The 121896-nt window shown below is 44.8% G+C and overlaps 1 protein-coding gene across 5 annotated transcripts; it reads right to left on the bottom strand.

The window, feature by feature from the left end:
• Positions 1–39367: 39367 nt before the first annotated feature.
• On the bottom strand, positions 39368–121545 carry GATA3 (GATA binding protein 3). 5 transcript variants are annotated; one of them, XM_033959710.1, is made up of 7 exons: positions 121344–121545; positions 114258–114434; positions 104058–104423; positions 101086–101592; positions 95616–95761; positions 80881–81006; positions 39368–39992 (listed from the first exon to the last, which is right to left on the bottom strand). In XM_033959710.1, the coding sequence occupies exons 3-7, from the start codon at positions 104296–104298 to the stop codon at positions 39708–39710; spliced, it is 1305 nt and encodes a 434-aa protein (XP_033815601.1). In that variant the 5' UTR covers positions 104299–104423; positions 114258–114434; positions 121344–121545; the 3' UTR covers positions 39368–39707. The 5 variants fall into 5 exon arrangements, with proteins under 5 accessions (XP_033815601.1, XP_033815602.1, XP_033815599.1 ...); XM_033959711.1 differs by lacking the exons at positions 114258–114434; positions 121344–121545 and adding an exon at positions 104743–104932 and having other exon boundaries at positions 95616–95758; XM_033959708.1 differs by lacking the exons at positions 114258–114434; positions 121344–121545 and adding an exon at positions 104743–104929.
• Positions 121546–121896: the final 351 nt, after the last annotated feature.

Raw genomic sequence — 121896 nt, forward strand, 5'->3', positions numbered from 1 at the left:
GACGGGCATCTCTCCCAGGAACGCAAATAGGCCTGAATCTATAAAGTCCACCTAAAGTTAGGTACTGAAAGCATCGCCTAACTTAATCGATATTAATTGGTGCTCATATTGGCAATTGGCTTTAATTGGTGTTAATTGAATTCTCTAAAAAGTAGGCACCTAGACCAAAGCGTCTACACTATAAGTAGGCGTGGTTAGGAGCGGATCACGAGCGAGTTTTCAAATTAGGCTCCTCTTTGTGAATTAAGTAACAGGCTCTGATATTTACATCTAACTTTAGGCGAAGCCTAAATGTTAGGATTACCAAAGCACGCTTAGACAACACTAAGCATGATTCTATAATTCCAATCCAATCCAATCCTTAGTTTTATATACCGGGTCTTTCCCCAAAGGGGACTCGATCCGGTTCACAAAATTAGCCCAAAAGGGTAGGAGAAAATAATGATTACACAGAAGTACAAACTGTTACAATCCAAATATTCATCGGTTAAGAGTTTCTTAAACAAAAGCGTCTTTAAAGATTTTCTGAACCAAGTCAAAGAGGAAAGGGATCTAATTTCTGGAGGAAGTTCATTCCAGATTTTTACCAAAGAAAATGCCAAAGAGTGGGAGAGCCTGCCTAAAATTCGAATACCTCTAATAGACGGGAATACTAATTTAAATTTAAGTATTCCTCTAGTAGAGAAGAGGTGTTGCGAATTGAAGTAATGGGGAGAAAATCCCATATAAACTTTTAAATACCACACTAGCACACTTGAACTGTTTCTTTACATATCTATACATTAGATCTGTTCAAAACGTTCCAGGACAGTTTGAATTTTCCACCAACGGAAAGTTCTTTTGAGACTCGCTAGGCGTTGAGTTGCTTGAAACCTCACGAGTGATCTCCTTTTTTCCCCCATTTGTTGACATCTGTCTCCGTCTCCGAGCTGCAGCAGTTTTTTTGTGAACGTGTGTTTTTCGCGATCGGCTAGTTTTCATCATGTGCGACCTCGATGAGCAGCTCTACGGCGTGAATTCCTCTTTTAAATTGGGTAACACCGCTACAGAAACTTATTCTACTCAACGCCGCCTAGCGCCTCTCGAAAGAGCTTCCCGTCAGCACCCACTTCAAACTGCCCTGGGACTTTTTGAGCAGACCTCGTATGTAAGTACCTTATGGCGGCAACCTGTTCAAAACAACAAAATCCAAATAGCACCAAAAAGGTTCCACAAAAGAAATGAAGCAGCAAAACAATAAAAAGATTGTGGAACAGAAGACCGGATGTACCAGTTTGTAGTTTAATAAGCGTCCAAATAACTTAAAAACAATCCACAAAAGATGCATATACAGTACTCCCCCGATATTCACAGGGGTTCCATTCCAGGAACCCCCACGAATCTCGAGAAACCGCGAATACAGTTTTTCATGGGGGAGCCTGAAGAGGGCAGCAGGAGAGCAGCCGGAGCGCCGTGAGTGCAGGAAATCACTCGCGGTACGCTCCAACCGCATCTTCCAGCACAAAGTCGGGCCTTATCCAATCAGGAGCTGCATGTCAAAGCAGCTCCTGATTGGATAAGGCCCGACTTAGTGCAGGAAGAGGTGGACGGAGCATACCGCGAGTGATTTCCTGCACTTGTGGCGCTCCGGCTGCTCTCTCCGGCCTCTCCCGCTGCCCTCTCCTTGTTGGTGGTTCACGGTCGGAAAATACCGCGAATGACCGGGACCGTGAACCGCCGACCACAGGGGAACACTGTAATCATAAGCATCCCACAGGATAGAGAACAAATGATGTATAATATACAAATCACCCAACACGGGCCGTGTTTCGGCAAAATAAAAACGCCTTCCTCAGGGGTTTTATGGGATCCTTGGCTTTCTTAAATATAAAAAAACCCATATAAGTCACAAAAAAATTCCAACAAACAGCACACAAGCCTCCAATGTAAGCTGGTATACATCCATTTATTTGGGGCAAAAGACTCCACTTTTGTAACAGTTCCAAATCGCTTTTTTTGATCTGAATTTTCAGTCCTCATGAAAAAAAATTGGTCTCACTTCTTGAAACGGCTTCAACAATATAAAGTGTTCTAGATAGAGGGACTCTAGTAGTGTCTTCCCCCCCCCCCCCTCCTTTTGATCTGCCTGAGTAGCCCCAGGAAACGAGTTGAACAAGTTTGCCTCTCAGGTCATCAGTCCCCCGACCTAAGGGGCACTGATCCAGTTGTGTAAAACCAGACCAACGGACGGACGAAGCAAGGAGGGAAACACACTCTGCAAAACACGTCAAGATGAAGGATAAACTAGACCTGTGGGAGTGTTACTTTTGTGCAAAGGCGCAAGCATGCTATATGCGACCTAGTGAACTGGCAACCAGTAATTACCAGCTAGCCAAGTCAGTTATTGACAATAAGCCGTTGGCTCTGGTGCTAAGCAGCGAAGTCCTGCGTGTCCCATCAGGTTACACAGGTTTTACAATCAACTTCCTGTTCCCTCTCCCTCCCCTTCTCTCCTCAGTTTTACCTCATCAAAAAGTTGTACAAAATCCAATATCTCGATATTCAAAGGCACTTATTCAGCAGTTGAAACCATCAGCTTAGTGGGGGGCGGGAGGGCTAAGAAAACAAATGCAGTGTTAGGAATTATCAGGAAATGAATGGAAAGCAACGATGAAAATGTTATAATGCTCTTGTATCGTTCTATGGTTCGGCCGCACCTCGAATACTGTGTGGCCGTATCTCAAAAAAGACATAGCCGAATTCGAAAAGGTACAGAGAAGTGCAACAAAAATGATACCAGGGATGGGAAAAATCATTAAGTAAATTTAAAGGATTGTTGAAATGCTGGTTGTTCAAGGACGCCTTTGAGACCTAATCGTCGGATTCTCTTTTCACCCCGTTCACCGCAGAAACTCATGTTTCCTCTGTCTTAGGTCACGAGAAATTTTTTTTTTTTTTTTTTAAACCTTTTAATTTTCCTTTTTATTCTTGACTAGCTGATGCCCCGGCGTTGCACGGGTATTTAATTATAGCAATAACACTGTAAATGGATTCAAATAAAGATACTTTATAGTGGTTAATGAAATTATTTTTTTACAGCTTTATAAAAAGTACAATATTCAAATTATTATGTGAAATATTTGACAAAATGAAGACAATACAACTAACACAAAACTTGATTATAAACAACATTTTTAGTTTCACCTCCAGGAGCAAGAACATATACATTCTTGGGTGAACCCACCCTTCCCACGTGTGTAGGTGGGCCGCAAGACCCCCAGAACATATCACCCCAGGTAGTGAGGGATCTGCATACCAAGTTTCGTTCAAATCGGTCCCACAGCTTCTTACATTTTTTCCATTGACTTGAATGGGTGAAATCTGATTTTCTGTTTGTAGCTCCACCCAGGTGTGCAAGTTGGCCGCGATACCCCCAGAACATATCACCCCAGGTAGTGAGGGATCTGCATACCAAGTTTCGTTCAAATCGGTCAAGCCGTTTTTGCGTGATCGCGGCACATACACACATACATACACACATACCTCCAATTTTATATATATAGATTATACTTTAAAAATTTTTTCCCTCCTTTTGTACTTACCTTTCATTTTTTCTTTACTAGGCCTATTGTAGTTCTCCACCACTTCCCTTATGTATCGGTCTGCAATGTTCGTGTGTCTATTGTAGTTAATAACTAAGACCCTGTTTTTAATTGTAAATCGCTTTGTATTTACGATATTGCGATACATCAAAATTTTTATTTTTTTTTTTCCAGTCCAAGAAAATTTTATTGGTTTTAGAAAGCATAACAAAACAATATACAAAAAGAAGAGCTTCCAGGAAGCACAGGTTATAAACCGGGTGAAGGCACCCATCAAGTATATCTAATTGCATAAAGAAAGGTGGTTGTAGCAGAGAATGCTCATATATTCTCCGATACATCAAAATTTTAATAAAACTTGAAAGGCTAAAGCAGCTTGGAGAAGAGATGGCTTGGGGTGATATGATAGAGGTCTAAAAAAATACTGAGTGGAGTGAAAAGGGTAGACACGAATCCCTTATTTACACTTTCCAAAAATACTAGGACTAGGGGGTATAAGATGAAGCTACTAAGTAGCAGATTTAAAATAAACCGGAGAAAATATTTCTTTACTCAACGTGTAAATAAACTCTGGAATTTGTTGCCAGAGAATGTGGTGAAATCAATTAGTATAGCAGGATTTTAAAAAGATTTGGATAATTTCCTAAAAGAGAAGTCCATAGGCCATTATTGAGATGGTTTGGGGAGATCCACTGCTTGATGGACCTTCGGTCTGACCCGGTACAGCAATTCTTATGTGAGCCAAGTAAAGGACAGTCAATCCATTGTGACATCACTGCTGAGGTTGGCTCTTAGGCATTGGTGGAATGAGGGATTATGACATCACAATCTCAGCTCTGGAATGTTGCTACTCTTTGGGTTTCTGCCAGGTACTTGGGACCTGGGTTGGCCACTGTTGGAAACAGGATACTGGCCTTGATGGACCTTTGGTCTATCCCAGTAAGGCAAATCTTATGTTCTTATACAGATACAGGTCCTCGCCATGAATTTTCAGCAGCACTGCATGGAAAGTGCAACTGAAAATTCTTACTAGCCACCCCAGTGCTATCCACAAAGTACTGTGCACAAGGGTCTCTTTCTTTACTTATGGACAGTAATTTAAAAAAAAAAAACATTTTAAGTTACGACCCTAATGTGCACCATTCTGCCCTGTCGATAGAAGGGAATATCACTGCTATTTTTTTCAGCACTGGTGCTTTCTGCTCTGTACGTATATTCAAAAGTTCCACTGCTCCTGTGAGCAAAGTCATCCAGCAGTGGTCGGACTATCTTCAAATGCTGGCAGTCATCTGCTGAATTAGACACAGATATTCTAGAAACATGGAGACATGACAGCAGAAAAAAGACAAAAAAGTCCGTCCAGTCTGCCTGTCCCCTGCGTCATTACCACCTCCTCCCCCTAAGAGATCCCATGTGCCTGTCCCACACTTCTTTGAATTCCGATACCGTCTTTGTCTCCATCACCTCCACGTGGAGGCCGTTCTGTGTATCCACCACCCTTTCCCTAAAAAGTATTTCCTTAAAAGTCTATAACCTAAGGACCTGATGCTCGAAACGTGTGTGCCAATTGCTGGCAGGCGTCCTACTGTCATACGGCAGCCAATCAGGACCCACGTTTAAAAATAAAAAAAATTGGGTGAAGAAGGATGCCTAGATTGAAGGAGATACATAAGGATGCTTAAACACACCCAAGGTGGGACATGGGCGTGGTTTCATCTGAAAGTGGCCTTGGGCATTCTTAAGCGTCCCTATGCGTCTTCATAGGCATGAGACAGACGCCTTAAATGTCGGTCTACAAAATACAATTCTCTTTAGGATACGTGATTGACCCAGGATCAGCAGCCACCCCTTAGGTTTTTGCCGAGATCAGCGTCCTATAGAGAATTAGGCCCTATAAACGGTGTCCCAATTGTAGGTGGCGGTGGGCGTCCTAAAGCTGTCTAACCAGCCAATCGGGATGCACTTTATAAAAAAAAAAACCAAAAACCCCACCCCGAGGCAGGCTGCCTACATTGTAGATATTTTCGCAAGCCTAAGGAGATGACTAAGGCTGCTTAATGCTGGTCAACATTTCAAATAGACGCTGATCTCGGCAAGAAAATCTCCCTGCCTCATTCAGTTTTGTGGCTGCAGCAGGGACCCCCATCCCCCCACAAAATCAATCTGCAGGAGGGATACCCACTCCCTTCTGCCGCTGGCCCCATTATCCCATGAAGCCCCCCCAAACACTCACCCACTCCATCGCACACTCCCCAACACCAACTTGACACTCCCTGACACCCCCAAGATCCCCCTGACACTCCCTGAATGCCCCCAACACCCCAAGATCCCCCCTGACACCCCTTTGCCACCCCCAAATGCCCCCATACCTTAATCTGATGGGCAACACAAGGGATGCCCACTCCCTGCTGCTGGCAGACCCGCCACTTCCAAGTGGTGGGCCTACCCCTTCCCGGTGCATTCTGGGATGTACCAGGAAGGGGCCTAAGGCCCTGATTGGCTCAGATGCCTAAGGTCCCTCCCATAGGCACCTGGGCCAACCAGAGTCCTAGGCCTCCTTCCCAGTGCATCCTCTTTTTTTACTACTACAAATATGGTAACCCTAGGTGAGAGGTGAAGAGGGACTGAATTAGGGAGCAGAGGAATTGTTCTCTACTTCTGTGCTTCCAGCTTTCACCTCCCTCCCCTCCTCTTCCCTGCAGGCTGCCTAGAGCTGAAAAAGAAGTGAAGGAACTAAGTTCTAGGCCAGGGGTGTCCAATGTCGGTCCTCGAGGGCCGCAATCCAGTCGGGTTTTCAGGATTTCCCCAATGAATATGCATTGAAAGCAGTGCATGCAAATAGATCTCATGCATATTCATTGGGGAAATCCTGAAAACCCGACTGGATTCCAGCTCTTGAGGACCGGAGTTGCCTACCCTTGTGCTAGACCAGGGATCTCAAAGTCCCTCCTTGAGGGCCGCAATCCAGTCGGGTTTTCAGGATTTCCCCATTGTATATGCATTGAAAGCAGTGCATGCACATAGATCTCATGCATATTCATTGGGGAAATCCTGAAAACCCGACTGGATTGTGGCCCTCGAGGACCGACATTGGACACCCCTGTTCTAGGCTATTCCCCCAGAAATTAAGCCCTGAACGTAACTACTAAACGTTCAATGAACACTGTAGTATCTTAGGGTCCATACTCAAACTGGTTTAACTAGGCAGAAGAGGATTCTGTCAGGTTAAACTGCCAACACAACAGGTACCAAGATTACACAAGCGATGCCCTGTGTGACACCCCCCTCATTTTCTGGAAATACCTTTTCATTAAAAAGGGCAGCTCCCACTGTGTGCACTGCGAAAATACATGCATTTGTACTGTGGTCTTATTTGCATTTGCAAAAGGCTCCTCATTCAGTGAGCCTTCTGTAAAAATAGCTGCAAACACTGGACGTCCTTTATCTGGCTTAGACCTACCCACTATTGGGCTTCACGTAATCTTAATGACGCAAGGGTACCTATAATGAAACATTCTAACATCCCACATGCATCATTAGAGCAGGACAACTGTAGAGAAAGAATTGAGAATTAGCAGGAACAATGGAATTCACTTTCCAGATGTTTTCTGAACTGTGAATTTTATACCAGGCTTTTCTCTTGTGCCTCTCTCTCTATTTTCCCTTTCTGCCTCTTCCCTTATGTCAGCTTCCTTTATGCCTACAATAGAGTACAGTTGCTATGTTAGTCTATTTAATAGACCTTTTTTTATAGATTTTCCTGTTTTCATATGTGTTTTTGGTCCACTGCTTTCTGCATGCTTAGCTCAAGGAAAAGGTCAGATTGCACAAACTACAGGGGTTTGTAAAAGCTTTGCCCTTCCTTCCTCTCCTTGAGGGAGGGGCGAGACTTTCATTATTCAGGGGAGCTGGAATAAACTAGGACATGAATGCATGCGATGCATTTGCAGACCAAAGGGGGGGGGGGGGCAGCGCATGCGACGACCATCTCATGCACATGCACCATGGATACCCTGAAATCATTGTGTGATATCCCATGAGGTCCCTAGGACAGGTTTGGAAAGCCATGCATAGAGGGTTGTCACCTGACTCCTTGTCATCTATGTCACAGAGGTGTCCAACCTTTTGGCTTCCCTGGGCCACATTGGCTGAAAAAAATGTTTATGGGGCCGCGCAAACGCTGCAGCAAGACAGAGGAAGGAGCCGGCAAGACAGTAAACACCCGGGGGCAGCAGACGAAAACTCTGCATCGCCCTCAACCGGGGCCGCACAAAATACTTCACGGGGCCGCAGGTTGGACACCCCTGATTTATGAGGAGTAGAATTATTCTCCCTTTTTGGGTCAAGTGCCCCTGAGTTTGCCCCTGACGAAGAACGCGAAACGGGGCTCTGAAGGGCAATCGGTGCAGGCATTCCCTTTCAATGGACTTATACAACAGATGTAATTTGCAGGCTTCATCAAGATAAGTTCCCTTTTTGATTTTTATCTGAGCTTGATAGATGGTTGAACAAGGCTCAGCTCTTTAGATATGGGAACTTTTTGAGGTGATTTACGCTGTGAGATTGGAGAAACTGGGTCTCTTTTCCCTGGAGAAGAGGAGACTTAGAGGGGATATGATAGAGTCTTACAAGATCATGAAGGGCATAGAGAGAGTGGAGAGGGACAGAGAGAGAGAGATAGAAAGACAGAGAGAGAGAGAGCTAGAAAGAAAGAGAGAGAGAAAGGGAGAGAGACAGAAATAGACAGAGAGAGAAAGAGAGAGAGAGAGATATAAAGAGAGAGAGAGAGAGAGAGAAAGATTGGAGAAACTGGGTCTCTTTTCCCTGGAGAAGAGGAGACTTAGAGGGGATATGATAGACTTACAAGATCATGAAGGGCATAGAGAGAGTGGAGAGGGACAGAGAGAGAGAGAGAGATAGAAAGACAGAGAGAGAGAGAGCTTGAAAGAAAGAGAGAGAATGGGAGAGAGACAAATAGAGAGAGAGAGAAAGAGAGAGAGAGAGAAAGATTGGAGAAACTGGATCTCTTTTCCCTGGAGAAGAGGAGACTTACAGGGGATATGATAGAGACTTACAAGATCATGAAGGGCATAGAGAGAGTGGAGAGGGACAGAGAGAGAAAGATAGAAAGTCAGAGAGAGAAAGCTAGAAAGAAAGAGAGAGAAAGGGAGAGAAACAGAAATAGACAGAGAGAGAGAGAGAGAGAGAGAGAAAGATTGGAGAAACTGGGTCTCTTTTCCCTGGAGAGAGGAGACTTAGAGGGGATATGATAGAGACTTACAAGATCATGAAGGGCATAGAGAGAGTAGAGAGGGACAGATTCTTCAAACGTTCGAAAAATAAAAGAACAAGAGGGCATTCGGAAAAGTTTAAAGGAGACAGATTCAAAACAAATGCCAGGAAGTTCTTCTTTACCCAACGTGTGGTGGACACTTGGAATGTGCTTCCAGAGGGCGATATAGGGCAGGGTACGGTACTGGGTAAAGGATTGGACAATTTCCTGCTGGAAAAGGGGATAGAGGGGTAGAGATAGAGGATTACTGCACAGGTCCTGGACCTGTTGGGCCGCCGCGTGAGCAGACTGCTGGGCACGATGGACCTCGGGTCTGACCCAGCGGAGGCATTGCTTATGTTCTTATGGTTGAACAACAATTAAAAATCTCTTTCCACCAGGTCAGTTCGGGTACTTTCAGGGTTCCCTGGGACTATGATGCAGTGGCGGTGGTGTGGAATCAGGACCTTGCTTCTTCCGAGCAGCTTACTGGTGATGGCTTGCGTATTCTTCTGAAACATCTCCCATGCTTGACTCATTCAGTGGCTCTGCAAGAACAGCATTAGAAATTCCTGTTGCGACTTTACATCTCCCCCTATAGGGGATATGTTGCAGGGTTTGCCTCTCATCTGGGAGACCTATACAGAATCTGGGGGGGGGGGGATTAAAGGCAGTTCTCTAAGACAGTGTTTCTCAACGCGGGCTGCCGCCAGGGATCACTCCCTGCCTCTCGCCGGGAATCCCTGCCCACCCACCCCCGCTGAAGTTGACGCCATCGGGATGCCTTCCTGCCCTTGTCTACACGCTCACTGCACAACCCTCCACCCCCTAAACCGACCCGGAGCTGACGCCAGCAGAAACTCCGTAGCAGGGGCTGGTCATGGTCGCGTACGTCAATTGTGACATCAGAGGGAAAGTCCCAGACTTTTTCTGATTTCAGACTCACACAATCTTTCTTGGGCAGCTAAGGACAACTCTGATAAAGAGATCTAGATTTGGTTCCAACCCGCTGCTTCTTTCCTCTGTTTTCATAAAATGCATTGAGTTAGTCCAAAAAAAAAAAGGTATCACCTCTTGTCCTTTGTTTTTTTTTCTTTATACTGCCTTGGAAGCGGACTAACGCAGCCACCACACCGTTTCACTCGAGAAACTGGAACTGCAAGTCCAGAGATACGACAGAGCAAAACCAGAGCTGGATCAGCCTCTGGGGAGGAAACCCTTCAGACTGCAAATATTTCCTGCTCAGAGGAAGGACAACATCACACCCCTGAATTCAGGCCCAGAGTTCCAGGGGAAGCTGACTAGTTCCCAGTTTTGCCTGACTGTACACAAGCTCATTCCGCATTTCTGATTTTCTAGAGCAAGCTTACAAGTCCGTGCACAGAGCGTGGCAATAGTCCAGGTCTACATCACCTATTGGCAAGCCTACCTGAACTGCCTAATCATATCACTAACGGCGCCTTCTCTGGAAAGTCAGTCCCCTTTTGGTAGAGGTACAAGCCAGGAGAAGGGCTTTGAGTTAAGCCCAGTATTTTTCCTGGCAATCCTTTCATCCCATAGACCTCTGCCCTGAGTTCCCACTTTTCTCCATTTTCACGCTTCTTGGGCTTCAGTTGGCATTCTTTCCTGATTGCTGAGACAGCAGAGTTAAGTCGTTGCCTATTCACTCAGAACTTCATATTCAAAGGATTTATCAGGCTACAGTGCACGGTAAACATGTTTAGTTGTCCCGAAAGTTAGGGGAGCCCTGTACCCTCAAAGGTTGACTGCCATATTGGCAGTATCACTGAAAACAAAAAAAGAATAACCAATAGCAGTTCATTTAGTGAATACTGGGCCTGATAAGTCACCCAGCGGTGGGCAGTGTTTTGACTGCCTCCGGCGGCATCCAACCTAGATGTATTGCCAGCCAACGAAGGGCACCCGTCCAAAATTTCCATGCAGGTTTGCGTGATGATCTCTGATCAATCACAGCCCTTAAGTTTTATCATCAGTACCTTGAAAAGGCTTGATTTTGTAAACAGGACCCCCATGTGAGAAGTCCAAAGCCGTTCTCAAAGCCATTTCCAATAGCACTCAAATACCGATATGCAAATTTACGCCCATTCTGAAGAAGGTCTATATTGGTGCATACAATCCCCCTGCACACTGGACCACCGCCTCCATTCCACCCAAACCCCAATCCCCTGGGAATGCCACTGAGGGAAAACCAATACTTCCTCCTCTGTTTTAGAGGTATTTCCATGTTAACTTCATCGAGTGTCTTTGTCATTTTTGATGGAGTAAAAAATCGATCCACTTGTACCCGTTTTACCCCACTCAGGATTTTGTAGACCTCTATCTTATTCCCCCTCAGTCATCGCCTCTCCAATTATCTTGTTTTTGTGCAGTTATCTTAACCAGTGAAGAGCCTCCCTTTTGGCATTATAAAGCAACTAGTCTTATAGCCCGTTACATTAATGGGTGATAGAATATATGTGTGTGTGTCTTTATTTCTTTCTCTCTCTCTCTCTCCTTAACCGCCAGTCGGGCCCGCGGGAAGGGAAGGAAAGGGGCGGGCGGCAAAGGACTCGGGTCCCGGGCAGCGGAAAGTTGCTGGGCTCCTCGGTGGGGGCGCTGAGCGGCCGCGATGCCTCTCCTCCCAGACACCCCCCACCCCCGCTGGAGGAACGGAGATCGGCGGCTAGCTGCAGTCCCGGCTTGAGGAGGCGATCGGTGGCTGGTGACGTATTAGCGCGCATGCGCACTCCTGCGACCACAGACCTACTGATCTCGGAAGCACGCAAGTAGGAGTGCGCATGCGCGGCTAGCCTTTTATTATATAGGATAGTAATATTTGTATAATTAAAGTTAGGGCGTTTTTTTCATCGACAGCATTTTTCTGTCCTGGTTCAATCGGTTGGATTACTGTAATGCAGTTTACCTGGGATTAACTAAGACCGGCTTTCAACGGACCCAACTGGTACAGAATACATTGTTCAAAAAGTTACACCGGCTTCCTGTCCACCTCGGGATCCATTCCTGGAATGAACATAAGAACATAAGAACATAAGCAATGCCTCCACTGGGTCAGACCCGAGGTCCATCGTGCCCAGCAGTCCGCTCATGCGGCGGCCCAAACAGGTCCAGGACCTGTGCAGTAATCCTCTATCTATACCCCTCTATCCCCTTTTCCAGCAGGAAATTGTCCAATCCTTTCTTGAACCCCAGTACCGTACTCTGCCCTATTACGCCCTCTGGAAGCGCATTGGCTAAGGCTCTTAACATTTGCATCTCCTCTTCCCATTGGCTAAGGTTCTTTGCACCTGCATTGTGATGTCATAGAGCTTTATCGTTATAGAAACCTAGAAACCTGATGGCAGATAAAGGCCAAATGGCCCATCTGCAGCATCCACTATCTCCTCCTCTCCCATAAGAACATAAGCAATGCCTCCACTGGGTCAGACCCGAGGTCCATCATGCCCAGAAGTCCGCTCACGCGGCGGCCCAACAGGTCCAGGACCTGTGCAGTAATCCTCTATCTATACCCCTCTATCCCCTTCTCCAGGAGGAAATTGTCCAATCCTTTCTTGAACCCCAGTACCGTACTCTGTCCTATTACGCTCTCTGGAAACGCATTCCAGGTGTTCACCACACTTTGGGTAAAGAAGAACTTCCTGGCATTTGTTTTGAATCTGTCCCCTTTCAACTTTTCCGAATGCCCTCTTGTTCTCTTATTTTTCGAAAGTTTGAAGAACCTGTCCCTTGCTACTCTTTCTATGTCCTTCATGATCTTGTAGGTCTCTATCATGTCCCCTCTAAGTCTCCTCTTCTCCAGGGAAAAGAGACCCAGTTTCTCCAATCTCTCAGCGTATGAAAGGTTTTCCATCCCTTTTATCAGACGTGTCGCTCTCTTCTGAACCCTCTCGAGTAACGCCATATCCTTCTTAAGGTACGGCGACCAATATTGGACGCAGTACTCCAGGTGCGGACGCACCATCGCCCGATACAACGGCAGGATAACTTCTTTCGTTCTGGTTGTAATACCCTTCTTGATTATACCTAGCATTCTATTCGCTCTCTTAGCGGCCGCTGCGCACTGTGGGAAGTATCAGTACCACCTGAATGAAAGGGCAGGTACACAGTACATCAGTCTGAAGAGTGATTTCCCACAGGGGCAGATTTTGTATCTGTGAAATCCTGTCAGGACTGTCAGACTGTGAGCTCACGAGGGACAGAGAAAGCACCCGCCTATCAGAGAAAGGCAGTAGAGCAAATCCATGACCCTTTCTATGAATCACTAACCCCCTCTCCCTTTTTACAAAGCCAAGCCAGCGGCTGCCACTGCAGTAACTGTCCCAAAGGGTTTCAGGGCTCACAGACCTTATCTCGCGAGAAGCACCCAAAGATTCAAACTCTCCTTTCCCTCATGTAAGGGAATAAAAGCTGTCTAGAAATTTTGCCAAGCTTTTTTTTTTTAAATTAACAGAATTATGGAACGGAACGCCTTTTACTTTAAGGGGTCCAGGCTCCTTCCAATCGTTTCGCAAACTTTTCAAAACAATTCCGCTTGCAAATCATTTTGAAAATCACTCCTATTAATTGTTTTCCTTATGTATTTTTAATTACAGTATAATCTCATTATAACGGACTCGCTTACAACGGAATATCGTGTAGGGCGGACGAGGTCCGCTAGTCCCGGCCGTGCGCCTTTACGAACATGCAGAAAAGCACCGCCTATAACGGAATTTCGTACATAACGGACAACCAATTTGGTCCCCAGAGCCGCTTTTAGCTGTAGTTTTGTTCGGCTATAACGGACACGCAGGCTCCGCCTACAAGGCGCGTGGCGTGCCAGTGATATAGTAACAAAATGCAGCCCAGAAGAAAATGACAGAATATTTTTATTTCCAGTAGAGTAGGACATAATGCTTTTAGGGTTCTAGTTTTACAATCGTTTTGTGCCGTACCAATGTTTTGTTCTTGATGTTGCTCAAAAAGTTTTTAAAAAAATGCAACTCTGGATATAACGGACCGTTTTTCCAGGTCCCTTGAACTCTGTTATAACGCGATTATACTGTATTGTTAACCGAGTCAAGCTCCTTTTTTGGTGATGATCCCGGTCTACAAATACCAGTTCTAGTTTAGCTTTAGTTTAATCATTTTGTGAAAATACAGGCTGCTGTTCAAAAATACGGTTCATAGACAACGGCGCGAAAGACAAAGGCGCACCCAGACAATTGAGCGCAGCGCGGAGGTGCGCGCCGCTCAAAATTACTGTTTTTAGGGGCTCCGACGGGGGGGGGTTGTTGGGGAAACCCCCCCCCCACTTTACTTCATAGACATCGCGCCGGCGTTATGGGGGTTTGTAACCCTCCACATTTTACTGTAAACTTAACTTTTTCCCTAAAAACAGGGAAAAAGTGAAGTTTTCAGTAAAATGTGGGGGGTTACAACCCCCCACAACCCCCCCACAACGCGGCACGATGTCTATTAAGTAAAGTGGGGGGGTTCCCCCCCATGCCCCCCCGTCGGAGCCCAAAAACATTAATTTTGAGCGGCGCGCGCCTCCGCACCGCGCTCAATTGTCTGGGCGCGCCTTTGTCCCGGCGCGCTTTTGACCTAACACCAAAAATACTGCTTACTTGTCTAGAATTTTCACCAATTACACTTAGCCTTATCGAGACTTAGGCCCTCTTTTACAAAGGCGCGCTCTGCTTTTTAGCGTGCACTAAATATTAGTATGCGCTAAACGGTTTATGCGCGCATGTTATCCTATGGACGCATTAGCAGTTAGCACACGCTTTGATTCAGCACAGTAATTCCACACTAAAAAGTATAGCACACCTTTGTAAAAGAGGGGGTTAGTTTGTATTGTTAAATAATATATTAAGTTCATGTTTTCATGGCGGCTGCCGTGTGCACGGAATATTTCTTTCTCTTTCCACCTCCCAAGTTTTCCTACATGCTGAATTTCAAGATATTGCTCTCCAACCAACTGAAAAAGATTTTTTTTTTTTTTTTCCCACAGTTCAGTGTGCAGAAACTGTCAGGCTTTACAGGAGTGAGGCCTGAGCGACTCGGGTTGGAGTAGGGAGTCATGAATCACCCTCTACGCCACGTACCTGAGATTCTCGAATTGTGCCCCAAGGAGGGGAGCAGCTCAGTTGCAACACGATTTATCACCCCTGTCTTTCAGCAACACTTACAAAGTCATCCAAGGACTGCTGCTGCTGCTGCTGCTGACAGGCTGTCCTTCCGTGTTTCAATGGAAGGGTCACGCAGAGGTAACAGGCTCCTCGGCAGACGGAACTTGAGCCGCTCCAGCTTCTGCAATTCGAGGTCCAGCTCCTGCGCCTTGACTTCTGCAATGATGCTGGGTCATTCTCTTGTTTCCTTCTGGTGTTCATGGGGAAGAGTATAACGCTAATTAGGTAACTAACCCCCACCCCCAACCCCTTTACAAAACCACGCTAGTGTTTTCTATCGCTGGTCGCGGCGGTAACAGCTCCGAATTCCTAAGAGCGTTAGCCGGCATTAACAACCGTGCTATGGTTTGTAAACGGAGGGTAAGCCAACTGAAAATATACCTGCATGCGGTGGCATAGTGAGGGGGGCAGGGGGCGCCATCTTGGTGGGGATACCGGCACCCATCCTTCTCTCCGCTGCCCAGCTCCCCTCACTACCATGCACGTGCAACCCTGCCCTCGTACCTCTTTGACGTTCGAGGCGCGAGCAGCAACCGCAACCTGCTGCTCGCGTCAACGTCGGCTCTTCCTCTGATGTCACTTCCCGGACCCGTGCCTAGGAAATGACATCAGAGGAAGAGTCGATGCTACGGGAACATTAAAGAGGTACGGGGGAAGGGCCGCACATACACAGCAGGAGGGGCCTCCCCCTCTCACTGTTCTATCTCTGTGGACAACACTACCTTCGTCCCTGTCTCGTTGGCTCGCAACCTTGGGGCAATCTTTGACTCCTCTCTCTCCTTCTCTGCTCAGATCCAACAGACCGCCAAATCCTTTCGCTTTCTCCTCTATAATATTGCCAAAATCCATCCTCTTCTCTCTGAACACATGACCAAAACTCTTGTCCACCCTCCCGTCACCTTGCGCTTAGACTATTGCAACGTACTTCTCTCGGGCCTCCCGCGTGTCCACCTCTCGCCTCTTCAATCCGTTCAAAATGCTGCTGCGCGACTCATATTCCTTGAGAGCCGCTATTCTCGCATTACCCCTCTCCTCAAGTCACTTCATTGGCTCTCCGTCCTTTTCCGAATACAGTTTAAACTCCTCTTGCGTTCGCTCTGAAGCCCCCCGATATCTCTCCTCGCTCATCTCCCCCTATGCTCCCCCCCCGTGATCTCCACTCATCGGGCAAGCCCCTCTTATCCGTATCCTTCTCTTCCACTGCCACCTCCAGACTCCGTCCCTTCTTTCTTGTGGCGACGTATGCCTGGAACAGGCTGCCTGATTCAATGCGTCGTGCTCCGTCCCTGGCAGTGTTCATATCCAAGCTAAAGGCCCAACTTTTTCAAACTACCTTCTACTCTTAACTCCCCCTCACTGCTGTCAGATACCTAGACCCTGAAATGTCCTGTCGAAATTAGATTGTAAGCTCTTCTGAGCAGGGACTGTCTATTGTAAAGGCTCCTTCGCATTACACTCTATAGTAATTCAACTCTTAACTACACCTCACTGCTGTCAGATTCATTGACTAAAATGGTCCCCTCCCCCTCTAGGACTCCTCTCATGGATGTTCTAAATCTTTCAGACTCTCATTACCCTTAGATCTCCAATTAATATGTAAGTTTCCCATTTAGACTATTGTATTGCATTTAGACTCTTTGTATGGTATTGTATTTAGACTTATTGTATGGTATTGTATTTTAGTCTCACTGTATTGTATTGTATGTGGACTTATTGTATTGTATTGTATTAAGACCTTTGTTATTCGCTGAATGTCCAGCCTTCTTACAATGTAAACCGCCTAGAAGTCGCCTGACTATGGCGGTATAGAAAAATAAAGTTATTATTATTAGATACCTAGACCCACTATAACCTCCCCAACCCTGAAATGTCCTGTCTAAATTAGATTGTAAGCTCTTCTGAGCAGGGACCGTCTATTGTATGTTAAAATGTACAGCGCTGCTTACGCCTTTTCAGCGCTATAGAAATAATAAATAGCAGTAGGGTTGCCAGATTTTCCAATCTTTCTTTACTGATAGCGATGCCACTTTATCACGCTCAGGTTTGTGGCTCACCAGACATAACTTGCACTTAACATAAATAGCGTTATATTTTGAACTTACTAATTCAAAAAATATGACATATAACAGAGTGCTTAAATGTCGAAAATCCAGCTAGCGTTATCAATTCATGCAATTTCACTGAAAAGGAAGTTTACCAGAAACCAGAAGCAGCCCAATAAAGGACCCTAGTGACACAAAAAAATAACAAAATAAATCAGACAGGTGTCACTAAAAAGTAACTACGTATATAAAGTAACTAACTCCTTACGGAAAAAAATGTAATATATTACAGCTACTCATTATTTTTGCATTATTCACTATGATTACTCATTACTTTTAAAAGTTATCTAATATAATAAAAGGCTACTCGTGCATGCGCACTCCCATCTGCGTGCGTCCGTTTTCCGTGAGATGTAGGGCATTGCAGGTAGGAGTGCGCATGCGCGCGAAGCTAGCTCTCTCTCTCTCTCTCCCTCCCACCCCCGAGGCGGATGTTGGCCGCCGCGGCTGCTGGCCGCCCAAAGCTCTCTCTCTCTCCCTGCTCTCCACCTCGCGCAAACCTAAATCCAGGGAAAATGGCACTATCGGTAAAAGTTTATTTTTAAGATTAAAGGTGCTGTGGCGGCTCCTCTCACGAGCCGCACCTGCGTCGGAGAAGGCTTCCGACGCAGGCAGCGATCTTGAGAGGAACCGCGGCGGCAACTTTAAACTTAAAAATAATCTTCTTCCAGTACTGCCATTTTTCCTGCTGTGCCCTCTCAATCTCCTTAACCACAGTGAGTGCGATGGTAGGCCAGACCGTGGGAAGCAAAGGGGGAGGGGGGGTTGGGGGAAATGCTGCTGCACAGGGATCTGTAGGGGAAGGTAAATACCGCTGCTGCTACTGCTCAGAGAAGTGGATGGGGAGGGAAATACTGCTGCTGTTGCTGCACAGGGAAGTGAGGTTGGGGGAGGGAAATGCTGCTGCACAGGGAAATGAACGGGGAGGGAATGTTACATATGGAGCAGGGAGAGAGACAGATAGAAATAAAGACAGACAGACAGCGGGAGGGAGGGAGACAGAAAGAAAGAAAGGAAGAAAGACACAGGGGCAGGAAGAGGGACAGAAAGACAGACAGAGAAAGGGGGTCAGGGAGAGAGAAATACAGCAGGAGGTAGAGAGAGAGAGAAAGAAAGAAAGACAGACAGACATCTATTCTAGCACCCGTTAATGTTAATGGGCTTAAAGACTAGTACAGTATATTACTAGTAATATATTTGACTGGCCAACACTGATTGTGGACCAGCTTGACTGCAGTTGATTGAATTGGAGTCTTTTAAGGGCAGTTAGAGGCAGTCCAATACGGAGTGTGTTATTAAACATTATATTACATTGCATTAGTGATTTGTATTCCGCCTTTACCTTGCGGTTCAAGGCAGATTACATAAGAATTGTTATGATATTAAGAAGTACTTAAGGAATAGTTTCAACATTTTCTAATTTGCTAAGGAGTAATTGGTAATTGCAGGAGGAGTTTGGGACCTGTCTGGTTGTGTTATATTGGTTTTATGTATTTTTTGAAGAGTAGGGTTTTGTTTCTTTTTTGAAGGTTTTGTAGTCTGTGGTTGAAGTCAGCAGATTGGGGAGTTGTCGGTCCAGTTTCGCTGCTCTGGTGGCCAGTAAGTTGTCATACAGTTTTCTTCGTTTGACATTTTTGGTTGGTGGTTGTGTGACTATTGTGTGGGTTCTCCTGTGTCTGGTTGAGGTGGATTGAGTTAGTCGGTTGTTCCAGTAGGTTGGGTTGTCTCCGTTTATAGCTTTAAATAGTAGGCAGTGGAATTTGAAGTGTACTCTGGCTTGTATTGGGAGCCAGTCTGAGTCGTGGTATGCCTCTGAGCTTATATACCGCATCTTCTCCATAAAGATAGAGCTCGGCACGGCTTACAAGAAGTTTAAAGAAAGGAAAATGTAGTAAGAATGAGTGATTATATAGAGAGCGGCGAAATTTACATTTGTGAAAATAGCCACGTTTTCAGATGTTTTCGAAATACTGTAATTGGAAAGAGCCCGTTACGCAGCTGGACAGGAAAGTTGTTCCAAAGCTCAGTAATTTTAAAGTAAAGAGATTTCCCTAATTTTCCAATATAGATAATGCCTTTTAACGAGGTGAAAGATAATTTAAGCTTTTGGATAGATCTGGTAACATCAGGTCTCGCAGAATTCCAAGATAGAGGAATGACAGGAGGAAGAGTGCAGGTTACAATACTGGAGGTCAGGATTTAATTTACCTGTTGCTCTTTGGAAGGCAAATGCTTGCAAGTTAACTGATTTTTAAATCGTCTTTTTATTTGCGCAGAGGAGTAGGTTAATGGTTAGAGCAGCAGGAAAGCCCGATACAAATCCCACTGCTACTTCTTGCAATCTTGGGCAAGTCGCTTAACCTTCCACTGTCTCATTCCCAGAGCTGGAGAAATAACTGCAGTACGCGAGCTCATACTGAGAAAGGCGTGAACAAAATGCAAAATCCTCCCTACTTCTAATTATATAAACAAAGTATGTATTTATTTCTTGTAAATAGTGCCATAACATACACCAGACATCAGTTGATGGAAATGACTCAGCCTCCTCAGCAGACGCCTAAACATGTGGAAAAATCCTCTAATGTGCCGTCCATTTGTCCATCCTGCTGACGTACTAACATCCCATAGAGGAGCCAAAGTGAGCTTACTGGGGGTACTAGGCTTTGTGAGCTCAAAGAAGAAATGCATCAATAGCAGAAAGAGATAACAGCAGAACATGGGTGGAGTTTCGGGTGGGGGGGGGTGGCAAGGGATTGCCTTCCAACAGGGATGACCTATGGGGGATGCCGGACAAAGTGCAGAAACTCAGCCAAGGCCTCACTTGCATAAGTCGGTGGGAGCTGAAAAGTGGGGACAATCATTCGGTCGTAGGGTTGGCCTTGCCTTCAAAATCCTGGGTGTTTCCTGGCTGGCTCCCTGGCTTTCCTCCTCCTCACTTACCGAATTCTTGCTTGCTCTCCCCTCCCCCCCCTTGCCAGTGGTCAAGCTCCACAGGAACTTCCCAGCTTTTAAGTCATCTCCATGAGTCGGACATTCATTCCTTGGCCTTTGGAGCAATATCAGGTGGGCAGGCTGAAATATATTGCTGGTAATTCTAAAAATTGGTGCCAAGATTTGGGCACCCCATTGCCATGCACGTAATGCCAATACTATAACAACTCTTCTTGGAGTTCTTGGAGCCAAGATTCCATTTTAGAATATTTGCGTAAGTCGGCATTAGCGTGTCTAAATGAAGGCGCGAACAGTAATGCCATGTCAATGGCAGTTGAATCTGTCGGAACCTACCATATATACTTGACTATAAACCGAGATTTTGGAGGCCAAAAAAATGGGCCAGAAATGGGAGTCTCAGCTTATATTCGGGTCATCGCCCACTCACCCCCCTCCCAGACCTGTTGCAGGCCTCCACCGGGCCTGTCGTATGGCCTGGTGGGGTTGGCCGAGACAAGAGGGATCCCTCTCGTCTCCTGTCCCAGCTGACTCTGCCAATTTTTTTACCTTCCTCCCGCCTCCCCCCGCATCCCTTTTTGAATCCCTGGTGGTCCAGCGGTGTACCGGGCAGGAGCGAGCTTTCCGCGCTCCTGCCCCGTGCTGAGCCCCTCCCTGAATGGCCGCCTCGAGTTCTCCCGGCCCAGCGGTGTACCGGACATGAGCGAGCTTTTCTCGTTCCCGCTGAATGGCTGCCCCGAGTTCATGAAAACTGGTTATGCTTTTGCTCTCTCACACTTATGTGCAATTGTGAATTAATGGTGCAAATCGCATGCATAAGGGCTATTAATTCTTGAACTTTGGTGCACAATTAGCACCTGTCTTTAAAGTGCATTTTATAGACTTGTCCTATTGTGTTAGTACGAGTGCACACTCTCATGCATGCGGCTGTTGGGTCAAGGTCTGATCTCCTACTCAACATGTGCTCTCTGCGTTTTTAAACTGTGACGCAGGGCTCAGGGCAGGGAAGCAAGAGAGCATCTCTTGTGAACTTTGCACTGCCGTTGGCCTGGAATTGTGAGTCCCCCGTGAATACCGGGTGCTTAGTGAATCAGGCTGAAAGCATCTTTCTACCATGGTATTTTAAAGTGTCCGAATCATCTGTTACCCACACAACATAGGATGTTTTAAATGTGAAATACTTAAAAACAGGATGTAAACCCACATGCAATAAAAGAAAAAGTTCCAACGTAATTCTGTAAAACTGAATTAATAAGTAAAATGACTATTACTGTGCATTGTACAGATAAAAGGTTCTCCAGAGATTGGAGGAAATGATTATGTCAATGCAGTAAGTCAATGAAAGCATAAAATCATTTAATCTAACTAACATTTTGGGGACATTTAAGAGGAAGACGTTATCAAGCTGCCTTAGGACTGTAAGTCACATTATTTAGGGCTTACCACATGTTAGAGGCCACTAACATGATATCAATTACTGTAACACAGTGATAATTGTGTCACCATGGGCTACTTAGTAATGAGATGCAAACCACAATAATGCATGTAAAGCAGTTCATTACTATGTAATTTCTGCAACGCAACTTGCGAGGTCACGTTATAGCTAGAAAAATAACCGAGCTCGGGTTATTTGACCATCCCAGGAGCATAAGGCCTCAACGTATGACGTAATGCTCCTGGGCAGCCCCCCCACCAGCACCTGGACCCCCACTCCAGTCACATCCCCACCCTCCAGATCAGTGGAAACAGGAAAGGAAAAAAGCAAAGACTTGTCTCGAGAAACAGCTAAGCAAACACACAGAGAGACAAGCGAGATGTCTTAATCCAAGCAAATACACTGTATTTATTAGTCCATAAAACAGTCCAAAAAGAGGAGAACTTTCTTCTGTTATATGGTTCCAACTAGGAGCCCAGTTTCAGCAAATGCCTTCCTCAGGGGACTAGCAAGGTGCTGATAAGGCGCAAACGCAGGCAAAAGTAGTCTGCGTCATAAAATACAATGATAAGAATAAAACGGACTGCCCTGAGTAAAACGCCAAAGGACCCCCCCACTCCTGCGGACTTTGTGGTCTGGTGGGTCCCTGGGCATTCTTGTTAAAAAGTGTACACAATGGCCCAAATTCTGGAAAGTGCGCTTTAAGTTAAGCTGCAGGAGGTTCAATTGTTTTAATTGATGTGGTAATTGACCACATTGTTTAAAAAGCAAATAAAAAGTCATTGTGAAAAAGAAAAATGTAGGAGCCCGCCAGCACCTCTAAACACAGAGCTGTGATCGCATCAACAGAGGTGCCTAGGTTGACGTAGGCGTGGTCAGTGGTATAGCCTGTGTCAGCTTCGGAGCTCTCTCTGACATCACGTCCTCCCGGAAGCAAAATCAGTGAAAGCGGCGAAGCCAACGCAAGCGGCAAATTTGACGTTAAAAAGGTATGAGGAAGGGGCGTGGGTGCACATGCGTGGCAGGGGGGAGGAGTGAGAAGAGGGGCAGAGAAAAGGTGCCGGCATGCCGAAGAAGACCACGCCCTGGATAGACGACCCCCGCCCCCCCTCGCGCCACTGGACATGGTTGATGCCAGAAACTACCTTGACACCTCCAAAGACGTGATTCACGTCACACGTAGGCGCCAGAAATGTGGGCCTTCCAAAACCATGGCCTGCAAACGACGCTGTTGCCTGACCGACACCATTTTTGGCGGCGCCTGATGATAGCAGCACTGTTTATAGAATCTGGCCCAATATGCCAAGAGGCTGCACTCGGTTAAAAAAAAAAGGTGCTCTTTCCCTCAAATTCTATAAAATCAAATTTAAACAAAGTAAAAATTGGATGTGCAAATTTGCAAATTCAGTTTATTTGAATAACAATCCAATTAGCACCAGTAAATTATTGGCTCTAATTGGTTTTAATTAAATTTTATGCATGAGTCCAAAACGTTGACGAAGAAATGGGAAGGTCATGGGAGGACTGGGGGGAGGCATTCTTACATCGGTTCCTGGGAAGATGGTTGAAGCACTAATAAAGGATAGCATAGTGCAACACCTGGAAAACCACGACCTGATGAGAGCTAGTCAGCATGGCTTCAGGAAGGGGAAGTCATGTTTGACAAACTTACTTCAATTTTTTGAGGAGGTGAACAAACAAATCGATAACGGTGAACCAGTGGATATAATATACTTGGACTTCCAGAAAGCGTTCGACAAGGTTCCACACGCAAGGCTTCTGAAGAAACTACAAAGCCATGGAATAGAAGGAGATATATTAAGATGGATAGGCAAATGGCTGGAAAACAGATTGCAGAGGGTGGGCATAAATGGGAAGCTCTCGGACTGGGAAAAGGTGATGAGCGGTGTACCCCAGGGTTCAGTCCTTGGGCCCATCTTGTTCAATATCTTCATAAACGACCTGGAAGAAACAACAAGTAATTTAATCAAGTTTGCAGACGACACAAAACTATGTAGGGCAGTTGGGTCACAAAAGGACAGAGAAGAACTCCAGAGAGATTTGAACCAGCTAGAGAAATGGGCAGAAAAATGGCAGATGAAGTTTAACATAGAAAAATGCAAAGTGATGCATCTGGGTAAGAAAAACAAGGAACATGAATATAAAATGTTAGGTGCAACATTGGGCAAGAGCGAACAAGAAAGGGACCTGGGGGTACTGATAGACAGGACCCTGAATCCATCATTACAATGCACAGCGGCAGCAAAGAAAGCAAACAGGATGTTGGGCATGATAAAGAAGGGGATCACGAGTAGATTGGCGGCCGTCATAATGCCGCCTTACAGAGCAATGGTCAGACCACACTTGGAATACTGTGTCCAACACTGGTCTCCCTACCTAAAGAAGGATATAACCCTACTGGAGAGGGTGCAAAGACGAGCCACAAAGCTAGTTACAGGTATCAAGAACTTGAGCTACAAAGAACGCCTCGGAAAACTGGGATTGTTCACTCTCGAGAAGAGAAGACTGCGAGGGGACATGATAGAGACTTTTAAAATACTAAAAGGATTCGACAAAATAGAGCAAGAAACATCGTTATTCACATTGTCCAATGAGACTCGGACAAGAGGTCATGGATTGAAGCTGAGGGGCACCAGACCCAGGACAAATATCAGGAAATTCTGCTTCACACAACGAGTGGTGGACGCTTGGAACGCACTCCCGGAGGAGGTCGTGATGGGAGACCACCATTCCGGGATTCAAGGGCAAGCTGAATGCACACCTTCTCGCTAATCACATTGAGGGATACGAGTAAACAAAGTTTCTCAACAGGGAACACCTGGCTTGGCCTCTGCGAGTGCGGGTCGCCGGACTGGATGGACCTAGGGTCTGATCCGGCAAAGCCATTTCTTATGTTCTTATGTAATTATAGAATAAAGGGGGAGCTGCACTTAATTTAGGGGCGGGAATTTGCACCCCTTTTTTTGTTGGTATAATAAGTGCTATTCTATAAACAGCATGTAACTTTGACCATTGTTTATAGAACAGCGCTCAGCTATCTGTTTTACTAGATGTGTATAAGAATGATTAACAAGATTCAATGAGACTATGGCCTCCTTTTACAAAACTGCAATAGCAGTTTGTAGCATGGGGGGCCGCGCTGAATGGCCCGCGATGCTTCCGACGCTCATTGAGTTCAGCAGTTTCGTAAAAGAGGGAGAATGTTGTCTTTATGTTATGTCAGTATGTATTTGAATATGTGTTTTTTACTGTAATCCACTTAGGTACTAAGCGGAGAAGAAATTTTTAAAATAAATTTAAAAAATTTTTTATTTAAAAATTTTTTTTTCCTCCTACAATCTATGTCAGTGGTAGGCCATTCCGGTCCTCGAGAGCCGGAGCCAGGTCAGGTTTTCAGGATATCCATAATGAATATGTACGAGATGGATTTGCATGCACTGCCTCCTTGAGATGCAAATCTAGCTCATGCCTATTTATTGTGGAGATCCTGAAAACCTGACCTGGCTCCGACTCTCGAGGTCTGGAATTGCTTATCCCTGACCTAGGTGGATCACAATAAAACAAACACAGAATAATTCACTATTTCTGGCATTATATATAGGAGCAACTGGCTGTGAAGAAATACTGCGCAGAATAGCAATCGGTCGCTCTACAATGGAAGCTCTTGATAAGGTATTTAAAGGCAAGGCAATAACAGTTGAAATGAAGATCAGACTGGTCCTTGCACTCGTGTTCTCAGCGGTCAGTTATGGTTGCAAAAGCTGGACATTACAGAATCAAGACAAGGAGGATTGGCTCATTTGAACTCTACTGCTGAAGAAGGGATTCTATGCGTGCCTTGGACCACCAGGAGAACTAGCAAATCGATTTTGGAAGAGATCAGACCGGATATGTCACTCGAAGCCCACATGATGACGTTACGACTATCCTATTTTGGTCACGCTATTAGAAAAGAGAGATCACTGGAGAAGGATATCATGTTTGGGAAGATCGAAGGACCTAGACGAAGAGGGCAACTAGGTGGCTGGTCATGTTGACAGCTACTATGGGGATGACGCTGGAGGACTTCGTCGGACTTGCACTTGACCGACCTCTTTGTGGATCTGTAGCTCACGTCGCTAGGACTCGAACGACTCAAGTCGATGGCACCTAACAGACACACACAGACTTACCATACACCGGCATGCACCCTGCATTCGAGCCTGTTGGAAATACCCTCCTTTATAGACATCCAAGACAAAAGCATTTGGACAAGAAGCTTCTCAATAATGGCTCCAAGGTGATGGAACTCCCTTCTGAAGGAATTAAAACTAGAAAAGGACACTGGAAAGTTCAAGAAAGGGGTAAAGACCATCCCCTTCACAGACTACTTTAACTAATAAATCAAGATAGAGGAGATAGCTGACTAGTTCCCATTAGGAACACAATATAGAACACGATACAGGTATTATGTGTGCAAATAAGTAGGATTTAGTATGAACACAGTACACGATACTAGTATTATATATGTAGGATGATTGACTATGGTATAAATGTGTCTGTATTGGAAACCATCTCATAAAAAGTTAACTCTATATTGTAACACCTTTACAGAAGCTCATGTATTGTAACACCATTACAGAAGCTCAGGTAAACTGCTCTGAATTGACTCCCCCCATCATTAGTAGCGGTACAGAAGCTTTCAATAAACTTAAAATCCAGTCCTATGTGTAAAAATGGCACACTCATTAAAAAGTGCTTACTATCCAAAGCTTCTTGTATCTTTTCTCCAACCCAGCTTTCTTCTGTGGGGGTAGCACCAGGCATGCCTTCATCCTAACCACAACTATCGTGTCTCTTGATGCATCAAACTAATTGACAGCTTTACATTTCTTAAAAGATTAATTATGGATCGTGCTTCTGTTGCCTCGTCTGCATTTAAGTGTTTGCTTAAAATATTTACTAAGCAGAGACATGATTAATTTATGCTTGCACGTGTCATATTTACACACTGAAGCAAGTCATAGCGCATTACAAAACAGACACAATTTGTTTGGACACATCTCATGGGCTTTTCCACGGCACTGCTCCACAGTAAGAGAGACGTTTCGCACTCGGTGCGTCGGGCACCCAGATGACAGGTGTTAGAAGCATTTCGAAGGGTGTCCTGAAAAGGCTCCCACTTAGGCAGAGTTAAAAGTGAAGAAATTGGGACGTCAAACGGGATTTGCCAGCGTTAGTCTGAAGCAGCTGCACAGGAAAGTAAAGATTGCTGAGCAGTTCAAAGAAAACTATGACAACATCAAGCCTTCTGTCGTAATACCTAGCACATTTTTTTCTGCGGGGAGGGCCCCTTCTATATGGCCTTGCCTACCACTGCTAATTAGGAACAACTGATTTAATTGTGATTCCTAATTATGACGGGATGTGGGGGGTTCTTTCTTTTTAAAAAAAAAAAAAAATCCTTATTAATTTTCAAATATTAATAGTGCATTGCAAAATTTTAAACATAAACGAATCAGGAAAAGCACTTTAAATATACAAACATTCTGAAAACATTCATTATCTCCACCCCCCCCCTCCCATTCATCCATAAAAGTTTAACCACATATAGAATTTCAATAAACTAAATACAAGAAATAATGATGCCTTCATAGAAACATAGAACATGACGGCAGAAAAGGGCCACGGCCCATCCAGTCTGCCCACACTAATGGCCCACCCCCTAACTCCCTCCATGAAGAGATCCCACATGCCAATCCCATCTTTTCTTAAAATCTGGCACGCTTCTGGCCTCAATTACCTGTTGTGGAAGATTATTCCAGCGATCAACCACCCTTTTGGTGAAGAAATATTTTCTGGTGTCGCCATGAAATTTCCCACCCCTGATTTTCAACGGATGCCTTCTTGTCGCTGTGGGTCCTTTAAGGAAAAAGAGATCCTCTTCCACCTCTTCCCTCCCACCCTGGATGTGTAAGGAATTAACTAAAAAGAAAAGGTCCATGACAACTAATGTGATTCAACAAATGATGTCAACGGGCTCCACGCCCTTCTAAATGCATTACTAAATCCCAAAAATTCAGCGTTCATTCTTTCACATTTGTAACTGCAACATAGGTTCGCCCACCAAAAAGTATAATCAAGTCTATCTTAACTATCATATGTCAAATAGAAAAAAACGGATTCATCAAATCACACAGTGGCCTGTTTATTAAGCTGTGAGGGGTGTTTAATGCAGCTTTTCACACATGCTCAGAGTCAGCGCAGTGTTATCCATTCATCGCATTGACTGTAAGTGCATACAAGCACCTAGCATGGAAGTTCCTATCCAGGACCGGCTCAGCATTTGCATCGGAGACTCCTCCCCCTCCCCGTAATCTGATATCTCTCCTCTCTTTCAAGTCCCCCTTTCTGCTAGTGATAAGGAGCCCCCAAATCCCAGTCCTACATCTCTCCCTGCGTTCAAGGGGGAGGGAAGAGAGAGGAAGAGATGCTGCTTTTGGGGGTTACCAGATTGCTTCTGAAAAAAAAAAAAGAGAACACTTGTCCCCGCTTCATTCTACCCCAGCCACGCCCCATTCCGGCCCAGCCATAGCCCCGCCCCCACCCAAACCTCATCTCTTCTTCCCCAAGTCTGGGCTGCGCTTGCGTCTGCGCATCCTCGGAAGCCCTCCCTGAGCTCGGGGCCTTCCAAAACCTGGACAAAGTACCGGGTTTTGAAAGTTCGTCCGGGCATCCAGATAGTCCTCTAAAAAGAGGACCTATCCAGGTTTTCATGGACATTTAGTAACATAACATAAAAATATACTTCTATACCACAGAACCATGAAGTTCTATGCAGTTTACAAAAGTAAAAAATTAGAGTTAAGTGAATTATTTTAATTACCTAAATATCTAGTAAACAGATATGGTTTCAACTGTCTCCGGAACAATTGATAGATACTAGAAGTTGCGATTAAAAGATTTAAATCCTTATCCCAAGATGCTGCTTGATAGGACAGAAGGCGATGAGGGTATCTTTTGAATTTACACCCTTTGACAGATGGGAAAGTGAATAATACATGTGAACGTCTAGTGTGTTTAATATTAGCAAATGTGAATAAATCCACAAGATAATTAAGTGTAAAACCGAACAACGCTTTATAACAAATGCAGCCAAACTTGAACAGCACCTGGGCCTCGATCGGCAGCCGATGCAATTCGCAAAAAAAGGGAGTAATATGATCGAGTTTTTTCAAGATGAAGAGAAGTCGAACTGAGGCGTTCTGAATAATGCCTAGTCTATGTAGATTTTTTGTGTGTACCTGCCAAATAAACAATATTACAATAGTCTGACTTAATACCAAAGATTATACCAACAGTCTAAACAATGAAGCATCGAAAAATGCTCTAAGAGTAAGCAGTTTCCATAATGTACGAAAACCTTTCCGCACTAGAGCATCCACTTGGTTCTTCATGGTTAGATTCTGATCCAAAATTACACCTACGATCTTAACGGTCGGACGGATTGGATAAATGTTCGTATTTATGGTCACTCTAGTTCAGGGATCTCAAAGTCCTTCCTTGAGGGCCGCAATCCAGTCGGGTTTTCAGGATTTCCCCAATGAATATGTATTGAAAGCAGTGCATGCACATAGATCTCATGCATATTCATTGGGGAAATCTTGAAAACCCGACTGGATTGCGGCCCTTGAGGAGGGACTTTGAGACCCCTGCTCTAGCTGTTCTGGGATTTTAACGCCCTTTATCGCTGCCGCCCTGAGCCAGTGTCTCACTTGCTCTATGGGTTGAGCCGGCCGTGTTCCTATTAGGGGCATGGCACGCTCAGGGACTGTGCCTTGCAGTTGACGCTGAGATTTTTATGGGAGTCTTTCCCAGAGGCGTAGTGAACTGCACAACTTGTTAACAGCCACGCTGCACATTTCATGGCACAGCCACCATCCCCCAAACTGCTGGGAACATCTAAGAACATAAGAAGTTGCCGCCACTGGGTCAGACCAGAGGTCAATCGCGCTCAGCGGTCCGCTCCCGCGGCGCTGTGAAGTGGTCCCTGACTATTCCTATAACCTACCTCTACTTCTATCTGTACCCCTCAATCCCCTTATCCTTTAGGAACCTATCTAAACCTTCCTTGAACCCCTGTAGCGTGCTCTGGCCTATCACAACCTCCGGAAGCGCGTTCCATGTGTCCACCACCCTCTGGGTAAAAAAGAACTTCCTAGCGTTTGTTCTAAACCTGTCCCCTTTCAATTTCTCCGAGTGCCCCCTTGTACTTGTGGTTCCCCACAGTCTGAAGAATCTGTTAATGCAGAGGTAACATGCATTAGTGCAGCTGAGTGAGCAGACCTCAGAGAAAACATCCCAGACTGCATCTAACAATGATGGGAGGAGTTTTCTATTGCAATCTAAAAATCACAGTTTTATCCCTCATAATGGCACTGCCCTTCATGGATACAGTATGAATAGGGCAGGGGAAAACGAAGGCAATTAAATCAATTAAAACCAGCGCCATTAGGGTGCCTAACGGAACCTAACTAGTGGCTTTGGGTCTAAGTGCTCCCACGTTAACTTTTCCCAGGTAGCGCACAATCTTAAAATGGAAAACTAGAAAAGTCCTTTAAAATTTCCACTTAAATCTGGGCTTAGAGCATGGAAAAATCTCAAGTTAAAACACATTAAACCTCTACAATTTCAAGAAATGAGTAAAAAGCTTTCGCTTCAGGTTAAAACTTTGCAAGGGACCAGTGCCTCAGCTAAAAAGGATGGATTATATATACACAGGCGTTTACAAACTTTTGAAAATCAGCTAAGGGCTAAAAAAACTGAGTTTTTTAAAAATTTTCTTTTTATATAGATATTTGGCTCCAGATATCCTCTTGAAGAAATATTTGAAGGAAGTCGATAACATGAAGGTCTCTAATCGTTACGTACTATGTTTATTTTCAGAGAGATCAGGGTCAGAAGACAAGAGGAATTTGACTCAATAAATTGAACAGAATTTCTTGAAACTTCTCAGGATATCATAGCCTCTGTCCTTGTGACTTTTTCACTCTGATCAGGACAAAACAAGGATATTGAAGTTTTATTTTGCTGAGAAAATGTTGTGGTCATAATATCCTGGTTTTCCCAGAAGTCTCCAGGGCAACTCAGTTAAGACCACTTGCACAAAGCCACTGCATCGAACCCCATAGGAACTGAATGCGCTTCGGTGCATTGGTCACGAGAGAATCACTACCCCAGCTTAGTAAAAGGAGGCCTTAATAAGGAAACAATTTCTTGAATATAAGAATTAGCGCTTAGATCTTGTAAATTTTTTTTTTTCTTCAATTTTCCCCTCTTCTGTCCAAACTTCACTGGCTTCCATAATTTCCAGGGTCCATTTTAAATGCGTCTTCCTAGCTTTTAAGATCTTCCACAGCATCCTCCCTCCCCTACTACCACTCTCTTGGAATTCCTAAAAACTTAAACTATCCTGCCCCTCGCTAAAAGGTATCCTCTATGCGGGAAAATTAGGGAAATCTCTCTTCTTCAGAATCACAGGGCTTTGGAATAACCTTTCTGCCCCACTAAGTAATCTGGGCTCCTCAGCATCTAAAAACTAGGCTATTCACAAAAATGTAAGGCTCTCTTCCCCCCCTATACTCAACCTCCAACCCCTTTATGCTGTTCCTTCCTTATATTAAGCTTTTGTAAACCGTGCCGAGCTCTATAATTATGGAGAGGATGAGGTATATAAACTTAAGCTTTAGTTTAATTTCCTTGTCGGACCGCTGCTGTTCAATGTATTTATAAATGATCTAGAAACAGGGACGAAGTGCGAAGTAATAAATTTGCAGACGACACCAAACTATTTAATGGAGTTGGGACTAAAGAGGACTGTGAAGATTTACAAAGGGACCTGAACAAACTAGGAGAGTGGGCGACGAGATGGCAGATGAAGTTTAATGTAGAGAAATGTAAAGTCTTGCATGTAGGAAACAGAAACTCGATGTACAGCTATACGATGGGAGGGCTGGTAAAGGGTGAAAGTAGCCTAGAAAAGGACTTGGGGGTAATAGTGAAGCCGTCGGCAGCCTCTAAGAAGGCGAATAGAATGCTAGGTATTATTAAGAAAGTTATTACAACCAGAATGAAGGACGTTATCCTGCCATTGTATCGGGCGATGATGTGCCTGCACCTGGACTACTGTGTCCAATATTGGTCGCCGTACCTTAAGAAGGATATGGTGAAGCTACACGATTGATAAAAGATATGAAAAACCTTTCATATGCTGAAAGATTAGAGAAACAGGCTCTTTTCCTTGGAAAAGCGGAGACTTAGAGGGGACATGATAGAGATTTACAAGATCATGAAGGGCATGGAGAAAGTAGAGAGGGAAGATTCTTCAAACGTTCGAGGGCATTCAGAAAAATTAAGAGGGGACAGATTCAGAACCAATGCTAGGAAGTTCTTCTTCACCCAAAGGGTGGTGGACACCTGGAATGTGCTTCCAAAGGTTGTGATAGGACAGAGTACGGTTTGGGTTTCAAGAAGGGATTAGATAATTTCCTAAAGGAAAAGAGGATAGAAGGGGATAGAGGATTATTATACAGGTCCTGGACCTGATGGGCCGCCGCGTGAGCGGACTGCTGGGCATGATGGACCTCTGGTCTGACCCAGCAGAGGCACTGCTTATGTTCTTATGTTTGATTACTTTTGAAGAAAAAAGATATGCGTTTTAAGATCCATCTCAATTAGAAACATTTCTGTTGGATAAAGAAAATGACAAAGGTGGTAATTAGTGCCTGATGAAATTTAGAATTAGCAGTTTGATAATTATTTATGCAATGAAGACTCTATGTTGAGAGCGAGTTGAAATTTGTTAGGTGTTAAAATGTACTTATGGATGTTATTTTTGGAAACTGCTTAGAGTATAGGCGGTATATACATTTTTAAATAAATATTGGATATACTCCTAATTATCCTATTTTTCCTGATCTTTATTTAGCCCCCTCCCCCCCGGTTTAACAAAGCCACGCACAAATGCTCCGACACCCATTCAGTTCCTATGAGCGTCAGAGCATTTACCACACTGGCCCGCCCTGCCGGCTTTAGTAAAAGAGGGGCTTCGTGTTGAAAATGTTCTCTAATCTAATCTAATCTTTGGTTTATATACCGGGTCACCTCCCAGTGGAGCTTGACTCAGTTCACATATAATTGAATATGTATACCCTAGAGGAAAGGAGGGACAGGGGGAGATATGATTCAGACGTTCAAATACTTGAAGGGTATTAACGTAGAACAAAATCTTTTCCAGAGAAAGGAAAATGGTAAAACCAGAGGACATAATTTGAGGTTGAGGGGTGGTAGATTCAAAGGCAATGTTAGGAAATTCTACTTTACGGAGAGGGTGATGGATGCCTGGAATGCGCTCCCGAGAGAGGTGGTGACGGAGTTCAAAGAAGCATGGGATGAACACAGAGGATTTAGAATCAGAAAATAATATTAAATATTGAACTAAGGCCAGTACTGGGCAGACTTGCACGGTCTGTGTCTGTATATGGCCGTTTGGGGGAGGATGGACTGGAGAGGACTTCAATGGCTGGGAGGGTGTAGATGGGCTGGAGTAGGTTTTAATGGAGATTTCGGAAGTAGGAACCCAAGCACAGTCCTGGGTAGAGCTTTGTATTCTTGCCCAGAAATAACTTAGAAGAAAAAAATGTAAAAAATTTAAATTGAATCGGGTTGGGCAGACTGGATGGACCATTCGGGTCTTTTTCTGCTGTCATTTACTATGTTTTTAGAGTACATAGCAGAAAACATAAGAGAAGGAAGAACTAATTAAAAACTAAATTTATTCTTATCTATATATACGATACATTGCAATTAAAAATGAAATTAAATAAAATCAAAAGAATGTATAGTGAACGAAGGTATTTTTGTGAAATAGCCCTTGAGTCTATCACTGAGGAGCGTCCCAAACTGGGAGGTGTCTGGAGAGAGCTGCTTACCTTAGGGTTCAATTGCATGGAAACTTGGCACTTTTTGGAACTCTGTCAGGTGTTTCCAACTTAGACTAGCTACTGTTGGACCCAAGATAATGCGTTAGTCGGGTCCTTGGTCTGTGTCAGTGGGCAACTCTTTGGTTCTTAAGTTCTTACATGAAATACCAAATGAATCAGTAGAGTATTGACGTTACAAGATTCTCTTTCTGGTACAAATTAAAATTCACCTCATTAGGACAGTGACTTTGTTTGATGAACCTTCCCTCCCCCCCTTTTCACAAAAACATAGTGTGATTTTTAGCAGCGGCCTTAGCGGTAACAGCTCCAACGCTCATAGGAATTCTATGAGCATCGGAGCTGTTCGGCGGTGCGCGCTGCGCTCAATTGTCGGCGCGCGCTTTTGTCTTTCGCGCCATTGTCAGGTCTTTCGCGCTGGTGTCAGGTCAAAAGCGCGCCGGGACAAAGGCGTGCGCAGACAATTGAGCGCAGGGCGCGCCACTGCGCCGCTCTAAATTACTGTTTTTAGCGCTCTGACGGGGGGGCGTGGGGGGAACCCCCCCACTTTACTTAATAGATATCGCGCCGCGTTGTGGGGGGTTGTAACCCCCCACATTTTACTGAAAACTTCACTTTTTCCCTGTTTTTAGGGAAAAAGTTCAGTTTACAGTAAAATGTGGAGGGTTACAACTGTTCCCTCTAAGCTGAGCAGGTGTCCTCCAGCTGCATTGCTACCACTAGGGGGTGGAATATTTTCAGTCGCTAAGGACAGGTATGTTCCCTGGAGTCCTGCAGAACTTGCCTGTCCCTCACAATTGAAAAATGTGACAGTGAAACAGCACCCTCTATTGGTGAGACTGTGGGTGGAGGACTCCTGCTCAGCTTAGAGGGAACACAACCCCCCATAACGACGGCGCGATGTCTATTAAGTAAACTGGGTAGGTTCCCCAACAAAACCCCCCCGTCGGAGCCCCTAAAAACTGTAATTTAGAGCAGCGCGGCGGCGCGCACTGCGCTCAATTATCGGCGCGCGCTTTTGTCTTTCGCACCGTTGTCTATGAACCGTTACCGCCGCTAAAAAACACGCTACGGTTTTGTAAAAAGGGGGGGTGGATTAGTTTTAAATGAATAATATAGACATGCGAGTAATTTGAGATCAAACCCAAAATTGGTGAATTTGAGTCTACTTAGAAACATAGAAAAAGACAGCAGAAAAGGGCTATAGCCCACCAAGTCTGCCCATTCCAAATACCCGCCCCCCTGATTTTACTCCCTTAGGGATCCCATGTGAATATTCCATTTTCTCTTAAAATCTGACACGCTGTTGGCCTCAATCACCTGCAGTGGAAGTTTGTTCCAATGATCCACCACTCTTTCAGTGAAGAAGTATTTTCTGGAGTCGCTATGGAACTTCCCTCCCCTGATTTTCAGCGGATGCTCCCTGGTGGTCGAGGGTCCATGAGGTAGAAGATATCTTCTTCCGACTCGATACGGCCCGTGATATACTTAAACGTTTCAATCATGTCTCCCCCTCTCTCTTCGTTCCTCAAGTGAGTATAGCCGTAGTTTATTCAGTCTTTCTTCATACGTGAGACTGAATAAACTACGGCTGTACTCACTTGAGGAACGAAGAGAGAGGGGAGACATGATTGAAACGTTTAAGTATATCACGGGCCGTATCAAGTCGGAAGAAGATATCTTCTACCTCAAGGGACCCTTAGGTTTCATAAATATTTTCTGAGCTTCTCCATATCCACTAGGGAAGACATTGGATGAATATATATATATCCAAAGCAAATCTGCTAATTTGATGAAATTTTGGTTCAACAAATCAACTAGTTCAACAAATTGGTTTTCTAAGCAGCTCAGATACCTCAACCAGTCTCTGTGTACTCCAATATACCCAATAAAGTCGTATGAAGGCTAATGTTTCTCAAGGGAAAGTAAAGTGTAGAATTTTTACTCAAAAACTCTTCCGTTGTAGGACCACTTTTCCAAATTTTCCCTGGCTCAGCAACATTTGGAATGCGCCGACAGCCACCTATGGTCAAAACGATAGCCAAATGCCAGTCATTGTAGGGTGTGGTGGCCCAGGACTTAACTCCATCAGATATTTTGTTAAGGAATAAAGAAAAACAATGTGGAAAAAAAGCTACAGAAATAGAGGCGGTGTTGTACTAAGGTGCGCTAGCCGATTTAATGCAAACTAAAGGGCAAATTCTATAAGAAGCGGCAAAAAGTTATGCGCCGATATAGGCACTGTTCAGTGCGATTCAAGTAAAATTGGGGGCTGTTTAATGTATCACGTTGAGCTGAATCTATTTTGGAGGCGCCCAAGAAATAGGCCAGCTCTAGGCACAGTTAAAAGGTAGGCGCCCATGCGAGCGCTTAAGCGCGCTTAAGAGCGGCGATTCTGTAACAAGGCGCCTAACTCAAAGCCACGCCCACGCCTAACATGCATGGCGCCTATTTTTTTGAAGGCCGTCTAAATTTTTAGAGGCGCCCGGTTATAGAATCGCCCTTTCGTGATAGGCGCCTAGGTTTCAATCGGCGCTGATTAAAAAGCTTAATCGAGCTTGTTATTCAATCTAGATAGGCGCCTATCTGGTTGGGCGCCTCCGAAATAGGTGCTGGCCAGTGTTCCCTCTAAGCGGGCGGGTGTTGTGAGCAAACTTTTTTCACTGTGAGCTAAAAATATCGGGCGCCAGCAAGTTATGAGCCAAATAAATATGTTGCTTTCTACCACAGAACTTCCTTACGTTTGTATGGAATCTATCCCCTTTCAACTTTAGAGAGTGCCCTCTCGTTCTCCCTGCCTTAGCTACTAAGTCTATTCCCTTCAGTACCTTGAATGTTTCTATCATGTCCCCTCTCAATCTCCTCTGCTCAAGGGAGAAGAGGCCCAGTTTCTCTAATCTTTCGCTGTACGGCAACTCCTCCAGCCCCTTAACCATTTTAGTTGCTCTTCTCTGGATCCTTTCGAGTAGTACCGTGTCCTTCTTAAAGTACCAGTGCTGGACGCAGTACTCCAGGTGAGGGCGTACCATGGCCCGGTACAGCAGCATGATAACCTTCTCTGTCTCTTCAGTCCAGCATCTGCCCCTTCCATTCACTGTCTGTCTTTCCCTGCCATCTCTCCTCCTGCCCCCCCCCCACCCCCCAATTTGGTCTAGCATCCATCATCTTCCTTCTGTTCCCCTCATGGTCTGGCATCTCTATCCTTCCCTCCCCCCTGTGGTTTTTAGCATATCTCTCTTCTCATTTCCTCCACTCAGATCTGATCATTCTCTGCTCTCTCTTCCCTTTTCTTCTCTGGTCTTCCTTCTCTATTTTCTGCCTCCATCTAAATTAAATTCTTTCTTACTATTTAGTCCCGTTTCCCTCTTTTCACTGTGTCTACACACAGCTTGTCACCCCTTTCCCTCACCCCTCCATTATCTTACTATTTTCTTCCCCCTTTATTTATCTCCTCCTTCCATCCAGTATGTGTTCTTTCCCCACTTCCATTCAGCATCTGCTCTCCCTTCTCAACTGACATCCATCTGCCTTCTGCTCTCTCTCCCTTCTTCTCACTTCCATCATCTGTCCCCTTCTCTCTCTCTCTCATCTCCTCCATTCCATCATCTGCCCCTTCTCTCTCTCTCTCTCTCTCCCCCCCCCCCAACTTCCATCATCTGCCCCCCTTCCCCTCACCTTTGTGGGTCACTTTCTTTCCCCTGAGGGTGGCTCATGTCACAGGGGAAGCTTTGGCCGAGCAGAACCGCTTGATTGACAGTGGAACTTACTTGATTGATGTCGATGCTGGGGCCCGTTGCCGTTTGAAGGAAAAAAAAAAAGGTGGAAAAAAGGAACCTGTAAAGGCGAGAGGAAGGGAAACCTCCAGGACAGCTGCTTTTTGCCCTCCTTCAGCGGCCCAAGAGTTCAGACCAGCAGCGGCAGCTCTGTATGCTTTTAACTTCGGCACAGAGCTGCCCCTAATCAATAGTTTAGCGCGGTTTCATGAGGCAGCCTCGGGGCCTTTGATAGCCGGCCCGCTTCGATGATGCGATGTGGGCCGGCCTAGCAAAGGCCCCGAGGCTGCCTTATGAAACCGCGCTAAACTATTGATTAGGGGCAGCTCTGTGCCGAAGTTAAAAGCATACACAGCTGCCGCTGCTGGTCTGGAGGTGCGGAGACAAGGCAGGAGGCAAACGCGGTGGAAGGCAGGAGTCCCGGCGAAGGCAGGAGTCCCGGCACAGCGACTGCAACAGGAAGTTGCAAGTCAGCTGACGCCGGCCTTTCGTTGCGGCGGGGACCGAATCCTTCGCGGACCGGCAAGATTTTGTTTGCGGACCGGCGGTTGAAGAACTGTGCTCTACACTGTGTGCGCTGTGACGAGAAACTTGTGCGCTGCGAGGTAATATTTTGTGCGCGTGCGCACGTCAACGCAGCTTAGCGGGAACACTGGTGCTGGCTACAGAATTTGGGCCTAAATGCTAATGCGTCCATAGAATACGCCTTAGTAAAGACCCCCATAAAGCGTTAATAAAAACAAACAAACAAAAATCAGCGCTAGGGTGACGTGATCCGACAGGTTCATAGACAACCCCGCGAAAGACAAAGGAGCGCGCCGACAACTGAGCGCAAGACGGAGGCGCGCGCCGAAGAAAATTACAGTTTTTAGAGGCTCCGACGGGGGTTTTTGTTGGGGAGCCCCCCCAGTTTACTTAATAAGAGATCGCACCGGCGTTGTGGGGGGTTTGGGGGGTTGTAACCCTCCACATTTTACTGTAAACTTAACTTTTTCCCTAAAAACAGGGAAAAAGTGAAGTTTTCAGTAAAATGTGGGGGGTTACACCCCCCCAAACCCCCCACAACGCCCCCACAACGCAGCGCGATCTCTATTAAGTAAAGTGGGGGGGTTCCCCCTCACACCCACCCCGTCGGAGCCCTAAAAACAGTAATTTTCTGCGGCGCGCACCTCCGCACTGCGCTCAATTGTCTGCGCGCGCCTTTGTCCCAGCGCGCTTTTGGCCTGACACCGAACCGACATTTCCCAAAATAAATAAAGAAAAGTTGCACAAATGTGACGCATTCCTAAAACCAAAAAAAAAATAAATTTTTTTAATGTGGTATAAAGATAGCATGATACGACTTTCCCCCCAAATCCTTCTTTTCCATAAAGAAGATTTTATTTTTTTAATTAATGCGTGTTTGAGCTGCCAACAGAATTATCTAAAGAAAAATATACCTAATCTTCCTCCGACCCTGGATTTCTCTCAACAAGGCCCAAACACTTTGCATTTTCTGTCGTCTCAACCCTGGTTTCTGTAGCCGCAGTTACCGGTGCAACTGAAAAGAAACAGGCTAAAACCAAACCTTAGGTCAACAGGATTTAATCTAATTTATTCTCGAAGAAAGGAAAAAAAAAATATGAAACAAAAAGCAGTTCTTTTCACTAGCTGTAAATAAATTTATACAACCATTCAGTCTGTACAATAGGATGGACGGATGACATGACATCTTCTTTATTCTTGGAGGTTTGAATTATACATAGAAACAACAATTACAGGAACTCGTTCACAATGCATTTGGGCCCGGAAAATGGCTATCTGCAAATCCTATTGGCAATATCCATGCGTTAACTCTGATTGCCTGGAACTGACAGGACTTCCCACGCAGAGGCCCTGCAGTCTAGCTGAATGACCCGCCTACAGCTTTCGATGCGTCAAATAACTTCCTCCAGCAAAGGAAAGAGAAGTGGGATTTTGTCCGTTCAGCCACTGGAAGCCCTATGTCTTCCGAGGCTTTGAGTTCGCCCTATGTCCGTTAGATTTCCTTAAAGTTCTTCACGTCCATTTTTTACAAAGCACGGAGGCAATACAGTGTTCTTCAAATGTACAGGATTTCTTACATAATTATATGCAGCGATCAGCTTTTATTTTTTTTTTTTCACAGCACTAGAGACCCCTGTTAAATAGGGAATGAGAGTCTGAATGGCTTTATTCACAAATGGGATCCGGATTCAGTGTCTGAGAATATGTTGATGCCACTGCGAGCTCCTTGGTAAAGTGACAGAAACATCTCTTTGCTTCAAGCCTTTGATGAACATTTCAAATTTTTTTAGACTTTACAATATCGCTCCTGCAAAAATGCAAGTATTAAAAAAAAAAAAAAAAAAAAAATCTCATTTTGAGACCTGCAAAGCATTTGGGGGTGTCTAACCCATAGCAGTGACCATGCTGGATGGATGGTGAGGTCCAAATGAAAGACCGGATGGCGGGTGCATCGGCGTCGGTGTGGTCAGCATGTGGCCAGAGTGGCTGAACGGTGAAAGGTGAGTGAGGGAGGTCATGTGCCTGGAGAGGGCCGCCGGGCTGAAGGAGCTGCTCTTGGGATAGTCTTCCGGGCTCTCGTGCATCCGTTTGCACTTTTTCGATTTGCTAGACATTTTCCGGTTTCTGGTCTGGATGCCTTCTTTCTTCATGGTCAGGGGTCTGTTAATCTAAACAAAAAGCGATTATTTGTGTGTGTTTCTCTATCTGTGCAGCCAAGCCAAGTATTTCAGAACATTTCACAGAGACCTGGGTAGACCAGTGGCGGATCAGCCAGTTGTCAAGCATTGGTTGATCAGGGGAAACTCATAACCGTGAAAGGAATTACATATTTTCCTTAGCCGACTTACTAATACGAATCATGACTATAGTTAGCCCACTTATTTGGGGGGGGGGGTTGAGGAAATCATATTGACAGTGGACGAGGGGGAGACCAATTCAGCACTCGCTCCCACAATATTGGAGGGGGGGTGCCACCCTCTATGCCCTCCCTCAACTGCACCGATGGAAAGTACAGTGGATAGTAAACCCCCGCGAATTCGCAGTTCACGAATCGCAGACTCAAGTCATTCGTGGTATTTTCTGACCGCCTCTTCCGGGAACTAAAGTCAGGTCACACCAATCAGGAGCTGCTCTGACGCGCCTGATAGCGTGTCAAAGCAGCTCCTGATTGGTGTAGCCTGACTTTAGTTCCTGGAAGAGGCGGTCAGAAAATACTAAGAACGATCCCGCAGGACATCAGCCTGTTTTTTCAGCACCCGCCTCCGCCGCCGCCCCTGCAGCCCTCTCCCGCCTCCAATCCGCACTTGCGGTTTTTCAAAATTCACTGGTGCTCCTGGAACGGAACCCCCGCGAATTTCAGGGAAGTAACGTATGGTGCAATAGACATGAGTAAGAACATAAGAACTTCATTCCATTAGCAACCTCCACTGTAGATGATGGTAGACACCGGCTTAGTAGGGGGGGGGATGACAGATTACCCCAGGCGCCATCTTTCTGCCCCCCATGCCACGCTTACGCACTTCCTCCCCTGCCCCCCTTACCTCTTTAAAATCTTCACCAATGCGAGCAACTAGTCTAGTCTGCCTGGCTCCCTCTGAAATCACTTCCAGGTCACGGGGTCAGATTAGAGAAGCTGCTCACGCTGGCAAAGATTTAAAGAGGAATGGAGTGGGAAGGGAGGTATGAATGTGGCATGGGGGTGCGGAAGGAGCGGAGGTCGGGCATAGCGGAGGGTGCCACCGCCCCGGGCGCCTCTCACCCTCGCTATGCCACTGATGGTAGATAAAGCCCAATCGGCTCGGCCAGTCTGCTTAGTTGAAACTTTTCCCCCTCTGGACATATAAATCGCCACACTTAACCCCACTCCAGTTCCCCACCTCCCCCACGGGGTCATTTCCCCTAAGGTCTTTGGCGATCAATTTACCTGAGCATCAGAAGGGAAAAGCATTTCAGTTTGAAATCATATTCAGTTTTCCCTTCCAGTTCTACAAGGACAGTCGCACTGCCCAACTTTCTTTTGGATAAAGCGTTGTGGTTGCCCTTTTGATTCGCATTAAAGGCAGCAAATAAACACAAAGTGATGCCTTTTTTATTGCTCTAACTCAATACGAGGTCCTTTCACTAAGGTGCGCTAACGAATTTACTGCATGGTAAACGCCACACCGCCCGTTCTATATCTGCAGACCGTTTGGCACTTAACGGACGCTAAATCCATCAGCACAACATAGTGAAAGAAAGCCTACATTTTTTGAGAAACATTCAAAGGCAAAACCTTCTTCCTCCGTTGAAGTACGAGCAAAAGATGACAAATAGCGAAAGGCAGAAGGTTCTGCCTTCAAGAACGTATCAAACAATGTATTCAGTTAGTCAAATAAAAAAAAGATATCATCTTATTTTCCCTTCATTACCAATTTCATGTCGGAATCATTCAAGGAATGCCTATAAAGGATGCCCAGGGGGAGCAGCACTGGGATTTGATCTCACAACCTCTGGGTGCAGAGACAGCAGCTCTACCCGTGAGCCACAGCCTTTCCCCAGACACTTCATTCACCCAAGCAACAACTCTTCATTAAAGGGTTACAATGCAACCAATGTTTTATCTTTCATTGGCTTTTTTTTTTTTTTAATAATCTAACTGAGAGAAGCAGGCAGGTTTCTATTAACAGTAATAAGTATTTGTGAAAAAAAACCAGACATGAATTATGAGAATACTCAATCTGTGAGAGATACAGAGCCATATATAGAAACATGATGGCAGTGAAAGGCCAAATGGCCCATCCAGTCTGCCCATCTACAACATCCACTATCTCCTCCTCTCCCTATTGGCTAAGGCTCTTAGCATTTGCATCTCCTCTTCCTATTGGCTAAGGTCTTTACGCCTGCATTGTGAGGTCACAGAACTTTATGATTATAGAAACATAGAAACATGACGGCAGATAAAGGCCAAATGGCCCTTCCAATCTGCCCATCCGCAGTAACCAATCTGCCTATGCCACGCCTTCTTTGATCCAGACACAGTCTCTGTCTCCACCACCTCTTCCGGGAGACTGTTCCACGCAGTTACTCCAGAGCCTCTCACCTCTTAACTTCATCCTATGCCCTCTCATTGCAGAGTTTCCTTTCAAATTAAATAGACTCAACTCATGCACATTTATAATATGTAGGTATTTAAACGACTATCATATCTCCCCTCTCCCACCTTTCCTCCAAAGTATACAGATTGAGATCTTTAAGTCTGTCTCCTTATCACGAAGACTACACACCATTTTAGTAGCCTTCCTCTGGACCGACTCCATTCTTTTTATATCTTTTTGAAGATGCAGCCTCCAGACTGCAAACGAGGTCTCACCAGTCTTAAACAGGGGCATCAATACCTCCTTTTTCCTACTGGCCATACCTCTCCCTATGTAACCTAGCATCCTACTTTTCATGACAAGAAATTTTCTTGAATCTAAGGATCTCCCTTAAGTCACATTCAGGGGAATTCTGTCCAGGTCACCCAATGTTAGGCGCCAGGATGATCTGTGCTATTCTATAAAGTGCATTTCTAAAATGCTAATTCCCTATAGTTCCACACGCGCACTCAGATCATCTTCCCAAAACTTATTAGTTGTTCCATCTTTAAAAATTATAGGCACTCGTAGATTAGATGTTTTCGGTCGTGGGCCCCCAATGGTGGAATTCATTGCTCCAATACATAAAAATTGAAAAAGACATTCCCTCTTTTAAGAAATCTTTGAAAACATTTCTTTTTAAAAAGATTTTTAATACATAAAAATTTTTTTTCTTCTTTTATAAATAAAAATTTTTCGTTTCAAGAATTTTACTACCTCCTTAATGTTTTACCCTTAAATGTTTTTCTTATTATAAGATATGTAACTTTAACCCTCCTTCCCTTCCAATTGTTGTTGGTCTTGTCTATTATCTAGTGTTTATATATTTATTGTATGTTTTTATCTTAACTAATTGTATTTTTATGTACATCGCTTTGTATAAAGATATAGCGATTCATCAAATATTTAATAAACCTTGAAACCTTGAAATGGACTCAGCACGCATTTTGTACCTAACTTTGGTCATGAGCACTTGCGCCTGTCAAAGGCTGCTGTAAATGCTCATAATGGAAGTTAGGAGCACAAATGCGGACATTCTATAATATCACACCTAAATTCTGTGACCTGCTCATGCCCCTCCCCTTTGCTGTTGCCTGCCATGAAAATTAGATATGCTTGTTATCGAATAGGGTATAGGGCACATCCATGCATAGCTCCTAATGACTGCCAATGAAGTGTTTGTCAACGCTAATTATTGATTACTGTCACCAATAAGCTAATTACTTTCTGTGCGGATCCAAAATTGAAGGCCTAACTTTGGGCAATCTGTACAGAATTAAGAACATAAGAATCGCCATACTGGGTCAGACCAATGGTCCATCAAGCCCAGTAGCCCGTTCTCAAGGTGGCCTTCCAGGTCCCTAGTACCTGGCCAAAGCCCAAAAAGTAGCAACATTCCACATAGAATCCAAAAGAACAGCAAGATTCCGGAACCTCAAGGAGTAGCAACATGCCATACCGAATCCCAAAGAATAGCAAGATTCCAGAATCCCAGAGAGTAACAACATTCTAGAATCTCAAAGAGTGGCTACATTCCTTACAGAATCCCAAAGAACAGCAAGATTCCAGAACCCCAAAGAGTAGCAACATGCCATACCGAATCCCAAAGAACAGGAAGATTCCGGAATCTCAGAGAGTAACAAGATTCTAGAATCCCATAGAGTAGCAAGATTCCGGAATCCCCCATAGTAGGAACATTCCATGCTACCGATCCAGGGCAAGCAGTGGCTCCCCCATGTCTTTCTCAATAACAGACTATGGACTTTTCTTCCCATTAGATGCTTGTCTTATTTATTCTGTTCTTAAAAAGAGCTTCCACCATATTGTCTAGCACCAGTACCAGGTCTGTAGTTCCCTGGATCATCCCTGCATCCATTTTTGTGGTAATTGACATTATATGGCTACTCACCAGTTCGGTTCTCTGCTATAGCATAAGACTTTACAGAGAGTGGCGTAGTAAGGGGGGGTGAGGGGGTGGTCCGCCCCGGGCGCCATATTGGTGGGGTACTGGCACCCCTCCTCATCTCCATCCCCGCCTCTTCCCACTCTTCCCCTCGCCACGCGCTCACCCCCCCTTCCCTTCCCCCGTTACCTCTAGTTGTTCACTGCCGCGAGCAACAACTTTAATGTACTCCTCGCGAACGCATCGTCTCTCCCCCTGACATCACTTCTGGGAGACGCGCATAGGAAACGACGTGGCCGCCAGGAGCACGTTGAAGCTCTTGTTGCTTGCAGCGGTGAACAAGTAGAGGTGTGGGGGAAGGGAAGGGAGGGGGGATCAGAGAAGGGAGCAGGGGAGGCGGGGATGAGGGCGGGAGAAGGGCATCCTCCCTGCCCCCCTGCCCCACATGCGCCTTCCCTTCCCCAGTACCTCTTTAACTTTCCCAGAATGAGCAGCATCACCAATTTGCTGCCCTCCCTCTGATGTCACTTCCTAGGCACGGGACCAGGTTTGAGTTGGAGGTACCGAGGGGGGTGAGAGGAGGCTGAAGGCACGCGGCAGGGGGAAGAGTAGGAAGGAGCAGGAGGCAAAGGACAGGTGAGATTGCCCTGCCATCCCTTACTTATGCCACTGGGTCTTGGGCAGGGGTGGGCAAACTTTTTTACTCGTGAGACACAATGGGTTCTTAAATTTGGCAGAGGGGTCGGACCAAGGTCTCTCCCTCCATCCCTCCCATTCCCCTGTGCAGCAGAACCATTGCCCAGTTTCCATCCTTCCCTCCCTCCCTTCCTCCCATCCCTTCAGAAGCAGAACCCTTGAGCACCCGCCTCTGCCGCACAGCCGAACCCCTGCTGACCCTCCATCCTTCCCTCCCATCCAAACCCTGCCGACCACGAGCCCTACATACCTCCCTCCGGAGCAGCGTCGGGCCGGCAGCACTCTAAACAGGCTGCTTCGTGGCCTTCTCTCGTTGAGGCCTTCCGTGTGCCGCGTTACTGATGACATCATCAGTGATGCGGCAGAGGGAATTCCCTGACGAGAGAAGGCCACAAAGCAGCCTGTTTAGAGTGTTGCCGGCCCGACGCTGCTCTGGAGGGAGGTATGTAGAGCTCACGGTCAGCAGGGTTCAGCTAGTCGGCAGGGCGTAGTTTGGTCATGGCTGGTTAAGTGCTACTAAATTTCCCCCTAGTAGCCCTGGGCAAACCATTTAAATGACTAGGAACCCCTCCTGCTGTTTAAATGGCTTTGAATATCAGGCCGTATCCCCAAAATTCTGGATATGGCACCTTATACTGTGCATGCAAATCAGTGCGCACATGTAATTGTTTTACTGATAATTGGCAATCAACACCTCATAAACTGGTTCTAATTGGCACTAATTAAAAGTTACACGCACACCTAGTTCTATCTTATATTTTTACTGTTACTCGCTTAGTATGTAATAAGTGATTTATCAAATTTAAATAAACTTGAAACTTGAAACACCTTGATACGTTCTTTAAAGTGGTGGACGCCAGTTCTAGTGCATGAACTGGGTGCTTGGCCGGGGGGGAACCTGGGCAGATCGTGGGGGTTCCTAAAAGTTCTGCACTTAGTTACAGAATAGGCCCGATGCGCGTACAAGTTAGGCTCGGGGGTTTAGGACTGCTTTTCCTGGCGCTTAACCCCAATTGTGCATACTTTTTATAGAATCACGCTAGGCTCTGTTCTAGGTAGAAGCTTCAGTCCTTAAAGGCCTCGCTTTTCCTACAAGGGATCATAGCAGAAACCGTTCAAATTGTTCAGCCCCCACAGTTACATTTTCATCTCCAAAATGACCGACAATCTCTTCTAACCTAATCTAAAGCTACTTTTCCTTATATTTGATAATGTTGCCAGTTCAGAAACGGAACTCACTTTTTACTGAAAAATACTGGAGGCTCAAACGTCTAGACCAGGGGTGCCCACACTTTTTTGGCTTGCGAGCTACTTTTAAAATGGCCAAGTCAAAATGATCTACCAACAATAAAATTTTTAAAAAACACAAATCGCACTGTACGCAGAGAAAATGTTAATTATCATTTACATTCGGGGGGTTTTTCAAACAGGTCAAGGCAGATGACTTTAAAATATGCAATGTCACCTCAGGAACAACTATACAAAAATAGACAAATAACCCCCCTCCTCTTTTACTAAACCGCTATAGCGATTTTTAGCGCAGGGAGCTGCGCTGAATGCCCCTCGCAGCTCCTGATGCGCATAGGCTTCCTGTGCTAAAAACCACTATCTCGGTTTAGTAAAAGGGAGCCCTAGTGCAAAATATAGACAGAAGATATAAATTCAGACACATTTTGATCACTAAATTGAAAATAAAATCATTTTTCCTACCTTTTTGTCGAGTGATTTCATGAGTCTCTGGCTGCACTTCTTTCTTCTGTAAAACTACTATTTCTTTCTTTCTTTCTGGCCTCCCCCCTCCTTTTCTTTATGTCTTTCTTTCTCTCTCCCTATGCCCCCTCTTTATTTCTGTCTTTCTCTCTCCCCCTGCCCCCCCCCCCAAGCCTTCACGCCGATTTCTCCCTGCCTCCCCGAGCCAGACCTGGCGCGTACAAGCGCCGGACCCACAAGCCTTCACCAGGCAGCAATTGGCTGGCCCAGAACTTCCTCTCCTCTGCGATCGACCATTCGGGCACCCCTGGTCTAGACCCAAGCTTACTGTTTACAGACAGTACTGAAATAGCAACCACAGGAACCAAGTTTCAGAATGACGTAGGTGCTAAACTCAGTATGAATTATCCTTCCCTGAACACCGTGAAAGAATTTGTTCCATATTCAGAGTGCTCCAGCACCCACAGAGCTGGTACCAACGATAGCTTGGTACATGAAGACAGATAAAACGAAACTGGCCCATCTAGTCTGTCCAGGAAACTGTTAACGGTTGTAGCTGCCACTCTTTATGTTAAAAAAAAAAAAGGGATTAAAATAAATAGTAGATGGTTTTCACACAACTCTTTCTGTGAAAAATCTTTCACTCTTCACCAGTATCTCGCAAACTGTCCGGAGCCGCGGGTCGCAGGTGGAGGGAACCAGGAAGTGAGCGGACGTCAACGTGAAGATGTCGCGTGCCATCTTCGAGTTGACTTCTGCGCATGCGCGAAGACCCTGCAGACAGGCTCTGAGCTACCAGTGAAGGGGGGGGGGGGGGTTGCTCAACAGGAGAGGTGCGGAGAGGCTCATTCTGTAGGCGGTCAACTGGGGCCGGCGACTCGTGTGACACCAGCAATCTTGCCATGGCACACTATTAGTTTGCGATTCACTGCCCCAGACAGTCAGGAGTCAGAGCCCAACACGGCACAGAAGTTTTAATAACTGCAACGAGACTGCCGATACAATATGATGTTTGTGAAGATAGGCGCAAACCTCACTCAGGAGGGCAGTTATCAAAGCTGGTTTTAAGAAAGGTGTGGACAAGTTCCTGGAGGGAAAGTCCATAGTTGGTTTTTGAGACAGACATGGGGGAACATTCCATACAGAATCCCGAAGAATAGCAAGATTCCAGAACCCCCAAACAGTAACAAGATTCTAGAACCCCAAAGAGTAACAACATTCCATGCTACCAATCCAAGGCAAGCAGTGGCTTCCCCCATGTCTGTCTCAATAACCGACTATGGACTTTCCCTCCAGGAACTTGTCCACACCTTTCTTAAAAGTTTTGATAACTGCCCTCCTGAGTGAGGTTTACGCCTATCTTCACAAACATCGTATTGTATCAGCAGTCTCGTTAGTTCGAAGTGCTGCCTTCAGTCTCATAAACCATCATCTTCTGCTTCAAAGTTTACAATCACTCGAACTGTCAGGAACAGTGCTAGCCTGGTTTGAATCTTTTCTCACTAACAGGGCCTTCAAAGAGAGCCCCTTCCTCTCTTTCAGTCACCTGACTACCAATTAAGCCAGTGTACCACGGCACGCTGGGAAGGAGGAGTGGCACCAGCACCGACCGATTGCCTCACAGCGAGCGGCACGTCCTGTAGGCAATCGGCGGGCGATAGTGCCTCTCCTTCTCTCCGGCCCTCTTCCCTGCTGGCATCCCCCCCACTGACGTTGACGTGATGACATCACGCATGTGCGTGGCATCATCACGGTGATGTCCACGCGCTTCCGGATCCCTCGAGCCGCGGCCACTACCTTCAGTGTGCCGCAGGTCGAGAAAGTCTGCGGGACACTGAATTAAACTGTGTCGTACCAGAAGGCTCCATTCTCCCAACTCTCCCGTTCAGCCTTTTCTTAAGTCCCTTCGCTTCACTAATCCAAGCGCAAGGAATTTCAGCTCATTTTTATGCAGACGACATGCTCTTCCCAATGAATCCTGAAACCCCATCGATGGCCCCCTTGCAAACCTGTCTAGACTTGGTCACAAAACAGACTTGGACTAAAGCAAAAACAGTCACTTGTTGGCTCACAGGCCCCTCCCCAAACCTCTTGACCCTCTTCCTCTTAGATCAATCCAGCTGACAGTTTCCAATACCTGGGGGTAATCCTGGACTTCTAACTATCCTTTCTTCCCCAAATTTCAGCCCTGACCAAGGTGAGTGTTTTTGTCTTTCATAAGAACATAAGCAATGCCTCCGTTGGGTCAGACCTGAGGTCCATCATGCCCAGCAGTCCGCTCACGTGGCAGCCCAACAGGTCCAGGACCTGTGCAGTAATCCTCTATCTATACCCCTCTATCCCCTTTTCCAGTAGGAAATTGTCCAATCCTTTCTTGAACCCCAGTACCGTACTCTGCCCTATTACGTCCTCTGGAAGCTCATTCCAGGTGTCCACCACTCATTGGGTAAAGAAGAACTTCCTAGCATTCGTTTTGAATCTGTCCCCTTTCAACTTTTCCAAATGCCCTCTTGTTCTTTTATTATTCAAAAGTTTGAAGAATCTGTCCCTCTCTACTCTCTTTATGCCCTTCATGATCTTGTAAGTCTCAATCATATCCCCTCTATGTCTCCTCTTCTCCAGGGAAAAGAGACCTAGTTTCTCCAATCTTTCTCTCTCTCTCCCTTTCTCTCTCTCTCTTTATATCTCTCTCTCTATTTCTGTCTCTCTCCCTTTCTCTCTCTCTTTCTTTCAAGCTCTCTCTCTCTCTGTCTTTCTAACTCTCTCTCTCTGTCCCTCTCCACTCTCTCTATGCCCTTCATGATCTTGTAAGTCTCTATCATATCCCATAGTAACATAGTAGATGACGGCAGATAAAGACCCGAATGGTCCATCCAGTCTGTCCAACCTGATTCAATTTAAATTTTTTTTTTTTTCTTCTTAGCTATTTCTGGGCAAGAATCCAAAGCTTTACCCGGTACTATGCTTGGGTTCCACCTGCCGAAATCTCTGTTAAGACTTACTCCGGCCCATCTACACCCTCCCAGCCATTGAAGCCCTCCCCTGCCCATCCTCTACCAAACGGCCATACACAGACACAGACCGTGCAAGTCTGCCCAGTACTGGCCTTAGTTCAATTTTTAATATTATTTTCTGATTCTAAATCTTCTGTGTTCATCCCATGCTTCTTTGAACTCAGTCACAGTTTTACTCTCCACCACCTCTCTCGGGAGCGCATTCCAGGCATCCACCACCCTCTCCGTAAAGTAGAATTTCCTAACATTGCCCCTGAATCTACCACCCCTCAACCTCAAATTATGTCCTCTGGTTTTACCATTTTCCTTTCTCTGGAAAAGATTTTGTTCTACGTTAATACCCTTTAAGTATTTGAACGTCTGAATCATATCTCCCCTGTCTCTCCTTTCCTCTAGGGTATACATATTCAGGGCTTCCAGTCTCTCCTCATACATCTTCTGGCGCAAGCCTCCTATCATTTTCATCGCCCTCCTCTGGACCGCCTCAAGTCTTCTTACGTCTTTCGCCAGATACGGTCTCCAAAACTGAACACAATACTCCAAGTGGGGCCTCACCAATGACCTGTACAGGGGCATCAACACCTTCTTCCTTCTACTGACTACGCCTCTCTTTATACAGTCCAGAATCCTTCTGGCAGCAGCCACTGCCTTGTCACACTGTTTTTTCGCCTTTAGATCTTCGGACACTATCACCCCAAGGTCCCTCTCCCCGTCCGTGTATATCAGCTTCTCTCCTCCCAGCATATACGGTTCCTTCCTATTATTAATCCCCAAATGCATTACTCTGCATTTCTTTGCATTGAATTTTAGTTGCCAGGCATTAGACCATTCCTCTAACTTTTGCAGATCCTTTTTCATAGTTTCCACTCCCTCTTCGGTGTCTACTCTGTTACAAATCTTGGTATCATCTGCAAAAAGGCACACTTTTCCTTCTAACCCTTCAGCAATGTCACTTACATACATATTGAACAGGATTGGCCCCAGCACCGAACCCTGAGGGACTCCACTAGTCACCTTTCCTTCCTTCGAGCGACTTCCATTAACCACCACCCTCTGGCGTCTGTCCGACAGCCAGTTTCTGACCCAGTTCACCACTTTGGGTCCTAACTTCAGCCCTTCAAGTTTGTTCAAAAGCCTCCTATGAGGAACTGTATCAAAGGCTTTGCTGAAATCCAAGTAAATTACATCTAGCATATGTCCTCGATCCAGCTCTCTGGTTACCCAATCAAAAAATTCAATCAGGTTCGTTTGGCACGATTTACCTTTTCGTCTGGCACGATCCCCTCTATGTCTCCTCTTTTCCAGGGAAAAGAGACCCAGTTTCTCCAATCTTTCTCTCTCTCTCCCTTTCTCTCTCTCTCTTTATCTCTCTCTCTCTTTCTCTCTCTATTTCTGTCTCTCTCCCTTTCTCTCTCTCTCTTTATATATCTCTCTCTTTCTCTCTCTGTCTATTTCTGTCTCTCTCCCTTTCTCTCTCTCTTTCTTTCAAGCTCTCTCTCTCTCTGTCTTTCTATCTCTCTCTCTCTCTCTGTCCCTCTCCACTCTCTCTATGCCCTTCATGATCTTGTAAGTCTCTATCATATCCCCTCTAAGTCTCCTCTTCTCCAGGGAAAAGAGACCCAGTTTCTCCAATCTTTCTCTCTCTCTCTCTCTCCCTTTCTCTCTCTGTCTTTATATCTCTCTCTCTTTCTCTCTCTATTTCTGTCTCTCTCCCTTTCTCTCTCTCTTTCTTTCAAGCTCTCTCTCTCTCTGTCTTTCTAACTCTCTCTCTCTCTGTCCCTCTCCACTCTCTCTATGCCCTTCATGATCTTGTAAGTCTCTATCATATCCCCTCTAAGTCTCCTCTTCTCCAGGGAAAAGAGACCCAGTTTCTCCAATCTCTCCGCGTATGAAAGGTTTTCCATCCCTTTTATCAGACGCGTCGCTCTCCTCTGAACCCTCTCGAGTAACGCCACGAACACTTATCATTCTTTGTTTCAAAACTGGATCACTGTAACATCATTTACATGGATCTCCCAGATCCCACAATAAAAAGATTGCAAACTCTCCCAAATGTGGCCGTTAGACTTCTTTGTAAAGCTGGTAGGTATGACAGTCTTCTAAAACCTCACCATTGGCTTCCAGTTAAACAAAGAATCACTTATAAAACTTTCCTGATGACTTACAAAGCCTATCAATTCACGTCCTCAGACTAGAGAATGACACGGGGGCCGTTTACCGCGGCAAACCGTGGTCACCACAGTAAATCCGCAGTAATGGGGATATTTGCAACTGGTTTACCGCAGGAATGGGGGACAAGACCTTTCACCGCCCCGTGGAAGCGGTGAAAAGTCTTGCTCCTGTGGTAAAAAAAAATTGCGCCCACATCAGACTCGGCATCTCCTCCCCAGCTCCTCTTGCGCCTATTTTACCTTCAGGAGCCAGCCATGCCACGATGAAGACAGAAGGAACCCAAAACCAAAGCCTGAGACCTAACTAGGGTTACCAGACGTCCGAATTGCCCCAGGGGTCCGGACAGCTTTTCAAAAACCCGACACTTTGTCCTGGTTTTGAAAAGCCTCCTCAAAATCGCTCCGGGTAGGGAAGAAGTCCGCGCCTGTGCAGATGCCACGCGTCCATACGCAAGCCACACATGCGCATGATGTCATCGTGTGGCAGCTACACATGCACGGACTTTCTCCCTGTCTGACAAGAGAGGGCAGTGGGGGCGGGGCTAGGGTGTGGGGGCAGGATTAGGGCATTACAGGGCAGGGCTGGGCGGGCCTGGGGGTGGAAAATCTGGCAACCCTATGCCTAATCCTACCTGGACCACGACAAGTACATCTTGAGTCTACTTCTCACAAAGCAGGCCCATCTACTTGGAAAACTTCCCCCTTCTATCTGTAAGATCCCTTCCCCCTTAAGGAATTTAAGTAGCCCTCAAGACACGCCTATTCACGCCAGCCTTCCCACCTGCTTAGTTTCAAGTTTATTCGGATTTTATATACCGCCTATCAAGGTTATCTAAGCGGAAGAGGTAGAAACGTATTTGGACATCGATTAGCCCGCCTACTCCATAGGGCTTTAAACTAGGTAAGTTGGGGGAGGGTACATACTTATATCCCAGAGCAGTAAGGAACCACCCTGAGGAGGCAAGTGGCAATCACACTACAAAGTCTAAGGTAAGTACCAAGGATACCCACAACATTTCAGGGAGAAAGATAACTGATAATTTAGGAGCCACACTAACTCACAAGGGAATCTCTTCACAGATATGGAGGGCTATGTATGTTAATGCACACAGCTTGGGAAATAAAATTTTAGAATTAGAGACTGAGATAACAAATGCCGATCTTGACGTGATAGCAATATCCGAAACCTGGTTCACGGAATCGCATGGGTGGGATATGGTTATACCAGGGTACAACCTACTTCGTTGCGACCGAGTGGGTAAATTGGGAGGAGGAGTAGCGCTATACACTAAGGAAAGCATCAAAACCACCAGAATCACAGATATTAGATACACCGGGGAATCCCTCTGGGTGAACCTGGCCAGAGGGAAAGAAAAATGCCTATACCTTGGTGTGATATATAGACCTCCCAGGCAACAGGAGGACAAAGACATGGAATTAATTGAGGACATAGAGAACATCACGCTGCGCGGGGACTTAGTAATGCTAGGAGACTTCAACATGCCAGATGTAGATTGGAACACACTCTCCGCGACTACGGGTAGCAGCAAAAGAATATTAAACTCCTTAAAGGGGGCACGTCTCAAGCAAATGGTGTTGGAGCCCACCAGGGATCAGGCAATACTAGACCTGGTCCTCACCAACGGAGATAGCGTCACGGAAGTCTCAGTAGGAGACACACTGGCCTCCAGCGACCATAATATGGTATGGCTCAACCTTAAGAAAGGTTTCCCTAAGACAAACACAGCAACAAGGGTTCTCAACTTTAGAGGTACAGACTTCAGCAGCATGGGAGATTTTGTCCATCGGGAGCTATATAAACAAGCAAAATCTGACAATGTGGAGGGTATGTGGTCGTCTCTGAAATCCATACTACACGAAGCAACAGACCGATACATAAAGACAGTAAGTAAACGCAGGAGAAACAAAAAACCCCAATGGTTCAGTAAAGAAATTTCAGACCTAGTTAAACAGAAAAAAGACGCATTTATCACCTACAAACATCTAGGCAGAGAGGGGGCAAAAGAGTACTATCTAGACAGATCTAAAGCTGTCAAAACGGCAGTCAGAGAGTCCAAACTCCAAATGGAGGAAGAGTTAGCACGGAAAATTAAGAAAGGGGATAAATCTTTCTTCAGCTATATTAGTGACAGGAAAAGAAACAAAGATGGGATAGTACGCCTGAAGCAATCGGACGGTAACTTTGCGGAATCAGATTCTGAGAAGGCAGTACTACTAAACCAATACTTCTGTTCAGTATTCACCCGAGAAGCGCCGGGAGTTGGTCCACAGCTGCAGACGGGAGATAACCAGAAAGACCCGTTTCAAGATTTTGAATTTACGCCCAGTAGCGTCTACGACGAACTATCAAGACTCAAAGTAAAAAAAGCCATGGGACCAGATAACCTACATCCCAGAATGCTAAGGGAGTTAAGGGAAGTCCTGGCAGAACCATTATCTGTTCTTTTCAATCTTTCCCTAAGCACAGGAAGGGTCCCCTTGGACTGGAAAACCGCCAACGTAATCCCACTCCACAAAAAGGGCTGCAGGACAGAGACAGCAAACTACAGACCAGTGAGTCTCACGTCTATAGTGTGTAAACTCATGGAAACACTGATCAAGCAGAATATTGACACAATCCTAGACGAAGAAAAACTACGTGATCCACACCAACACGGGTTCACCCGGGGTAGATCCTGCCAATCTAATCTGATTAGCTTTTTTGACTGGGTTACTAGACAACTGGATGCAGGAGAGTCACTGGACGTAGTGTATTTGGACTTCAGTAAAGCATTTGATAGCGTCCCTCATCGAAGATTACTGAACAAGCTAAAATCGATAGGATTAGGAGACACTCTAACTACATGGGTTGGGGATTGGCTGAGCGGCAGACATCAAAGGGTAGTGGTGAACGGTACCCCATCTGAAGCATCGGACGTGATAAGTGGAGTGCCGCAGGGCTCGGTCCTGGGTCCGATTCTATTCAACTTATTCATAAGAGATATGACGCAAGGACTTAGGGGAAAGGTATCGCTGTTCGCAGACGACGCCAAACTTTGCAACATAGTAGGCAGAAGCTTATTACCTGATAATATGACACACGATCTACTGCTGCTGGAACAATGGTCAACTACTTGGCAGCTTGGCTTCAATGCTAAAAAATGCAAGGTAATGCACCTGGGAAAGAGAAACCCGCGTAGAACTTATGTACTAAATGGTGAAACCTTGGTTAGGACCACAGCGGAACGCGATCTAGGAGTGATCATTAGCGAGGACATGAAGGTTGCCAATCAAGTGGAGAAGGCTTCCTCCAGAGCAAGACAAATGATGGGGTGTATCCGCAGAGGTTTCGTCAGCAGGAGACCTGAAGTTATGATGCCGTTGTACAGAGCCATGGTGAGGCCTCACTTGGAGTACTGTGTTCAGTTTTGGAGACCTCACTACCGAAAGGACGTGCTGAGAGTCGAGTCGGTGCAGCGAACAGCCACCAGGATGGTCTTGGGGCTCAAGGATCTCACGTATGAAGAAAGATTAAAAAAATTGCGGCTGTACTCACTTGAGGAAAGAAGAGAACGGGGAGATATGATTGAAACGTATAAGTACATCACGGGGCATATCGAGTCAGAAGATGATATCTTCCGGCTCATGGGACCCTCGACCACCAGAGGGCATCCGCTAAAAATCAAGGGAGGGAAGTTTCATGGCGACTTCAGGAAGTATTTCTTCACCGAGAGAGTTGTGGATCATTGGAACAGACTCCCACTCCAGGTGATAAAAGCCAGCAGCGTGACGGATTTTAAGAGAAAATGGGATACTCACGTGGGATCTTTAAGGGAGTAAACTCAGGGGGGGAGGATACTTGGAATGGGCAGACTTGGTGGGCTATAGCCCTTTTCTGCCGCTTTTTTTCTATGTTTCTATGTTTCTATGTTTTTACAATCAGGTACTCAAGCATTTTCCCTCTCTGTCCCGGTGGGCTCACAATCTATCTAGCGTACCTTAGCATAGGAATAGAGACTTCTGCTGCAACCAGACCATTCAAACAGGATCATTATCCCCAAGCTCCTGTCTTACCTGTCATATTGTTCTTTTCGTAAATTAGTTAAGACCAATTTGTTTAATAAATTTATTACCTGAATTGGGATATTTTATGATTGTAACTATACTTCTCCCTCCATATTCGTTTTGATAGGGGATTAACAGACCCGCGAATACAGGAAAACCGCAAATAACTTTTTCATATGTTATTTGCGGTTTTCTATTAAAAACCATTGTGAATATGGTGAAACCGCGAATAACATGGTGGGAGACCTGGCCTGTTCCTGAAGGAGAGGCAAAACACGGTGAAGAAAGCGCCGGGAATCAGCGATTTTCTCTGCAAATGCTTGGAATCAGCGATTTCTCTATGCAAGCTGATGTCATGGGGGGGGGGAGGAGCCAGCAAGCTAAACACCGTGAATAATTGAAACCGTGATTGCTCAAACCGCAAATACGGAGGGAGAAGTGTAGTGTATCCATTGTCCTACTGTATTTTTCACTGATTGTCCATTTTCTCTTTTATGTAAACCGCCTAGAACTGCTGGTGATGGCGGTATAAAAGAATAAAGTTATTATTATTATTATTACCCACTTTCTATATTGAATGACTGATATCTACTTTCCTATCTACACAATGGCATGCTCTTCTCATTTCTTTCAACTCTTTTTTAGATTATAAACTGTTTAAATCTGCCTACTGTTGTAATTGACGTATAGTAAACGTGAAATATTATTATATTACTAGTCTTTAAGTCCATTACATTAACAGGTGCTAGACTAGATGTGTGTCTCTATCTTTCTTTCTCTCTCTCTCCTTGGCCGCTTTCTGTCTGTCATTCTTTCTGTCTCTCTCTTTCCTCGGCTGTCCACCATCACCCCTTCCCTGCTCCCCCCGTCCAGCAGTAGGCCTTCTCCCTTCCTTTTACCTCCCCCCTGTCCAGCAGCACCTCTTACCTGCTCCCCCTGTCCAGCAGCAGCCCTTCTCCCTTCCTTTTACCTCCCCCTGTCCAGCAGCACTCCTTACCTGCTCCCCTTGTCCAGCAGCAGCCCTTCTCCCTTCCTTTTACCTCCCCCTGTCCAGCAGCACTCCTTACCTGCTCCCCCTGTCCAGCAGCAGCCCTTCTCCCTTCCTTTTACCTCCCCCTGTCCAGCAGCACTCCTTACCTGCTCCCCCTGTCCAGCATGCAGCTCCTCTTCTTTAAAGAAGCCTACTGAGGATTGCGACCGGCTGTAGCAAACCTCACAGGCCGCTCTGCACCTCGGTAGCACGTTCCCTCTGACGCGATACCGAGGTGCAGAGCAGCCTGCGAGGTTCGCTACAGCCGACGATCAGAGGCGGAGCAGCAGCGGTTGGTGAGTGAGGGCGGGAGGGGGGGAGTCATCGGCATGTTCCCTGCTTCCATGCTCTCCCTACCTCCGTGTTCAAAAATCGAATTCGGCACAGAAGCACACCTCACGGACGAAGGAAACACAAAACCCTAAGTGCGCATGTGCGCTCAGGGTTTTATTATAGAGAATTAAATAATGTAGCAATCTTGATACAGTATAATCAAGCTTAAATAACTCTTTTAAAGGGGGAGGACAATCAGCAAACACTATTATTGGGTCATAGGACCTCTTACAGCACAAAGCTATTTCAGGTCCAGACCTCAATACATTTTTCAAATCACTTGTCATTCCTATAAACAACCAAAACTCCCCCTCCCGCCTCTACCTTTTACAAAACTGCAGCACATTTTTCAGCGCCGGCTGCGGTGATAACAGCTGTGATGCTCATAGGAATTCTATGAGTGCCGGAGCTGTTACCGCCACGGCCACCGCTAATACCCGCGCTACAGTTTTTGTAAAAAGAGATGGTTTATGTGAGCTGATGAGAATATTCAAATAAAATCACCAAAAAGATTTTGTTAGAAAGGAAAATATTTCAGTGAGCTACAAAAAATTTTTCATTTTGTTTCATGGTTAAATACGATCCTTTATCTGCACTTGCAGTAATTCAACAGAGGGTCACAATGAGATTCCTGAAGCCAACATGATGAAAAAAGGCTTTGACGTCAACACAATGGAAGAAGGCTTTTCAGCAACGACCCTATATCTGGAGTTATCCAAAAAGGATCACCAAAATGAAGTAAATTCTACATGACTTGACACGGTGCTTTGGTTGACATGGTTCTCCATTTTGGTTGACTGTCTCCATTGCATGCAAATCTATCTTATAAATATTCATCGTAGACTCCCAAGACAGGTTTGGGAACCAATGAAGAAAAAAAATCAGATTTCGTTAACACAATTTTCTTCTTGTAAAAACCACACAGCTAATGCATTCCATGACCAGGATGATCTCGGGGCTCAAGGGTCTCTCGTACGAAGAGAGACTGAACAAATTGCAGCTCTACACTCTCGAGGAACATAGGGAGAGGGGAGACATGATCGAAACATTTAAGTACCTCACGGGACGTGTCGAAGTGGAAGATGATATTTTCTTTCTCAAGGGACCCTCGGCCACAAGAGGGCACCCGCTCAAACTCAGGGGCGGAAAATTTCATGGCGACACCAGAAAGTATTTCTTCACAGAGAGAGTGGTTGATCATTGGAACAAGCTTCCAGTGCAGGTGATCGAGGCAGACAGCGTGCCAGACTTTAAGAATAAATGGGATACCCATGTGGGATCCCTACGAGGGTCAAGATAAGGAAATTGGGTCATTAGGGCTTAGACAGAGGGTGGGTAAGCAGAGTGGGCAGACTTGATGGGCTGTAGCCCTTTTCTGCCGTCATCTTCTATGTTTCTATGACCTACTGTGTGATGTATAATTCATTGCCCTTTCCTTCAGTATAGGCTTAATTCATTTTCCCTCCACTGAGACCTACCTTACTGGCTTGCTACGTTTGCGAAGAGAACCACAACCATCTTCCTCCAATTCTATGAATTCCTCTTGTGTAACAATACAATAAAGCACAAAAAGTTTTCCTAAGCACATAGGGGCTGATTCTAAATACAGCGCCTAAATCGGCCAGTGCATAGAAATCACACTTAGGCGCTGTGTACAGAATCGCAGCTAGCAGCGCCTAAGTCACACTCCACCTACAGAAATGCTCACTTAAGCATTAGCCACCGCTAAACGCCATGCAATAGGCGCCTTTTATAGAATCAGATAGGGGCCTATTTCCCAATTAATTTTTTTTTTTTACCAATTATTAAGGCTATTATGGGTATTTTGCCAATTAAGTTAGGTACCTAACTTTAGATGTCCTTTATAGAATCAGTCCCATATCATACTTATGGTGTCGATAACATAATCTCCAAATTCAGCAAAGCTTGGCACTCAACTTCCCTCTCAGCCTTCCTGAATGCCAAGAACCCTGGGACAGACCAGTGACCATCAAGCCCAGTAGCCTGTTCTCATAGTGGCCAATCCAGGTCACTAGTACCTGGCCAAACCCAAAGAGTAGCAACATTCCATACAGAATCCCAAAGAATAGCAAGATTCCGGAATCCCAGAGAGTAACAAGATTCTGGAACCCCAAAGAGTAGCAACATTCCATGCTACCGATCCAGGGCAAGCAGGTGGCTTCCCCCATGTCTGTCTCAATAACCGACTATGGCCTTTCCCTCCAGGAACTTGTCCACACCTTTCTTAAAACCAGCTACACTATCCGCTCTTACCACATCTTCTGGCAACGTGTTCCAGAGCTTACGTATTCTCTCAGTGAAAAAAAATTTCCTCCTATTGGTTTTAAAAGTATTTCCCTGTGTCCGTTTTATAATTTTACAGCCACATTCAAAGCGGTTCACATACAGGTACTTCAAGCATTTTCCCTGTCTGTCCCAGTGGGCTCACAATCTATCTAATGTATCTGGGCCAGTGGAGGATTAAGTGACTTGCCCAGGGTCACAGGGAGTTTGAACCCACAACCTGAGGGTGCGGAGGCTGTAGCTCTAACCACTTCGCTACACTCTCCTCCACATATATATGTTACACCCACCTATATCAGCTTATGCCAGTATTCATTTAGGGAACCTGGACACCTAGATACCGCTTTAAAATAGCCTCTCACTGCACTGCAACATGGCATTTAAAGGCCGCCCAGTTGTAGAAATACCTCGCATTCATCTATCACACTAGAGCGCCCGTGGATCGATTTACAGACGCACCAGAACAAACTGTGGAACTAAACAGGAAGCACCTGACACAAGGGTAAGTAGCAAAATGTTTTGGGGGGTTTTTCTATTTCACTCATTCTGCAGGAAGACAAGTAGGCGTGCTCGTTCAAGTCATCTGTCCACCTGCTCCTATGATGGACTTCTCTACTCTCACTTCATCTCTCCTGAGCACAAGGCCATCATTCTATAGGTAAGAACAGGAAAAAAATACATTCCAACCCCCCCAAAAAAAAAAAACAAACAAAAAAAAACATTTAATCAGATAGAGGCAGGGCTGGTTCAACCTACAGACCAGGTGAGGCGCTGGCTCAGGGTGCCAAAATCCCAGTCTGGTCTACCTTCATAATTCTAAAGGGCTAGATGCTGGACTTGGATTTTGAAACCCCTTATCGTCTCACCTGGTCCAGAAGAAGGGGGGAGAGGGACTTGAGAGGGAGGTGGAGAGACTGGATCACAGATAGGGAAGGGAGTGTGGGTGGAGGACACCAACTCAAAAGCTGGCTCGGGATGCCACAGATTCCTGAGCCGGCCCTGGATGAGAGCACGGCAAAAGACAGAGAACAGAATGGGAAGGCGCTGTTGACTCTTAACCTTTAGACTTGGTACCTTCAAAGACCAAGCTCCGATGAAAAGGGCAAAAAGAAAGCTACTCTTCAAGAATCGAAGCAAGATGTGAAAAACCGTGATTACAAAACACTCGAGTACAAAACAAGTCTTTGTGACCACAGCACTGATAAACGCAACAAAGGACAATTACACTTCTTGACAGACTGAGAAACCCATCAGATCAACTCATTCCATCACACCCTCATCTCAGGAAGAAAATAAAATCCACGCAAATATACAGCCACGCAGAAAAAAAAACGTAAGACAAGCCCATGCCACATGCAGCTTTCCTGGACCCAGTTCTCCCCTTTCCCAGCAGTCACAAAGGATCTTACTGGTATGTAAGAGAGAGGCGGAGTCCCCTCCAAAGAGCCACACAACGGAGACCTCTCTATCTGTTTGAAAACATATGGAAACATGCAATAAAAAGAAACGTGGTAAGTTACATATAAGTTACACATTCATCAACTCTTTCAAAGCCAGGACAGATCAACCATGCACGAACCGTTACCCTGATATAGGACACAAAATAAGCAAAAGACTTACTAGATGTAGCTAGGAGAAGCCCACAAGGGAATCATCCTGTCTCTTGGGTCTGGATGAGCTGGAGAAAATGCACAAGGGCTTATAGAGCCAACCTAGAATGGCAAGACTATGGGCAAACTCATACAATGGCTTTCCTTCAATCGACAATGGCTTAGAAGAAGGGGTCATCTCAATCACTATTTCCTTGCAAAACACACACTTTCACGCTGGTAATGCATTACATTCAAAGCAGTTTACACATAGGTACCCAATCTGTCTAATGTACTTGGAGCAGTGGGGGATTAAGTGACTTGCCCAGGGTCACAGGGCTTGAACCCACAACCTCAGGGGGCTGAGGCTGTAGCTCTAACCACTGTGCCACACTCTCCTCCAATAGAATATCAGAAGTGAGCCAAGTATAGAACGATGAAGCCATTGTGACATCACCGAGGAGGCTGGCTCTTATTGGTGGAATGAGGCATTATGACATCAGGGAAAGGGATTGGGACTTGGATACAGGTACTTTAAGCATTTTCCCTGTCTGTCCTGGTGGGCTCACAGTCTAAAGAGAGGAAGCGATGTTGTCAAGATAAAACGTACAGTTGTACATTAGTATTTCTGTATTTATTTAATTGGGATTGTCCATCCTTACTGTCCTTTTTAAGGATAACGGGCCTGGTTCTGTACAGTACGACCAAAGTTGCGTGTGCAAATCTGTACGCATTGACGGTGTGCATGCACAACTTAATTGTCCAACAAGCCAATCAGCATCAGTAATTCCCAATTAGCAAGTACTAATTGGCATAATTAGAATTTACCCCCCCCCTAAGTATTCTACAAAGGGGGGGCGTGGCCACAGGAGGAGCATAGATGGGTTGTGGATTTTCCTAAAAGTTAGACGCACTTTAATAGAATGCGCCCGATCTGTGCAAAACTTAGGCACAGGCATTAAGGTCTGTTTCCCATTGGCCTAAATGTTAGCGACCCAAAATGGGAGCTACATATGATCCTACAAATCCTAACTTCAGAGGCGTTTTATAGCGCTAAGCGCTGATCTTTTCAGCGCCAATTTTTATAGGTGTCCTGTACAGAATACGGCCCAATGAGAGTAGCTGGACAACACAGAAGTAACCAATGCCTCTTCTGAGATCCCAGTAAATGCGCAAGATGACACCTGTGTTTACAGGGTCCATGCACAGGCGTTTCCGAATGCGGCTGGGACGCAGTTGCAACACACACACACACACACACACAGAGAACAGGCAGAGAGACATACCTGCCTCGAAGTAGGTGTAACTTGTGTGTGCGAGCACTTGAGCGGTAATGAGGATTCTCCTGGGAGTCTATTTCATAAAAGGCCCAGGCGCACAAAATGCATGCGTTGCACCCAGTTTGGGTATATGCCCACCCAGCAGTACCACACATGCAGTGGCACGGTAAGGGTAGGAGACGCCTAGGGCAGTGGCAACCCCCCCACCCTGCCCCCCTCTCAATGCCTCCCCTCACCCCACTTCAGTCGTGTTCTCCCTTCCCCCTACCCCCGTACCTCTAGACCTTTGCCAGTGCGAGTGACTTTTCTCCAGCATGCTCCTTGCGCCAGCTTTGGATTTCCCTCTGACATCACTTCCTGGCCCAGTGACCCGGAAGTGATTCAGAGGGGAAGCAGGCTGTGGTGAGCAACAGGCAGGAGAAGTTGCTCGAGCCAGTGAAGATCTACAGAGGTACAGGGCGGAGAGGTTCCGGTGTTCCCATCGACACAGCGCCAGAGGCAGTCTGCAACCCTCCCCCCCGCCACACACACACACACTTTACTATGCCACCGCACACATCGTAAATGTAGCTGGTGAGGATCCCAAAGCCCTGCCAGCTGAAGAATCCTCTGCGGAGTCCCTCTCCCCCCCCCCCAGCTGTTTTAAACCTGGGACAGTGGGCAGCGTGCTTCCATCCGTCAACACTGGCAGCCTCATACATGCTCAGTTCGTGATTGAGCTAAGCATGCGTTGTGGGGGTGAGGCTGTTGGCGGCTGGAACCGCCTGCCAGCTACCCCAGGTATGAAATAGTTCAAGGGCAGATGACTCTTGAACTGGCAGAACTTTGAGATCCCCTCTAGCCATAGGTTTGGGGGTTTTTACCACCTCGGGGGGAGGGGGGAGGTCCGTAACTAAAGCGCGCCGGACATTGGCGCACCGACAATTAAGAACATAAGAATTGCCGCTGCTGGGTCAGACCAGTGGTCCATTGTGCCCAGCAGTCCGCTTCCGCAGCGGCCCTTAGGTCAAAGACCAGTGCTCTAAATGAGTCCAGCCTCACCTGCGTACGTTCCAGTTTAGCAGGAACTTGTCTAACTTTGTCTTGAATCCCTGGAGGGTGTTTTCCCCTATAGCAGCCTATAACAGCGAACCGCTAGTCCCGCCACTTTAAAGCCTTAGCATTAGCGCTATGAGGGGGGGTATACATGTAGAAGTCCTTGTGCTCCCGTTGGGGTGGGGGGGAACCCCCCAAGTACACTGAAAACTTCCGTTTTCCGTTCAGTTTTCGATGTTCGGGAGTTCTTCTGTGTGATGGGGGGTTCACCCACACACACAAACCCCAACGGGAGCGTGAGGGGTTCCCCCCCCCACACCCCTCACAGCACTAACACTACAGTTTTATAGCGGCGGGACTGGTGGCATGCACACGTCCTGCGTGCAACTGTCGCGCGCCTTTGTCGGGGCACTTTTGTCCTGCGCGCAATTGACGGGTCACCCAGAGGGGATTATAGCAGGTGGAGAGGAATGCGAGGCCCATCCCCTCCAAGTCTAGCTCCAGACCCGCCCAAAACTGAGCTACACCCCCAAAAAAAATCTGCTTTTAGGCAAATATGGGTAAGCCAAAATCGAAGCCAGGCTCCGCGCGGATAACAAAGGCCCCCTTTTATGAAGCTGCGTTAGGGATTTTTATCGCGCGTCACTACGGTAAAAGCTCCGACACTCAGAGAAATTCTATGAGCATCGGAGCTTTTGCCGCAGAGGCCTGCGATAAAAATCCCTAACGCAGCTTCATAAAAGGGGACCTTTATGTGTGTGTGGAGGTAGGGTGGTCATTTATGAATTACTGAACTGTAAATAAGTGTCTTTTTCCTTCTGTATAAATCTTAAGAGATGGTGGAAAATTGTTTGGAAATGTTATTATTAACATTTTTTACATAGCTGTAGGAAACCTGCACTTTGGCTCTTTCCTCCACTGACCTATGAAGCTTGGCAGGATGAAAGTAAAATTATTTTGGAAGATACGGTGCATGAGAGAGAGATTTGTCTGGAATCACCGGAAAATTTCAAGTTTCACTCCAAAACGTAGCAATGATCCAGGAATTGTTGCAAAGCATAGCTTGAACCCAGCCAAACTGGGTTTTGTAAGTCCGTTGTCAAGTCTGAAATTTCAAGGTTTTGTAGAAATTTGTCCAGCCTCGGTATCACTCAGCCTAAGGCTCCCACACCCAACACGGCTTGGCAACTAAGTTTCAATGCCAAAAAATGCAAGGTCATGCACCTAGGCAGCAAAAATCCATGCAGGACTTACACCCTAAATGGTGAGATCCTAGCAAGGACTGTAGCAGAACGAGACTTGGGAGTGATCATTAGCGAAGACATGAAGACTGCCAATCAAGTGGAGAAAGCTTCATCCAAGGCTAGACAAATCATGGGCTGTATCCGTAGAAGTTTCGTCAGCCGTAAGCCCGAGGTCATAATGCCGTTGTACAGATCCATGGTGAGACCCCATCTGGAATATTGTGTACAATTCTGGAGGCCACATTATCAAAAAGACGTGCTGAGAGTTGAGTCGGTTCAGCGAATGGCCACCAGGATGGTCTCGGGACTCAAGGATCTCCCGTATGAGGAACGGCTGGGTAAGTTGCAGCTATACTCACTCGAGGAACGCAGAGAGAGGGGAGACGTGATCGAGATGTTCAAATATGTCACTGGCCGTATCGAGGTGGAAGAAGATATCTTTTTTCTTAAAGGACCCACGGCAACAAGAGGGCATCCCTTAAAAATCAGGGGAGGGAAATTTCATGGCGACACCAGAAAATATTTCTTCACCGAAAGGATGGTTGATCGCTGGAATAATCTTCCACAACAGGTAACTGAGGCCAGCAGTGTGCCAGATTTTAAGAAAAGATGGGATTGGCATGTGGGATCTCTTCATGGAGGTAGTTAGGGGGTGGGCCATTAGGGTGGGCAGACTGGATGGATCGTGGCCCTTTTCTGCCGTCATGTTCTATGTTTCTATTTGGCATGTGGGATCTCTTCATGGAGGTAGTTAGGGGGTGGGCCATTAGGGTGGGCAGACTGGATGGGCCGTGGCCCTTTTCTGCCGTCATGTTCTATGTTTCTATTTGGCATGTGGGATCTCTTCATGGAGGTAGTTAGGGGGTGGGTCATTAGGGTGGGCAGACTGGATGGGCCGTAGCCCTTTTCTATGTTTCTATGGCTTGTTCCAGAGTCTTGTCATGTCTAATGTAGGATCGTTATACTTTGTTAATCTTTGGCTTTAATTCTTGTGTCTCCTGGTCGGCTCCCTTTTATCAAGCCTCTTTTTTTATTGATGGTCACTGTGGTTAGTGACGTTCGAAGAAATTCTCTGAGCGTCGTAGTTTTTACTGCAGCAGCTGGCAATAAAAAAAAAACCCTAACGCGGCTCGATAAAAGACAGGTTAAAAACGCTGGGGCTGTTCTCTCTGGAGAAGAGGAGACTTAGAGGGGACATGATAGAAACCTTCAAAATCCTAAAGGGCATAGAGAAAGTGAATAAAAACAGATTCTTCAAACTGTGGGGAGCCACAAGCACTAGGGGTCACTCGGAGAAATTGAAAGGGGACAGGTTTAGAACAAATGCTAGGAAGTTCTTTTTTACCCAGAGGGTGGTGGACACATGGAACAAGCTTCCGGAGGAGGTGATAAGCCAGAACTCTATACAGGGTTTCAAGAAGGGTTTGGATAGGTTCCTGGAGGATAAGGGGATAGAGGGGTACAGATAGAACTTGAGGTAGGTTATAGAAATGATCAGTAACCACTTCACAGGTCGCGGACCTGATGGGCCGCCGCAGGAGCGGACCGCTGGGCAGGATGGACCTCTGGTCTGACCCAGTGGAGGCAACTTCTTATGTTCTTATTATTCTTATCCCATCTCCTAATAACCTATCTGTTCAGTTTCCCTTTAAACAGATTCAATATTCTCAGTATAAAGCCCAGTTTTGTATAAGAAAGTGCTCCTCAAACTTTTACCTGTTATGACCCCATTTTAATATTTCAAAATTCATATGGCCTCAGATGATGACAACAAAACAGAAATGCCCATTCCATGCCTCTCTCCAGTTCACTTTCTTTTTCCACCACTTATATCCAAAGTGTGAAGGCTAGAACTGGTAACTAGAGAATGACACGGGGACAAATTTTTCCCCGCGAATTCTTTTCCTGTCCCTGTCCCATTTCTGCAAGCTCCGTCGTCATCTGCACAAGCCTCAAAACACTTTAAAATCACAAGTGTTTGAGGCTTTTGCGGTTAAGGCAGAGCTTGCAGGAATAGGGCAAGGAGAGGGACAACGACAAAACTCGCGGGGACAGGGAAATTGAGTTTCTGCGGGAACGGGAACTAATTTGTCCCCGTGTCATTCTCTACTAGTAACAGTACCAGCAGTTTGTCATTCTCTACACTGCACCACTCTAGAAATCAAAATGTAGTAAAAATGAGCCAAGTATAGGCCAATCAAGCCATTGTGACATCACTGATGAGATTGGCTCTTATTGGTGGACTGAGGCATTATGACATCACAGTATCAGCTCTGGTTACCAGAGACAGAAACGTTTCACACCATTTATTGATTCAATCGTCTATACTGTTCTCCCAAGTAGAGAATGCCAGGGGACAAATTTTTCAACTCATTTTCCCATCCCGTCCCTTCCCCGCAAGTTCTTTTTCTGTCCCTGCCCCATTCCTGCAAGCTTCGTCCTCATCTGCACAAGCCTCAAACACTTTATAATTAGGAGTGTCAGGGGCTTGTGTGGTTAAGGCAGAGCTTATAGGAACTGGGCAGAGACAGAGGCAAAACTCACGAGGACGCGGGACTGGGAAATGGAGTTCCTGCGGGAACGGGAACTAATTTGTCCCCGTGTCATTCTCTACTAGTAACAGTACCAGCAGTTTGCGTGGACCTGGGTATCAGTGTATGCTCACAGACCCCAGTGCTCTGCTTGGGTTTCCAGTCTAACAGGATGTGAATAAGGCAGGAAGTACCTTGTGGAACAAGCACTGACTCACAAGCCACATCCTGACTGCCAACACTGGGCATAGAACAGAAAGAGGGCGAGCTCTGATCTGTCCCGTTTGGTTTTCTGACCCACAGTTTGAGAACCATTGGTAAAAGGCATTTAGGTCTGGATAGGGTTACCAGATGTCCGGGGTCCGGACAGGGAGGAATTCGACGCGAGATTAGGGCGTTACAGGGCAGGGTTTGGGTGGAAGTGGACGGGCCTGGGGGTCCGGAATCTTCTGACTGGAAAATCTGGCAACCCTAGGTCTGGAAGGGTTGTCCAAGGTGGGAGTGGGGCATTTAAAATTTGCCCTGTGTATTACAAATGGTTCACTGAACGCGGAGTCTTTTGGAGATTGTGGATGGGGGCTTGAAGAATGTTGATGTGTTTGGCAGGCGCACACAGCAGGACCAGCCATTTTGGAAAAAGATCTGCTACTCTAGGCTTTGTACACGTGTACAATGGCATTTGTTTGAAATACAGGTGACATTATTTTCTACAGGGGACCAATTAAAGCAGTATGTCGCAAACTTTTTCTACCGTGACACACTAAACTGTGGAACGCCTTCCTACCGACTTCTGCATTGGCTGCCGATGGAGGCACGGGTGAGGTTCAAGTTTGGATGTTTTTGCTTTAAGGTACTATTCGGCTTATCCCCTAAATATATAACTGACCTTTTCTCTTTCTCAACCAAGCTCACACTTGAATTTTGCTTCCCCTCCGGTTAGAGGATGTCAATTTAAAAGACATCATCAACATCTTTTCTCACATCAGGCAGCATTATGGAGTAAAGACCTGGAACAACTGCTTACGCCTACTACTTATGGGGAATTTAGGAAAAACCTAAAAACATATCTGTTCCTGAAGTATTTAGGGAACTGACCTGTACAATCTTAGTCCACAATATCTGATCTCTAGAGCTGTTAATCACTAGCTTTTAACTTTGTTAATTCTACTCAATTTGTAGCATCTTTTAATCATTGTAAACCGCATAGAACTTCCTGGTCCTGCGGTATATAAACCGTTATTATTATTAAACTGGGGGCCACATTTACAGAGGCTCTGAGCATACACGGACATCGCCCGGTGATGTCACACACATGGGCATGGCAACATCACATTAACATCCGTGCATGCTCCGAGGCCCTCCAGACACGGCGTTGAGCTTGGGGCCTTCCAAAACCTGGACAAACTGCCGGGTTTTAGAAATCCCTCTGTTGCCGGGGGGGGGGGGGGGGGGCGGGGGGAATAAGGGGCGAGAGGAGGAGACTGACCAGCACTTGTGCTGCCAGTGACAGGCTCGTATCTTGCTGAGGCACACCTGGAATCTTGCCACATCGCGCACTTTGCGATTCACTGGATTAAGGATTCAAGTTCTGAAACTTAAATTGACACTCTGTCCCCCCACCCCCACCCTACCCCCAAAACACTATCCTCCCAAGCCTCAGAACCAAACGAGAAGTTAGCCACAAGAGGGCATCCGCTCAAACTCAGAGGAGGGAAATTTAGGGGTGACATTAGGAAGTATTTCTTCACGGAAAGAGTGGTGGAGCACTGGAATAAGCTTCCGGAGCAGGTGGCCAAGGCCAACAGCGTGCTTGACTTTAAGAATAAATGGGACATCTACGTGGGATCCCTACAGAGGCCTAATAAGACACCCAGACTTGATAGGGAGGGTCAGTAGAGTGGGCAGACTTGGTGGGCTATAGCCCTTTTCTGCCGTCATCTTTCTATGTTTCTATGTTTAGTTATAGGTGTGGAAATTTTGCAAAATACCAAACTTGGACAAGCTCAAAAAGTCTGCCCAACCCATGGCCAAAACACGTCCCGTTTAGACCTACAAATGCCACAGTATACACATATCAACCTTCTCACATGGAATTACGTGGCACTTCATCACTGGCTGTCCATATACGCTATTTTATCTAATATAATAAAATGGTAGGCCGCGCATGCACACTAAAAAAACGTGTTCCCTGATCCGTCGCGAAAACACAATTGCGCATGCGCGGGTTTTACGTCACCGCTTGCTTGCGGCAGCTTTCAAATAAAAATAAAAAATTACACAGCTGCAGCGGCCTTCCTCACCCCCGCCTCTCACTGTCAATGGTACCGGCTCCTCTCTCGAACTGCACCAGGATCGAGAGAGGAGCTGCAGCGCCGGCTTTCAACTTAAAACAAAAAAAATAAAAAAAACCCAACTGGAGATCGCCGTTCTCACCCGGCTCCCACTGTGCAAACCCCCCCCCCAACTGGAGATCGCCGCTCTCAACCCCCTCCCCCCCAACTGGAGATCGCTGCTCTCAACCCCCTCCCCCCCAACTGGAAATCGCTGCTCTCACCCGCTCCCACTGTGCAAACCCCCCCCCCAACTGGAGATCGCCGCTCTCACCCCCCCTCCCCCCCCCCAACTGGAGATCGCCGCTCACACCCGCTTCCGCTGTTCAAACCCCCCCCCCCCATGGGAGGATGCGCCGCAACAAAGTGCTGCACAGGTACTGGAGGTGGAGAGACATATCGCTTCTGCACCGGTACAAACATCCCTCCAGCGTTGGCACTCGCTGCACGTTAAACAGGCTGCTTCGGCCTTTCTCCTGCAGTTGAGTCCCTTTACCGCGTCACTTATTACGTCATCAATGACGCAACAGAGAGCCTCAACGGCAGAAGAAAGCCGAAGCAGCCTGTTTAAGTGCAGCGAGTGCCAACGCTGGAGGGAGGTTTGATATTAAAGTCTTGCTAGGAGGGTCGCAGAGTCAGCGGGGGTTGGGCTGGGAGGGGAGAGAAGCGTCTGCCTCGGGTGCTTCAGGCAGCAGCAGCGTTTACAATTCGCTGCTGTTGCCGGCTTCAGGCCTTCCTCTCTGGCTGGTCCTGCCTACTTCCTGTTTTCATGAAGACAGGACCGGCCAGAGAGAAAGACCTGAAGCCAGCAACAGCAATGAATTGTGAATGCTGCTGCTGACCAATGAAGTAGTTAAATGAGGAAAGGGAGCAGAGGGGGAGAGAATGGCTTGGAGGGAAGGAGGAAGGTATGCCAGACCAAGGCAAAAGGAAGGAGGAGATGGAGAGAGGCCATATGGGAGAGAAAGAGAGAGATGGGCAGTGAATGGAAGGGGCAACATAGAGGGTGAACAGTATTCTAGCACCCGTTAATGTAACGGGCTTAAAGACTAGTTTCTCAATAAATTGTTAGTCTTATATGAAGGTATGAAGCAACATAGCTGAGGCTTTTTCATAAGAAATAAAATAACAAGATTCTTTAATATCCAGTTCCATGTGAGAAGGTTGATATAGGAATGTTAGGACTGAAAATAGATTGACACTAACACTACTGCCATAGACTTTTTAGGGCTTTCAGTATATACGTAAGCAGCACCTCTTCTAAAATGATTCATTATACATGCAAGCTGATTTACACATATAAAATCCTCCGCAATAACTTCCTTGTTTCCGAGTACGCAACTAACACATTTGGGCAAAAGAGTCTTAAGCTTACCAAGTCAACTTACTGTATGCACTACACAAGGAAATGAAATCTCATCGTTAGAAACCGAAGTAGATTTATGCCGGAAAGGTGACTGCATTAAAATGTAAAAATTATACTCCAGTTCAAAAGAAACGGCAAAGATAACGGCAGACGTCAGGTCCTTTCTTAGCACTGAAACTCAAATGAACAATATCCCCCTAATACCGGGTTTCCTCAAAAATAAGACAGTGTCTTTTATTAATTTTGGGTCCAAAAAAAGGCACTAGGGTTTATTTTCAGGGGATGTCTTTTTTTTTTTTTTTTTTCATGTACAACAATCATCTCTCCCTTCCTCTCCTCCACCCCAATTCTTCCTCTTTCCTTTCTCTCCTCCCTCCCCCCCGTGTGTACCATCTTAACTCCCCTCTCACCCATCCCCTTGTGCAGCAAAACCCCACCGACACTGCCACTGTGAGACTGACATACCTCTGTTCCGAGGCCTCCAAAAACAGCGGGCTGCTTCACGGTCTTCCCCGCTGGAGCCGGGCCTTCCCTCTGTAGCATCTTTCCATCCCTCCCTTCCAGCAGAACCCCACCGACACTGACGGGCTTTGGATTCCTTACGAATCCTCTCGGTCACTGAGATCATCTCAGCAGCATCTGCTGACTACTCCCTCAATCCGACAGCTTTTCTACGACACAACACGCAAAACCATTTACTCGGTAGTCGCGCCAACACTATGGAACGCTCCACCCCTTACCTTAAGGCAGGAAACTTGTTGAAATAATTTTAAAATAAGTCTTAAAACTTTTCTCTTCAAAGACGCTTATGAGATCTACAATTGATAATGGGGGGGGGGGGGGGGGGGGAGGAAAGCAAAGATGCTTGCTCCAGTCAATAATAATAATAATAATAATAACAACTTTATTCTTCTATACCGCCATAGTCAGATGACTTCTAGGCGGTTCACATCGAAGAGGGCTGGACAATCAGCAAATTACAGAATACAAGAGAGCCCTCACTTCTCTCCACTACACAGAAAGTTTAACTAACAATGCAACTGGGAGCCAAATCTTAGTAAACTGTGTATAAACCTACTTAGAAGGATTAGAGATAGGGTTTAATCCAACTCACTACTCAGCAAAAATAACCATTCTGGAAAGATAAGAACATAAGAATTGCCGCTGCTGGGTCCACTCACGCGGCAGCCCTCTGGTCAAAGACCAGCGCCCTAACTGAGACTAGCCCTACCAGCGCACGTCCTGGTTCAGCAGGAACTTGTCCAACTTTGTCTTGAATCCTTGGAGAGTGTTTTCCCCTATAACAGCCTCCGGAAGAACGTTCCAGTTTTCCACCACTCTCTGGGTGAAGAAGAACTTCCTTACGTTTGTACGGAATCGATCCCCTTTCAACTTTAGAGAGTGCCCTCTCGTTCTCCCTACCCTGGAGAGGGTGAACAACCTGTCCTTATGTACTAAGTCTATCCCCTTCAGTACCTTGAATGTTTCGATCATGTCCCCTCTCAATCTAAGGTGCTGGTCCATTTTGTTCTATCACTATCCGTGCTGTTGTATTTATTTTAAACGGGGTTTAATTATTCAGTATGAGTTGCTAAGTACTTTTGCAATCTTACTGAGAGTCATATTTCAGACTTCCTAAGCATACAGCGATTGGGTACGTGGAGGAGGAAGAGGAGGAATTGTTGTCTGAAGCTCATTTTCTAATGAACTCTGATCAATTCTTCGCTTTGCCTTGAGCAGCCACAGCCTCCATGGCCCTTCCCGGATGGTTTTTCCTGTACCTTTCACTTTTATTTTTAATATTGTATCCTCACCCTTTCTCCCTTCATTTCTTTTGTCTTAATAATTACTTTTAGTTTTGTTTGTCTATTCCCCCGATTTTTCATTAATTTTTTTTTAACATATTAAAGACGTAAACCGCTTTGGAATGTAAAAACGATATAGCAAGACATAATAAACTTGAAACTTTCCCATTATGACACAGCAGAGGGAAAAGCCCCGGCGGGGAAGACCACGAAGCAGCCCGTTCGGAGCATTGCTGCCGCTGCTACTTTAAGAGACCTCAGAACGTAGGAGTGGGGGTGGGGTCGCTGAATTGACGAGTCCGATTTTTTCGGTGAGTCAGGCAGCACTAGTGTCAGGGATGGAGTCGGGGAATGTCAAGGACATTTGGGGGAGGGGGGGCTTTAGGGGTCGATCTTAACTAGGGCTTATTTTTGGGATGGCTCTTATTTTTGGAGAAACAGGGTGGCTCTGGAGCCTGAAACGACCTTTCCCTGCTTTTTCTACCTCACTTGGAGCAGACTTCCCGAGTGGCTATGTAACATCCTCTCGTTGGCCTTATTGAAATCTCGTCTAAAACCTGCCTTTCTGAAATTTTATACTACTAAATTTATTTATTTTTTTTTACATAAATGTCCATTATGATTATTAATTTGGATTAAACTCGCGCCTTTTCAGTAGTTCAAGACGAATCACTGGACAAATTTAAGACCAAATTGAAAACGCTCTTATTCAGGGACGCCTTTATAACATGAGAATGGTCGATTCACCCAACCTACTCCCTCCGCACTCAGAAATGAATACCAACCGCTTTTAAGAAGTGTAATCCCTCTCCCCTCCCCCTTTACCACCTTTTTAAAATTTATACTATTGTAAACCGTCTAGATCAGGGGTAGGGAACTCCAGTCCTCAAGAGCCGTATTCCAGTCGGGTTTTCAGGATTTCCTCAATGAATATGCATTGAAAGCAGTGCATGCAAATAGATCTCATGCATATTCATGGGGGAAATCCTGAAAACCCAACTGGAATACGGCTCTCGAGGACCGGAGTTCCCTACCCCTGGTCTAGATATATGTTGATAGACGGTATATCAAATTTGGAATAAACCTGGAAGATGAGTTACATTCAGGTACAGTAAGTATTCTCCTGTCCTGGAGAGCTTACAGTTTAAGGACTAGGGCCTTTTTTTATCAAGACGCGTTAGGGGTTTTTTAAAGTCGCCGGCCGCTGCAGTGAGAGCTTTTACTGCAGCGGCCAGTGATAAAAACCCTAACACGGCTTGATAAAATGGAGCCTAAATTTATTAACATTTATTTACATATTAATGCAATTTAATGCAAATATTTTAGAGCAAGCTCCATTATTATCTGTGATGAGTATTTACTAACGGTTAGTGTAACCGATCTGCCACAAGACTCAAGGGAACAAAATGCACCTTTCAGCCATGTGCTAACTGCTACCTTCAATGTATAACTCACATTACTAAGCCAGTCCTAAGGTTTGCACTCGAAAGGGACTGACTGACGAGTGTCAGTGGAAGAAGCAGAATTTGACCCCCTGTCTTTCCTGGGTCTAAAACCACTACTCTAACCATTAAGATCTCCCTGACTTTGCTTCTCCCACTTCTCTCGTCTTTCTTAATTGTGTGCTATAGAAGTGAAAAGCAGCAGTAATCTGAAATTAATGTTTGCTACAGATTTAACTTCTCGGGTTTTGAGCTGCAATGTAAACGTGAAAAATGAGATTTACGCACTGCTTCCCTGAGACAGAATGAACCTTGTTTTCAAGCCTAAAGCTTTCCGTTTGCATCATGGTTTCGGAAGTCTCATTTCAAACTAAATAAATAAAATACAAGAGTTGTATTTGAAATGATTAATATTTTAATATTTGCATTATGAATTTATTTCATAGTACAGAGATACTATGCTACAAGAGTTTGAGTCAAGCTTTGGAAACAGATTAACTGCGTATGGGTTTTGTTTCAACAATGAATATGTCTTATAAAAATCCAATTGGACATACATAGCAGAATCAGCGTGTATAGCTATAATAAAATACATTTTCCTTTGGTCTGTTGTGTTCAATACCCGTGCATTTCTGGCATCCCCACCCCCCCCCCCCAAATGTGGAACGCGTTACCTTTGTCGCTGCCATCGCAACTGTCCTATGGTAAAGTTTAAAGCTGGTCCTAAAGTCCATTTATTTCAACGTTCGTTATCACTGTGACATGACCTTTACAGAACAGCGCCTAGGGCTGGATTCTGCAAACAGCACCTATATCGGGGGCTGCCTATAAAAACACCGCAGATCATGTGTCAATCATGCTACAGCGCTTTGTTTTAGAATCGCACCTACCATTAAAACATAGGCGCCGGGAATGTTAGGTCAGGGTTTTGAAGGCCTACATTCTCAGGGCCGGTGTTTCATGTGAATTAGAGAATGACACGGTGGCGGTTACCTGCGGCTAGCCGCGTTTAGCCGCGGGCAATCCGCCAAAACGGTGACCCCAAAAAATGGTCACCGCAAGTTCGGGGACAAGGCCATTCACCGCCCCGTGGAGCGGTGAATGGCAGCACGGGGCGGTGAACTATCTTGAACGCGCGGTGACCAAGCGTTCAAACCGGCAGCCCACTCTCTCCCACTGGCCATCCATGTATCTCCCTCCCTCTTTTTCCCTTACCTTTTCTTCTTAAAATGGCGATTTCTATAAGGCTACGAGCTGTATTACAGCCGGAGCCTTGAAGTCGCGTTGCGTTGCCTGCTGGTAAAAGTCTCCTCTGACACAACTTCCTGTTTCCGGTTGCATCGGAGGAGACTTCTAGCAGGCAACCCGACCCGACTTCAAGGCTCCGGCTGTAATACAGCTCGTAGCCTTATAGAAATCGCCATTTTAAGAAGAAAAGGAGGGAAATGCACGGCTGGCCAGTAGGAGGGAGCTGCTGGACCACATGAAGGGTGCTGGGGGTGGGGGGATGGAGAGGAGAAGACGCTGAAGACGGGGCCGGGGCCGGGGTGGTGAAAGAGACAGCGGCGGTTACAGGGCGGTGAAGGGGACGGGGCGGTGCAGAGGATGGTTGTCCAGGGACGGGGAGGTGACGGGGACAGAATTTTTCCCTGTGTCATTTTCTAATGTGAATCGCATATACAGAGCCACCTAGTGGCACCTAATGTCAACTCCAGTCGAAACCACACCTACTTTGACGGTAGGCACCTCTGTAGATGTGATTGCGCACTCTTTTTTTGGATGCACCTCCAGACGCTTACTTTTTAAAAAATTGGTTTCAAATGATGCGGTCAATTACCGCATTAATTAAAGCCAATTAAACCAATTAAGTTAAACGGCAGTAGGGAGCCCACTGTTGCCTAACTCACCACCCCTTTTACTAAACCGCGATAGCGGTTATTAGCGCAGGGAGCAGCGCTGAATGCGCCGCACTGCTCCCGACGCTCAAAGGAACTCTACGAGCGTAGGGAGCAGTGCGGAAAATTCAGCATGGCTCCCTGCGCTAAAAAACGCTATCACACTTTAGTAAAGGGGGGGGCTTACAGCACCGTTTATAGACTATGGCCCATAAGGCCTAGCTTCTCTAAGTGGCAGCGGCCACCTTAAAAGCAGCCACTGATCACGTGTCAATCACATCATTGCGCCAGTTAAGAGAATCACGTCTCCAGCAAACCTAGGCACTGAAAATTTAGGCCAGGCTTTTCCAGGCTTACGTTTCCGGGGCCTACCTTTGACGTGAATTGCACCTCCATAGGCCCTAGACTGCACCTAATGCCTCTTCTGGCGTTATCTGCGTCTACAGTGGCGTTAGGCACTGTTAAGCATCTACAGAGGCACGATTTGGGCGCTGATTTTTATTAAATCAGTAAAAAAATGTCGTTTAAATGGTGTTTTTCACTGAGTTTGAGCGCCGTTTAGAGAATCCATGCCTTAGTGCCAATTCCCTGCTGAAACCTGGTATAAATGCTACGTGCCCCACTTTTCATAATGCGCCTGACACATCCCTCGCCGCGTCCTCTATTGAGCGATGTGCTAACAGAGATATGAGCACAGATTTTAATGAGTGCTAATTAACTTTAATAATTGGCTCTAAGCACCTAATTAATGAGGGGCTTGTCGCTTAATTTGCACACATATCTTGAGTGCCATATATAGAAGAATCTGGGTGTTAACTCACGGTTAACACGAGCGGAACAGTCTATCGCACAGCCGCGTTACAGGGTTTCAGGGATGTTTGCCAGACTTTAAGAATAAATGGGATACCCATGTGGGATCCCTACAAGGGTCAAGATAAGGAAATTGGGTCATTAGGGCATAGACAGGGGGTGGGTAAGCAGAGTGGGCAGACTTGATGGGCTGTAGCCCTTTTCTGCCGTCATCTTCTATGTTTCTATGATGGGTCATTTGGCCTTTATCTGCCATCATGTTTCTATAATCAGAAAGTTCTATGACATCACAATGCAGGTGTAAAGAGCCTTAGCCTATAGGAAGAGGAGATGCAAATGTTAAGAGCCTTAGCCAATAGGGAGAGGAGGAGAGAGTGGCTGCTGCAGACACCAGAAAGTATTTCTTCACAGAGAGAGTGGTTGATCATTGGAACAAGCTTCCAGTGCAGGTGATCGAGGCAGACAGCGTGCCAGACTTTAAGAATAAATGGGATACCCATGTGGGATCCCTACGAGGATCAAGATAAGGGAATTGGGTCATTAGGGCATAGACAGGGGGTGGGTAAGCAGAGTGGGCAGACTTGATGGGCTGAAGCCCTTTTCTGCCGTCATCTTCTATGTTTCTATGATGGGTCATTTGGCCTTTATCTGCCATCATGTTTCTATGTTTCTATAATCAGAAAGTTCTATGACATCACAATGCAGGTGTAAAGAGCCTTAGCCTATAGGAAGAGGAGATGCAAATGTTAAGAGCCTTAGCCAATAGGGAGAGGAGGAGAGAGTGGCTGCTGCAGACACCAGAAAGTATTTCTTCACAGAGAGAGTGGTTGATCATTGGAACAAGCTTCCAGTGCAGGTGATCGAGGCAGACAGCGTGCCAGACTTTAAGAAGAAATGGGATACCCATGTGGGATCCCTACGAGGGTCAAGATAAGGAAATTGGGTCATTAGGGCATAGACAGGGGGTGGGTAAGCAGAGTGGGCAGACTTGATGGGCTGTAGCCCTTTTCTGCCGTCATCTTCTATGTTTCTATGATGGGTCATTTGGCCTTTATCTGCCATCATGTTTCTATGTTTCTATAATCAGAAAGTTCTATGACATCACAATGCAGGTGTAAAGAGCCTTAGCCTATAGGAAGAGGAGATGCAAATGTTAAGAGCCTTAGCCAATAGGGAGAGGAGGAGAGAGTGTTGATCATTGGAACAAGCTTCCAGTGCAGGTGATCGAGGCAGACAGCGTGCCAGACTTTAAGAAGAAATGGGATACCCATGTGGGATCCCTACGAGGGTCAAGATAAGGAAATTGGGTCATTAGGGCATAGACAGGGGGTGAGTAAGCAGAGTGGGCAGACTTGATGGGCTGAAGCCCTTTTCTGCCGTCATCTTCTATGTTTCTATGTTTGCCTGTTTCTGTGCATTAAACCTTGCGTTACTGAATTGGGGGGATTTTTCTGGCAGGCGGCATGAATGGAGAGCAGATCAAGTTTCAAGTTTATTAAAATTTGGATAAAACGCAAATCAAGGTTTTACAATTTGTATTAAAAAGGGGGAGACAGTAAACAAACCAATACCCACTGAACAATACTTGACCAACTACAAATTAAAAGTAAAGAATTTATAAGAGGGAAGCTAGGGAATCAGGATGATTGGACAAGTCTGGCTGCATCCAGATGTGGACGCATTAGCCAGGTGACGTGTTACACTTGCCACACTCAAGAGTTATTGTGGGCCACTTACCAGCTCTTAATAGGAGGCACTAAGGGGCAGATTCTATAAACAGTGCCTAAATCGGCAACCGCCTACACAGCTAAACAGCTGTCAATCTCGCTTAGGCACCGTTTAAATAATTACGGCTAATAACGACTACCAGAAAACTTAGGCAACTGCAATGTAGACCAGAATTTGTCCCCATCCTCACGGAAAATTGCACAAAACCATGCCATGTCATTGTTTGTATTTATCTCAGCTTCAGTCCTTCTACATCAGCATTCTTCAATGCAAGTGGCTGAGCCCATTCATCCTCTGATTCTTATGTGAGCCAAGTATAGGACAATGAAACCATTATCATATCACTGATGAGGTTGGCTCTTAGGCATTGGTGGAATGAGGCTTTATGACATCACAATCTCAGCTCTGGAATGTTGCTACTCTTTGGGTTTCTGTCTGGTACTTGGGTTGGCCACTGTTGGAAACAGGATACTGGGCTTGATAGACCTTCGGTCTCTCCCAGTAGGACAATCGAGCCATTGTGACATCACTGCTGAGGTTGGCTCTTAGGCATTGGTGGAATGAGGCATTATGACATCACAACAGCTGCTATGGATATCAGAGATTGTCATTCTTTAGTGTCTATCTCAACCTCAGTCCTTCTACACCAGCATTCTTCAATGCAAGGCTTGAGGGTCAGTGGCTGGGCCTATTCATACTCCGATTCTTATGTGAGCCAATTATAGGAGAATGAACCCATTGTGACATCACTGATGAGATTGACTCTTACGCATTGGTGGAATGAGGCATTATGACAACACAACAGCTGCTATGGATACCAGAGATTGTCATTCTTTAGTGTCTATCTCAACCTCAGTCCTTCTACACCAGCATTCTTCAATGCAAGGCTTGAGGGTCAGTGGCTGGGCCTATTCATACTCCGATTCTTATGTGAGCCAATTATAGGAGAATGAACCCATTGTGACATCACTGATGAGATTGACTCTTATGCATTGGTGGAATGAGGCATTATGACAACACAACAGCTGCTATGGATACCAGAGATTGTCATTCTTTAGTGTCTATCTCAACCTCAGTCCTTCTACACCAGCATTCTTCAATGCAAGGCTTGAGGGTCAATGGCTGAGCCCATTCACACTCTGTTTCTTATGTGAGCCAAGTATAGGACAATCAAGCCATTGTGACATCACTGATTAGGTTGGCTCTTATTGGTGGAATGAGACATTATGACATCACTCTATCTGCTCTGGATACCAGAGATTGTCATTCTTTAGTGTCGATCTCAACCTCAGCCCTTCTACACCAGCATTCTTCAATGCAAGGCTTGAGGGTCAGTGGCTGGGCCCATTCATGCTCTGATTCTTCCCACTCTCCTTAAAGAATCACATGGGAATGGTTCCCCACAGTTAACCACAGGGACGGAGGACAAATTCTGTCACCTTGTCATTATATAGGATGTCCAACACAGGATATGGATAGCCAAGTTTACACATCAGATGTGGACAGCCATATCTCATTTTTCAGAAAAATAGTTGCCGACTTACAGCCTGTTCTATAATAGGTTCAAGGTTTATTAATATTTGATGAATCGCTGAATACATGACAAATGGAATGCAAGGGCCGACTATGTTCAACTTGAACCTCAGTTTTACAAACTTGAAACGTCCAGATTACGAACAAGGCAAAACAAATGGCACGGACATCTGTGTGGCAGCTTAGGAGCGTCCATATTATTAAAAAAATGGCCGCAGGGATGTCCAGTCGAGCAGCCAAATGAGCTCAGTCGGAACACCTCTCGTGACAAGAGCCAGGTCTAAATTCAGACATCCATCTTTTCAGACACAGACGTTCCTTCCCCTTCTTAAATTGAAAGCAGATATCCATATTTAGGCCCCCACCTAGCCCCACCCAAAACATGCCCAGACCACGCCCCCTTTCCACACGGCTGCACCGTAATTTTAACTGTCCATATCCTGCTTTATTAAAAATTGGAAATGCTGATTTTCAGACGTCCAAAACAGAAATAGAGCTTCTAAAATAACCACCATCGTGCGTTTCTCACAATGTTTCAAGCTGGGTCTGATTACAGCAGACGCACAGAGCGTCCTTCAAACCAGGCGCTCACCACTGCGCTCTGAGCGTTACACAGCCAGGACACTTACATTGTGCAGTTTGTAGTAAAGCCCACATGCGTTGCAAACCGGGTCTCCGTTGGCGTTTCTCCTCCATAGAGTAGTCGTCGTGGTTTGACAGTTGGCACAGGACGTCCCCGCTCTTCGTGCCGCAGACTTAAATAAAAAAGGGAAGGAGAAAAAAAACAAAAACAAGCAAGATGGCTGCATGAAACACTGCCAAAATTGCACATCATTTTAAATAATTACAAAATTGACCCCAGAAAGAGAATTGGTACAGTGGTTGAAGCTAGAGACCCAATTGTAGTTCTCCTGTCCACATCCCACCCTATGACCTTCAGAAGGTCACTTGACCTTCAGCACTGGCCACCACCGAGAAAACGTGAGGTAAAATATTAAGAGAACTGACTGTACCATATAGTAATAATAACAAAAAGGTCTTTTTACTCAGCTACAGCAAAAAGTGACCTTAGCATGTCCTTGCATAGGTTTCTCCTGTGCGCAAAGGCCATTTCTGCCGCAGCTGTAAAACAACCAATATTTTTTTTTTTTTTTTTGCATTACTGGTCATGCGCTAATGTTGCACTAATGCGCTGCTGTTGAAAGAAATGACCACCACCCATTTTCAAGGTGGTAAGGGCTCACGCGGTATTCCTGCACTAACCCGTTAGCGCGCAATCATGTAATTAACTCATCAGAGTGGGAATGCCCCCTCAAAAAAAAAAAAAAATTAGAAAATTTTGATAGCGCATAGATTGGAATGTGCTAAATTGTCGTTTAATGACACAGTGACAAAATTCATCACCGTTCCCGTCCCCACGGACAACCGCGGGAAATCATCCCATGTCATTTTCTAGTGTCTATTTCAACCTCAGTCCTTCTACCCCAGCATTCTTCAAAGCAAAGCTTGCGGGTCAGTGGTTGTGGCCATTCATACTCTGATTCTTATGGGAGCAAGGATAATGAAGCCATTGTGACATCACTGATGAGGTTGGTTCTTAGGCACTGGTGGAATGAGGCATTATGACATCACAATATCTGCTCTGGATACCAGAGACTGTCATTCTGTAGTGTCTGTTTCAACCTCGGTCCTTCTACACCAGCATTCTTCAAAGCAAAGCTTGCGGGTCAGTGGTTGTGGCCATTCATACTCTGATTCTTACGTGAGCCAAGGATAATGAAGCCATTGTGACATCACTGATGTGATTGGCTCTTAGGCACTGGTGGAATGAGGCATTATGACATCACAATATCTGCTCTGGATACCAGAGACTGTCATTCTGTAGTGTCTGTTTCAACCTCAGTCCTTCTACACCAGCATTCTTCAAAGCAAAGCTTGCGGGTCAGTGGTTGTGGCCATTCATACTCTGATTCTTACGTGAGCCAAGGATAATGAAGCCATTGTGACATCACTGATGTGATTGGTTCTTAGGCACTTTTGGAATGAGGCATTATGACATCACAATCTCTGCTCTGGAATGTTGCTGCTCAATCTCAGCATTCTTCAAAGCAAAGCTTGCGGGTCAGTGGTTGTGGCCATTCATACTCTGATTCTTATGGGAGCCAAGGATAATGAAGCCATTGTGACATCACTGATGAGGTTGGTTCTTAGGCACTGGTGGAATGAGGCATTATGACATCACAATATCTGCTCTGGATACCAGAGACTGTCATTCTTCAGTGTCTATTTCAACCTCAGTCCTTCTACACCAGCATTCTTCAAAGCAAAGCTTGTGGGTCAGTGGTTCTGGCCATTCATACTCTGATTCTTCCTTCTCTCCTTAAAGAATGACATGAAGATTGTTTCCCGTGGTTATCCGCGGGGATGGGAACGGTGATGAATTTTGTCACTGTGTCATTCTCACCCGAGTTCATCCTGCACTAGGGCCATTTTAAGCTGCGTTAAGCATGTGTCAGCACCTAATGCAGCTTACTAAAAGAAACGCCATAGTAACCTATTAAATGGCATCAAATAAAAATCTATATGGTCCGTCCAGTCTGCCCGTGAAGTCTTTGACGACTGAACCTGGCATCACAAACACAACTTTTCCGTTGAATCCTAAAATATTATTAGCTAACCCGTCCAGAAGCTACCTAATTATGTTATCATTAATACTCCTTGCTAAAATAATTTTAAAAATATAGATCCCAATATTAATTTCGGGTGGATGGCGGAACAAAGCCAGTGATTGATAGTCAGAGCGCGTGAAACATCTATTTTTATAGAGGCCCTAAGTCTGAGGCAATTTTCCACCTAGTATTTATGATAAGATAATTAGGTAGCTTCTGGGTGGGTTCGCTAATAATATTTTAGGATTCAACGGAAAAGTAGGAATACTTTATAGCAGGGGTGTCCAACCTTTTTGGCTTCCCTGGGCCGCATTGGGCGAAAAAAATGTTTCAGGTTTGGCATGGGAGGAATCCATTCCATCACTTATTTTTATTTGAGAGTTGGGAGGTTCGAGGTTCGCCTAAAAAAAACTCGTCTTTTTATGGACGTTTGGGATCCTTAGATTCAGAATCTTTCACCGAAAATACGAAGTTTGGTTGTCAATGATTTATTATGAAAATTAGGTTTAATAATTACGTTCCAGTTATTTATTTTAATTCTTTATTTTTGTCAACTTTCATCCAGGGTGAGGGATTTCATTTAGGGGAAGATGGTGGGTAGGGGATGGAATTAAGGGGGGTGTAGATAAGATTGAATTAATTCATATGGAAATTAAATTTGAAAGAATGATTTAAATTTGTATGAAATATTATTGTAATTCTTATTGTATTGAATGTATTTTTGCATTATCCTATTGTACTGATTATTGGATTCTTTCAATAAAAATTGTTATACATAAGGTTTAAAAAAAAAAAAAAATGTTTCTGGGGCCGCGCAAACGCTGCAGCATGACAGAGGAGTGAGCTGGCAAGACGGTAAACACTCGGGGGCAGCAGAAAAAAATCACTGCTTTGCCCTCGACCGGGGCCGCACAAAATACTTCACGGGGCCACATGCGGCCCTCGGGGCCACAGGTTGGACACCCCTGCTTTATAGTTTTACAGAGGTTGATCCATTGAGAAATATATAGGCCCTCTTTTACAAAGGCACGCTAAGCGTTTTAGCGTGCACTAAATCAACGCATGCGGTAACCGCCAACGCGTCCATAGGATAACATGCGCGCGTTAGCATTTACCATGTGTTTAACGCGCACTGATATTTAGCGTGTGCCAAAAAGCTTAGCGGAGGGGAGACCGTGTTGTATTTATCACAAACAGAACCACAGAAAGGCATGACGCAATCTTGAAAGAACGGTTTGGGGTTTTTGTGTACACCTATTTGTATTATTCTAAGCCAGGGGTGTCACAGTCCCTCCTGGAGGGCCGCAATCCAGTCGGGTTTTCAGGATTTCCCCAATGAATATGCATGAGATCCATTAGCATACGATGAAAGCAGTGCATGCCAATAGACCTCATGCATATTCACTGGGGAAATCCTGAAAACCCGACTGGATTGTGGCCCTCGCGGAGGGACTTTGACACCCCTGATTTAGGGTGAGAGTAAGGGTGAAGTGAGATCATATCCTCTAAAGCGGGGGTCTTCAAAGTCCCTCCTTGAGGGCCGCGGTCCAGTCGGGTTTTCAGGATTTCCCCAATGAACATGCATTGAAAGCAATGCATGCCCATAGATCTCATGCATATTCATTAGGGAAATCCTGAAAACCCGACTGGATTGAGGCTCTCAAGGAGGTACTTTGACACCCCTGATCTAAGAGAAGAACATTCAGAAATGTGTTACAATGGAACCCCTGCACCATGACTTTCCTGCTTCTCCACAGAACAAGGAGAGTCTAAGAAAAGAATAAAGAATGAAAAATCGTTTAGCCCAGGGATAGGGAACTCCGCTCCTCGAGAGCCGTATTCCAGTCGGGTTTTCAGGATTTCCCCAATGAATATGCATGAGATCTATTTGTATGCACTGCTTTCAATGCTGTTCAGGCAATTAGGCCTGATGGGCCGCCGCGGGAGCGGACCGCTGGCCAGGATGGACCTCTGGTCTGCCTCAGCGGAGGCAACTTCTTATGTTCATATTCATTGGGGAAATCCTGAAAACCCGACTGGAATACGGCTCTCGAGGACCGGAGTTCCCTACCCCTGGTATAGCCTTTTTGGTGTTGGGGGAGGGGGGGAGAGATCTAGGAACCTGGGTTCTGTTTCTTTGTGCTCCCCGAAGCTCACCTTGATCTGCCACCGAAAGAGGCATGAGAGAAATCCAAAATCCCCACTCAATCCCAGAAGTGCCTTAACCCACAAATTGAAGTGCATCAACCCCCCCTCCCCCTTTTACAAAACTATAGCGCGGTTTTTTAGTGCCGACCACAGCGGGAACAGCTCCGACGTTCATAGAATTCTCATGAGCGTCGGAGCGGTTACCACCGCGGCAGGCGCTAACAAAACGTGCTACGGTTTTGAAAAAGAGAGGGGGGTAAGTTAAGGCATGTTAAAAAAAAAAAAAAAAAAAAAAAAAAAAGTTTTCACCCATGTTAAAAAAATTTTTGTTAACACAAATATATCAAATGAGCTGAATAAAAAAAAAAAATTCAAATTCAGGGGGGGAATAAAGGCCAAAATCAAAATATTTGAATTTGGGGGGGGGGGGATTTTTTTGCTGTGTAGACATCCCTAATAAAATGCACCTTTCAGAAACATACCCCCTCTTTTTTAAGGTGCGCTGATTAGCGCGTGCTAATCAAATTAGCGCTAACGTGTCCATAGACTAACATACATGCATTAGCGCGCGCTTAGTCAAAGAAGGCCATGGATTCAGACACTGTCTTAATGTGTTAATTATTTCACATTCCATGGTTTGGTTCAGGGATATAACGGAAAGGGGCATCCAGCCTTCCTCATGTCGTACGTTAACTGCCACTTCCACGTCTCCTCCTCGCTAAGGACGCCGTATGTCTCCTACTGTGCTGAACAGGGTCAGCGCTATATTACGCCATGAGATCTAAGTATAGCAAGCACTTTAATAATAAAGCCAACAGTTCACAACGGTTCTTAAACCTGTCTTGCCAAACATTTTGAAAATGAATTCTTTTGAAATTTTGCTATTATCTTCTATTTATCATTTGTAAATCATTCCCTGTTTATTTAATTGCTGTAAACCAGGGATGTCAAAGTCCCTCCTTGAGGGCCGCAATCCAGTCGGGTTTTCAGGATTTTCCCAATGAATATGCATGAGATCTATTTGCATGCACTGCTTTCATTGTATGCTAATAGATCTCATGCATATTCATTGGGGAAATCCTGAAAACCCGACTGGATTACGACCCTCAAGGACCGGAGTTGCCCACCCCTGGCCTAGATTCACTAAACTCACCGATCTGAATCGTTGTTGGGCAATTCTTGGCCGAGTTTTGCCGAGCGACCGATTCACAACAGATTCTGCATGCAAATGTCCTGATCGGACGCATTAGATATCCCTAATGAATATGCATGAGGCAGATCTGCATGCCTGTCACCTATTATATGCAAATCTGTCTCATGCATATTCATTAGGGATATCTTGACTGGCTGGGGGTCCCCCTGGACAGGTTTAAGAACCAGTGCTTTAAAAAATGTCACAAATTACATGCCACTAAATACAACCCTTTTAAAACTGTACAATTAGGTCACCTTGGTTATGTGGCACGGAAGCAATATTCTTTCAGAGGAGGTCACAGGACATCGATTACAGAGAAACAGTATTTTAAAAATGATTGTGAAATGAACTAAGATCTATGAGCACAACAATCCCCCCCCCCCCAACATACAAAAGCAGAGCCAACAGAAATCCTGAAACATACAGCAGTAAGCATAACACAATAGTGACAATGAAAAGTGAAAAGTATTCTCGTAACAATTTAAACCCCCCCAGGATAGTGGTTTCTAGTGCAGGCCGGGCTGCTGAATGTTCTGTGATGTTCCCGACGCTCATAGGAACTCCGTGAGTTTTGGGAGCAGCGCAGGGCACTCAGCGATCCAGCGTGCGCTAAAATCCGCTATTGCACTTTTGTAAAAGGGGGGGGGGGCGGTTAGTAAAGATATTGCAGCTTTTTAACGCAAATTGTGTTTGAGGTATCGGAGTCTCTTAAACACTGCAAAGAGTCCAGAAAGTCCTTTTTGAAAGAAGTTCGAGTTCATTTCAATGTTTCCATAAATCTTTAAAAACTATATTTGCCAAACATTTTGAAAATGAATTCTTTTGAAATTTTGCTATTATCTTCTATTTATCATTTGTAAATCATTCCCTGTTTATTTAATAGCTGTAAACCAGGGGTGTCAAAGTCCCCCCTCGAGGGCCACAATCCAGTCGGGTTTTCAGGATTTCCCCAATGAATATGCATGAGATCTATTTGCATGCACTGCTTTCATTGTATGCTAATAGATCTCATGCATATTCATTGGGGAAATCCTGAAAACCCGACTGGATTCCGGCCCTCAAGGACCGGAGTTGCCCATCCCTGGCCTAGATTCACTAAACTCACCGATCTGGATCGTTGTTGGGCAATTCTTGGCCGAGTTTTGCTGAGCGACCGATTCACATCAGATTCTGCATGCAAATGATCTGATCGGACGCACGCCCACAGATTGCTGTAGAGCAGGGGTGTCAAAGTCCCCCCTCGAGGGCCACAATCCAGTCGGGTTTTCAGGATTTCCCCATGAATATGCATGAGATCTATTTGCATGCACTGCTTTCATTGCATGCTAATAGATCTCATGCATATTCATTGCGGAAATCCTGAAAACCCGACTGGATTGCAGCCCTCGAGGAGGGACTTTGTCACTCCTGCTGTAAACCGAGTTGAGCTTTCTCAGAATGATGACTCGGTGTACAAAGTTAAGCTTTAGTTTAGTTTAGTCTGTATAGAATGATATCACAGTCACCTTCCCATCCTGTTCTGTACAATTTTTATCATTTCAGCTTGCCCCACATAAGAAAATAAAAGCAGAACTTCTCAAAACCACTGGGTCAGTATTCAACCACCTCGTTCACGTATATTCAAGCTTTGACACTTTTAATAATGCAGCCACTAGTCAGAGAGTCATAGAAATAAAGTTACGACAGGAGGAGACGGAATATCGATGAGAAGAGGAAAGCGAAATGATCACAGGCTGCTCCAGAGCTATCCATGCAGCGCCACGGCAGTCTGTAAAAGTTTTTGCCGCACTATCCATATAGGGCTGGATTCTATCAATAGCACTCAAAATGACACGCCAGGAAAAAAACTTAGCGCTAAGTGCTGTTTTGAAAAGGGCGCGTGCCGTTTATAGAAGAGCAGTTAGGCGCGGACCTCATTTTTGGGTACCGGATTTACACCTGCTGGTGTCCGAGTTAGTTCTGCCTCCCTCAAATTATAGAACTATGCACACAAACTTACAGGACGTCCCTCCCATGCCCGTGCGTGGCCACGCCCCCCCCTCTTGAGAGGTGCGCTATGGGAGTTAAGCGCACTGCCGTATAGAATAGAGCACTGTCAGATGCATGCTCAGATATTAATGGTTGCCGCTTAACATCAATAACTGGCTGCCACCACTCAAATATTCACGTCATTGGGCTTGTTAAGCGGTTGACTTGCGCACACATAAGAACTGCCACCTTCGGATCAGACCTTCGGTCCATCAAGTCCGGTGATCCGCACACGCGGAGGCCCAGCCAGGTGTACACCTGGCGTCATTTTAGTCACCCATATCCCTCTATGCCTCTCGTAAGGAGATGTGCGTCTAGTTTGCTTTTAAATCCTAGAACGGTGGATTCCGCAATAACCTCCTCTGGGAGAGCATTCCAGGTGTCCACCACTCGTTGCGTGAAGCCGAACTTCCTGATATTTGTCCTGGACTTGTCCCCCCCTTAGCTTCGGTCCATGTCCTCTTGTCCATGTCACAGTCTCAGCTCTGGAATGTTGCTACTCTTTGGGGTTCTGGAATCTTTTGTTACTCTTTGGGATTCCGGAATGTTGCTACTCTTTGGGGTTCCGGAATCTTGTTATTCTTGATAATGTTTGGGGGTTCTGGAATCTTTTGTTACTATTTGGGATTCTGGAATGTTGCTACTCCATTGGAACATCACTGATGAGGTTGGCTCTGAGGCACTGTGGAATGAGGCATTATAAGAACATAAGAAGCGCCATCTAAGGATCAGGCCTTCGGTCCATCGAGTCCGGCGATCCGCACACGCGGAGGCCCAGCCAGGTGTACACCTGGCGTCATTTTAGTCACCCATATCCCTCTATGCCTCTCGTAAGGAGATGTGCGTCTAGTTTGCTTTTAAATCCTATGACAGTGGATTCCGCAATAACCTCCTCTGGGAGAGCATTCCAGGTGTCCACCACTCGTTGCGTGAAGCAGAACTTCCTGATATTTGTCCTGGACTTGTCCCCCCTTAGCTTCAGTCCATGTCCTCTTGTTCGTGCATTCCAGGTGTCCACCACTCGTTGCGTGAAGCAGAACTTCCTGATATTTGTCCTGGACTTGTCCCCCCTTAGCTTCAGTCCATGTCCTCTTGTTCGTGCATTCCAGGTGTCCACCACTCGTTGCGTGAAGCAGAACTTCCTGATATTTGTCCTGGACTTGTCCCCCCTTAGCTTCAGTCCATGTCCTCTTGTTCGTGCATTCCAGGTGTCCACCACTCGTTGCGTGAAGCAGAACTTCCTGATATTTGTCCTGGACTTGTCCCCCCTTAGCTTCAGTCCATGTCCTCTTGTTCGTGCATTCCAGGTGTCCACCACTCGTTGCGTGAAGCAGAACTTCCTGATATTTGTCCTGGACTTGTCCCCCCTTAGCTTCAGTCCATGTCCTCTTGTTCGTGCATTCCAGGTGTCCACCACTCGTTGCGTGAAGCAGAACTTCCTGATATTTGTCCTGGACTTGTCCCCCCTTAGCTTCAGTCCATGTCCTCTTGTTCGTGCATTCCAGGTGTCCACCACTCGTTGCGTGAAGCAGAACTTCCTGATATTTGTCCTGGACTTGTCCCCCCTTAGCTTCAGTCCATGTCCTCTTGTTCGTGCATTCCAGGTGTCCACCACTCGTTGCGTGAAGCAGAACTTCCTGATATTTGTCCTGGACTTGTCCCCCCTTAGCTTCAGTCCATGTCCTCTTGTTCGTGCATTCCAGGTGTCCACCACTCGTTGCGTGAAGCAGAACTTCCTGATATTTGTCCTGGACTTGTCCCCCCTTAGCTTCAGTCCATGTCCTCTTGTTCGTGCATTCCAGGTGTCCACCACTCGTTGCGTGAAGCAGAACTTCCTGATATTTGTCCTGGACTTGTCCCCCCTTAGCTTCAGTCCATGTCCTCTTGTTCGTGCATTCCAGGTGTCCACCACTCGTTGCGTGAAGCAGAACTTCCTGATATTTGTCCTGGACTTGTCCCCCCTTAGCTTCAGTCCATGTCCTCTTGTTCGTGCATTCCAGGTGTCCACCACTCGTTGCGTGAAGCAGAACTTCCTGATATTTGTCCTGGACTTGTCCCCCCTTAGCTTCGGTCCATGTTCTCTTGTCCGTGTCACATTGGACATTGTAAATCATTTTTTTTCCTGCTCTATTTTGTCTGGACAACATATATATAATCCAGGGGACAGTGTCACTGGCAGGGGGCACATAGGGGATGCTGCTGAATATCTGGTCAGAGAATGACACATTGACGGGATTTGTCACCATCCCCGTGTCATTCTGTAAGGAGAGAGGGAAGAATCAATGGGCCCAGCCAGTGACGAATGCTGGTGTAGAAGGACTGAGGTTGAGATAGACACTGTGCGCTAAGCTTTCTAGCGGGCGCCAAACACACGCTAAACGCTAATGCGTGCATGCTATTCTATGGATGGGTTAGCAGTTAGCGCATGCGTTGATTTAGCGAGCGCTATAACGCTTAGCGTGCCTTTGCAAAAGAGGGGGGTAAAGGTTGCCAGTCTGGTATCCAGAGCAGATATTGTGATGTCATAATTAGAGAATGATGCAGGGACAAATTTGCCCCCGTCCCCGCAGGAATTCAGTTTCCCTGTCCCCGTCTCCGTGAGTTTTGTCCCTGTCCCTGTCCCATTCCTGTAAGCTCTGCCTTAACCACACAAGCCTCGAACACTTATGATTTTAAAGGGTTTGAGGCTTGTGCAGATGAGGACGGAGCTTAGGCATTGGTGGAATGAGGCATTATGACATCACAATCTGAGCTCTAGAATGTTGCCACTTAGGATTTTAAAGCTTTTGAGGATTGTGCAGGTGAGGACGGAGCTTAGGCATTGGTGGAATGAGGCATTATGACATCACAATCTGAGCTCTAGAATGTTGCTACTTAGGATTTGAAGGCGTTTGAGGCTTGTGCAGATGAGGACGGAGCTTAGGCATTGGTGGAATGAGGCATTATGACATCACAATCTGAGCTCTAGAATGTTGCTACTTAGGATTTGAAGGCGTTTGAGGCTTGTGCAGATGAGGACGGAGCTTAGGCATTGGTGGAATGAGGCATTATGACATCACAATCTGAGCTCTAGAATGTTGCCACTTAGGATTTGAAGGCGTTTGAGGCTTGTGCAGATGAGGACGGAGCTTAGGCATTGGTGGAATGAGGCATTGTGACATCACAATCTGAGCTCTAGAATGTTGCTACTTAGGATTTGAAAGGGTTTGAGGCTTGTGCAGATGAGGACGGAGCTTGTAGCAATGCCGCAGGAAAACAACGCGCAGGGACGGGAAAATGAATTCCCGCGGAGACGGGGAAAAATTTGTCCCCATGTCATTCTCTAGTCCTAATGCCTCATTCCACCAATGCCCAAAAGCCAACCTCATCAGTGGTGTCACAATGGGTTCATTATCCTATACATGGCTCACATAAGAATCAGAGTCTGAATGGGCCCAGCCATTGACCCTCAAGCCTTGCATTGAACAATGCTGGTGTAGAGGGGCTGAGGTTAAGAAAGGCACTAAAGAACGGGCCCTGGGTTCACCACTGTTGGAAACAGGATACTGGGCTCGATGGACCTTCAGTCTGTCCTAGTACAGCAATTCTTATGTGGAGCCAACTATAGGACAATCAAGCCATTGTGACATCACTGATGAGGCTGGCTCTTAGGCATTGGTGGAATGTGGCATTATGACATCACAATCTCAGCTCTGGAATGGTGCTACTCTTTGGGTTTCTGCCAAATTTGTCCCCATTCTCACGGTTAACCACAGGAAACCATTGCCATGTCATTCTTTAAGGAGAGAGGGATGAATCGGAGTATGAACGGGCCCAAACCACTGACCCTCAAGCCTTGCATTGAAGAATGCTGGTGTACAAGGACTGAGGTTGAAATAGGCACTAAAGAATGACATGGGATGGTTTCCTACGGTTATCCTGTCACCGTGTCATTGTCTAGGTGGAAGCAACCCAGGTGTACCTTGGGGAGCATCTGTTGTGTAACAGCATCCGGGGGCCCAGATTCCATTATGGAATCTTAACAGAAACCTGGATCGGCTGCATAATTATAGACAGCAGGTCTATGGGAGACCCACCGATGTCCCATCCATGCGCACACCCTTACAGAACACAGCTTTGCACACGCACGTACGGAAGTGCTACGCATCTTTTGCTAGCAACAGGCTTAGAATTGCCTTTTCAACATTTTCCATGATTTGGAGCTTTCTGAAAGGCATATCTTTCAACACAAAGGGTCAGACGGAACATTCAGGGCTCCTTTTACGAAGGTGCGCTAGCGTTTTTAGCGTGCGCCAGCCGAAAATCTACCGCCTGCTCAAATGTCACGCCTTCGTAAAAGGAGCCCTCAGACAATGACAAAAGGCCAGATGTGAAAGGCAGAGTTTCTGCTGGATAGGTGGGGATTTCTTGCAGCAGGAAAGTCAGTCCGGAGGGGAAAAACCAAAGCCATAAACGGTACTTAAAAAAGCAAATTATATTCACAGCTTTGGGGGGGGGGGGGGAGGATGTAAGAAGTGCAGGATGCGGATGACATAGTTGTTTTTTGCAGCATCAGGTATACATAGAAAAGGGGCTGGCTGAAGAAGAATGCACGTGAACCCCTAAAAGCTATGAAATCAAAATTTCAGGCTGTCATGAAAACATAATTATTCTGCTTCATCCTCTTTAAGTTGAAAAATAAAATGCATTGGATTTTATTATGTATCTAATATAATAAAAGGCTACTCGCGCATGTGCACTCCCATCTGCGTGCGTCCGTTTTCCGTGAGATGTAGGGCATTGCAGGTAGGAGTGCGCATGCGCGCAAAGCTAGCTCTCTCTCTCTCCCTCCCACCCCCGAGGCGGATGTTGGCCGCGGCAGCTGCTGGCCGCCCAAAGCTCTCTCTCTCTCTCCCTGCTCTCCACCTCGCGCAAACCTAAATCCAGGGAAAACGGTAGAAGTTTATTTTTAAGATTAAAGGTGCTGCGGCGGCTCCTCTCACGAGCCGCACCTGCGTCGGAGAAGGCTTCCGACACAGGCAGCGATCTTGAGAGGAACCGCGGCGGCAACTTTAAACTTAAAAATAAACTTCTTCCGGTACTGCCGTTTTTCCTTTTGTGCCCTCTCGATCTCCTTAACCACAGTGAGTGCGATGGTAGGCCAGACTGTGGGAAGCAAAGGGGGGGGGGGGAAATGCTGCTGCACAGGGATCTGTAGGGGAAGGTAAATACCGCTGCTGCTCAGAGAAGTGGATGGAGAGGGAAATACTGCTGCTGTTGCTGCACAGGGAAGTGAGGTTGGGGGAGGGAAATGCTGCTGCACAGGGAAATGAAGGGGGAGGGAATGTTACATATGGAGCAGGGAGAGAGACAAATAGAAATAAAGACAGACAGACAGCGGGAGGGAGGGAGACAGAAAGAAAGAAAGGAAGAAAGACACAGGGGCAGGAAGAGGGACAGAAAGACAGACAGAGAAAGGGGGTCAGGGAGAGAGAAAGAAAGAAAGACAGGCAGACATCTATTCTAGCACCCATTAATGTTAACGGGCTTAAAGACTAGTATATATACTAAAATCCATCCAGGATTAGGTAATGCATTTTGGGGTCCTTTTACTAAGCATCATGCTAGCTGTTTTAGTGCACGCTAAACGCTAACGTGACCTTTATGTTCTAGGGACGGGTTAGCATGCCTTAATAAAATGACCCCTTTATTTATCAACATAAGGGAATGAAACTGAATAATTATTTTTCAATGGCAGGCTGAAATTTGATTTTATAGATTTTAGGGGTTCAAGTGCCTTCTTAGCTTGAGATCACACTGACCACCTTCTTACCCCACCCCCACCCCTGTTCTATCCTAGCTCTCACACCCACTGTTTTGGGTTCTGCTAAGTTCAAACATCTTAATGTTTGGAATGAGGGAAGCAGAACTGTCGTTGAGTAACTTATCTTTCCCGTTCAGACATCCGGCAACTTTTCTCTAGAAAGGGTTGGGGGTTGTTTTTTTTTTTCACATGAGACAAAAAAAAAAAGTGAGTGGGAGAGTGAAATGGCCTTAGCTGCCAAATTTTAAATCCCTGCGAAAAACTCCCTCTGTAGAAATCCCGTCCCGCTTCCTAATGAGCTGACGAGGGCTGAAAATTCCAATAGAGTTTGATCACCGTCTACTGGGGTTTCTCTTACCAGTGCACCACACACATTGCTGCTCTCTTGGTCTTACAAGTAAAAGAGTTTCTTACCAGCAAACCAATGAATCTTGCAAAGAAGAACTCAAATATACGTTAGGAGAGGGTTACCATATGGTTTCAGAAAAAAGGAGGACGGATCGAGACATCCAGTTTTTACTTCCGCTGAAAGCAATGGAAGTGAGGAGGACAAATAGAGACATCCGGGTTTTACTTCCGCTGAGAGGAATGGAAGTGAGGAGGACAAATAGAGACATCCGGGTTTTACTTCCGCTGAGAGGAATGGAAGTGAGGAGGACAGATAGAGACATCCGGGTTTTACTTCCGCTGAGAGGAATGGAAGTGAGGAGGACAGATAGAGACATCCGGGTTTTACTTCCGCTGACAGGAATGGAAGTGAGGAGGACAGATAGAGACATCCGGGTTTTACTTCCGCTGAGAGGAATGGAAGTGAGGAGGACAGATAGAGACATCCGGGTTTTACTTCCGCTGAGAGGAATGGAAGTGAGGAGGACAGAGACATCCGAGTTTTACTTCCGCTGAGAGGAATGGAAGTGAGAAGGACAGATAGAGACATCCGGGTTTTACGTCCTCTGAAAGCAATGGAAGTAAGGAGGACAGATAGAGACATCCGGGTTTTACTTCTCTTGAAAGCAATGGAAGTAAAACCTGGATGTCTCAATCCATCCTCCTTTTTCTGGAGCCATATGGTAACCCCACCTTAGCAGCTTAAAACATAAACAACCCAGGCACATGACAGAACCAAATCCATCTTTTAGGTAGTAGGACAGAAGAAAATCAAATTCCTCCAATTCCTCTTTTCCCAAAGTTTTCTTTTTCTCTAAGCAACAGGATAAAGAGAAAATCTTTGGAGAGTGAGAAACTCAGATGTCCAGAAAGAGTCGTTCCAGAGACTCTCAATTCCTTGCTAGGAGACAAGATCAGAATTAATAAATAGATCAATTCATTAATTCACTGTGAACATGGGAGCGAATAGGGGGTCCAGGGGGGGGTCTCTTTTCTGTCTTACCTGCAAACACGTTCTCGGTTGGGTGGCGGGCCACTTTCCTACAAAAAGCTTTCCTTTCTGGACTGAGGAAATTGAAAAGAGAGAGAGAGAAAGAGAAAGAGTTGGTGTTTTCTCTGCTTTCCGGTACTTACCAGCCTTCTTTTCGGCTTAATGAGTGGTCGGTTCTGGCCGTTCATTTTGTGATAGAGTCCACAGGCATTACAGAGATAGTGCCCTGTCCCATCTCTCCGCCACAGAGGAGTAGAGGTAGCTCCACAGTTTACACACTCCCTGCCTTCTGAAAACAAAACAGCAGATCGTTCACTTCCAGAAAACAAAAATCGACACTTTATTCTTAAGTTTTCCTAACGTGTTATGACCCGCTGGATTGACAAAACCCCCAGTCTAAAATATCTACACTGTCTCCCAAGATCTTGCCTCGAATGAGACTGAATTTTCTTGGAAGGCTTTAAGGCCCCCCTTTTACTAAGGCGGTTAGCGTGGGCTGGCGCAGTAACCGCACCGAAGCCCTATGAGCTGTGGTACGGATGCTGCGCGGTACTCACTAACGCCTGCTTAGTTAAAAGGGGGGACCTATGGTTTTGTCTTTTTGATTCCAGGACTTTCTGCCATTTCTCCTCTTCCACTCACTTCTGATCTTGGACCGTTCCCTTAAACTTTTGCTCAATCTAAGCTATTTCCCTGAAGAAAAAAAAAATTAGGTCCTGGATACAATCCGAGGACAAACCTTGCAGAAAACTGGCCCTATAGCTTGTAAGCTCATTGTTGTAGGGACTCAACAACACTACTTTGGCAGTGCTTTATAATGTGGGTTTTCTTTTTTTATATATAAAACACTTAGAAGTGGAATATACATTTAAAAAATAAATGATACATTTGGCATTAACTCCTCAACAAGGAAATGCACTGCATGTCACTTGATACATTGAAATAATTTTCGGCACATAATAGATACATTAATTTGGAATAAATATACCCCCTCATTTTGAGGCATAAATAACAATATTCTCATTAAACACATTAACAAAAACACCCAACAACCCAGAAGTTCCCTAAGGTCCTCGGGTAATACAAGTAATTGCAAAATATAACAGCCAGCCTCAGCTTAATCAATAAAATAACATCTGCTGATGTGAGCCAAAAATGCATTTAACCAAGAGTAAATGAATTTTGCATCATTTAATGCAGAAACTGATGCTTTGTATTGCCAATTAATAATAAGCCTGTCCATATTAATAAGATCTTTAAATTGCATATTCAAAGCAGACGGTGTCGTGGCTGCTTTTTTTTTTTTTTTTCCAGGGACATGTAAACTGTGCATCTTTCAGAGATGTTGGATCTTAAACTGAGGCAATTTTCCTCTGCTCTCATTAATTTCTTTTATTAATTTTATTCATTAGTGGTTGAATCTTCCCAAGTATCCAAGGCAACACTTATAAAGCCCATAATTTGGTATTGAAAGAACCAGTTGCATCGTTTACTTTTTTTGAGGTCTGGGAGGTTTGTCGATCTCTCCTAGACGAACTCGTCTTTTTATGAAGACTTGGGATCCCTATATTCAAAAGCTTTCACCTAGAGCAAGAAGTTTAATTCTCAATGAATTACATTGAAGCTATGGTTGCCTTAATTGCATTCCAGATCTTGGCTGGCTTTTTGGGTCACCTTTCTTCCAGGGAGGGGAAGGGAAAATGGGATGGTGGGAAAAGGGGAAGGGGAGGGAGGGAGGAGGGAAGGGGAGAGAGGGAGGTGATAATGAGGAATTATGGTTTATAATATAAAATGATTGAAGGAATGATAATATTATTTGATAATATGTATTGAATGGAACGGAATTTTTAAATATATGAATTTATTTGTAAGGAATATCTTTATATATTGTTCCCTCAATAAAAATGTTTAAATATAAAGCCCATAAAACTCACAGACACAAACAAAGGATATTCTTAGCTTAAAATCAGCAAACTTAGGGGGTCCTTTTACTAAGGGCTCCTTTTACGAAGGCGCGTTAGCGGTTTAACGCGTGAAATACCGCGCATTAAACCGCCGGACGTGCTAGCCGCTACCGCCTCCTCTTGAGCAGGCGGTAGTTTTTCGGCCAGCATGGAAGATAGCGCGTAATTAAAAGTCGCTAACGCGGCTTCGTAAAAGGAGCCCTGAGGCGCACTAATTGCTAACTGGGCAGGATGGACCTTTGGTCTGACCCAGCAGCGGCAATTCTTATGTTCTTATAGAATATGATAAGTGTGTTATCATTTAGCGCGCTTTAAATCGGTTAGCACGCCTTAGTAAAAGGAGCCCTTATTCTAACCTGCCAAGCCAACACCCCTCCCAGATTTTACATAACTTCCTAAATGAGAAATAATTTTGGTTTAACCTCACATTGTGTAGTAGGAAATTCTATAATTCTGTCGTTACATAATTGCATTGATGCTGAAGTCCAACCTCTCATATAGCTAGAGCGCATCTTGCTGTGGAACTGACATCAAATCATCTGGGCCTCTGTTATGCAGAGTTTTAAATACCAGAAACATCTTGAGTCTGTTTCGATCCAAGCCACCCCTACACTGTACTAAAGGACAACTTTCGGAAGTGGTCTTGCTTTGCCCTAGCCAGGAAAGCATTGAAGAAGCATTTCTCCTCTTCTTATCTGAAGGGATTTCTATACAGATGTCCAATTCGACGGATAGGAGACCGTCTCTATAGAGATCCAGAGAGGCTGCGTCCTGTCCCTTTCACTGGACATCTGTCACGTGTGAATGACAGCTCTGTCTATACTCAGTACCGTCCATCCTCTCTGCAAATCCAGTAAACTCAGTCTTTCTCTGAAGCGTTTCTTGCTTGGTTTGGGTTTTAATGCAAACTATTCCATTTATGTCTAGTGACCATCATTCCTTGCAGTCAAAAAGCATGATCTTATTTTGAAGTAAAGTTATAAAGACATATATTCTGGCCTGGCTCTGGGAACAGGAATCTTCTAGCCTGGGACAAGAGCGCTGAAGCACAAAAGTAACCCCCTCCCTCCCCCCTCCCCATTTGGGATCTTATTCTTTGAAATAAAAGAGATTGTTTGCGAAATGCCAGAGGCGTGAAGATAACAGGAGACAGTAAAACCAGGAACCAGGATTTAGCAGAGTTTCATGTAAGTAGTGGACATTTTCGCTTCGGGGAGAGAAGGGCACGAGCCTCCATCGCACCGGAGTATTAAGAACGTGGCTTCCCCTTTCACCAGCTCAAGACATACACTGAGATACCCAAAACACACACACAGCAAGTACTAAGTTGCTTCCGGTGCCTTACTCTGCAACATTTTTAAAAATCTTTTCCTGTCTTTTACCTTATGCATGGGTTGGCTTTTTGCAAGGCCTAATTTGGGACTGTAAAAATCGCTTGAATCCGCTAGTAAAAGGCGCTGGACGGGGCTGTGCGCTTCTGCTCTCCGGCCTCGTGCAGCCTGACGCTTCGCCCTGGGTGAGATGAACCGCAGGGCTTTCTTAAGTTTTAAAATTTTACAGCCATCACAGTGCTTTTATAAGCAAGTCAACGATGGAGAAGAAATCCCCCCACCCCCTCCAATAAACTGCAGGCCACATCTGTCAGAAAACGAAGAGGCTGAATGATCTAGTAACAACATTAAAGGAAAAAAAAAAAAAACCAACCCTCGCTATAAAGCTTAAACCTTTTGCTGTGCTAAATTTAAAAAAAAAACTGGGTTGGCTTTAAAGCAGGTCCAGCATCTCATCTTTTTCTCCCTCCCACCTTTAGCCCACTGGCCTTCCTCTTTTCGCTTTCTTTCAGCGCAATTAGTGTTAAAGCACGATCTTATTGGCGTTACAAATTAGCTTTTAAGGCTCTGCTGGTAGGGGTCTTCCCCACTATGGATCTCTGGCTAGCTGAGAAGTTCCTTTTTGCCATAGGCCGGCTGGGGTGTGTTTGTCTCTGCCAATTGCAATTTGCTATCCCCCCCCCCCCTGCCCGCAGCTGGCTTCATTGAATCCCAGGTATGCCTCTTTCTGGCAGAGGCTCTAAACCTCTGCTAGCTAATTCGGTGAGTTTGAAGCTGCTCAAACGCCACACCGGGGTTTCAGGCTTGTTGCACACAAACCACAGGTCCCGAGAATGACAGAAACAGGCTGAAGTGACCTAGTTTGCCTGGCAGTCAGGTAGCTCTTAACAAGGGAGACCTGACACACGAGACACTCTCTGAGGATCAGGCGTTGGAGACCCGAACACAGAGGAAAGGAAACAGTCAAGTCTCCCAAATCGAAACCGAGCTGTCTTAAAGCCGTGTCCCCCTCCCCCATCCCACCCCAGTTCTATGCCTTTAACAGGATGAAGTTCAAAGTTATCACTGACACTCTACCCCCCCCCTCCCATCTCTCTCCCTTTAACTCGTTTGGGGGGGGTTTCTTCATGGCATCATCAAGCCCTTCTCTCACTCTCTTTCCTGCACGCAAAGACAAGCACCTTACAGGGTTTGGTTTTCTTGTCCGTCTAAGTAACCGCATCCGGGACCCCTTTTATTATTAAAGTTCCTGGCGCGAGATAAAGAATGCGACTGTCGCGTGCGGCAGTCTGAAAATAATTGGATTAGCTGGAAACATTCGCAAGGCCCTGGCTAGGGCGGTCAGAGGACCAGTCGCCCTGGAAAGCCTTGGGAAGGGATTTCAACTACCAAGCTGGGACTTGTGCATGAAACATACATCACCAGCAGCAGGAAGAATACAAAATATATATATATATCCGGGTTATAATGTACTACCGAGTAATCAGTGCAGGACAGAGATGTGAATCACATTGGAAATAGCTATGGTTTGCTGATCTGTGTGTATTATTTCCCTGCCCCTTCCCCTCAGGTTGTAAACTTTCTGAATTTCTTTTTCGAATAAGACTAGCGAGGTCATTGATGAGGGATTAACCTTGCACTTCACAGCCCCATGCACCTTTTTTTATTTTTTTTTTTGCCGACTCTGCACAGACAACTTCAAAACAAATGCCGTTTCTGCAGCTTGCATTAGATGAAACGTGAGTGACACCCTAAAACAACGACCTAACTGCTCTGCGGCTGTGCGAGTGACAGGACTGATTTCAGCTTAACTTTTTAAAGTGCAGCCGAAAGAGAAATTCTGACCCAGTTTCTGGAGGAGTAAGAAGTGCTCATATACTAACAACAGCTTATACCACTCACAGAACTTATTCTCCCTATCCCTCAATTGTTCAGATATTGTAATGCCCCCTCAAATTAAAACTGTTGCCAAGTTCTCCAACATGAAGAGCCACTTAATTGAATTCACTGATACTGGTGTTTGGTTTTTTTAAAATTTATATCACTTATATTCAGGTACTTTATCATATGGCTCCAACTCTATCTAGTGTACCTGGGGCAATGAGGGGATTAAGTGACTTGCCCAGGGTCACAAGGAGCAGCGAGGGATTTGAACTCACAGCCTTTCTGCAAACCACTGGGCCTTCTCCAGCCACTCGTCAGGAGTGAACTTTGCAGGCCGTACTTATTCGTGTTAGATTAAAATCCCGCATCAGGATGTTATTACACCGACAGGTGCTCTGATTAAAATTTTTTTTAAAAATACAAGACCCCCTTACCTGTGCTGGAACGTGTTTTGGGTCGGGCTTTGCAGCCAAACCCCGTCGGCGATCCCCCTAAAAGGCTGCTTGGAGGAAAGAGCCCCGAGCCATATTCTGGGACGTACGAGGGGTAAGAGGCGATGGGGTGGTGGGCCGAGGAGGCCGTTCCTAGCGCTGCCATAGTGCTCCTGGAGTGGGAGGACTCCAACTTCATGGTGTCTGCCAGCGAGACCTGATACTTGATGCAGTCCTTGTCCTCTTGTCGGCTGGACGCGCTGGAGCTCGGGGTGGAAATGGACGGGTCCGGGGAGACATCTTTCGGCGGGGTAGGAGGGAAGGGGAAGAGGTGAGGGCTGGCGTGTCCGGCTGATAACGATGACGAGGAGGCTGAAGGATACACGGAAAGGGGTCCAGGGGAGCTGTGGTGGATTGAGGTCTTGGAAAAGGGGCTCAGATTCCAAGGAGAAGCGCAGGTTTTGCTCCCATCAAGCCAGGGAAGAAGAGGAGGCCGGCAGACTTGACTCCCTGAAAGGGAAGAATCAAATGGTAAGATTAGATCAATTGGGACGCACAATTTACATTCCAATAGGCGTGTTGCTTTTAGACGTTTATTTAGGTTCCTGGGTATTTAAAGTAACGATCACTACATAAATATATGGGAAAAAAACACACACATGCATAATTAGAGCCAGGAAGCAGATGGCAGTGAGAGACAGGTAGAAGATAAGATGAGATAAAAATATTCCCCCTGATCAGTGCTGTATCTGGAGCTTCATTCCAAAAGGAAGTGTATTATTACGAGACCAATTATATCGGTAATCCCTTAAAAATTATGTGAAAAAAAAAATAGTTTTAGGTTTCTGGTCTACAGGACAATAATTCAACTTTAGTCTGCCTCGTTAACTGCCTTTAAATCGATCAGTGATTTAGCCTAGGTATAAATTCTTTAAAGGAGGAAGCGAAAAAATATTTAAAATGTACATTTGTTATAACCCCTAAATTGGAAGCGTGGTTGTTTATGTGCATAATACAATTGTGTATTTGCTAGTGCGTCTTCAAAGTAAGGTTTATTTCACCAGAAGACACACATCCAAGCAAAACTCGCTAATAAATGTTTAAATACTAAGGAATTAAATGTTCCAGAGGCCAGAAACCAGACGCATTCCATTACTGCCTTGTTTGTTTGGGGTTGGTTTTTTTTTAAGTAATAAAGTGCGCAGCCGGTTTTCATGCACGATTGATTTTTTTGTGGGTTTTTTTAATGTTTCAAAATACATTTTGTTATGTCATTTACAGTACATGCTCAATCCATTTTCCAAGTGAAAACAGCGGTTTACAAATTGAAGCACTGGACTAAAAAAAAAATAAAGCCCAGCAGCTGCCGTGGCCACAGACTCTAACATGGGCGCAATTTACAAAACACACTTCTACCTCCTCTAAACCGCAGATGTATATTTGAGATAAGATATTTAGGAGGGAAGACTGAGGTTTCCTTGCCCCCTTTAATCGGACCGATGTGTGTCTATATAGACTCCATATATTAGAGAGAGACAGATAACTCAACCCAAGGGCATTTCAAAGCACCCACGCTATATTAGCAAGATAGAAAAGTTGGCCAAGCTTGGTCGCACTGCACAGAATCGATCTGAAATAAAGGTATTTGAAATTTGCCAGAAATCTTGCCTCTGCCACAGAGAACAGCAGCTCGGTGTGTATTGGGAGGGGGAGGGGGGTCGATTAATAAAGGAGCAAAAACAGGCCAGGACTGGAAAAGACAAACTATTTGTAAGCACAATGCCTGAATATTTGCTTAGATATTTAGAAAAGCAAAGATTTTTTTTTAATGTGGGTTTTTTAACCCAAGTTATTTACAAATATAGAGGTAGGATGAAATAGGTCATATGGAAATGTATATTGAAGGAATGATAAATTTCATATTTTATTATAATTTCATTAATAACCCATCCTCCATTCACATATCCCCCAATCAGAGAAGTCAAACGGAAAAAACTGTATAATGGCCTCCTGGCCACACAAGCAGCGGGATTAGACCGCCAACTCTCTACTTTGCTGATAACGACCCCTGACTACAGAACATTTAGAAAAGAAATAAAAACCATACTATTTAAAAAAAATCCCTGATACCCCACAATCGAAACCAACCTAACGCCTCCCCACTCTCTAACGCCACAAGAACTACTTCGTCCCTATGAACCAAATTGACTACTCCCTAACTATTCTATAATTCCTCTGGAAATGGCCAGATAGATCCTTTTTGTAATCCGCCTTGAACTGCAAGATAACAGCGGAATAGAAATCACTAATGTAATGTATACAATGTGAATGGGAGGGGGGAAGGGAGATGGGGGGTAGTAGGGGGCTTGATATGGGTCTTACGGAACTATATTTTGGAGGAATGATAGAAATATGTATGGAAAAAATCATAATTGTGAATCTATCTGAAATGAAATCTATTTGTATTATTTTGTTGAAGGAAATAATGACATGTAATATATTACAAATATAGAGGGAATGCTGAAAAGTTCTCAGCCCAACCAACTTTCTAAATTCTGAGCGTTATTTTGCTACTCTAGCTGGAAGTGCGATCTTACTTTGTTTGGTGCTGATTTGCAGAAACGCAATTCTGAGGGTTGTTGGTTTTGGGTTTTTTTTTTTAAACATTATTTCAGATCATCGATCGAACCATAGCCAACTCCTTGTATTCTTAGTTGGGCTGAGAACTTTTCAGCACCCCCTTGTACACTTACACATTGTTAAAGGCCGTATATAATAAAACCCAGGCCTGCAAATACCCCTGGTGCGCTCGGACGTCCATCTGAGGATTGATCGGTGCACTTTTACCGTTTCCTATTTAGACTTTACTGTGCAAAACCTAGTAAGGTATTCCGTTTCCGGGGGGGTAAAAAAAAAAGAGCTCAGAAAGCAAGCGGGGCGGCCAGGCTGAGTTTTCGGAACCAAGAGGGACTCACCGTGATGAGCCGGAGGATACCGCTGGACCGTGGCCCTCACCGAGTTGCCGTAGTAGGAAGGGACGTGGTTCCCCTGCCCGTCGATGTTAAAAAGCACATCCACCTCTTCGGCCAGCTGGTACTGCGAAGGGTCCATGTAGGAGTGACCGAGTCCTGGGTGGTGCGAGTCCGGGTGCTGGCCATTCAGGACCGCTGGGTGGTGATGGCTCACCCACCGGGGCTGGTCAGCGGTCACTTCCATCTCTTGCCAAACACCGAAGTCCTTGTTCCTTTCAACGATAATATTAACAAAAAGTCCCTCCAAAAAGAGCACAAAATGCAACCCAAATCCACAGCGGCTTGGTCTACTGGACCTTCACGAATCACCTGTGAACGAGAATAAGAAAAAGACAACGTTTTATGATGATGCTGAACGTTTACTTTTAAAAATAGGGCAGAGCGGTAGCATTTCAGTGGAAAAAGTTTCACTTTGAGATGCAAAGCTCTCTGCAGATGTTCCAGCTGTTGCACCCCAGATCCCATCACCTGAGACGTCTAATCCCTCTCTTGCGGAGAGAAGCACGCACATTTTTTTTTTGGGGGGGGGGGAGGGAAATAATAATTTTGCAATTTGTACAACCTGTAATAACGTCGTCCCCCCCTTTGCGATCGGCTCCGACAAGGAAATGGCTCGAACGAGACCAACCTTTTTGCTCTCTTTTCGGGGAGGGTGGAGGTCTGCCCCCCCCCCCTCCTACTAGGAAACAGGAGGAGAAGCCGAAAGGGCTCGATCGCCCGGCTGTTTCACAGTGAAGCCATTCTTTGCCGACAGGAGCAGCCTGGCGCCAGGCGGCTCAATGCTCGCAGACAGCGGTGGCGCGACGCAACTTAAGGAGGTTCCAGCGGCCTGGCCAATGGAGGGGGCGGAGCCTAGCGGCGGAGGGAGGGGCGAGAGCTGATCAGCTGGTGAAACTGCTGCGGTGATACTGGAGAGTTCACATTTTGTGCCTTTTTTTTCCAGCCGGATTCTGGGGGGGGGGGGGGACATTTGGTAGCGGCGATCGTTAATATGCAGCTCGTTTTGTGGGGCAGAGGGGGGTGCACCTCCTTAGACAGGACATGAAATGGTTAATTTGGGTGGGTGGCACGTCACTGCTCCTTTTTGGGGGTTTTGCATCCAGATTTCATGACACTGAGCATTTTTTGGTACTTGGGTTATAAATGCATGAAATGAAGAAATAAATGAGCAGCAGATTTTCGGCCGCTGCAATCGCTCGCTTGCAACCGCGATTTACACGTGCAAAAGACGCAGCATCGCGCCTTGTCTCTCTTTACTGACCTCCTTGAATTGCAATTGTTTGCCCAGATTCTGCACTAACAAAATGTGTGCTGGGGGGGGGGGGGGAGGAGGAGGGGCGTGGCGCGAATGGGATCGCGGGAACGTGCCGCAACCAATCCGGCCACCTAGCCCGTCGCCATTGGTGCGCTAGCCGAGGGTTCGGCCCCGCCCCTTGCTCGCTGCTTTGAGGCGCTGCGTCCCCCTAGCGGGCGCGCGGGCAGCGTCCCGGAGCTTGGCTCGTGCAGCGAATTCCCGGGGAAATGCAAGAAAAACCGACAAAGATGTCCCGATAAACTGCTTCGAACTAGCGGCGAGAATGCGGGCTAGAAATGTATTTAAGAATTAAATCGTCACCTGAGGGCCACTGTGGTTCTTAAAAGCCACACAATGAGGCCCTTCGATACCTCTTTCACTCCTAAATCTTTACCATAAAATGCTCTCGATTTCTCTTTGACAGTATGAATGGCATTATTAAAGGACAGGGTCTGATTGCTGTTATATGACAGGACAGGCAGATCTGATGGGCCACCACTGCAGGTATCATTATTAACAGAACTCATTATTAACATTCCGTAAATCGGTAAAGACCCTCCTCTTCAACTAAAGATCTCCTCTGTCTTCTCCCCCCCTTAGGCCCCACCCTCCACTCTCCTACCACCTTCCCGAAATTCCAGTATGACCCTCTCTTACTCTATCCACTAACAAATTGTACCTAAACGCTTATAACTTTCCTTAAACTAAACTACTGTATTTTCCCCTTCTCTCTTTCTGCTAACTCTCCCTGTATTTAATTCTCTCCAAAAACTATAAATCCAATCACTAAACCTGTTGTACTACTTATATGTCTAGTTACTCCCTACTGTGTATGTTCATTTGTAAACCGTTCTGAGCTATTGGGAGGACGGGATAAAAATCTAAATAAATAAAATATCTAATACCATACGCTCCCATAAAATCCTTAAGATCTGAAGATAAAGCTCTGCTAATAATAATAATAATAACAGCTTATATACCGCAATACCGTGAAGTTCTATGCGGTTTACAAAGATTAAGCAAAGGTACAAATTGATTGACTTTAAGAGGGGAGGAAGAAAGAGGGTTAATAGGACAGGAAATCCTTCCTTAAAAGTTATATATTCTAGGAGAGACAGCCCCACAAATCTGGAATTCATTGCCATTTAATATAAGAGAAGAAAAAGCACTGAGCAAGTTTAAAAGTCTCCTAAAGAGCTGGCTATTCAAGGACGCTTTCCAATAGATATGTTATAACCTATAATAACTTTAGGAAGACAATCTAATAGAATTAAGCAGGTACCTGTTCCCCAACCTTCTGTGTCTTGACCCTCCCATGGTTTTATTTTTACTTTTTTTTTTTTAGAATTGTATTTATGTCAATTGCTGTCAATTGCTTCCCTCCTTACATGTATTAATGTATTAGTAGTGAATGTTATGTTTGTTGGTTTTTAAAATTTTATTCAATTTTTGAACTTATGTAAATCGCATTTCATTTGGACTAGGCGAAGTAATCAAAGAAATAAACTTGAAACTTGTTTGTATCAATCTATGGTACAAAATGGATACTAACCCCCCCCCCCCTTTTTAATATTGGATGGGCAAAACAGCAGCCAAATCCTGCCACCAACCAATAAATAACCTGACCAAACACATTGATCCTGGCCAAAAGCTGAGATATGTGCTTCTGCCCATGACTGCCATCATGTTATACATTATTTTGAAAGCGCCTGCATTTGTCAGTTCGCTGGAGAAATGGCCTTAAACCGTCTTCCACTACTATAAGGTTAAGGCTGGCTAGAAGCCGGTTTCAGACAGATTGCCCCCAAACCGAACTGCACCGCCCAGAGTCCAACAACACCAGGACTGAAGGTGGGATAAGTGCAAAGTACAGAAGGCCAGCCGCTGCAGAAATCTGTCGCTCTTAGATGGCAGAACAGGGGTTGCTTCCCTGACTTTGACTGTAGGGGGGGGGGGGAGGAAAAATCAATTGTTGCCCCGGGAAGCTCATCCACAGTTCGCTGCCTACCGGATGCATCTGCAGCACTGTTTGCAGGGGGGGGTGGCAGCCTTGTGCGTTCGGCTGCTGATCTGATGCATCTTGTAATGGAAGCTGCCTGGAGGGTGCTATTCAGTGCCTAATTCCCACTTTGTCCATCCCACGTTCCCAGATTGACAGTATGTAATTGGGGAATGGGAGGTTGCTCTTTTGATGCTCGGCATTGCCCAGCACTGGCCAGCCTGGCAGACGCCAGCGGCCGTGACGTCAGGGCCAGTGTAAACACTAGGAAATGAAGCTGAGAGAGCATTAAGGGCAGGGAGAAGGAGAAGCTTTTACATGAGGGATGGGGGGCTCTTACCCTCTCTAATAGCCCCCAGTTTTGAAATGCAACTGTTTTGCAAAGTTTCCCCTGAACACGTTTCAAAGCCTGGGATGAGGCCCTGTATGAAAAATGTAGAGTCTCAATCAGTGCAAGGAACCAATAAAACCTTTTCCTCCACTGCTTATCCCAATCGCCTCCTCTTTGACTTCTTTTGCTTTGAATCAGTTGCTTTGACTTATCGTCTTTTTAATTCCTAGACTGTAACTTTCCACCTGGCGTAGGTTATCAGCATCATCTGAATGGGTGATGCAATATTTCTTAAACCAGCTACGGTAAGAATTAATTTATTTTACTTGTTCAAAGCAGACGGCAGATTTATAAGATGGTCAGATGGACTATTCCATTGATGAGAAAATAAAGTGTGACCAGGATTACAATTATATTTTCTTTCTAAAATCGTGAGAGGGGCTAAAAGGGGCAGTGTAATATTCAAATACGTCTATAACTCGGGTTATTGGTCTGGCAGCCATATTAATTTGAAGTCGGTGGTAGAATGAAAAACTGGCATTTAGGAGGTCCTGGACTATTGCTAAACATATTTATAAGAAATCCCTTTTGCAGTAACTGGGACCATTATGCAAACTGTCAGTGTTTCCATTAAAGGAAACCTAGTCTCGAGTTCAGGTTTTATTCTGTTTGTATTAACGTTTTTAAGCTGGCCTTTACATTGAAATATTCTTTCCAACAGCCGGATTAAAACGAAGAGAATGATACAGCTGCGGATGGAAAATAAAACTATAAAGAAAAAAAAACAAAGACGTGAAGGCAAAGAGGAACCGGAGATGGATGAGGAGAAAACCAAATAAAGGGTCCGAAAGAAGAGAGAAACACCAAGCCAGAATGTAAACAGAAAGAGACAATGTTAATGGGGGGAAGGAAAGAAAGAAGGGGGAAATTGTGTCCTAAACAAATCAAAACAAGAAGGAGACAACGGAATCAAACTGCCAAACGAGAACATGAAATGGATCATTAAAAAAAATAATACTAATAATTCTCCCTGCTGTGGAATAGAAGCCAGTGGGGGCTGAGCCAGGCTGCCCTTCTCACTGGGCTCTCGACAGAGCTGAGCCTTGATTTGACAATTCTAGCCTAATAGACGCCATTGTTGGAGCAATTAGGAGAAAAAAATAACAATAGGTAAAGAAAAAAAAAAACACATTTGATTTGATTTGAAGGTAAAGGGCTTGGCGCTGAGATCCCTGCCGGCTGTGTATCTTTTCCAGCTGAGAGGCAGAAAAGGGTTAAAAGCCTCTCTCCCCCTCCCCAGCAGGGGAGGGATGTATGGTCAGGGCAGTGGGGTAAAGCGCAGGCAGGATCTTAGGGGAAGGTGTCAGGAGACAGAACAGATCTGTCATCTGCTTTGAAAGTGTACTGGGGAGGGAGGGAACTTCGCAGCGCACAGAATGGGACCTGGAATTCAGGAATTGTTCGTCCAAATCTGTTCCAAGGGTCTTTTACTAGAGGTACAGTGAAACATAGGGCCACGTTAGGGCATTAACGCGCGGAATAGCGCACGCTAGACTGAGCTGGCGTTAGTTCTAGCCGCGTAGTGCGGGTTTAGCGTGCACTAAAATGCCGCGTGCGCTAAAAATGCTAACGCAGCTTAGTACAAGGAACCCATAGTGTTAAGACCAAATCTTTTAAAAAAGTGTGTTGGGGGGGGGATTTCCCCCAGCTCATCTCAATGGAATATAATAAAAGCATCAAGTTTAAAAAAAATAAAAAAATCATTTTTTTCCTAAACCTTCTTTTCTCGTGGATTCTGATCCCGAGAATCTGCTACACCTGGGATGAATTTTTATCATTGCTTTTGGAGGACGCCAAGAAGAAACCCCCAAATACCATGGAATTAAAGCGATAGCGGTGGGATTAGATTACATTTGCAGGGCGGTGATTTTACAGGGCGCTGGAATGGTACAGGTAAAGCTGTATAAACAGCCCTGGGCTGAAAAATCGGAGGGTTATTCAGAGGACAGAGCCCAGCGCAGAGCTGCGAATGCCTTTCTGTGTAAAAACAATTTCTGTCTTGAGGTGGGGAAAGGGGGGATGGTGCGATTCCATTGAAAGCTAGAAAAAGCTGCGTTCTACAGCCTGACTTAGAAGTGCAAAATAAAGACATTTCACAGTGCAAAAACTTTTTCTTTTTTTTTTTTTAAACTCTACATGCCAGCCAGCAACGAGAATAATCTAGCAGGTGCCTTATTGAAACTACCACTGTAAAACAAGTATTTTTATAGATGATTAAAGGGGGAAAAAACCAGATTCTTCATTTTGTTTCTGCACATATTCAGAGTGGTTTAAAAAATGATGTTACAAAAAGCAAGTTAAACAACAGAATCTCCGTGGAGGGCTAAACACCCCCTCTTTAACTAAGGCACGCTAATCGACTTAGCATGCGCTAAATTGGTTAGCACGCCTTAGTAAAAAGTCCCCCAAGTCCAACTAGTTTTCAGATTTTGGATCCTAGGACAAATAGTTTACGGGGAAAAAAACAACTAGAAACTCGCTGGACTCGCGTGCGTAGCCCTTCTCGGAGACTATCCCCCTCTTTTACAAAGGTTCGCTATGCTTTCTCGTGCGCGCTAAACACCCATGCATGTTACCCTATGGACGTGTTAGCAGTTAGCACATGCATCAATTCAGCGAGCACTGAATCCACACTAAAACGCTTAGCACGCCTCTGTAAGAGAGGGCCTACGTTGTTTAACTTGCTTTTTTTTTTTTTTTTTTACCCCTATAGGGGCATCATGACCAGGGTTATTTCAAAAATTTGAGAGAGGCTTGTTCAATTTCTGAAGATTCAGAGCTCTTTAAAGGTCAGGAAAGAGTTCTACATTCTTGTTTGTTTTGAGGAATTTTGTTTTGGGGTTCTTTGTTGCTTTGTTGTCATTTGTCTTTTTTTTTTTTTTTTTTTGCTCGTTTTTAATTTTTAATAATATGCCTTTTCCAAAGTGGAAGAAAAAGAGGCCTGGACTGATGGAATAGAAATGAACATAAGAAGCGCCATCTCCGGATCAGACCTTCGGTCTATCAAGTCCGGCGATCCGCACACGCGGAGGCCCAGCCAGGTGTACACCTGGCGTCATTTTAGTCACCCATATCCCTCTATGCCTCTCGTAAGGAGATGTGCGTCTAGTTTGCTTTTAAATCCTAGAACGGTGGATTCCGCAATAACCTCCTCTGGGAGAGCATTCCAGGTGTCCACCACTTGTTGCGTGAAGTCGAACTTCCTGATATTTGTCCTGGACAGTTGTTCAGATTGTGAAAACGATTGTAAGCTGTCTCCCTCTTTCACTAAGGCGCGCTATTGCACCTTAGTAAATGGAGCCCTGTATTATCTGTGTGACAACAGCAATAAATAAAATAAATACCTACCTACTGTTTCTCCTGGGGGGGGGGGGTAAGGCTTTAATTTAGACATAGGAGGGTGGTTTGAAAAGCAAGACAAGCCATGTAGTCTCTCTCCATCCAGGGCTATACACGTTTTTTCTAACTTGCTGGTCTAAGTGTATAACCCTGGATGGAGACCACAAGGGGGTGCCAAAAAGGTCTCAGCTCAACCTAGAAGAGAATGATGTGAAACAATGTCCTAGAATTTCATTTCTGCACATTGGTACTTATTATGTAATTTTTTAATATACCACTTATATGCTAAGTGGTTTTACATTCAGGTACTTTTTCCTATTTCCCTATCTGTCCTGGCGGGCTCAAACTCTAGTGTACCTGGGGCAAAGTGGCTTGCCCAGGGGTCACGAGGAACAGCGAGGGATTTGAACCCACAACCTCAGGGTGCTGAGGCCGTAGCTCTAGCCACTGCACCACACACTTAACTAAAATAACACTCTTTTCACCTACCAGGGGCCGCTGAAAGGTTCTCAACCAAGACGAGAATGATGTGGAGCCATGAAGCTTTCAAGTTATCCCTCACTTTTCTTGACACTTTTGGTTTCAATGGTGTGAAATGCAGCTAAAAGTGTCAAGAAATGTATGGAATAAATTGTAGGTTTCATGGCTCCACATCATTTTCTTCTTGTTTGGGTTGAGAACTTTACAGCGGCCCCTCATACATCCTCTAACTTACTCTTTTTTTTAACCAAACTTTTCAAATCACCCTTGTAATTCCAGCAAGTTTACCTCACGCATTTGACTAAAAACGACTTAAGCCCGTCTCCCTTACCTCCGGGCCTGAATGACGCATTGGGGATTTTTTCTCAGTTTGTACCCACGGAGGAAAGGCTTAGCACCTCTTTTTCGGTGGATCTCATTAACAGGGTTTTGTCTCATTTTTTCACCCCCTGTTTCTTTAGTTTTCTGTTAAAAGTTCATGGACATCTATGCTGATAAAATTCTTCCAATTAAATCAAAAAAATTCATCTGTACCTGTCGGGTACATCGATTTAGATGAAAGGGAACCAGCCTAGAAATTGCAGGCGATAAGAGGGCTGGCCAGTAGGGCTTCTGGTTGGCACCTGGAATGCCGTTTCTAGTCATTTAAGGCACCATCGTAAGCAGAGAAGCTCCCCTCCCCTCAGGCAGGGTGAAATTGGACTTCAGGCTATGCATTACCAATTATCTTCCCCTTCCAAATGCTCAGTGTTTTCTCTCAGATTTTTTTTTTTTTTTTTGGGGGGGGGGTGGCTGTGGGAGGCCTAAATCTCACTGATGAAAATTCATAGGTCAGCTGATGAGGCATGCAGAACTTTTTATTCCCAAGTGTCCTTTTAAAAATATACACACACAGGCCCACGCACACAAAGCAATAGAGGATCAAATCAAGTGTGAAGTAATACAGTAACAACATTTTATGCAGGGGGACCTCTATAAGTTAAGGGGTGTTTTTCCCAGTCAAACAACGATGTGAACCTATCCACAACTTTTTGTAAATATTGTATAATGTGCATAATATTAGTTGTAGAACATATAAGAATATATGTTTCTCTATTAAACGCACTTCGTTTCAAGACATTCATTAATATATAAAATCTATATAGTCCTAGGCACCCATTCATCATTTTCAGTAAACAAAAGATAACCTTTTGCACGTGCAGCCTTTGCTCGGGGCTTTGCGTTTTAATTGCCTTTTAAATTACTATTAAGGTTTCAATTTTTGAATGACACCACAAGGCTCTAATAGGGCGAGGTTTTAATACGTGGGCGCGCACACTACACACTTTGATAGAAATTAAATATTGTTAGTACCGCTTGTTGTATACAGGTATGACGGGATATAAATAAAGCTATTATTATTATTATTATTAAAATACAGCAGAAGGAAAGGAGCCCAATTCTATCCTTTTATAAAAGGTAGACTGGACATTTATAACCTGGGGGAACCACATTTCTCTGATCATGCCAGGGCTGATCAAGGACAAATCGTTCTTTGGCAAATGAGGGAAGTTTGACATTTTGGGGTATTCATTATGGGAGTGGATCGCTTTATCTTTGTATAGACAACGATGTGTGTGTTTTCGATGTGAATTGTAATAACATATGCCAATATAAGAGGCGCCTTATTTATTCAGCTGCTTCAAGAGATACCTTTCTAATCTAGTTTGGAGCATCCTTCAGAACCTCTATGCCTCCCCTTTCAAACATATATTATACATATATAAATATACATTATTCATCCTTATTATAGCTAGACATCTCACCCCCACTACACTGCTTCACACCATAAGGGTCCCTTTCAACTCAAAGCACCCACAAACAACGAACAGTTTTGCTAAAAATAAAATTTAAAAAAAGAGAGAAAGATTAATAGTTTGGGAATAGCTTCCTGAAACTTAAGAATTGCTGCTGCTGGGTCAGACCAGTGGTCCATCGTGCCCAGACGTCCGCTCACACGGCGGCCCTTAAAAAAATAACATTTTGTTTTGAAATTCTCTAGTTACATTTGTAGAAATGTGGCAGAAAAAAAAAAGTTGTAAAAAAGAACTGTCGCTATTAAAATCTAGTAAAATCATTAGCTACCACATTGAATCTTTAAGCAGCCTTTCTGTCTATTTGAAATGAAATCTATTTGTATTATATTATATTTAATTATTTCCTTCAATAAAATGTTATAAATTTAAAAAAAGAAGCCTTCCTAAAATATCCCCTTTTTAGTTCCCTTCCGTCTCATCCCGTCTCCCAGAATCTTTAAATATATATATTTCCCAAATCGAGCTGGGAACAAGGGAGCCTTGCACATCTGCTTGGAAGAGTTGCTTTCCCATACAGTATAACATGCACCAGTGAAAAGCCACAGCGCCCAGTATGCAGGAGCCAGAGATAGACTAGACTGGTTCCCTTGCTCTCTGGCTGCAGAATTAGAAGCTCTCAACAACTGATCCCTGGAAATGTGGTGGGGGGGAGAAAAATTCTACACCACTAAACAAAGCAGAAAACAATGACACAAATGCAAATGCAGACCCCTTCTAATTCTCTCCACGTGCAGTATAGACAGGGGCTAAGTGAGGTGCAAAACAAGTGAAACATTTCACCGACCTGTGCACGACGGTTCTTATGGACGCCTCTTCCTGGCTTTGATGTGTGGAAGATCCGAGACAAAACCGAGGACACCCAAGGTCGCCTAGAACCTTAAAATCTGGTAGACGCACCCCTTCCAGCAAGGACAAAATAGCTGATAGGCGACTGCCCCACACTGTATGTTGAATCTGAGCTCTTCCGGGTAGAAAGAGAGAGAGACGGAGAAGGGGAGGAGGGAGAGAGTGTCAATGACATAGAATTATAATTGATTCTGAACTGTATAAAAGAGGCTTCTATAGGCGACGGCCTCTCTCGCTCAACTAAGGCTAATACTGGCTTTTGTAATCAAGAAGTGAAGCACTATTTATTAGTAATATTTGGGAATGGGGTGGGGGATGGGAGGAACTTTATCGTGTTTATATAGTGGTGATAATTGATTGTTGATTTCTTTGAATTTATATATCCACAATGTATTAACTGAGTTGAGATAATATTCTTTGTAAGATTTTTGTTATGTATATTTTATTCTTAAAACTCAATAAAAAAAAATTATTGAACATGAAATCCATTCGACTAGAATGCAGTCGGTACTGGTTTGGAGGGGTGCAAAATTAGAGAAACACCACCCACTCCATTCTTTGGGGTGCCTTCTCCCGGGAGCTGATCTCTGATATGGCATATTGGCAGAAGCAAGGGTTCCAGGCCAGATCGCAAAACTGCGGGGGGTATCCTATGACCAAGTCGTATTTCTGACCCCATTCTCCCCCCACCCCACGGTCCCCAGAGAGTGACGAAGGTCGCCTGAAAACACTCGCTCCCAATAAAAGCACAAAGCAGGGTGAAGTGTCTGTTTCAGTCTGCAGTTGTCCCCTAAAGATATCACTTCTTTCATTTATGATACAGAGGTAAAATGATCTGTATTATTTCTATGGTGAATTCCCTGTGATTGCAAACAATTTGGGCATGCAATAGGCAGCTTCATGATTGCTGGTGGGGGGGGGAGGGCAAAGATGTAATTATATTTTACAGTATTTTATTTACGACCGTGCATTTCTCTTCTTGCTAGAAGCAGGGGTGACGAAATGATAACAGTCGGTTGACTGAATGCTTTTAGACGCGCCCCGACCCTTTACGGATTTAAAGCTGCTGGAATAACACGGGTAACTATGAAAATATGACAGCTGGTCATTGCAGGAAGGATTTGACATTGCTTTAAACACGATAGATTCACCCGACAAGGAACAAACTGGATTCTTAGACTGGGATACCTGGACCAACACGGTGTTGGGTAGGAGCCCTCGAGATCACATGACGGAAAGGACCATGTGGTCTGGGAAGTCCATGTGTCACAACGTTGTACCTAAAAGTATCATATTGTAGTTTCATTATGCACCCAAAATCCACCGAAATGGTTATGAATTCATACAGCTCTGAATAAAATAAAGTTTAATCTTATTTTGCCCGCGAAACTATTTTTCTTCATGCAAATGTTTTCAGCATTTTAAAGAAAATATATTAATTATGTCGGCGTGATATTCTTTGTAAGATTTATTAGATGTGTGGTTTTTATTATAATTGAATAAAAATTGTTGAACGTAAAGAAAATATGTTGAAATAAACGATTCTTTGGCTACCAGCGGTTTTCAAATGATGAAAATGTGATGCCTTAGAGCTAAATTTTCATAAGCTAGCCTTGCCTGGTGCTAAGACAAGAACGAGCACGTTGTCCAATAAAGACAGTTCACACTGATGAAAAAATAATAATAATTCGTTTATATATAGGCTTTAGAGTCCAAATATCATCATTATATTCATAACTCACGAATAGATTTTCCCAAAATTTGCTAAATGTCCCATCATTACTGCTTGATTGGCTAGGTTGGGAAAGAACTGAAATTAAAGGAGCCGATTGTTCTGGTATCAAGTATTTAATTCATCCCCTCCCCATCCCCCACCTTTCCGAAATGAACATGTGTAGCTAAGATCTTAACCTGTGCACACTTCAATGTTCAGAATACTTAATTGTTGATTTTGTGGAGTGTTATAGAATTCTTGTTTATGGTTTGTGCTGTTCTGGATATGGAAATAATAAAAATACATTGGATAATTGATATATTGCCTATTGATTGTTGATTTTTTAAAAAAATTTGTATATCTACAATGTATTAACTGAGTTGAGATGATATTCTTTGTAAGATTTTTGTTGGGTATATTTTATTTTTAAAACTCAAAAATTATTCAACATTAAAAATATTTTGGGAAATAATAATAATAATAATAAAAAAGAACTCTGAAACGAGTGTGAATAAAAACAACGGTATTTAGATAGATCTGTGCGGAAGGGGTGCTGAAAAGTTCTCAGCCCAAACAACCAGCTTCCCTAAATTCTTTATTTTGCCACTGTATCTGAAAGGAGTGTTATCTTATTTCATTAAGCCATTGTTTCAGATCATTGCTTGAACCCTCTTGTCGTTCTCTTCTTGGTTGGGCTGAGAACTTTTCAGCATGATACACAGATGGATAGATAGATGGATGGATGGAACGAACACCCGAAAGAGTCTAATGTGAATCTGAAGGATTTTGGCTATCAAGTGGCAAATCTGGATCTCACAAATACCAAAAGAAAGGAGGGGACGGTTTCTTTTAATACTGCCTTCATCAAATGAGGTTGTAACCGATCAGTTCAGAGTCCTTCTCAGGGATGCTTTTTTTTGCTGACATAGGAAACTGAGATCTCATATTCTAAAGCGTCTCTTTGAAAGGTGAAATAGAATCTGATCCACACAATTCTATCTTTAGAAAACAGATTCAATTAAGGTAATAAATTAAAGATAATTAGGCTGCAAACGAATCTGCATAAATTTACCCAAGCAAGCTGTAGCTAGACCTTGGTAAGATCAAGAAATTGGTGGCATGCATTTCACCAAGGGCAAGCAAAATATATGTTTACAGCATAACGAATATGTGCCTTTTATTTTAAAACATTTTTTTTTTTATAAATTTGAAACCATGGTGCTAACATTCCATGCTTTTTTTTTAAAGTCTTTTCGAAGAAAGATAATAAAGGAGGTGCCACAAATTCACTATTAAAATATTTAATCAATATGCAGATTTATTTAATGTAGGCCAGAATGGAAGTGACAAAAAGTCATTCCTATACTATACATATAGGATATTGGACTCACTGCCTTTCCAATTAGCTCACAATTGTAGCAAATCACATTTTAAGAAATAAAACTACAATTATTTATCTGGAGATATTATATATTCCCTAAAATATTGCAACTGTAAAAATGTTTAATGCTGCTAAATTAATAAGAGAACAGGCGCTTTCTTGTTTTAATGGTAGAATTCTTTTAAAAACTTGTACTGTCTTGCTGAAATCAAGCCTTTAGTTTTATTGATCTGCTGATTTCGGGGCTATGCTTTTCTTTTCTTCAAATAAATATTTCCCGGTAATGCAAAGGTTAACTATCAGCGATGACTTCTAATTGGCACAGTAGCTGGTTTCATACACCTCAATGTCCTCCAAAGTATTAAGGAACTATTTAACATTTTTATTGTTAATTATAATGATTCTAATATATAGGAAATAAATATTTATTACATTCTGTTCTTACAACGTGAGTATAGTTTTTCATCAGCAACCAGAAGAATAATTTTAAAAATATGCTGAAATAGGATCTCTTCTTTTTAAAGAGGGTTTTGTCTGTTTTTACCAAATCTAGCACCAAATGAATGGCTTGTAATGTTTTCAGCTCACTATTTAATGTTTGGGGGGGGGGGGGATTGGAGAGGGAAACAACATTATAATCGTATTATTGACCTGTGGCATTATGAAAAAGCTACCGGATACTGATTAAAAGGAAATTTCGCAAATTAAGGGCTTTAAATTTTAAAAAAGCAATGTGGTTCATCTAGGAAAACTAACTTCGTTTGCAAATCTACATCAGTTACGCTGAATACAAAGTATGGAATATTAAAAAATGGAACAGGTGGAGTCAAAAATTTTAATTAAATCTTACTCCGCTTAGAATAACAGAGAAGTGATTTTTCATTCGGCGCTTGCCTACTTGTTTTATGGCGTTTTCTTGCCTCTGACTTTATTTTAAAATATTAGGCGAGGTGGAGAATTATAAATGACTCCGTCCTTATCTGTGCTGCTCACATATCCAGGATCAGAGGAGCTGATTAAGAAAGGAGTCACAGGCAACGTTGGATTCATAATGATTTAGAATAATGAATCCTTATCTCTGCTTTCCAGATTATCAGCCTTTCAGCTCCCAATGTTTTGTTACAGGGGATAATTTATTGCATCTAATAATACGTCACAATGAATCTGATGGGAGAAAGTGATGGCCAATGTTGTGAAAAAAAGGTCCCTTATATTTTATCCTGTGGACAACGAAACTGCCTTTTACAGCTTTTAATTGGGAAAATATAAGTTAGATCTGATAAAAGAGGAGTATAATCTTGCAGGTTTTTTTTTTAACCACGGTCCCCTTTAATTAGTGTGTCAATTTCAAGCTGAAATTAACAAAATCGACTGAGAGTGGTGCTTATTTTCTCAGGCGTCTGCAAGATCCTAGTTTTGCGTGACTTATTTATTAAAGGGAGTAAACGAGATAATTAATCATTAAAAAAAAAAAGAAACCCAAGGCAGTGCAGCTTTGTATATTATTCGCATCTAAGAAACTTTGCTAATAATGCTTACCCTCCTCACATCCATTAAATATTGGATTATTATCTTTGGAAAAGTATCAGCCATGATAAATTCAAAGGATACTGTTAGTTGCTTTGCTTCCTAATTAATCCAGTTTGCTTAGCTTTGCAAACATGGTTCATTTTTAACTGCCATCATCCCCTTTCATAAGTATCCCATAATGAATAAATAATTATAGCAATCTTTTTTTAACTAACAAAAACAATTACAGCATCTGACGTTTATTTACCCTCTCTCCAATGATTACGTCTTAAAGAAGAATTGTTTAAAAAAAAAAAAAGTTTCCTGCCCTTTTCTGGGGGAAGAGCACAGCTGAAATGAATTCACATCATTTCCCAGTGTCTTTTGTTTTATTATGAAAATAAAAACGATACTACCCAGTAAAGTTTTAGGAACATTTGGGGAGATTTTAGTACATCCGAATCTAGTTGTAATAAATCCGGAGTATTTTAAAATTTTGTGGTTGCTGGACATTGATATCTCAAAAATCAAAGATTTCCATGCAAAACGTCTTTTCCCCGTCTTGATGTATATCAGGGGTGTCAAAGTCCCTCCTGGAGGGCCGCAATCCAGTCGGGTTTTCAGGATTTCTCCATTGAATATGCATGAGATCTATTAGCATACAATGAAAGCAATGCATGCAAATAGATCTCGTGCATATTCATTGGGGCAATCCTAAAAACCCGACTGGATTGCGGCCCTCAAGGAGGGCCTTTGACACCCCTGATTTATACCCTTGAAAGTGTTTGGGTCTGTCTGAGAGCACATGTGCTTGCTCCAGCAGAGTCAAACCTTGTTCCATTGGGGGGGGAGGTGCTGGTGATCGAGAAGGTTTCTCATTTGCTCTAATTTAGGAAGTCTAAGCGCTTCGAAGAAACACTTGCCATGTGCTAGTATGCGAGAGTCCCGGGATTTTGGTCATTACTTTCTACTATAATCTTTTTTATGTTCAAACATTTTATTGAAAGTAAAAATACATATACATATTATACAGAAAAATATTCTTTACAAATGATTTCACAAATGTTAAAATTCTAATCCATATATTCTATAAAATTCTATCATTCCTCCAAACATTTTATATAATAAACCATAATCCCCTGCTCACCCCCTCTCACACCTTCCCTCCCCACCTCCTCCTTTCAAATATTTTCATGTCCCCCCTCCATCCCATTTCACTCCCCTCCATCCCATAATCAATTCCCCCTCCCCTGATGAAAGGTGACAAAAAAATAAAAATAAAAAAAAATAAAGATCTGGAATGTAATTTAGACAACCTGAGAATTAAACTTCTTGCTCTAGGTCAGGGGTGTCCAATGCCGGTCCTCGAGGGCCGCAGTCCAGTCGGGTTTTCAGGATTTCCCCAATGAATATGCATGAGATCTATTTGCATGCACTGCTTTCAATGCATATTCATTGGGGAAATCCTGAAAACCCGACTGGATTGTGGCCCTCGAGGACCGACATTGGACACCCCTGCTCTAGGTGAAAGGTTTTGAATATAAGGATCCCAAACTTCCATAGGCTTATTGAAATCATATGAGTTCAACAGTAATTGTATCATGTAGTTTTCTATAAGCCTTAAATAAACTATCAATATTACACCTGACCTTTTTTAAGCATCTGGCTAGAAACATGTTACCAGTAAAAAAAAAAAAAAAAAAGAGGACTAACATAGCTTTCAATGATCAAGTTGTGACTTTGTGTGATTTAATTCAAATTCCTTTGTCTACAGGTATAAAACACATCATAGTCTCCCTTTGGACTTATTCTCGTTGTGGGTTGTTGTTTTTTTTTTTTTAATGTTCAATAATTTTTTTATTCAGTTTAAAAAAAAAAATATACATAACAAAAATCTTACAAAGAATATCATCTCAACACAATACAAACACAATAAAGTACCTCCCAACACTCCCTTCCCATCCCCCCTTCCACCCATCCCATTTCCAAATATTACTAATAAATAGTGCTTCACTTTCTGATTACAAATGTAACGAGTTCACTACAAAACTGCCCGCTCTGACCGATAACTGCTGTATATAAGGTTCTCAGGTCATCCAAAATTTACTCTGTTTTTATGATTTTTTTTTTTTGTATATATGTTTTGTAGGCTTGTGTGTCCAGGTTAATCAGGCTGACTGAGACCAAATTATAATTCCATGTTGCAATAATAGAAATCTTTTATATAAAACATCTATCCAGAAATGTAAGGTATCAGTTTTAAATTCTGTTCATTTCTAGGATCGGAACCGTTAAGCGCAGATTAGCATCGACGAGGAATAGAAAAGAGTTTTGCCTGTAGTTGAAACACGCTAATGTTGCTTTTTGGACCATTTCCCATCCCCAGATGAACATTCAATTTTCCAGAATTATCTACATACTTAAACTCGCTTTCTCCGTTCCTGTGCCGAGATAAATTTGCATAATATTTGCAGCTGTAATTAGCCGATGCACATCTCTGAGCTGCTCCTTTGTTCGTAGTGCCTGTGATGTTCCATTCACGTCACTTTTGATCTTTAATTTAACAGCATCTCGATTCTGGACTGTTTATATCTCTGATCTGCGCTCATGGAAGTCTTGAGAGAATACAAGACAAAGAAACCCTGAGGGGGGAAAAAAAGGAAATAAACTTAACTAACCATAGCTTCGAAAAGTTACTTTAATGTTCAATAATATTTATGGAGTTTTAAAAATAAAATATACATAATAAAAAATCTTACAAAGAATATCCCAGAGGAAGTAATTGCAGAATCCACCGTTCTAGGATTTAAGGGTAAATTAGATGCACATCTCCCTTGAGAAGCATACAGTGATATGGGGACTAAAACTATGCCAGGGTAGACCTGGCGGGGCCTCCGCGTGTGCGGATCACCGGACTTGATGGACCCAGGGTCTGATCCGGAGATGGCAATTCTTATTATCTCAACTCAGTTA

The sequence above is a fragment of the Geotrypetes seraphini genome, chromosome 9 (assembly GCF_902459505.1).
Source record: "Geotrypetes seraphini chromosome 9, aGeoSer1.1, whole genome shotgun sequence".
NCBI classification, from domain to species: Eukaryota; Metazoa; Chordata; class Amphibia; order Gymnophiona; family Dermophiidae; genus Geotrypetes; species Geotrypetes seraphini.

Excerpts from the sequence above, each read along its gene's own strand:
- GATA3 (XM_033959710.1), bottom strand. The coding sequence starts at position 104,298 with ATGGAAGTGACCGCTGACCAGCCCCGGTGGGTGAGCCATCACCACCCA. Across the intron at positions 101,593-104,057 it reads GTATCCTCCGGCTCATCACG|GGAGTCAAGTCTGCCGGCCT; the intron begins GTGAGTCCCTCT and ends CTTCCCTTTCAG. Across the intron at positions 81,007-95,615 it reads TTAAGCCGAAAAGAAGGCTG|TCTGCGGCACGAAGAGCGGG; the intron begins GTAAGTACCGGA and ends TTTTTATTTAAG.